Consider the following 124,979-nt stretch of genomic DNA (forward strand, 5'->3'; position numbering starts at 1 on the left):
ACTTCTCGGTGAAGACCGAAACAAAGAAGTCATTAAGCATCTCTGCCATTTCCAAGTTTCCTGTTACTGTTTCTCCCCCTTCACTAAGCAGTGGGCCTACCCTGTCTTTGGTCTTCCTCTTGCTTCTAATGTATTGATAAAAAGTCTTCTTGTTTCCCTTTATTCCCGTAGCTAGTTTGAGCTCATTTTGTGCCTTTGCCTTTCTAATCTTGCCCCTGCATTCCTGTGTTGTTTGCCTATATTCATCCTTTGTAATCTGTCCTAGTTTCCATTTTTTATATGACTCCTTTTTATTTTTTAGATCATGCAAGATCTCGTGGTTAAGCCAAGGTGGTCTTTTGCCACATTTCTTATCTTTCCTAACCAGCGGAATAGCTTGCTTTTGGGCCCTTAATAGTGTCCCTTTGAAAAACTGCCAACTCTCCTCAGTTGTTTTTCCCCTCAGTCTCGATTCCCATGGGACCTTACCTATCAGCTCTCTGAGCTTACCAAAATCTGCCTTCCTGAAATCCATTGTCTCTATTTTGCTGTTCTCCCTTCTACCCTTCCTTAGAATTGCAAACTCTATGATTTCATGATCACTTTCACCCAAGCTGCCTTCTACTTTCAAATTCTCAACGAGTTCCTCCCTATTTGTTAAAATCAAGTCTAGAACAGCTTCCCCCCTAGTAGCTTTTTCAACCTTCTGAAATAAAAAGTTGTCTGCAATGCAGTCCAAGAATTTGTTGGATAGTCTGTGCCCCGCTGTGTTATTTTCCCAACATATATCCGGATAGTTGAAGTCCCCCATCACCACCAAATCTTGGGCTTTGGATGATTTTGTTAGTTGTTTAAAAAAAGCCTCATCCACCTCTTCCACCTGGTTAGGTGGCCTGTAGTAGACTCCTAGCATGACATCACCCTTGTTTTTTACCCCTTTTAGCCTAACCCAGAGACTCTCAACACTTCCATCTCCTATGTCCATCTCTACCTCAGTCCAAGTGTGTACATTTTTAATATATAAGGCAACACCTCCTCCCTTTTTCCCCTGTCTATCCTTCCTGAGCAAGCTGTATCCATCCACACCAACATTCCAATCATGTGTATTATCCCACCAAGTTTCAGTGATGCCAACAATTTCATAGTTGTATTTATTTATTAGCACTTCCAGTTCTTCCTGCTTATTACCCATACTTCTCGCATTTGTATATAGGCATCGAAGATACTGGTTTGATCTTTCCTCCCAGTTTTGTCCTGACCCTCCTTTCTCTCTGCCAATATAGCCCACACTCCCTCTCGTTTCTGACCCATCTCCCAGGTCTCCATGTTCCCCACTTACCTGCGGGCTTTGCTCACCTGTCCCCGTCGAACCTAGTTTAAAGCCCTCCTCACTAGGTTAGCCATTCTGTGTCCACAGCCTGTCTGTGTTCCCATGAAGGCTTATGGGGTACACTGTCACAGGCACTCTGTTTGTTCTTGAGCTCCCAAGCAGCAGGACAGGGAGCCCAAGAAGCCCCAACAGAAAATATGTTAGTTAAACTGCCCATAAGCACAGCACATGCTGTTGTAATGAAGAAGGATCATTAAGAACATAAGAACGACCATACTGGGTCAGACCAAAGGTCCATCTAGCCCAGTATCCTGTCTTCCAACAGTGGCCAATGCCAGGTGCCGCAGAGGGAATAAACAGAACAGGTAAGCATCAAGTGATCCATCCCGTCTCACATTCCCAGCTTCTGGCAAACAGAGACTAGGGACACCATCCCTGCCCATTCCGGCTAATAGCCATTGATGGCTATCAATGAATTTATCTAGTTCTTTTTTGAACCCTGTTATACTCTTGGCCTTCACAACATCCTCTGGCAAGGAGTTCCATAGGTTGACTGTGTGTTGTGTAAAAAAAAACACTTCCTTTTGTTTGTTTTAAACCTGCTGCCTAATTGGTTTGTGAAGCTTTCCGGGGGGACCCCGTGTTGTGAGGTACCTCGCTACCACCTCCCCTTAGCATGAGGAAGTCTTCTCAGCGCCTCCCCAACCACACCAGCCATAGGCAACACAAGCACTCCCCTCTAGCCCTATACAGGCCCCACTGTCTTTCCACAGGTTAGCAACAGGCATACTCCAACCCTCAAGCCCTCTGAGCATCCCCCTAGAGCATCCAGCCTCTGGTCCACTAGACACTCAGTATTCACAGATTTGCGGCTTCCAAAAAAGCATTATACCCCAGCTTACTCGTTCCACCGCACATCACCGCCCTACGTCACACACACAATTAGATATGTTGGTCCTGCCTCAGCATGGGGCTTGACTTGACTTCTCGAGGTCCCTTCCAGCCCTACATTTCTATGATTCATTTCTATGTTTATAGTGAAATCAGGTATAAGTTTACAGGGCCACCAAGAGGATTCAGGGGGCCTGGGGCAAAGCGATTTTGGGGGCCCCTTCCATAAAAAAAAGTTGCAATACCATAGAATACTATATTCTCATGGGGGCCCCTGTGGGGCCCGGGGCCTGGGGCAAATTGCCCCACTTGCCCCCCCCCACCCCACCCCCGGGCGGCCCTGCAAGTTTATGTAACAAAGCATAGAGATTCAAGTAACAGCAAATAGAAATGTTGGAAACAAATGGTTACATATAAAACAAAGTCATAACATGCATTCTACAGCCTAGACTTAATTAAAAACATACTCTCCTGTCTTGCGGAATATTGCTCACCCAGATCCTTGCAGTATTTTACGGCCAGGCTAGCTGTGACCCTCCTTTCACAAGGCAAACATGCTGTTAGCTTGCCTCCTTGGTGAAAAATCCCAGGTGTTCCTTTCCCCCAAGATATATGAATCCCATCCTTCGTTTTCATTCATAAACAGGACATCCCCTGCTGTTTAGTTTCTTCCTGGAGCTTTTCTCTCTTGTAGATTTTGCAAACTTTCGAGTGGCTTGGTAAGGCCTCCACTGTGAGACAAACAATATAATATACACGCATGGCCAGACAGGAAGATAAGTATCTGTTACCTCCTGCCTGAAAGGAACATGTTTGAGGCGTCTCACCTCCTGGTGACCTGCTTTAACTCCAAGACCTTAAGAATATAATTTTCAGTATAGAAACAACTCCTTAAATATTATCCGTACATACATTTTGCAATTATGACAACGATCAGTGGGCTGCTGGCTCTCACTAGGGACTTCACATGCCACCCTTTGGGGAACTATTATGTATATATCTGACCCAGAAGATCTCTGTAAAAACCTGTTCACCCTCTGCCTGTTGGCACCAACAGGTCCCTGGGTCACACAGTTCATACTGTTGTTCTGAGCAGCATACGAGAGCTGATCCGGAGAGACTGGCGACGCAGATATGAGTTGACTATCTGCCAAGAAATGCTCATCGATCCAAAATATAGATCTACACCACCTGTTGCTGCTGTTCCTTACAAGGGTGATCTCTGGCATTCTGAGAGGTTCAACTATTTCAGAAAATGGGGTGTCTTGACTTTAACCAGCTTTTTTTATGTGGCTTTGAGATGAAATTGTGAAGTAAATTTTCTGATAGGTGGCTGCTCACAGTAATGCAGCCAGGGCCCTCCCGTCACATGAGATGGAGTGAAACATAGGCAGATACATTACGCTTGCATTTGACGTAATAATTGGGCCTACAGATTTACCCTAGCTGTGAGGTCACCTGTAAGTGGCATGTAAAAGTACATAAGTTGTCCCAATAACCAATCAAGGGAAGTTTTCAAATCTGTTAAGGGCTGTAATAAAGAGGACAGGGATCAATTGTTCTCCATGTCCACTGAAGGTGGGACAGAAAGTAAAGGTCTTAATCTGCAGCAAGGGAGATTTAGGTTAGATATTGGGGGAGGGGGCGAATGTAACTAAAGGGCAGTTAAGCTCTGGAACAGGCTTCCAGGGGAGGTTATGGAATCCCCATCATCAAACCCCTGTCAGGGATGGTCTAGGTTTACTTGGTCCTGCCATACCACAGGGGGCTGGAATTGATGATCTCTCAAGGTCCCTTCCAGCCCGACATTTCTAGGAAAAAGTCAGTCAAGTTATTTTCAATACGGAATGTTATAAACAGATGCAAGAAAACCAGACAGAGAGACTGAATTAGTCCAAGCAGAAAAGGCCTACTGATATGGTTCAAGGACTGTGTTGAGGCTGGACTTCATAAATAAGAAAACGTGGGAACGAAGTTACCTATGCCAAGTTTGGCCTTATGGAAGAGGATTAAATTGGTGAACAAAATAATGAGGAGATGAACTATGTCACCCACTTCCCTCATCTTTTTGGGGTCCTTAAAAGGAGACTTTGAAAAAAATTCAAGAAATCTCAGCTCAACACATCTCAACTTGATTCATCTCATCCCATCCCAGCACATCCTATCTTGCCCCAATTCTGCTCTCTCATCTTCCCCAAGCCCAAGACAGAAAGACCAGACCAGACCAAAAAGTTTTCTTCCCAAGAGGAAGGCTATCAGGTTTTGCTCTTGTTTAAGTAACTTTGTTTTTCCATTTGAAAGTCCTGAAAGTCTTTATACCATCATGACATCCAGTAGTCCACCCATCAGTGGGGATACCCAATTGTCAGCATCACAGAAGCAAGCGAGAATCTAAGGTCTCTTCCCCTTTTTGTGTGTTACTTTCTGTCCAATTATTTTTCCTCCTATCCTCTCTCTCTCTCTCAACATTTCATCAACCCTGAAACCATCTGTTCTACATTCACCAGCACAGTGAGATGAGACAGCCTATCCAGGCCTGCCCTGTCTGAGGAGACAGGACCCAAATCAGATGACATCCCTTACTGGAATGCAAGCCAGGGTCCAAGCAAGAGGTGGCCCCACCAGCCTAAAGCATCCATTCGTGCCTGACCAGCCACCCAGTGTTCCAAAAACATCAACAAAAGCCATATTACCTCCCACCTGCTCTATCCCGTCTCTCCTCCGCCTTGTATCTGTCTGTCTAAACAGGAGGCATGAATACCCTTCACGCATCAGCACAGAATAAAATTAATCCTCACCTTTTCATCAAAGAAAGGTTATTGTTGAAAATAAGAGTGATAGGTCTTCAAAAGGAGAGAGGCTTTAATAGGTTTTAATTAAGTTTGATTTGCATAATTACTCAATTTCAGTTTCATGTAAATGCTTGAGGGATATGATAGAGGTCTATAAAATCGTGACTGCAGTGGAGAAAATAAAGAATAAAGAAGTGTTATTTACTCCTTCGCATAACACAAGAACCAGGGGTCAACCAATGCAATTAATAGGCAGCAGATTTAATACGTACAAAACGAAGTATTTCTTCACACACTGCACTATCAACCTGTGGAACTTGTTGCCAGGAGATGCTGTGAAGATCAAAACTGTAACTGGGATCAAAAAAGAACTAGATAGGTTCATGGGGGATAGGTCCATCAGTGGCTATTAGCCAAGATGGTCAGGGATGCAACCCCATGCTCTGAGTGCCCCACATCTCTGATTGCCAGAAGCTGGGAGTGAACGACAGGGGATGGATCACTTGATGATTACCTGTTCTGTACATTCCCTCTGAAGTATCTGACATTGGCCACTGTTTGAAGACAGGATACTGAGCTACATGGACCACTGGTCTGACCCAGTATGGCCATTCTTATGTTCTTGTTTTGATTTCTTGTTCTTTCTTGTGTTTGATCAAGAAACTTCCAACTTAAGAATTAATGTGTTTAGGTGTTTGCCAAGAAACTGAGTAACCCAAAGTCTCAGTAGGAAAAAAACTGAACCTTTGTATCACAGTTTTAATGCTGGACAGTGAAAGAGTTTAACATCTTAACTTTTTTGGCCCTTGTGATCAATACAACGCTGACTATCCTCTGGATATGACACTGAAGGGGGCTGTGTGTGGTCTCTGCTGAAAGCTAAGAACTAGCTGATTGTCATGGTTATTGCGAGATGTTTGGCTGCGTATGCAGGATACTGTGTTCCAGATCTGCTGGGAGTGAAGCCTAGCACCTGAGGCAGGGAAGTCTGAGGCTGACCCAATCAACAGGAAAACAATGAGCACCCCTGGAGACAGCCTGTGTTTACTGTCTGGAGTAGACACAGGCTGGAGATTTACAAAGACAAACCAACCCCAGGAGAGGTCTCAGAAGAGGGGTCCATGGGCCAAGAGACAATAGCTTCTGATTGTATAAGAGAAGAAGAAATGGCCTGAGTGGTTCCTCATTCCAGAAGAGGGACTCTACCAGTGGAAGTTGTCTCATCAAGAATGGATCCCAGCTCTCTGAACTGGACAAGTGCTGCAAGAACTAACCAGTGGGTGAGAAATACCTTATCAGTCAGGAAAGAAACTTTGTTAAGTCAAGGACAGGGGTTCTCAAATTTCATTGCACCACGACCACCTTCTGACAACAAAAATTACTACATGACCCCAGAAGGGGAGACTGAAGTCTGAGCCCGCCTGAGCCCCACTGCCCTGGGTGTGGGGGCCAAAGACCAAGACCATGGGCTTCAACCCCAGACAGGGGGCCTGTAACCTAAGCTCCACCGCAATGAGCTGAAGCCCTCGGGCTTTGGCCTGGCAACCCCATTAAAACAGGGTCGCGACCCACTTTGGGGTCCCGACCCACAGTTTGAGAACCGCTGGTCTAGGACACAGATTGTGTTTTATGCTTTTCTTTTAACTGTAACCTTATGTTTCCAAATCCTTTTACTGGCTTTTATTTGGATCTTTATCCCAAACTCTGTTAAATAAACTTAATTTGGTTTTACTATAAACCTGCCTAACTGTCTTATACTAAGGAGTGTGTGTTGAGGTGAAACCAGTTACCTGGGCTGCACTATTTCTACAGAGGCAGCGGATTGGTGTACATTGCTAGTGCCCAGAAGACAAGGGACTGGGCACTCAGGTGTAACGAAATGGGGGGGGGGGGTAAATTGCTAGCCTGCAGAGGGAAAGCGCCGGGCTCACAGCAGAGCAAATGTGTTGCCAGTAGTCAGTGGCTGGGGACAATCTCCCACGGTGGGCACAGGCAAGACTCCCTCACACTGCAAGCAGGTGGTAGTAATTTACCCGACACCTCAGATAATCCCAAAAGCATCACAGAAAGCCAAGCCCAAGGAACCCAGACAGCGGGCTTGGTCATATTGTAAATATCTATTCTGCACAAATCTGCTGTGAGCAGTACCTCGAGCACCACCCCCTTCCTTTTCCCACTCTGACCGCTGACCCCACACAGGTGGCTGAACTTTGTGACTTTGTCCTCACCCACAACTATTTCACATTTGGGGACAATATATACCTTCAAGTCAGTGGCACTGCTATGGGTACCCGCATGGCCCCACAATATGCCAACATTTTTATGGCTGACTCAGAACAACACTTCCTTAGCTCTTGTCCCCTAACGCCCCTCCTCTACTTACGCTACATTGATGACATCTTCATCATCTGGACCCATGGAAAAGAAGCCCTTGAGGAATTCCACCATAATTTCAATAATTTCCATCCCACCATCAACCTCAGCCTAGATCAATCCACACAAGCGGTCCATTTTCTGGACACTACTGTGCTAATAAGCAATGGTCACATAAATACCACCCTGTACCGGAAACCTACTGACCACTATTCTTACCTACATGCCTCCAGCTTCCATCCAGGACACACCACACGATCCATTGTCTACAGCCAAGCTCTAAGATACAATCGCATTTGCTCCAATCCCTCAGACAGAGACAAGCACCTACAAGATCTCTATCAAGCATTCTTAAAACTACAATACCCACCTGCTGAAGTGAAAAAACAGATTGACAGAGCCAGACGAGTACCCAGAAGTCACCTCCTACAAGACAGGCCCAACAAAGAAAATAACAGAACACCACTAGCTGTCACCTTCAGCCCCCAACTAAAACCTCTCCAGCGCATCATCAAAGATCTACAACCTATCCTGAAAGATGATCCCTCACTCTCACAGATCTTGGGAGACAGACCTGTCCTCGCTTACAGACAACCCCCCAACCTGAAGCAAATACTCACCAGCAACCACACACCACTGAACAAAAACACTGACTCAGGAACCTATCCTTGCAACAAAGCCCGATGCCAACTCTGTCCACATATCTATTCAAGTGACATCATCATAGGACCTAATCACATCAGCCATGCCATCAGGGGCTCGTTCACCTGCACATCTACCAATGTGATATATGCCATCATGTGCCAGCAATGCCCCTCTGCCATGTACATTGGCCAAACCGGACAGTCTCTACGCAAAAGAATAAACGAACACAAATCTGACATCAGGAATCATAACATTCAAAAAACAGTAGGAGAACACTTTAACCTGTCTGGTCACTCAATAACAGACCTGAGGGTGGCAATTTTGAAACAGAAAAGCTTCAGAAACAGACTCCAACGAGAAACTGCTGAACTTGAATTGATATGCAAACTAGATACAATCAACTTAGGCTTGAATAGAGACTGGGAATGGCTGAGCCATTACAAACATTGACTATCTCCCCATGTAAGTATTCTCACACTTCTTATCAAACTGTCTGTACTGGACAATCTTGATTATCACTTCAAAAGTTTTTTTTCTCTTACTTAATTGGCCTCTCAGAGTTTTAATAATATATGGAGATATACCTATCTCATAGAACTGGAAGGGACCCTGAAAGGTCATCAAGTCCAGCCCTCTGCCTTCACTAGCAGGACCAAGTACTGATTTTTGCCCCAGATCTCTAGGTGGCTCCCTCAAGGATTGAACTCACAACCCTGGGTTTAGCAGGCCAAGGGTTGGTCCTGGGGCCGGTTTTGTTCAATACCTTCATTAATGATCTGGAGAATGGCTTGGATTGGACCCTCTGAAATTTTGCAGATGACACTAAACTGGGAGGAGTGGTAGATACGGTGGAGGGTAGGGATAGGATACAGAGGGACCTAGACAAATTAGAGGATTTGGCCAAAAGAAATCTGATGAGGTTCAACAAGGACAAGTGCAAAGTCCTGCACTTAGGACGGAAGAATCCCATGCACTGCTACAGACTAGGGACTGAGTGGCTAGGCAGCAGTTCTGCAGAAAAGGACCTAGGGGTTACAGTGGAGGAGCAGCTGGATATGAGTCAACAGTGTGCCCTTGTTGCCAAGAAGGCTAACGGTATTTTGGGCTGTATAAGTAGGAGCATTGCCAGCAGATCAAGGGACGTGATCATGCCCCTCTATTCCGAATTGGTGAGGCCTCATCTGGAGTACTGTGTCCAGTTTTGGGCCCCACACTACAAGAAGGATGTGGAAAAATTGGAGAGTCCAGCGGAGGGCAACAAAAATGATTAGGGGGCTGGAGCACATGATTTATGAGGAGAGGCTGAGAGAACTGGGATTATTTAGTCTGCAGAAGAGAAGAATGAGGGGGGATTTGATAGCTGCTTTCAACTACCTGAAAGGGGGTTCCAAAGAGGATGGATCTGGACTGTTCTCAGTGGTGGTAGATGACAGAACAAGGAGCAATGGTCTCAAGTTGCAGTGGGCGAGGTTTAGGTTGGATATTAGGAAAAACTTTTTCACTAGGAGGGTGGTGAAGCACTGGAATGGGTTACCTAGGGAGGTGGTGGAATCTCCTTCCTTAGAGGTTTTTAAGGTCAGGCTTGACAAAACCCTGGCTGGGATGATTTAGTTTGGGGATTGGTCCTGCTTTTAGCAGGGGGTTGGACTAGATGACCTCCTGAGGTCCCTTCCAACCGTGATATTCTATGATTCTATGCTTTAGTCAAGCACAAGTTATTGTACTTGATTCTGGCGTAACTGGGTGAAACTGAATAGCCTGTGCTATACAGGAGGTCAGAGCAAATTATCCAATGGTCCCTTCTGGCCTTAAGCTCTATGAATCTAATCCTGCAATACCCTGTTTGAGACGGGGTGAGCATCACTGCTCACAGTATCCAGATGAGGCTGCACCACTGACTTATAGGTGGTATTATAATATTTTCCATATTATTCTCCTTCCTATTCATTAAGCATCCTAATATCTTGTTTGCTTTTTGACTGCAGGTCGAATCTTACAGGTTAGAACCTTGTAAGATATATGAGTAGTTCAATTTTTATCCTCCAGTGTGTGTTACTTTCCTCCACAGGTGCATCCAATGTTACAAAGGAAATGCACTTCCTGCAATATTGTATTAGATCATTTACTGAATAATATGCAATCGTGGCATGAAAGACCACACAGATGCACAAGAAGGCAGAGGGCCATTTAAATCTGAATATCCTGTTTTACAAGATTAAAGTTGTAACCTTAATATTACATTTAAATAGTTAACAAATTTTCTTTAAAATAAAGGGGATAAAGAAGAAACACCGTGCCCCATTGGCAATTAGCAAGTTAATAAGAGAGGTGATGAGCAAAGCCTGAATTGTAAGAAATGGTTTGGTGAGAGATGAACTGGCAGCTGCAGACTGGCCCACAAGAGAGATGTGTTTTTCCTTGGAGGGCTTCCGTCCAAGAACTGAGCAGACCCAACCTATAGCTAAGCTTATAAGATCTGACAAGATCACAGCTAATGGGAGTATGGCTGCAGACTGAAGCCCTGGGAAGAGAGTTGACAGGAATAGGAATCGAATCAGTGTAAGAGCCTTCTGCTCTGCAGCCCCTGCTGTCAGGAACAAGGCTCCCTGTCTTACCTGAAATGAGATGGAGAGTCACTCCCTTCTTCCCTTGCTGCGTCCCAACTTCTCCCTACCTCTCTTGCAGTTTATCACTGAAGAGCATTTTGGGGAGATTCACATAAACTGTAAGATTCTACACAGTAGAGATTTGCCTTGAAATACACATGCTTGCCCCAGTAATGCAGAGATCACCAAGGTCATTAATTGCATTAGTTTGTATTAGAAGATGTGGGTTTGGTTTTACTCACAACTTTCAAGTTGGGCATACAGAGTCCACTAGGTAATCCCCTCTCACGGTTACCTTTCCTCTTCCCCAATTCCATATATGTATTACTCTCTGGTTAGACTGTAAGCTCTACGAGGCAACGACCGTCTCTTGCTATGTGTTTGTGCAACAACCACCACAATGGGGTTGTGATCCCAATTACAGCCTCCGGATGCTACTGCAATATAAACAACAACAGTATTTGCCTCCATCCCATTGCACACTCTGCCACCAACACTGCTTGAACGAGGGACAGAAGTGTGGGATGCTTTAGGATAATGGCTACCTTGCAAGTAGGACCAATACCCTCACCACCAAGATCTGGAGAACTGTGTTTTATGCAGCAATACTCCTGTCTCCATCTGACATGTAGCCAACTGGTTGAATGTAAAGACATGTTCACTAGCTTGTAACTACAAGACCCCTCCCTGCATGCTGGGCTGCTGTCTGCAGAGGGTGCTTCTGGGAACAGTTCTAGGACCTGGGAAAGTGTGGCTCAGAACAGATCAAATTGTTCCCTGTGAACTAGAGCAAGGACTTCAGAGCCCTCTCCTAGGGGAGATCTGAGGATTCCCTGCCACACCAAACCTCCTCCTCCGCACAACAGCCCCCCCCCCCCCCATTCCTATAGCAGGAAGGTGCAGAATCTCTGAGTCGCTTCTCCTTCCAAGGCATTTCCTAGCCCAGCAGCTGTTAACACATGGGTGCTCTGCTCACCATTATCTGGAGCGACAGGATATCACATGAGGTCAATGTCAACAAAGTCAGAGTTAACTAACCATTCCCTTTTCTCACCCAGGGAAGAACCAATCACAACAGATAAGGCTCAGTGGGTCCCTCCTGTGCCTCTGGCTACCATCCATCATCTCTCATGGATTCTACCTTACCTGAATTGGGGGGAGAAGGGGTGGGAAGACAGCTGAAGGAGAATTTCTAATTGAATATGTCCGACCAATGACCAAGTCACTCCTCTAATTACCAAGGTGTCTCCCTGCAGTAGCAGGGGATTGGATTCAATGATGTAGGAGGTCCTTCCAGTCCTACATAGAAAGGAGCCAGCATTAACCAGGCCCACTGAATTAAGCGGCGCAGTGAGCCAGCAAGTTTATCACTGCATCATCCCAGCTGAATGCTGCAAAAAAAAGCCTTTTAGCCTGTGATAAGTCCTCTGCTGGAGTCAGCTTGTGAGAGCCATTTGCCTGACACCTGTTCCAAACTCTCAGTCTGCTCAAATAATTTGCGAACCAGAGGGGGCTGGACTCATCAGATAAGTGGGTCATCGTGACTTGCTTGGCCCATTTTTCTATGCTCATGCAGCTCCAGTACAGCCTCCTGTGAGGGCAAATAAGCCAAGACTCTCTTGCTTTACGGGGAAAAGGAGAGATGCCTAGCGCCTAAAACGCTGACACCTCCCAGCCTACCAGCAGCCGCATGAATACAAAGGGCTTGTCAACATGGGGATAGTCCGGAAAGTTAAGACAAATCCACTAAAGGTGTGACATTAACACGCCTAAGGTAAAGTGCATTAAGCCTGTGTGGGTTTAACCCTCACTCTCATTCAGAAATAACACCACCTGGCTCCTGTGCAGCGTTCTTCATCAACAGCTCTCCAGGTGCTTTACACAGGAAGTCAGTGTCATTGTCCTTATTTTACAGATAGGGAAACTGAGGCACTCCGAAGAAGTGGGTTGAAGCCCACGAAAGCTTATGCTCTAATAAATTTGTTAGTCTCTAAGGTGCCACAAGTACTCCTGTTATTTTTTTAGGAGGTTAAAGTGATTTACCCAAGATCATCCAGCAGGCCAGTGGCAGAGCTGGGAACAGAATCCAGGTCCCAGCATCTCAGGCCAAGGTTCTAGCCACTATGAAACACTGCCTTAGTGCACTGTAGTTTAATCCTCCTTCCAGTGAGCTAAGGCCACGTGACTTCTGAATGGAAGCATCCACACAGGGGTTAAATTAGGGTGACCAGATGTCCCGATTTTATAGGGACAGTCCTGATTTTTGGGTCTTTTTCTTATATAGGTTCCTATTACCCCCCACCCCATCCCGATTTTTCACACTTGCTCTTCGGTCACCCTAGGTTAAATGCAATTTAAATTCACACCTTTAATTTATTCGTCTTAACTTTCCTGAGTGTTCCTGTGCAGAAAAGCCCTAAGAGGAACATGTCAGTGACTGCAACAGATGCTGCTCGTCAGTACAGACTGACCCTGGGACTAACCCAGCGGCCATCACCTGACTGCAAAGAACAGAAGAGGGAAGGGCACAGCGTCTCCTTTAACCCCAGCCCTGACATTCCTGCTCCTCAAGGGGGGTCAGAGAGCGAGTCACATCCTCTGGGTCTCACCCACATCCGGCCCACATGCCAGACACGCAGAGAAAGCAGAGTCCATCACCACTCCCTGCAGTGCTGGTCCGCCTGAGCCCCTCCCCCTCACAGTCTGGGCACGGAGCACACTGCAGCAGCCGTGCAGGAAGGCAGCAGAGTGAAGACACCATTTCAGCTCCTCTCTGTAGCCACATTATGCCACTAATGTACAGATCCTAAACCCTGGGTCTGGCTGACCTGTGCTTGGCATATGACTGGGGGGAGGAGGCAAAGGCAGCCGTACACCAGTTCTCTGCTCTCCTGATCCCCCAGAAACCACTGGGGGGTGATTTGGCCCTTGCTCTAAATCAGGGGTCGGCAACCTTTCAGAAGTGGTGTGCCGAGTCTTCATTTATTCACTCTGATTTAAGGTTTCGCGTGCCAGTCATACATTTTAACGTTTTTAGAAGGTCTCTTTCTAGAAGTCTATAATATATAACTAAACTATTGTTGTATGTAAAGTAAATAAGGTTTTTAAAATATTTAAGAAGCTTCATTTAAAATTAAATTAAAATGCAGAGCCCCCCCGGACCGGTGACCAGGACCCGGGCAGTGTGAGTGCCACTGAAAATCAGCTCGCGTGCTGCCTTCGGCACGCATGCCATAGGTTGCCTACCCCTGCTCTAAATTAAGGTAGCCTCCAGGTAGCTCTACTTTACAACCATCTGCAGTAGGCCTCCAAAGGGCCATCACAGGAGCCAGTGATCACCAGAGCGCAGTGCAGTCTGTCCACCTCCCCCTCCATGGCTCCCTATCCCAGGAGGCAGTAAGAGGCATGATGAAGAGCTGGCTACACTATCTCTACACCACCCAGTGGTTTCTCACCATAAGCAATTCCCAGCTGGCCAGCTAGACCTACTCTATGTAAGGCTGCTTTGCGCCACTGGGGCAGAGGAAGCCACCTTATCATGGTGGAGGCCCTAGCCCATAATCTTTGGGATCAGTTTACAAAGGATCCAGCTGGTTCTTCCTATCTGGAATGCTGCATTGCCCTGTGCTTATCACATGGTGTTTACGCTGAGTGCCTTGGAGACCAGCAAGGACACGGGGCTTTAAGTTATCCAATGTGAGAGGTGACCACCCCAGTACCTCCTCAGATCAATAGAGCCCTGTGGACACAAAATTTATACCCGCATCTGATCTGCGATCCGCAAACATGGTCCACGGATATAAAGTGGATATCCGCAGATTTGCAGGGCTCTAGATATAAAATTTGTATCCGCATCCGATCTGCAAACATGGTCCATGGATACCTGCATCCGTGGATATCCACAGCCGATTCCGCAGATATCTGCAACTATAAAGCGGATACCTACAGATTTGCAGGGCTCTATAGATTAATTCCCTGGGATAGATTCCACCCCTCCTGCTGCATAAATGGGGTGGAGTTGCCCCCTGTGAAAATCCCAGTGCAGTGCAGTACCGGACTCCAACCCAGCCCCCCACACAATGCCCAGCACATCAGGGGAGAGGGTGAAGACAGCAGAGTTGCCAGAGCGCAGAGCTCCAGCTGTTCTGGTCTGTGGGGAAGGGTAAAAGCCACATTCACACACACAGAGCGTGTTTCCTGTGAGTGCAGGTCAGATCTGGCCCTTGTCTAAGAGACGAGTTTGCCCTCGTTCTCTAGTCTCGTTCATCTTGTCTCCACTAGGATCTGTCATCACGATTCCCTGCAGCTGCAATGGGGGAAGCTGTAGCATAGCTGAGGCTCAGGCATTTTCACAACCATGTCCCCAAGCCCACGTATGCAGCAAATGGCTCTGTCTACTTGGGGTCACATACATGCTTAGACAGGCCAGGTTAGGCAGATGCTGACTGGCTGGGTCCAGCTGGGAGGCGAAGAGCTGACAGAGACACACATTTAGAGGATGCTGGGATTCCCCGCTTCAACCTCCCAATTCCATTTAGCCTCTTCCCCAGTCAATGTGTCAAGCTCCTCAGTGGCTGGTTCTGCTGTTGAGAGGGTAGGAATTTCCCAGCAGCCGAGGGGGTGGAAAAGAGGCTTTGATCAAGGGGCCCCCACCACAGATAGTGAGTTCCATCTAATTAGATGCAGACACTACAGGCTCCCAGTAGCATTAGGTTAATCAGCTAATGGATGCAGCAGCCCCTGGCCATGTGCTCTGCAGAGAGACCGTGGGGGCAGAGGCCCCCACCAGGAATCTGTGAAAACATCTGTTCTGATAAAGACAGCGAAGTGGGAGGGGGACAGGACTAAGCCCGTTAACTCAGCTGCTCCGTCTAACCACTGTCAACAGAGAACTCCCTCAAGTCTGGCAGGACCCACTTAGTGGTTCCCACTTTACCTAGTGCGAGGGAGGGACACAGCAAGCAGACACAGGGTTTAATGGCCTGGAAACCAATGCAGGGTGGGAAACTTCCAGCATGAATCCCGGAGAACTGAACTGAAGATCAGCTCACTCAGAGGCAGAGACCCCCAGCAGGAGGCTCACAGAGTTCAGCGATATGCTCCCTTCACTGGATGGAGGCTGCCATGCCCAAGCAATGCAGACATCTGGTGCCATCTCCAGTGATCAGGAAGGGGAGGGAGCCACTTGCAAACACCGAACATCCTTCACCAAAGGAAGTCCTTGGTCTAGGCTCAAAATGCAGATTCACTGGCCAAAGGGGGAGAGAAAGAGAGAGAAAAAACTTAGGGAGGGTCTAGGTCTCTAGGGTGCCAGTCACTGCAGTAGCTAGGCACCCTTACACACAGGCCTCAATTTCCTATTGGACTATGGGGAAGCCTTGCTTTGCAGGGGCTGCCAGACTCATTAGGGGTTCGCAATGCATTTGAGAGGCCCAATGACGAGAGCTGTGACAAGGGAGTAAAGGACTGGTGTGCCTGTCTAGTGGGTGTGAGTGTGATAACGCGGGAGTCCGAGCCATCTGCTGGCACGAAGGTGACTGGGCAACAGCACTGCGGAGAGGCAGGGGAATCACAGACAGGCGCCACTGTGCTGCACGCTCCCACACAGTGTCAAAACTCAGCTTCAGGCCTGTGCCACGTGCAGACAACAGAGCTGCAACACGAACATACAGGGCTGAACAGAAGCAGGAGGAAGCCTGGGCTGCCAGAGCTCCCTTAGGAGGAGTAAACAGACATGCTAGCAGTCCCTGGGTACCCACGGCTCTGACACAGCGAATCCCTCTCTCCCAGTGAGCTCCTTCACCCTGAACTAGGAGAGCTCAGCCTCTCTCAGCACTTCCCCCAGCACCTACTGCTGCCTATAGGGCTTCCGCAGGCCTCACTAGACTGTCACCTGAGGGGAAAGACCCAAACAGCCCCTCCCACCCACAAACAAAACCCAAATCCCTTCACTTCCCCTCTCAGCATCTGCGCATTCAAAATTAAAAGTGAGACCCCAGATCCACCCAGCAAAGGCACCTGCACTGTGGGCTATTTCTTCAAACAAGGGGTAGGGCACAGAGACAGGGTGGGGGAAGGGCTAGCAGACTCCATGAGCTGCTCCATGCTGGGTGTGAACCACAACCCCCAGAACCCCCCATTAAGTGTGGGGAACATTACCTGCCATGGTGCTGTTGTTACAAACATACACTTTGCGGCTCTGGACTGCTCTGCCAGGGCACAGGGCAGGGAGGGTCAGATACAGTGGGCCAGACCATCAAGCCCATGTCCTGCATCCAGCAGCAACTAACACCAAATGCTTCAGAGGAAGGCAAGACTCCCACAATGCATCTGGCCAAATGTGCCATGCTTCCCATTGGGTGACTTCTCCCTAGATCCTGAGGGGCTTAGCTGACATTCTAAGGCAGGAGGTCTGACTCCCCATCTCGACTGCAAATACTGCAATTGCCGATGGTGCTGTTATCAACAGGCACGTAGCACTCACCCCACTCTCACCCTCCCGGTACCCCACACCCTCCACAGCTGCTAACATCACCGTGGGCTCTGACCCTTTTCCCCCAGTGAAGGATCTATGCTGGGCAGCTGCTACAGTGCCCCACACTTTGCAGCGTGGATGCACATTGCCCTAGACACACCAGGACTGTTGGAGGATGCCCACACTACACCATTCAGCCCAGCAGTCATGGCAGGCCACTGAGCATACTCACGTGATGCCACAGGGAGTGGCGGTGTTACTGAGACCTGTCAAAATTGTGACCTAGGCCTGGTCTACACTAACCCCCAAATTCGAACTAAGGTACGCAACTTCAGCTACGTGAATAACGTAGCTGAAGTCGACATACCTTAGTTCGAACTTACCGCGGTTCAGACGCGGTCCACACGCGGCAGGCAGGCTCCCCGTCGACTCCGCGGTACTCCTCTCGCCGAGCTGGAGTACCGCAGTCGACGGCGAGCGCTTCCGGGATCGATTTATCGCGTCCAGACCAGACGCGATAAATCGAACCCGGAACTTCGATTCCCAGCCGCCGAACTAGCGGCTGGGTGTAGACAAGGCCCTAGAGCCTCCACTAGTTGGTCTTTTAGACAATGAACACAGAAACGGTCAGACCAATGGTCCGTCCAGCTCAGCAGCCTGTCTCCAACCGCAGCAGGTGCCGGGTACTCCAAAGGGACAGAGCAGAGCAGAGCAGTTTATCAAGTGATCCATCCCCTGTCATCCAGTCCCAGCATCTGGCAGTCAGAGGCTAAGGACACTCAGAGCATGGGGTTGCCCCTCCCTGCCCATCTTGGCTAATAGCCATTGATTGACCTGTCCTCCATGAACTCATCTAGTTCTTTTTTGAACCCTGTTATAGTTTTGGCCTTCACAACATCCCCTGGCAAAGAGTTCCATAGGCTGTCTGTGAGACTGCTGTGAAGAAGAACTTCTTTTTGTTTGTTTTAACCCTGCTGCCTATTAATTTCATTGGGTGACCCCTAGCTCTTATGTTACGTAAAGGGGTAAATAACACTTCCTTATTGACTTTCTCCACACCTGTCATGTTTTTATAGGCCTCTATCATATAGCTCCAGGGCTCAGTGGCCCTTTGGGCAGAAGTCGTGCTTCCCCCGGTGGCTCCGCAGCAGTCTGCTGGCACTGCCCCACTGCAAACCAGAGCCTCTTAGCCTTATTGATGACCACGATCAGCCTCCTGAACTGACACACACAGTAAGATACTTTCTCAGCCCCAAAGAAATTCCAGGCAAAGGATTCCCATCCCCAGAGCATGACTCTGGCCGGCTCTACAGCAAATCTCTTGGCTGGCTCCACATCACGGGGAAACGGAGTGTTTCCTCTGGTTAGTTCTGCATTTACTGGCCCTGAGTTTGCAAGACCTCTTGGTTCTCGTTCTGGGGCAGTGGGAGCAGGAGGCTGTCATTTCTCACTGGAGTCTGGACCGGGATTTACCCTTCCATCCCGCCACCAACACACTCACACACACGCTTTGCAGCAAGTGTTAGGGTGGTTTTTGCAGCCTCCCCTCAGCTGTGGAATCCGCCCAGCCCCTAACCGGCTCCGATGCGCTTCTCCAAGCCTTTCCCAGCGCTGCACAACGCAGCAGAGCCGGGCGGAGGGGAGTTTGCTTCATCCAGATGCTGCATGAGGGCAGGAGAGGCTGGAACCGGTTATTCAGGGCTGCGGCTGCCCACTCGCTGCAGCAAGAGCTCGGGGGTCTGGGCAGGACCTGGCAACTCCGAGGGGAGATTGCCCCGCTGCAGCGAGAGGGGAGCGAGGGAGCTCAACCTCGGCCCCCGGGCGGTGGCTTCTCTTTCCCAGTTGGGGGGAGGCCGGGGTGGGGCCAGGTTTTCCCGCACCCCATAAGCATGGCCCCGCTGCCCCTCAGACCCCCCCGAAACTCGGCCCTTCCTACCTCTCGGAAGAAGTTTTCCATTTGCAGCTCTCCCGGGTTTCTGTCCGGGCGCAGCCCAGGTGGCAGGAAAAGCTGGAAGCCTCAGAGCCGGAGCGGGGCGGCCACGGGCAGCTGCTGTCTGGAGCTCACGGCCCCATCCTCGGCTCGCGGCGGGCGGGCAGCGCGTGTCCGTGGATTGCGCAGCGCGTGTCCGTGTGAGGCGCAGCGCGTGTCCGTGGATTGCGCAGAGGCCCAGTCCCGCGGCCCCGCGTCAGCTTGAACGGGCTCCGCCGCTGCCGGCCCGAGGTGTCACGCGGGAAGCGGCCCCAGCCCACGCGCGCCGGGTCTGAGCCGCCCGCGGGACCCGCACTCAGCAGCCCCCGGCTGGCTCCGCCCCGCGCCGCCTCATTGGGACCGAGCGCGGCGGGCGGCACCTCCCTGCCCAGAGCAGCGCCGGGCACCGAGCCCCCTGGTCCCCGCCCCACCCGCGAGCCGGAGCTCGGCCCGGCCCCCAGTCCCCTAAGCTCTGCCTGCGGGCTCGCCGGGGCGCAGGCACGGGAGCTGGGCTCGAGCGGCACCTGCTAGAACCAGGGGTCCTGGGAGCCGAGCCCCAAAGCTGGGCAAAGCCCCGGCGGTGGTGGCACAAGCCCCAGGCGGCCTGAGCTGCAGGAGCCGGGGCAGCGCCGGGGAACTTGGAAACGCTGGGCCAAGGAGCGCCGCTCCCAGCCGGCAGGACAGGACAGTGAGTCTCGGCTACCCCTCCCCCACCACCACCACCACCACACACACACACACACACACACACACACACACTTCTCCCGCAGGGGGGCAGGGAACATGGCCTGGAGGCAAATGAGTGATCATAGGTGCTGGAACAGGGGGTGCTGCTGCACCCCCTGGCTTGAAGTGGTTTCCATTATATCCAGGGGTCACAGTTTGGTTCAATGGGTCTCAGCGCCCCCCCCCCACACACACACACAAATTGTTCCAGCACCAATGTGAGTGATGGGTGCACCTTGGGGGGAGAATGCTGCACTGGAGCCATCTGGAAACCTAGAGACACACGCACCTCCCACACACACACACACACATAGTGCCCCTTAGACTGCAAGCTCGGCAAGGAAGGTTCTGTCTCTGTCTGGGCAGCACCCAGCATAATGGGGCCCACTCCTGTTCCATGCCTCTGGGCACTGCCCCACCATCAACATCTAATACTAATGCAGCCTGTGCAGACACAAGCATATGGACAAACACACAGAGGCATTGGCACTTGATACGCACTCTTCCTACACTGCACAGAGCTGGGTGCCAACGATTTCTAGTTTGATTCACAGAGATTTTGTTTCACTATATTTACTCATTTAAATTAGGCTTTAAGAATTGACAAATGGCTTTAGTGAAATAACAACCTTCTGGGGCCAATAAAGGAACTAGAGAAGGAGAGAGGAATGGGATGGGGGAGGGGTGTGAGAGGAGGATACTGATAATGGCTATGCAGACAAGGATGCTCATCTACTACTCCTGTCTTGCTCCTTCCATCTCTTCCCTGTCCACACCTGTATCCTGCTGCTCAGCGATAAACACCATCCCCTTCCCTCACCCACACAAACTCCTTGCCCTACATCACACACACCTTTAGAAAGAGACTATAAGCTTTTAAAGGCATGAATATCGGTGGCCATATTATGCTCCAGGGCCACGGGACACCTGGATCTTGCACACCACACCCACCAAGTGCTTTACCAAAGAGATATTTGAGAAATGCTTCTGGATCACTTGGTCAGGTGGGTAGTGGGCTCATCTGAACACATTTTAATATAGCCAAACGCAAGGTCATACGTCTAGGAACAAAGAACATAAGTCACACTTACAAGACGGAACGCAGTGGTACAGGAAAGGACTTATCGTGGTAAATAACCAATTGAACTTCCTCTTACAGTGCAATGCTGCTGCTAAGAAAGCAAATGCAATCCTTGAATCTATAAGCAGGGGAATATCGAGTAAGAGCAGGGAGGTGTTATCTCTGTATATAGCATTAATGAGACTGATACTGGGATACTGAGTTCTGGTGTCCACACTCTAACAAGGATGTTTAAAAATGGGAATGGGTTAAAAAAAAAAGCTATCAGAAGGATTCAAGGTCTTGAAAACTTGCCTTCTAGTGAGAGACTAAAGAAGCTAAAGTTTATCTATGAGAAGATTAAGAGGTGACTCAGTCTGTAAATACCTACATCAGGAGGAGATTTCGGATAGGAGAGGGATCTTTAATCTATTAGACAAAGAAATAAGATCCAGTGGCTAGGAGCTGAAGTGAGACAAAATCAGACTAAATATAAGGCACACATTTTTTAACAGTGAGGGTAGTTAACCATTTGAGCAATTTATCAGCGCATGTGGTGATTGTCCATTACCTGAAGTCATATGGCCTGTGTTCTGTGGGAGGTCAGACTAGGGTGATCATAATGGTCCCTTCTGGCCTTAAAATCTATTAAGCTAAACAGAGATCGTTTAAACATCGAGATTGTTAGGGACAGTAATTCATGTTGGACCAGGGCTAAAGACAAGTGCTGCATCCCACTGGAAAGGAAGGATTAGCAGCCCCTCTACCATTGGATGAAGCACCTGTTTCTAACCTGACAATTTCAGAGATTCTGGATCTCAAAGCAGTCACTTCTCCAGAACTGAAGATTGCCAGTGTTCGGCTGCAGGTCAATGGAGTTGGGGGAGGAGGGTAGAAACAAATTTGTGGCAAGTTTTTAAAAACAAAATGGCAAGTGCCTGTCCTGAGGTCTGGAATGTGAGAAGCAGTCCTGGCCTAGATGGGTTAGTGGGCAGAGCCGGGGTGAAGCAGTCAGAATTGCATGACAAATGCATTGCCACCACCAGCTACTGCAAATGGTTTAAACACAAAGCCAACACTAGAGAGTGAAACACTGTGTGTGTCTGCTCCATGGTACCTAGTGCTCCATTTGACACCCCAACCTCTCTAGAGCAGCATTTCCCAAGCTTTTCCCCGATTCGTCCAGGCACCTCAAAGAGGCAGGACAAAGGGTGGGGTGCACTGACTGTGAAGCGCTGCTTGGGCAGACCTGGGCAGGAGGGTCTCTTCATGACTCTTTGGCAGTACATGTACAGCTTGCGGTGCCAGAAGAGTATTAAACTGAAAGAGCATCTGAGCTGTCCCTGTGGCAGCCAGCCCAGGATGAGAACAAGCCATGAGACAAATTTCAGAGTAGCAGCCGTGTTAGTCTGTATCAGCAAAAAGAACAAGGATCCTTGTGGCACCTTAGAGACTAACAAATGTATTTGAGCATAAGCTTTCGTGGGCTAAAACCCACTTCATCGGATGCATGCAGTGGAAAATACAGTAGGAAGATATATATATATATATACACACGGAGAACATGAAAAAATGGGTGTTGCCATACCCACTATAACGAGAGTGATCAATTAAGGTGGGCTGTTATCAGCAGGAGAAAAAAAAGCCTTTTGTAGTGATAATCAGGATGGCCCATTTCCAACAGTTGACGAGAAGGTGTGAGTAATAGTAGGGGAAAAAATAAGCATGGGGAAATAGTTTTACTTTGTGTAATGACCCATCCACTCCCAGTCTTTATTCAAGCCTAATTTAATGGTGTCCAGAGGGTCCCAATGTCATTCCTCAGGATCAGAGTCAAAGGAAGGAACCTGGCAAAGGGAGGACAAAACTCAGGTGTGAAAGGGATGTGGGTCAGTCACTGAGAAAGGCTGCAAAGAGATTGAACCGTGGGGCCCGCAGGCTGCTGCATGTACCTTTAAGTCAAGTCTGGGAATCTTCCCTGCTCCAGGCTGTGGAGCCCTCCCCACAGCCAGGAGAGGCAGAGGCAGCAGAGTGAGTCAGTTTCCTGCTGTGAGGCTTTAACAAGCAGCAAATGTCAAGGAGTGAGACTGGCAGGGACAAGCAGGGGCAGGAATTCCTCCTGGAAATGAGACAACTCCATTTTCCTCTGCCACGGGGCTGGCACAAGGCAGGGAAGGAGAGTGGCTGGGAGCGAGGCCAGCATGGGCACTCCCACTGCAGGAGGATTAGTGTCTGCACCGCAGGATCTCTCATTGTGACACTTCAGTTCTGCAGCCCACCTGCCCCTGATCCATTGCCCGCACTCAGGAGGGGGATCCCCCATGGATGGAATAGCCAGCGGGGAGGGCTGCAGGTCAGGATTGAGGGGCATTGTGAGGAACTTGCACAACGCTTGCCTGCTTCGTGCTGGCTCTAGGCTGTGCTGGGAATTACTGTATTGTAAAATTTGCCCACTAGCAGCAGCTCCTCTTTGAATTGTGGGAAGCGATCCATTCCTGTGAGCCGGAGCCAGCCCCCCTGCCTGAGAGGAGAAGCCAGGAGGTCCCTGGTCACTGACCTGATCAGCACTTCAAAGGGCAGAGTGGGCTCCTATTTCCTGCCTCTCTGAAGTGAGATTGCCCTCTAATCTGTGGGATGATGTCACTGGGGTAAGCCAGCCGTGGGGGAGGGGAGGATGCATCACACAAGGAGATGCCGCCTGGGGCATTGGGAGGCAGGGGAGGAGGAGATGTGTGTGTCTGCATTACATCTCTCTGGCTGCAACATAAATCCAGCCCGGCCTCCTGCCTTATCATGGGCACAAAATCTCTGCTTTCAGAGAGCAGAGACAGCCCAGGAACGGCCTTCCCTGATGCAGGAGCGAGGAGACTTCCTGAGAAGGGTCTGCCACCAACGCAGCCTGTCTCTGCCCACCCTGGGGGAACATACAGCACTTGCAAAGAGCAACTCTGCAGCCAGACGCTGGCAGGAAGTGACTGCAGCAAGACACAGGCTGACGCACACGCATGGAGGGAATCATGCACACAGGGTGCAGAGGGACACATGCCCAGACACCAGAGACACTGACACAGCAGTCACACTACCAGGCCCTGTGTTCAGTCTGTCCTGACCTCAGGCACTAAGCACTGCAGCAGGGAATGATGCCCTGGGACTGCCTTTCATCTCCAGGGTTCAGTCCATCTAGTGCTTGGGCATGAGGATGTTTCTAGCCACAGCTCTTCTCCTCCCACATTCCCAAGGTCAAAGGTCATCCGCTGCTCAAAATGTGGGGCCAGAAGAGACCCATCCTCTGGGACAGCCCACCCCACAGTCCACAGGACCTCAGCTCTGGGTCTAATGGGCCCTGACTGTACTTCGATTAGCTGGGGTAGTCAATTATTTTTTGTCAAGGTCCAAATTTCTTGGTCAAGGTACGGTCAACGTCCAGACTTCAGAGAAAATAATAATAAAAAGCCAACAATGACAATAAGTAAATAAAAAGATTTTGGGGTGTGTTCAAAAGCGTCTGGCGGTCCGGCTTTGGCCCGTGGTCCAGCTACTGCCTGCCCCTGGCTTAGGGTGACCTCCTGCCTGTCCCGGGGGGTGCCTGATGCATCCAATCAAGAGCTAACGTGCTGAGCATTAAGCCGATGCTGCCACCCATGCAAGGGGGTCTGTGCAGTGTTCACTGGGGGCTCTTAACAAAATCAGTCTGGGCCTGTCTTTCTTTCCTTGAAATGTTGGTAGCTGCCTCCTGCCCCAGCCTGCACCCCAGACCAGCTGGACTCCTGGCCTCTGCCTGCCCCTGCCTATTCCTCACCCTTCACTGCTTCCTCTGTCCTCGCCTGCCCCACCCCCATCCCTAACGAGCCATTCCCTTTCTCTGCAATGTAAGGATGATGGATTGATATCGCACAGGCGCTGCTGTTGTTCTGGGGCGTGTAGGCTGCTCTGGGGCACTGGGGCCTTTTGAAGGAATTAGCACTGATTCCTCAGAGACAGGATCGTGTTCACATCAGATGTGTCCTCGCTCCAGAGGAATGAGATTAGGGTGGCTGAAGAGGCTTTCACAGGCTGACGTCAGGCACGGCAGCACCTGCTCCCATTGATGGAGAGGAAGGAAGGGAACTGCCTGATGGAGTTCTTAATTTCCCAGCAAGGAGGGTCCTGGGCAGCTCCTAGGAAACCATCCCCAAGCTGGTAGAGAGGGGCACTGCCCCCGCCCCCCCGCAACAAGGATTAACTCATGCACCCGCACTGCACCCACCCCCATACAGGGATTCACACAGCACGGCACCGACCCCCACCCCCCAAACAGGGACTCACTCAGGTACCAGCACCGCCCCCCCCCCATCTGCAACAGAGATTCACTCAGGCACCCTGGTCCCACCTCCTCACTGAGGTGTCACTAGAGTGGTGCAATCCCACCCTGCGCCAGGGCAGCAGGACTGTAACAAGGATGATATCTGCACCCCTTGAACTACACTGATTTGATTATGCTGGTGCAAATTTATCTAGACAAGGCGAAATGTGCCAACTAGCTGTAGCCACCAATCTGCAGCTCAGAACGATAAGCTGCCCTCTCCATTTACACTCCCTGTACCAGACTGACCTTGGGAGCAGCCAGGCCCTCGGGGAACGTTGCATGGAACGTACACCAACGTGTTGCTGCGCAGATGTTCTGGGGCAACATCTCTTATGGCTCCGCAGCACCTGCCCGGAACACTCCCTCATTTCCCCGTTCATGCCAGTTACATCTCCCTGGTCCACTCTAAACAATCGCTCTCCTTCCCTGGGGGTGACACACTGGGTCAGATCAACGGTCCACCTAGCTCAGTATCCTGTCTTCTGACAGTGGCCAATGCCAGGTGCTTCCTAGGGAATGAACAGAACAGGTAACATCAAGTGATCCATCCCCTGTCGTCCACTCCCAGCTTCTGGCTGTGACGTTCCCCTGTTCCCCTGGTGTTATCCGAACTGGTTAGCTGCTCGGTCACTCCAATCCTCGACTCTGGGAGCCAGCCTTACCCTGCTCTGCCGTGAGAACCCCACTCCTGGGCTGTTCACGCACAGCCTCTGCCATGTCAGCTGCTCCCAACTTCGTGAGTGAGCACTTTTGGCCAGCTGCTGCTTGGATTGTGCAACCGAATGACACTAGCCATTATCTCCGGTCCCAGACACAACTCTGGGAACCTCCGTCTTACAGTGTCCAGTTATGCCCACTGGACGCTGCAAGCTTATATGAGTTCATCAATTTAACAAAGAAATTGATATGCACCTGGCTTGTTCTCCCAAGGAGAATCTCTGACACGCTTCAAACCAAACGCACTGCTTCAGGTAGAATAAACAAACAGATTTATTAACTACAAAAGATCGATTTTAAGTGATTATAAGTCAAAGCACAAGAAGTCAGATTTGTTCAAATGAAATAAAAGCAAAACACATTCTAAGCTGATCTTAACACTTTCAATGCCCTTACAAACTTAGATGCTTCTCACCACAGGCTGGCTGGTTGCCCTTCAGCCAGGCTCTCCCCTTTGATCAGCGCTTCAGTTGCTTGGTGGTGGTGCCTGTAGATGGAGGTGGAAGAGAGGAAGAGCATGGCAAACGTCTCTCCCTTTTATCATGTTCTTTCTTCCCTCTTGGCTTTGCCCCCCCCCTTCAAGGTCAGGTGAGCATTACCTCATTGCAGTCCCAAACTGACCAAAGGAAGGGGTGTGAGTCACTCAAGAGTCCAACAGATCCTTTGTTGCTGCCTAGGCCAGTGTCCTTTGTTCCTGTGAGGCTGGGCTGGGTTTGCCCCATACCTGCCCTGATGAGGTGTGAACTGCCCCTCTGCTCCTGGAGAGTTTTGCCTGGGCTTGTTTTAAGCCATGAGGACACATTTTCAGCCTCATAACTATATACATGAAATTACAACCTATAACATTAGTATAACAACAATGCTCAGTGCTTCATGAGCCTTCCGCAGACACCCGACATGACAAACTTTGCATCGGATACCACACAATCATATTATAAGGATGAACATGGGGGTGCTGGGTGTTCCCCCAAGGTACAGAGTGTCACACTGGCAGTCAGGCTTAGGGACACCCAGAGCATGGGGTTGCGTCCCTGCCCATCTTGGCTAATAGCCATTGACGGACCTATCCCCCAGGAACTTATCTAGCTATGTGTTGTGTGAAGAAATACTTCCTTTGGTTTGTTTTAAACCTGCTGCCTAGGCGTTTAATTGGGTGACCCCTAGTTCTTGTGTTATGTGAAGGGGTAAATAACTTCCTTATTCACGTTCTCCACACCATTCATGATTTCATGGACCTCTATCATATCCCCTCTTAGTAGGGTGACCAGGTGTCTGGTTTTCGAATGGAATACCTGGTCAAAAAGGGACCCTGGTGGCTCCAGTCAGCACTGCTGACCGGGCCATTAAAAGCCTGATCGGCGGTGCTGCGAGGCTAAGACAGGCTAGTCCCTACCTGTCCTGGGGCACCACATTGTGCCCTGGAAGTGGCCAGCAGGTCCAGCTCCTAGGCGGGGGGGCCACGGGGCTCCACATGCTGCCTGAGCACTGGCTCTGCACTCCCACTGGCTGGTTCCCAACCAATGGGAGCTGGGGGGGGAGGGGCAGCGCCTGCAGGCGAGAGCAGCACGTGCCACGGAGCCTCCTGCCCCCCCCTCCCCGCCTAGGAGCTGGACCTGCTGGCCACTTCTGGGTCACAGCATGGAGCCCCAGGACCGCAGGCAGTCTGCCTTAGCCCCACTGTGCCGCTGACCGGGAGCCACCTGTGGTAAGCCCGCACTCCAACCCCAAACCCCAAACCCCTGCCCCAGCCCTGAGCCCCCCCAAACCTGGAGCCCCCTCCTGTGCCCAAACCCCACCCCTTAACCCCCCCAAACCCAGAGCCCCCTCCTGCACCCTAGAGCCCTCAGCCCCTGCACCCCAACCTCCTGCCCCAGCCCTGAGCCCCCTCAGACACCCTGAACCCCTCATCCCTGGCCCCACCCCAGAGCCCTCACCCCCTCCTGCAACCTAACCCCCTGCCCCAGCCCAGTAAAAGTGAGTGAGGGTGGGGGAGAGCGAGCCACCGAGGGAGGGGGAATGTAGTGAGCGGGGTCAGGGCCTCGGGGGAATGGGCGGGGCTAGGGTGTTTGGTTTTGTGCCATTAGAAAGTCGGCAGCCCTACCTCTTAGTCACCTCTTTTCCAGACTGAACATCATGGCCCCCTCTGACCACATCTTAGTTATTGCTTGGCCAAGCTGTACTGTTTGAATCCTGTTAAAACTTCCCAGGTTACTCCCTCCCTTGGGCAGGGTTCTGGATCATCTCTCCCTAGCTGCATCTCTGCAGTTGAGGGGGCATGCCTTCCACCTCACCGTAGTATCGGAATACCTAGTTCCAATTTTCAAGTTGTGCCCCGGAATGGTTGTTTCCTGCCAGCATTTCCTTCCAATCTGCTTGCGTGGAGATGTGCTTTCATCATGTGGCTATCTGGAGTATAGTCTTGGCTGTGGGACAGAAGTTCCTGGAGTAAGAAAGCTGAGCTGCTTAGGGATGGTCTACCTCCTAATTACAATAGGAACATTAATTCATGAGGATAGCCAGAAGAGTGTCCTTCTCTGCCTTTGTCTCTGTACCTGGCGCAGAGCTGCTGCCTAAAGGACCCAGCCAGGCACACGAAGATGTTACATGGTGTTAAATCATTACCAATGGGGCTGGTTCAGCAGCAGTGAGATTTGCTGACTGGCTGTCTGGGTGCTGAAGACCAGGATGCATTTAATACATTTCCTCTTCCTGGTAACTGCTCTGCTTCTGTAGTTCCAGCCTGTAATAATAGTTCCATGCTTCAAGGGAATTCCCCTTCTCATAGCTAGGCAGTTCCTTCAGGCTTGGCATCCTCTGCCTGTCATTTGTGTATGTTCACTTTACAACTCTCCACTTAGTGACCAGAGCCAACACCTATCCCTGCACTGCCCTCTATAGACTCCTGCCCCACAAGTGTAACGTGCACACTGTTAGACCTACCTCACAGCTGCTCCAGCCCTAGGGCAAACAGCATTTCCCCCAAGTGAATGCAAACTGACTACAGAATTAAAAACTAATGGTCGCTGAGGTACAAGTGATGAGGACTTGGTCACATTTATAATGTGTGAGTGGAGTAAAGTCCAGACCAGTAATATATACATACACACACTTGGTGCTTTAATAGGGCCAACTTCATAAAGCTAAAAACAATGATGAGTCAAAACAGCCAGGAGGAAGAATTTAATCGGAAAAATGGTAATGATAATTGGCAAAAAGAACAGGAGTACTTGTGGCACCTTAGAGACTAACAAATTTATTAGAGCATAAGCTTTCGTGGGCTACAACCCATTTTGTGGGTTGTAGCCCACGAAAGCTTATGCTCTAATAAATTTGTTAGTTTCTAAGGTGCCACAAGTACTCCTGTTCTTTTTGCGGATACAGACTAACACGGCTGCTACTCTGAAACCAATGATAATTGGGAATCATTTAAGAACTCTTACTAGATGTCCAAAAAGCCACCATTCCACAGTTGAGGAAGAAGGTCATACTGGTTAAAACACTGACTTGGCTTAGTGGAGTAATGAAAGCAGCTATAAAAAATAAAATATAACAAATGGGAAAAAGGGGACATTGATAGTAATAAATATAAATCAGGAGTTAGGAATTGTAATCAGCCAACATAAGAACGACCATACTGGGTCAGACCAAAGGTCCATCTAGCCCAGTACCCTGTCTTCCGACAGTGGCCAATGCCAGGTGCCCCAGAGGGAATGAACAGAACAGGTAAGCATCAAGTGATCCATCCCCTGTTGCCCATTCCCAACTTCTGGCAAACAGAGGCTAGGGACACCATCCTTGCCCATCCCGGCTATTAGCCATTGATGGAGCTATCCTCCATGAACTTACCTAGTTCTTTTTTGAACCCTGTTATAGTCTTGGCCTTCACAACATCCTGTGGCAAGGAGTTCCACAGTTTGACTGTGCAGTGTTTGAAGTAATACTTCCTTTTGTTTGTTATAAATCTGCTGCTTGTTAATTTCATTGGGTGACCCCTAGTTCTTTTGTTATGAGAAGGCACAAATAACACTTCCTTATTTACTTTCTCCACACCAGTCATGATTGTATAGACCTCTATCATATTCCCCCCTTAGTCATCTCTTTCCAAGCTGAAAAGTCCCAGTTTTAAGTAATCTCTCCTCAAATGGCAGCCGTTCCACACCCCTAATCATTTTTGTTGCCCTTTTCTGAACCTTTTCCAAGTCCAATATATCTTTTTTGAGATGGGGCGACCATATCTGCACACAGTATTCAAGATGTGGGTGAACCATAGATTTATATAGAGGCAATATGATATTTTCTGTCTTGTTATCTCTCTCCCTTTCTTAATGATTCCCAACATTCTGTTCCCTTTTTTGACTGCCTCTGCACATTGAGTGGTTGTTTTCAGAGAACTATCCACAATGACTCCAAGATCTCTTTCTTGAGTGGCAACAGCAAATTTAGATCCCATCATTTTATATGTATAGTTGGGATTATGTTTTCTAATGTGCATTACCTTGCATTTATCAACATTGAATTTCATCTGCCATTTTGTTGCCCAGTCACCCAGTTTTGTGAGATCCTTTTGTAGTTCTTCACAGTCTGCCTGGGACTTTAACTATCTTGAGTAGTTTTGTATCATCTGCAAATTTTGCCACCTCACTGTTTACCCCTTTTTCCACATCATTTATTAATATGTTGAATAGGACTGGTCCCAGAACAGACCCCTGGGGGACACCGCTAATTACCTTTCTCCATTCTGAAAACTGACCATTTATTCCTACCCTTTGTTTCCTATCTTTTAACCAGTTACCAGTCCATGAGAGAATCTTCCCTCTTATCCCATGACAGCTTACTCTGCATAAGAGCCTTTGGTGAGGGACCTTGTCAAAGGCTTTCTGAAAACCTTAGTACACTATATCCACTGGATCCCCCTTGTCCACATGCTTGTTGACCCCCTCAAAGAATTCTAGTAGATTGGTGAGGCATGATTTCCCTTTACAAATACCATGTTGCCTCTTCCCCAACAAATTATGTTCATCTATATGTCTGACAATTTATTATAGTTTCAACCACTTTGCCTGGTACTGAAGTCAGGCTTACAGGCCTGTAATTGCCAGGATCACCTCTGGAGTCCTTTTTAAAAATTGGCATCACATTAGCTATCCTCCAGTCACTTGGTACAGAAGCTGATTTAAATGATAGGTTGCATACTACAGTTTGTAGTTCTGCAATTTCATATTTGAGTTCCTTCACAACTCTTGGGTGATACCATCTGGTCCTGGTGACTTATTACTGTTTAGTTGATCAGTTTGTTCCAAAACCTCCTCTAATGACACCTCAACCTGGGACAGTTCCTCAGATTTGTCACCTAAAAAGAATGGCTCAGGTTTGGGAATCTCCCTCACATCCTCAACCGTGAAGACCGATGCAAAGAATTCATTTAGTTTCTCTGCAATGGCCTTATTGTCCTTGAGTGCCTCTTTAGCATCTCGATTGTCCAGTGGCCCCACTGGTTATTTAGCAGGCTTCCTTCTTCTGATGTACTTAAAAAAAATTGCTATTCTTTTTTGAGTCTTTGGCTAGTTGTTCTTCAAAATCTTTTTTAGCCTAATTATATTTTTACACTTAATTTGCCAGAGTTTATGCTCCTTTCTATTTTCCTCATTAGAATTTAACTTCCACTTTTTAAAGGATACCTTTTTGTCTCTCACTGCTTCTTTGACTTTTTTGTTTAGCCACGGTGGCACTTTTTTGGTTCTCCTACTATGTTTTTTAATTTGGAGTATACAAGGGACACATGGAGAAATCTATGGCCAGCAGAGTTAAGGACAATGAGTTTTAAAAAAATATATTAGGAACAAAAAAAATCCTGACAATAGTACTGGCCCATTACTAGATGGAAATGGTAGCAGGAGCAGTGGAAGCTTCCTAAAAGTGGGGTGGCCACTGACACCCAAACCATGGCCCCGCCCCCCCATGCCACCCCTTTCCCCCAAGGCCCCATCCCTGTGCCACTCCTTCCCCCAAGGCCCCACCCCCCCGCTCACTCTTCTCTGCCCCATTTCCCCCATCATTCGCCCTTACAGCCAGTAAAAGGGGGGGGGGGGCATGGCCCCCTCTGTTCCGGTGCCCCTGAATGGTAGAATTATCAACAATTCAGAAGAAGCAGAAGCATTCAATAAATATTTTTGTTCTGTATTTGGGGGAAAAACAGATGAGATAGTCTCATCATAGGGTGATACACTATTTCCATTCCACTAGTATATCTGGAGGAAGTTAAATAGAATCTACTAAAATTCCTACTATCTCTGTCTTTCTTGTTCCTTCTGAACTGGAATCTCTCAATTTCGGTTCTGTTCCTGGCACTCCGATGACAACACAACTGTGCCGCAGGGGTCCCTACCCACTGGCTTCCCACTTACTGTCCCTTCTGTTCAGGGGTGGCGCCAGGCACCAGCACAGCAAGCGTGTGCCTGGGGCGGCAAGCGGCGGGGGGCGGCGTGCCGGTCGCCGTGAGGGCGGCAATTCGGCGGGGCGCGGGACCAGCAGATCACCCACAGAAACGCCGCCGAAACCGCGTGACCAGCAGACCGCCTGCAGGCGTGCCGCCGAAGGCCACCTGACTGCCATGCTTGGGGCGGCAAAAAACATAGAGCCGCCCCTGCTTCTGTTCTAATGCCAATTGCTGCTTTCCCTTGCTCGCTACTGGACTCCTTCTCCCACATCACTGGGCATCCTCCCTCAAGACTACACCAGCCGTTTCTGAGTTACCTGTTGGGCCCGCTCATAGCAGTGCTGGGATGGAAGGGGAAGCTGGCACCTGCTCTCCCCAGCTGTTTCCCCCCGCCTTAATAAAAACCTCCCTGAGCTCCCACTGCTTTAGCTGCTCTAGAATCTTTGAAGTTCTCCACACACACCCACACAATGAGCAGTTGTTTTGGTCTCCCACTTAAAAAAAATAACCCCCACATTCTAAACACCACGAGGCTGCTCCCGAGCACCCAGCTTGTGCTGCTCCCAGTGGTCTTTTGGCCCAACAGCTTCCCCTCTATGTTGGGCTTTACACCAGCGTGATGCTGTGGGCAAAAGAGCTAATGTGATCCTGGGATTCATAAACAGGGAAACCTAGAGTAGGAGTAGAGAGTTGTTTGCAGTGTTGTTGTAGCCATGTTGGTCCCAAGATACCAGACAAGGTGGGTGAGGTAATATCTTTTATTGGACTAGCTTCTGTTGGTGAAACTGACAAGCTTTTGAGCTCTACAGAGCTCTTCTGCGGAGTTATTTTACCTCTATATTTGACCACTGCTAGAATAATGTGTCCAGTTCTGGTGCCCACAATTCAAGAAGGATGTGGATAAATTGGAGAGGGTTCAGAGAAGAGCCACGAGAATGATTAAAGGATTAGAAAACACACTTTATCGTGAGAGACTCAAGGAGCTCGATCTATTTAGCTTAACAAAGAGAAGGTTAAGGGGTGACAATTATAGTCTACAAGTATCTACAGGGGGAACAAATATTTAATAATGGTCTCTTCAACCTTGCAGAGAAAGGTCTAATACAATCCACTGGCTGGAAGTTAGAGCTAGACAAATTCAGTCTGGAAATAAAGCCTACATTTTTAACAGTGAGAGTAATTAACTATTGGAACAATTTATGAAGGGTCATGGTGGATTCTGCATCGCTGACCATTTTAAAATCAAGATTAGATGTTTTTCTAACAGATCTGCTCTAGCAATTACATTGGGGAAGGCCTCTGGCCAGTGTGATACAGGAGGTCAGACTAGATGATCACAGTGGTCCCTGGAATCTATGAATCTAAGTGATGGAGAATCCACAACATCCCTTGGAAAGCTGCTCCAAGGCTGAATGACACTTGCTGTTAAAAGTCTGCATCTGAATTCCAGTTTCCCTTTTTCTGTGATTCTGATGAGAAAGGATGAGGTACATCTCTCTTCTGGGGATGAGCATGTGCAGAAGTGTTAAGCCTCAGCTCAGTGCACCACTGACCATGCAGGAGCCAAGGCCAAGCTACTGCAGACAGGCCCCTATGCTCAGTGCACTGTTCCACAGCCCCCCCCGAAGAGACCAGGACTTGGGCAGAGGGACAGCTCACAATCTGTGTCCAATGCTGCAACCTAACTCTGTGCTGCTCCCTAGTGGGCAAGAGCATGAACAACAGGAATTAAAATTAGAGAATAACTTAGATAATTTTTTCACTTCAAGGTCCCAGAAACAAAGGCAAGGTTTTCATCTCGAGGCCAAAAGACCAAAACATCAAGACACTTGATCACGGATACCCTGTTTGTCAAACCTGTTCCATCCAAGGATATTTCCAAGCATTCATTAATTCAGCCTCACAGCCTCGCTGCTGGGAGCTGGGTCCTTGTTATTAGTCTCCTTTGTACAGCTGGAGAAAAGGAGACAAACTGTCTGCACAGGGGCTGCTTTGCTCAAGTTCCGAGCCATTGCCACCACTTGTTCAAACCCAGTGGAGGAAGCACCGGAGCAGACAGGACTCCACACAACTACAAGCATTTTGAGCACCTTGTTGTCTAATGCAGATCAGAGCAGGTCTCTGTGACCTGGCCCCTGAAAATTGCTGGAGCTGCATTAGAGCTCCCACCACAGACTGAGCCAGACTGAGCAAAGGGAGAGGGGGTTCGTGTAGGCAAGGCCATAGGGAGGAAGTAACCGGACCCAGGCTCTGCAGTAAGAGTCTGAACCCCGGAGTTCCTAGCTCCCATCTGTCTCTGAGCACTGTGCAGGCTGGGCCTGACTCAGGAGTCACTGCCCTGACATCAGCAGGGTCACGCTGCTCGGGAGGGTCACCTCTGAGCATGCACAATTCACTGCACGTGCGTAGTGCACAACTATCAACGCTCCCAATGTTAACTCAAACCCATCCAGTGGAGGTGACCAGCCCCACCCAGGGGCACCCCTCAGGCCAGATCTCCGTTTCCAAGGTCTACACTACAGAGCTAGATTGGTGTATGGCAGCTTACGTCGACCTAACTCTGTCAGCATCTGCACTACAACGCTCTTCCCGACAGTGTCAGTCACCCACTACACCGACCTAACAACTCCACCTCCACGAGAGGCGCAGCGCTGAGATCAATGCCATTAGCGCAGTGCTGTGTCTGCGCAGACCCTGTGTTACCTACATCGCCTGCTGGCCATCAGCCCCATGGCAGCCCACTCCCCACAGTACCCCCTGCGGAGAGAGGCTGGGGCTGGCGTAGCCAGAACTCTCCCCCCCACCCACTGCCAGCGCTCCTGCTCTGCTCCCCACAGTGCCCCCTGCTGGGAGAGGCTGGGGCTGGCGTAGCCAGGCATTCCCCCCACTGCCAGCGCTCTTGCCCCGCTCCCTGCTGGGAAGGCCCGGGCTGGAGTAGCCAGGAGCTCCGCCCCCACAACCAGCGCTTCTGCCCCCCTCCCCATAGCGCCCCCTGCTGGGAGAGGCTGGGACTGGAGTAGCCAGGAGCTCCGCCCCCCACAACCAGCGCTCCTGCCCCGCTCCCCACAGTGCCCCCTGCTGGGAGAGGCTGGGGCTGGCGTAGCCAGGCATTCCCCCCACTGCCAGCGCTCTTGCCCCGCTCCCTGCTGGGAACGGCCGGGCTGGAGTAGCCAGGAGCTCCGCCCCCACAACCAGCGCTTCTGCCCCCCTCCCCATAGCGCCCCCTGCTGGGAGAGGCTGGGACTGGAGTAGCCAGGAGCTCCACCCCCCACAACCAGCACTACTGCCCTGCTCCCCACAGCGCCCCCTGCTGGGAGAGGCCAGGGCTGGAGTTGCCGGTAGCTCCCCTCACAGCCAGTGCTCCTGCCCCGCTCCCCACAGTGCCTCCTGCTGGGGGATGCCAGACATTGGTTAAAGTAGTCTGAAAAAAAGTGAGGGTTCTAAGATTTCCCCTCCATCAACTCTGCTTCCATGTCCCTCACCTCTGCTCCTCCATGGGGCTGCAGCAGGGTCCCCTGTGCCCATTCCCAGACCAGGTGTTACAGGGAGGAGGAGGGGACAGGTGTGTCCAGAGCAGCTGGGCTCTCCCTGCTCCCTCCTCCCCTCCTATGAGAACAGTCTCATCTTCAGAGGGGCCAGAGAGCTCTGCCTGCCTCCTACCGCAGCCCGGCTGCTTACACTCCGGGGGAGGCGAGGCTCTGGGGAAAGCAGCCAGCCAGAGGGGTTTTCTCCATCAGACAGGCTGTGTCAGCAGGCACTCGTGCCAAGTGGTTACAGCAGGAGTCGGTAGCCAGGAACAGAAGCCTCGGGTCAGGACCAGAGTCAGAAATCAGCAGAGCCAGGTGACCTGAAGCTGGGCAAGGCAGGGGCAGGAGCCGCTGCAGCCACGGGCCAATGCTTTGAGCAGCCACCCAACTGCGCTGGTGCTGGGCTTGAGAGCGGACCGCTGACTCCTGCTATCTCTCTGGCAGGGTAGCTAATCAGGCAGCCTGCCACAGGCCAGCTGCACTCCTTAGGTGGCCCAGACCCTGGCTGTGCTGCAGGCCCCGATTCCTGACAGGCGAAACGTGGCCCCCCTAGGGACCTGCCTGGAGTTGTAGAAAACTTTATTTGCCAGGCCTAGGACACTTTCAGCCCTGGGGCCAGGACTGGGGTACCCAGGAGTACCATTCTCCTCCCCCAGTAGCCAGCACTCCTGACCCACTCCCTGCAGCACCCCCAGCTAGGAGATACCGGGACTAGAATAGTTGGGAGCTCCCCCTGGGAGCCAGCGCTCCTGCCCCCCTGCCTACAGTGGCCCCTGCTGGGAGGAGCTGAGACTGGAATACCCAGGCACTCCCTCCCCCTGGAGCCAGCACTCCTCCCCCACTGCCTGGGGCTGGGCATGATAGACTACAGGGCTGGTGCTTATGGATCCCAGTGTTTGCAGCATGTCTGAACTTGCTGTTTCCATGGTGAGGTAGGTTTGTGAGCCCTGCCTCTCCTCCATGGCACAGAGCAAAGGGCTCAGTGCAGCAGAACCCAGCTCCAGCACTTCCTCCTCTCTGCCAGCGGCTGCCTTTCCCAGAGCTGGTAAGTTCTCAGCTTCAGAGAACTGGCTTTGTAGGGAAGGAGACAGGGGACATGGAAGGATGAGAGGGGACCAGTGGAGGGGGAATGCAGGAGAAGCACAGATGGTCCAGGTTGAAGAGACCTGTTAGTTTATTGTATTGACAGCATTTCCACAGCACTCATCTCTGGGGCATCTGGGAGTTAGCCACATCCACCTAGAGGCCCGGCCAAGCATGGCCCCTACAGGACATTTTCTAGTGTCCAGTCCAGTGCTTGGGAAACACAGACACAGTCTAATAGACGTTAAGGTCAGAAGGGACCATTATGATCGTCTAGTCTGACCTCCTGCACAACGCAGGCCACAGAATCTCACCCACTCACTCCTGTAACAAACCCCTAACCTATGTCTGAGCTATTGAAGTCCTCAAATTGTGATTTAAAGACTTCAAGGTGCAGAGAATCCTCCAGCAAGCGACCCGTGCCCCACGCTGCAAAGGAAAGCGAAAAACCCCCAGGGCCTCTGCCAATCTGCCCTGGTTCCTTCCCAACCCCAAATATGGCGATCAGCTAAACCCTGAGCATGTGGACAAGACTCACCAGCCAGACACCCAGGAAAGAATTCTCTGTAGTAACTCAGATCCCACCCCATCCAACATCCCATCACAGGCCATTGGGCATATTTACCACTAATAGTTAAAGATCAATTAATTGCCAAAATGAGGCTATCCCATCATACCATCCCCTCCATAACTTATCAAGCTTAGTCTTGAAGCCAGATACGTCTTTTGCCCCCACTGCTCCCCTTGGAAGGCTGTTCCAGAACTTCACTCCTCTGATTGTTAGAAACCTTCGTCTAATTTCAAGTCTAAACTTCCTGATGGCCAGTTTATATCCATTTGTTCTTGTGTCCACATTGGTACAGAGCTTAAATAATTCCTCTCCCTCCCTGGTATTTATCCCTCTGATATATAATGCAGCTCACCCTCAGAATGCAGTTCCCGATATTCATTTCACAACAGCTCCCACCCCAGCCAGCCTCTCCCCACTTGGGCTTCACGCCCTTCCCAGATGTGCAGCCTGTCTTCACACCCGCCCAAGCCCCAGTGGCACATTCCAAGATAGAGTGGGAATCCCCCCACCCCTGCTCTGCGCTTGGCTCTTCTCACCACTCCCAGGCCCAGACGTTCCAGGCACTTTTGATGATCAAGGACCCAGAATTTTACCTCATTCCAGGTGCAGCCCACCAGCACTGTGACCTCTGGGCTCTCTTAGGTGATGGTGCCTTTGTGCATTCAGACCTAAACTGCCCAGACCTTGCAGCTATACCCCCATTGCACATCTACATCTAATTCCATCCTCAACTGCCTGCTTGTTCTCTCAGCCATTCCTGCTCCCCAGTGACCCTGGGGAATGGATTAGGGTTTGGGTGCTTCCCCCCCAGATTTATTAGCTGAATCTTTCTTGATGTCCCTCAGCTCCTCTCTTGGTGCCCATCACTAGTGTCTGAACCCCTTCCTGACCAGAATTCTGGTCTCCAGCCCCCTTTGTTCCCGGCTGGCACTCACAGCGCCTCCCAGTTTAATTTAATCTGAAGTGTCAGGTGAGGGTAGCTTGCTCCTACTCCCACCAGCTCATTAGTGAAATCAGCTCAGACAACACTGATCCGCACCGTTATAGTTCTGGACCCAGCAGAGAAGGAGATTGACCCCCACACAGCTGTGTGCGGTGATTGCTTGACTCTTCTTGCAGCACAAGGAAGCCAACAGGAAAGGGAGGCTTTGAACTGGGGAGGGGAAGTGCTCAACCATTTAAAGGGACAGGGCATCACACACACAACCTTTTCCACAACCCCCCTCTGCACACACTACAGACACCTAGAGCTTTGATAAATGGCTACAGGCTGCATTCCACAGATGTGGAATTGCCACCGAATCCCCCTCTGCTGCAGAACAGTGGTCCAGCATCTATTCTTTCATTTAAAAGAATGGCATTTCTAGTCTGTGTGCGCACAAAAAGACATTGAAACATAAACAGTGTAACTGATGCAGTCTTCAGAGAAAGACCAGTGACCTGCCCTAGGGTGACCAGATGTCCAGATTTTATAGGGACAGTCCCTATATTTGGGGCTTTTTCTTATATAGGCTCCTATTACCCCCCACTCTCTGTCCCAATTTTTGATACTTGCTGTCGGGTCACCCTACCTGCCCCATTCATCTCAATAGCATGTTAGGCTGAACCATAATGATAACAATGCAAGTATCAGTATAGTCAACAGCTTATCCATTTAAGAAGGAACACCTAGTTAATGCGATTACCCCATAATCTCAAACTGTCCCTGTGCCTCAAAGCCCTGCTGCTCCCAACCCAGCTGGAAAAACCCTCTCCTGTCCCTGCCAGCTATTTCTGCATTCTCAAGACAAAATTCTGCAGCCATTTGAAAAACTGAAAATTTATGGAAACTATCAGGTATTGTTGGCAGCAAAAAGGTCTGGGTTCAATTTTCATGGGGTTCTTCCTAGAGGCTTAAATAACACTGGCTTGAGGGGGGGCTTTACTCATTGCTGGGATGACACCTCCACCTGGTGGCTCTGGGGAATAGCTCAAAGACAAGGAAGGCCCCTTCCCTGGGTCACACAGCATCCCTCAGCCCCTCTCTCGGTCCAGGAGCTGTTGCGGCCTCTTCGTGACTCAGCCCTCCGGCCAGGTCACTAAGTGGGCTCCCCTTCCAGGGCAGTCTTTCAAAGTCTCTTCTATCCACGCAGCCAGCATCAGGCTGTCCTCACACGCACTGCCCTGAGCCTGTCACTCCAGCAGTCTTCCTGTTCGCTATCCCCAAACAGGCCCACTCTGCAGTGGCTGGTAGGGGAACCCAGGCCCACACTCTGGTCTGGGTGCCAGGGCCCTGCAGTGAACAGTTCAGATCTGCATCTCCACCATCGTACTAGTCTCCTTCCTCCTCCCTCACTTTGGAGAAGCCCAGCCTGTTCCCTCACAGGTGAGCCTTTGTCTAATTAGCTTCCTCCAGATCATCTCCCCTGTTTCTGTCCTAATTAGCTGCTGAGGCCCAGTGGGCCTCATTCAGCCCTCTCAGGGACAATGTGTGGAGTACACACCCTCAGACTACTACTCACAGGGCAGGTAACCCCTCACATAGCTGAGCCCACAGGCCATCCCTCTCCTGCTTTATATCACCTACCCGGAGGAGTATTTCCCCTTCTCCAGCTCATCTCCCCTGTTTGTGTCCTAATTAGCTGCTGAGGCCTAGTGGACCCCATTCAGCCCGCTCAGGACCAGTGTGGGGAGTACACCTCATCGCAGCCAGTCTCCCCAAAAACCTGGGAAACTATATATACACCCCCCGGGCACCTTTGGGGGCAGTATTTCCTTACTCACAAGCACTGAGTCCAGGGATTTAAAACAAAGAGACATTTTAGGGGGAATAACAGGAGGGGCAACAGAATGAATGTGGGAAAAGCAGCAATTAATAAATTAGCAATATTAGGTAAACTCTCCATCCTACTGCAGGGCATCTGAACAATAATCCCAACCTGAGTCCTCTGGCACCTGTGCGTGGTTGATGTGTTCTGGCCAGTTCCCTCTACCCCAGCTCCCTTGCTCACAGATTGTTGGCCTGGGTTGGTGAAGTTGAAGGAATATAACAGGGCAGTGCTGCACGGGCTGCTTCAGGGGCTCTCCCACCTGTCCCATCGGGAGTGATTTCAGCTTCAATTGCTTACTAGGAAAGCCCACATTCCCGTGCCTTAGATAGGGTACTGCTCTCCCTATGGCTTCAGTCCAGCCCTGCCCTGCCCAGCCCAGCTGGCCACCCCCACCCCAGCTTTGTACCTTTATTTTGCAGCATGCTTAGCTCCTCAGAAAACAAACAACAGCTGATCCCCCACAGATGCCGTAGCACCAGCCAGATACTCTCACCCACTACTAAAAACCTCTTCACTTTCCCTCTTCTCTCTTGGCCCTTTCCAGGCTCCCTCTTACCCCAGTGGTTCTCAGTCAGGAGTCTGGGCCCCCTGGGGTTCCCTAAGCAGCTTTCAGGGGGTCAACCAAGCAGGGCCATCCTTAGGGCACGTCTTCACTACCCGCTGGATCGGCGGGTAGCAATCGATCTATTGGGAATCGACTTATCGCGTCTAGTGAAGACGCGATAAAATCAATCCCCGATGGCTCTGCTGTCGACTCCGGAAATCCACGGCGGCAAGAGGCGGAAGCGGAGTTGATGGCGGCGCGGCAGCGGTCGACTCGCTGCCGTCCTCACAGCCAGGTAAGTCGACCTAAAATACGCAACTTCAGCTACGCTATTCACATAGCTGAAGTTGCGTATCTTAGGTCGACCCCCCCGTAGTGTAGACCTAGCCTTAGAGTTGCTGGGGCCCAGGGCAGAAATTCAAAGCCCCACTGCCTGGGGCTGAAGCCCAGGGCCCTACCACCCAGGGCTGAAACCAAAGCCTGAGCAAGGTAGCTTCATGGGGGCCCCTGGGGCATAAGGCCCCAGGCAGTTACCCTGCTTGTTACCCCCTAACTCCAGCCCAAGCTTTAATATGCAGAAAACCAGCTATTGTAGCACAGGGGAGGCCATGAAAATTTTATAGCATGTTGGGTGGGCCTCAGAAGGAAAATAGTTAAACACACCTGCCTTACCCAACTGTTCCTGACTACGGTCGTGGTCAGGGTGACCCAGGCCGCTTGGTGTCGATCTCTTGTCCCTTCATTTCCCAGCAAGCTCAATAGCACTTTATTGCCCCCAAACTCAAAACTTAATTGTATTTTAAGCAGAATGTCCCAAACTGTGAAATAAATGAAATGCAAATGGGCCCTGGCCCATTCTGTCATTTCCCCTGGCTCACTGACAGCTGCCAGCAGAAAGCTCCCTCCCCCTGGAGCCCACCTGCAGCTCTGGGCTGCGCTTCTCCCTATTCACCAATAGATATCACTACCAACCTGCCTACAAATTTATGAGTGCAACTGTGGGATGTGGTTGCTTGGGGGGGGAGGCTTAACAGCCCTGGGACTCACTTCTGGTTTATGTCTTATGTGCCTAAAAGCTCCTGTTTCCGGGTTACAGCTAGCCACTTGCAGGAGTCAGGAAGGGATTTCCCCCCCCCAGTGTATTCTGGGAGGGCTTTTTAATCTCCTTCCTTTGAAACCTCAGGGATGGCCACGGCTAGACATGAGACACTGGATGGGGAGGGCCAGGGCTCTGAGGTGGCACCGAGCACTCTCTCTCAGGGGCTTGGCTGGCTGGCTCATGCTCAGGTTCTAACTGATCGCCACATGTGGGGTCAGGAAGGAATTTCCACCAGGTCAGATTGGCAGGGACCTTCTGTTTTTTTCACCCTCCTCTGCAGCGTGCGGGTGCAGGTCATTTGCCAGGATTATCTGGGTGTATCTCGCCTAATCATTTCCCTGACATTGCAGGGTCCTTGGTTCTGGTGTCCCTCAGTCCTTCCTGTTCTCTGCTTGGGACATGTAAATCTAGTCTCCTATGGGCTGCAATACTTTGGTCTAATTTCAGTTGTTAGGTTTAGTGTGCAGGTGCTGGGTGTGATCTGTGAGACACAGGAAGTCAGACTAGAATGATCTGCTGGTCCCTTCGGGCCTTTGCTCTATGGCTCTCTAGGGGGTCAGGCCCCAGGACTAAGGGCTTACCAGTCAAATGTGTAATTGGATGTTGAAGTAGAGAAGACAAGGACTGGCTCTGGCCAAAGCCCATTTTCCTGTTTCGTTGCATAAATACCTCACCTCTGTAGTTTAGCTCAGGTTGCCACTGAATTTCGAGTCTGCTGCAAGAGAGCAGAGACGCCTGAGGCCAGCTTGCTGCAGTTGCGTTCCCGCACAGCACAGGTGAGCTATTTCCTGAGGCCGGGCCCCAATTTCCGCACAAGCAGCACATCAGCATCAATCCCCAACGCATTTAACACACACGTCCGACACGCGCCCTGTGAACGCATTAAACACAGCGATGTTTTGCCAGCTCCTGCTTGCTCTGTAACAGGCAGGTGTGGGTTACACACCACTGCTATTCTCACCTCCCATTCAGCGCTCAATGTGGTCTGAAAAAATGGGGGGGGGTGTATGACTAGCCCACCCCTATACCCCCCAGCCAGGAATCAATCCTGTCCCCCAGACCCCACATTAATCCCCCCACACACACCTCACCTCCGCTCCTCCTAGGGATCTCCACCCTGCTCTCCCAGGCTGGGGTAGGGGAGAGGGAGGCTGCAGCGGGGTCCTCTCTGCCCCTTCCCAGCTGGGTGCTGCGGGGAGGGAGGGGCAGGAGCAGAGGGCCATCCTTCATTCTCACAGGAGGGGGGAGAGGGAGAGACTCTACTTGCTCCCTGCAGCAGACCCGGGGCAGTGAGTGGGGAAAGAAGCCATTCAGAAATAATCTTTTTGGTACAAGGTTTAAGTCTCCATCCTTTGCAGCAGTGGCCATCTCTCTTTCATGTCACCATTCAGGACTGCTGTGATTGAAACCCTGGTCCTGCGCTTCCAGACAGCTGTCATCTGCGTAGATAAAACGCCTGGCCATGGTGTTGGGAAGTCATTTGTGAAGAGGTTGAAAGGTGTCAGAGCTAGAACTGAGCCCTGAGGTAGACCCTTGTTTTGGGACCTTCACATGCTGCTGTTTGTCCAAGTGAAGCTTGGAATCCGTGGCCTCTCGGCTGTAGCTCCATAGCCCTGAGAGCCCCCGGCAATCGGCCCAGTGACAGTCTGTACAGCTGTAAGAGTTATGAATTCTGCTTGGCCTGGCCGCCATGCTCGCTGTGGGGGTGAGTGCCAGCCCGTGATCACAGGTACTGCGGTTTGATCTGAAACTTGCCTGAGCTACACGCAGGAGATCATCAGCAGTGGGGCACGTCGATGAAGGCTGAGTACATGCAGCTTAGCTAAGAGAGGGCGCAGCAACTTGTTCAGCGTCGATGGTCTCTCTCTCTCCCCAGTTTTGGCCAGGCTGTTTTGCTCTGCGCCAGATCTTATGTATTTTATTTGCCTGGATAATGCTAGATAGAAAGATGGCTGTTGGCTAGCCTAGTGCTTCTCCCTCCCCAGGCTGCTGCTCAGTGCAAAGTACCCACTGACCAGCAGCTGCATCATGTCTTTTCTCCAATGGTCCTTGCTACTCGCCCACCTTTCAGCTGCTCACTAGCTGCAGTGGGATCTGTGGGGTTGGCTCTGGGGGCCAGAGTGGTGCATGCTCAGCTTACATTTCTCCACCACCTTTCTGCCATCTCAGGTCACCCAGGCCATCCATGGAAACCTTGTATTCTGCCCTCCAGGACGAGATCCGTGCCTTCGAGGCACAAGTGCACAGCTGCCAGAAAGACTTTGACCTGCCCACGCTTTATGATGTGCTTCTGCTGCTGCTCCCCGGGAGCCCGACCTGGGAGGTGAAAAGCCTGGAGCAGCTGGAAAAGCTTGTTGAGGGCAGGGACTGGCCAGGCCAGGACACCGTGAAAATGACAGGCAGCGCTGAGAGTTGTGATGTCCCTGGCTATGTCGCCTGGCTTGGCTCCTACCTGGGGTACTTAAATGCTTTAAAAGAGACGTTTGATGCCAAGGTCGTGTTCCCTTTGTGTGAGCACCTGTATGTCCACGATGAGCTCGATGCAGGGGCTGAGCGCCAGTCTCCCTTGGGTTCCCGCAGCGGATCTGGTGCTGGGCACAGGGGGCAGAAGAGGCCCCACGCTGTGACCTCCATCGCAGATATCGCCAAGCAACTGTTTGCCGTCAGGAGGAAGTGGGCCTTGCTGCTCAACCGGGGAGTGATTGACGACCGAGTCTTCGGCCCCCAGAGCCTGTGCGCCCTGCGGGGCTTTGCCAACATTGGCCCCGTCGTGAAGGTTCTGAGGCTGGTCCCTGACATCTTTCACAAGAGCTTGGCCACAGCGGCGCTTGCCAGGCAGTGGCTCAGTCTCCACGGAAGCAGATACAGCGTCTTCCAGCTGCTGCCAGAGCCAGGCCAGGAGAAGGGCGAGCGTAGAACTGGGCTGGCTCCTGGCACCTCTGAGCCCTGGAGGAATGGAGTGGCCATCAGCCTCCCTGAGTCTGCCAACGGCTGCAACAGTTTCTCAGGCCAGTTACATCCCAGACCCAGGAGAAGCAGCAGCTCCCATGATGGATGTGGCTGGCTGGGCAGCATCAGTGCGACGCGAACCAAGCTGCGGGAGAGTCGAGAGGAGCTGATGGCCCTGCTCTGGCGAGTGGAACGTGCTGGAGTGCTGGAAACTCAGCTGCACGAGCTAACCCAGAGCATCTCCAGCCTGCAGCTGGAGCAGCAAGACACAAGGCGCAAGCTGGACGTTTTCCAGCAGAGACTGGAGCAGGCAGACTGGGACCTGCCTGGCAGCATACCGCTGCTTAGCAGCCAGTGCCAGGCAACGCTCAGACAGCTGGAGGACCTGGGGCGGCACATGGAGCTGGAGGAGTATCGTAAGAGCATCTTGCAGAGCGACTGGCTGCTGGAGCTGGAGCTGAGACCATGTCTCATTCGGCAGCTTGATGCAGTAAGAGGCTTAGCTGCCGTCACGGGTCACGAATCTCATCCCTGAATGGTGTGTGGGTGACGCCACATTCTGGAGTGTCAGGTGCATTCCTCCCCCACACACAGTGAGGGTGTGGGCCTGTGTTTGTGGTGTGGGGGCCTCTGGGTGTCTGTGGGCCTGAGAGTGTGAGAGAGGGGGCCAGGGGTGTGTGTGGACCTGAGCCTCCAAGTGAGTGTATGTATGTGAGAGAGAGGCCCTGGGGTGTGTGTGCACGCACGCAAATCGATGAACATGGGCCTGTGGGTGCAAATGGCCATGTGGGGCCCGAGGGGGAGACTGCTAGCCAGGGTATGGATCTCAGGCCAGCTGAGACTGAGGGCAGCAGGAGGGAGTGGGGGCGGGGCCATCTAGTAGAAAAAAGGGGCTCCCCCAAGGGGCGGGCGAGGATTCTCGGGACAGATGTGGCAGCCCGAGTGGAATCCTGCACGGCCCGACCCTGCTGTCAGGACAGGGGCAGCGCACGGGTGACGCCTTCTCCTCTTCCCCAGTTGCAGCAGCGCTGCCGAGAGCTGGAGCAGTCGCTGCAGGCCAGGGACCAGGCCGCACTACAGCATCTCCTGCCAGCAAGTGGGACGGACTCTGCTTCCCTCGGTGACTCCGGGCATTGCTCCACCGCGTCTCCCCTGCCGACAAATAAAGGCTGAGTCCTGCCCTCAGGGAGGGACAATGGCAGGAGGGACTGGACCCCGTTTTGCTGCCTCTGTTAATTGACAGACTCCGTATGCATGTGTGTGCGTTGCTCAATGCACATGCGTCTGCGCCACACCACCCTCTCCTGGATGGAGTCTGACCTGCCTTCCAGGGGTAGGAGCCCCACAGCTGCTGCTGCCGGTGGCTCTCTGAGATTTGGGGGCACGTGTTTCAGGAACAGAAGTTAAACCTGGAAAGTGAGAGCAGGAGGGACTCAGCTCCCCCAGCTGTGACTGCAAGGACTAGCGGCATCTGCCCAGCAGAGTCAGGCCCCCTAGGCCAGCTCAGTGTCCTGAGGAACAAGGCCAAAAGCCTTGAGCCGCCAACATCCCCCCGCCTCCAGCAGTGTATCGCTCAATTTATCCTTCCCTGCAGTATCCCTGTCGTCCAAACACTCAGCCCCATGCCACCTAGGACCCGCATAGCGCCGGCCCTAGACTCTGCCGCCAGAGGGGGCAGAAAATGCACCCAGGATGCTGTGTAATGCCGATGGTATTTCCAGGTAACCCATGGGGGTGTCTGTGCTGTGTCCCAGCTGAGCCCACAAGCGGTTCCAGTTCCCCAGGGACCAGCCTAGGGCTGGAGCTATCCAAATTACATGCCATCAGCAAAGGCCTGGGCCAGCCCAGCTCTAGGGCCCCCATCCACAAATTTAGCAGCAGCAGCCCCAGAGTCTGGGCCCCCAGAGCGCCCTGCTAGGAATCTTTGCCCCCCTATTGCACTGTATCCATGGGGTCACGCCGCATGGAGGATGCCAGTTAGTAGCCCAAAATGGCATCCTCCATACACTTGGGCTTGCCACAGCCACCGCCGCTGATGGAACGACCCCACTTGGGGCCACGACCCAGACTTTGGGAACTGCTCCGCTTGCCCTTTGTAACCTGGCTGACGCCCCACGTCTCAGGCCCAGCTTGGCCAGGCTGAGACTCGCACGTTTGTGGCATTTACATCCTTGTCCTGGGCACTGAATTCTGCTGCATGAGTCTGGGGTAGACGGAGACTGGGCAGCCACTCCTATTACCCCATGGGCCAGTAATTTCCGCTGTAGGCAACATTCCCCTGTAACTGCAAGCAGTTCAGCGCCATGGCAGAGATGCTGGTGATGGGAGAGCACGAGCAGCTGTCTTTTCATAGGTGCTCCCCCACCCCCACCCCCCCCAGCAAGGGTCGGGCCAGGCTCTACAAACAAAGGTAAAGCCAGAATATAAGAACGGCCGTACCGGGTCAGACCAAAGGTCCATCTAGCCCAGGATCCTGTCTACCGACAGTGGCCAATGCCAGGTGCCCCAGAGGGAGTGAACCTAACAGGCAATGATCAAGTGATCTCTCTCCTGCCATCCATCTCCACCCTCTGCCAAACAGAGGCTAGGGACACAATTCCTTACCCATCCTGGCTAATAGCCATCAATGGACTTAACCACCATGAATTTATCCAGTTCTCTTTTAAACGCTGTTATAGTCCTAGCCTTCACAACCTCCTCAGGTAAGGAGTTCCACAAGTTGACTGTGCGCTGCGTGAAGAAGAACTTCCTTTTATTTGTTTTAAGCCTGCTGCCTATTAATTTCATTTGGTGACCCCTAGTTCTTCTATTAGGCAGCGGAGGAGAAGACTGAGATGGGGAGGGGAAGGGACTCAGCCAAGGCACACAGGGCAGAGCTCGATTAGAATCCAGGTGTCCCGACTGGCCCTGCTCGAACCTCGAGACTGAGTGCACAGAGCCAACTGAAAGGGAGCCTGCTTCATGTAGGGCTGGGGGTTGTGTCTGCCAGCCAGGAGACCCAGCTGGGTAGGTCCTGCGGGCTCCTCTGCCACGGAGCTCGGGGCAGAGAAAGTAGTTAAGGACCTTGAGGTGAATGGCAATTGGGACAAATTACAACATGGGTTTACAAAAGGCAGATCATGCCAAACCAACCTGATCTCCTTCTTTGAGAAAGTAACAGACCTTCTAGATAAAGGAAATGCGGTGGATCTAATATACCTCGATTTCAGTAAAGCGTTTGATACTGTACCGCATGAGGAATTATTGGTTAAATTGGAAAAGATGGGAATTGATATGAAAATCCAGAGGTGGATAAAGAACTGGTTAAAGGGGAGACTGCAGCGGGTAGTACTGAAAGGTGAACTGTCAGGTTGGAGGGAGGTCACCAGTGGAGTTCCTCAAGGTTCGGTTTTGGGTCCGATTTTATTTAATCTATTTATTACTGACCTCGGAACCGAATGTAGGAGTGGGCTGATAAAGTTTGCGGATGACACAAAGTTGGGAGGTATTGCCAATTCGGAGAAGGAGCGGGATATTCTGCAGGGAGACTTGGATGACCTTGTAAATTGGAGTAATAATAATAGGATGAGATTTAATAGTGAGAAGTGTAAGGTGATGCATTTAGGGATGACTAACAAGAATTTTAGTTATAAGCTGGGGACGCATCGGTTGGAAGTGACGGAGGAGGAGAAGGACCTCGGAGTCCTGGTTGATCGCAGGATGACTATGAGTCGGCAATGTGACGCGGCTGTGAAAAAAGCTAATGCGATCTTGGGATGCGTTAGGCGAGGTATTTCTAGTAGGGACAAGGAGGTGCTGCTTCCGTTATACAAGGCGCTGGTGAGACCTCATTTGGAGTACTGTGTGCAGTTCTGGTCTCCTATGTTTAAAAAGGATGAACTCAAACTGGAACAGGTACAGAGAAGGGCCACTAGGATGATCCGAGGAATGGAAAACCTTTCCTATGAAAGGAGACTCGAGGAGCTCGGTTTGTTTAGCCTAACCAAAAGAAGGCTGAGGGGGGATATGATTGCTCTCTTTAAATATATCAAAGGGATAAATACCAGGGAGGGAGAGGAATTATTTCAGCTCAGTACTAATGTGGACACGAGAACAAATGGATATAAATTGGCCGTGGGGAAGTTTAGGCTTGAAATTAGAAGAAGGTTTCTAACCGTCAGAGGGGTGAAATTTTGGAACAGCCTTCCGAGGGAAACGGTGGGGGCGAAAGACCTCTCTGGCTTCAAGATTAGGCTAGATAAGTTTATGGAGGGAATGGTTTGATGGGATAAGTGGTTTTAGTCAATTAGGCAATAACGTGCCATCGCTGGTAAAATGAGGGTCTGGCTGGAGAATCTTGCCTGTATGCTCGGGGTTCTACTGATCGCCATATTTGGGGTCGGGAAGGAATTTTCCTCCAGGGTAGATTGGCAGAGGCCCTGGAGGTTTTTCGCCTTCCTCCGCAGCATAGGGCAGGGGTCGCAAGCTGGAGCATTCTCTGCGACTTGAAGGCTTTAAATCACGATCTGGAGACTTCAACAGCTGAGTTAAAGGAAAGTGGGGGGGGGGTCAGCTTTTGTGGCCTGCATCATGCGGGAGGTCAGACTAGATGACCATAATGGTCCCTTCTGACCTTAAAGTCTATGAGTCTATAAGTCTATGAAAGCCTTGGCTCTGTGGGGCTTCCCGCAGCCCTGCTCTTTTCACCCCTTCCCCATTTTCTGAGTGGCACCAGTGGGTCAGAGCAGGAATTCAGTCCCCTGGCATCCCCCACCCACAGCTCTGTGTGGACATTGGGCTTCAGTGCCACTTCCAGGGTTCCCAGGCCATGGGTGGCGAGGGGTGGATGGGGTGGAAACATGATCAGGCAGCCCCAGTGGTCTCCTGGACCTGCTGCCCTGGAGGAGCAGCTGTTCCCCCGGGGGCTGTAGCATGCACAGAGACTCGGTAGCTCAGTTCCTGTGAAGAGTTTATTGGTGCAGCCATTTCCACTACAGGTAGATGAGTCACAACGCACAGCCAGGCTGGCAGGGATGCAGCAACAGCAGGCCTCCTACACGACACAGGGACAGGACACGCAGCCACAGACACACATCTCTTACCCAGGAGGCTTCACTGGCATCACAGGGGCGGTTGGTGTGCCAGGCTGTGGCCCGGCGGGAGCAGGTGCCCGGCCCTCCACCAGGCTGGTATCCATATGGCCCTGTGGCTGTAGTGAGCACCCCCATGCATGAGGTAGGGAAGGATCAGCCCCATTTCACAGATAGGAAACTGAGGCAGGGAGAGTCAGTGGCTTTGCTGAGGTCCCACAGGAAGTTCTGGTGGAGGCAGGACTCCCAGGCCAGCGCCTGCACCACAAGGTCCCCCTTCCTCTCATGCCTGTGTGGAGGGGCCAGGTGCCTGCCTTCTCTGGCTTTGTCACATCAGGGCCTCCTGCCCCACCGAGCCTTGGTACCGATGACCCTCGGGCTCCATGGCAGCTGCCAGGTTACCCCACCCCAGGCTGAGAGCGCCGCTGGCAAGAGCTGCAGGGAGAGCTGGGCTCTGAAGGGCCCAGGCAGCGACCCACATGAGGCCTCAAACCCTGATGGCTGGAGAGACCTCGGGCCTTCCAGGTGGGAAGACATTCAAGGTTGCCCAGGGACAGGCCTGGGTGCCAGGGGCTCTGGCTATCAGGTGCCTCCAGACACTGTGGGTGGCCCAGGTATGGGGATAGGAGATGTGGGGAGCAACAGCAACCCAGTCACCAGGGCCTGGGTGGCCCAGTCACTGTGGTGGAGGCTGTGTGTCCTGGTGACCCCAAACACCCGTGCTGTGGATGCCTGCTGCTGGGAGACAAGGTGGGGGAGGGAACATCTTTTACTGGACCTGCTCCTGGTGGTGAGAAAGGTGCTTTCAGACTGCAGAAGACCTCGGTGTAAGCGCCAAAGCTGCTCGCTCACCAGCTGAAGTTGGTCCAATAAAAGTTCCCTCCCGCACCTCGTGTCTCTAATATCCTGGGACTGACATGGCTACAACCCGCCGCATGCTCCATGGGAGACACTTCCTCTGGAAGCCCTCTCAGCCCTGCCTGCTCTAGGAGGCCCCTCCTGCTGCTCCTTCCCCTGCAGACATCACAGTCCTTAACACTGACATCACAGCTGGTTACCGTGGGAATGCCCATGACCTCAGACCCCTCCACCCCAGAAATACAACTTGGAGCGATCAGCAGGGAGGGCAGGCACCAGGGAATGGACTCGGACAGGGAGGGGGATGGGATTTGAACTCCTTGAGGCCCTGCCTGTCCACAGGAAAACTGCCTGCTGTTGGGACACAGGTGCATGGGCCAGTAGCACAGAGAGCCTGGGGCAGATTGGACACAGGCTCCTGAGTTCCCATCATCCTGGCCGTGCTGCAGCCCAGGATGGCACAGGAGCGCTGTGAGCAAACCAGGCAGGGCAGTCTGAGATGCGAAGCAGCCCGTGGCAGGGAGTTGTGCAAGGAGCCCACTTGTGTGCCCGCTAAGGGAGCTGGGCAGCCCAACTGGGGGCGGCAGAGCAGGCAACTCTTGGAGTCTTGCCCTGCGCAGGCAGAGTCCGGCCGGGCACTGTGACTGGGGCTCTGTGCGGGGCCCCTGCCTGCCTCAGGCTCAGTGGAACGTGGAGCTTGGGCTGGCATTTGGAGGAGCCGGAGCTCTGTGGTGAGTGGACAGGTGGTGGCTCCCAGCTGCATGGCCCCCCTTTGCTAACCCACATACCAGTGCAACCCCCAGTCTCCAGTAAGGGAGACCCATGACCCGAGGCAGTGCAGGCCCCTACAGAGCCTCTGGATGCGAGAAGCGTCTCCCGCTGGGTACAGGTGGAGACAGACTCACACTTCCACGGAGTGGATGAGGGGTGGGGTCAGGGACGGCCCTGCCCACCTCCCTCCAGGGTTTCGACACAGCTGCTCTTTGGTCCAGACAGGAAAACATCTGACGTGTAGTGAGTTCAAAGCCATTCTGATTGGGCCTTAGCCAGGGAGAACGCGTGGGAACGAGCAGCTTTCCACAGGGTGGGGGGCGGAGCAGCCGCTCACACAGGCATGTGCATCTCGTTGTACTCGTCCCGGCCGTCCTCGTCAAAGTTCGGCTCCGCGTCCTCCGAGTCCAGCTGTGGGCAGAGACAGAAGCTGGGCAGTGGCTGGGCAGTGACCAGAGCAGGGCTCCCGGTGGCCATCCCGCCAATCTCAGACACCAGCCCAGGGGCAGGAGCCAGGGCCCTCACCCACCCCGCTGTGGGGATGTTGGTATCGAGCGCTTTGCCCGTTATGTCGCAGGGTGCTCACATTGTCTCCTTCCCCCTCCCGCGTGACCCATTCCTCCCTCCCCACTCTCTGGCTTGGTGTCCTTCCCCTGGACATTCCCCTTCTCCTGGTAGCTCCGGTGCTGGCTCCTCTGCTAGGTAGCAACAGCCCCTAGGAAAGGCTGTGAAGCTCCTCCACACCTCCAGCTGCTGACGCAGGCTCTTCTCTGTGGTGAGGACCCTGGACCACACCCACAGAAGATGGAAAGAGGCCCCAGCCTCTGGGCTCTCGGTCTGGAGACCTCTGTGTTTGACAATATCAATGTCCGGGGAACTGGGCATGTTGGCTGGGCTGTCCCAGCCGTTGCCAGGGAAGGGACGGCCAGATAGCTCCAGACCAGCCTCACCAGATCCGGCAGCCCTGACCGTGGAGAGAGAGATGGAGCAGGGAGTCCCCGTTCCAGGCTTCTGCTTGGCATCTGTGCCCTTCCCACACCACAGGCTGTGAGCTCATTGGGGCAGGATCCCCTGGCTCTGTTGGAAAGTGCTGGGCCTGGCCTAGGCACTACTGCGGATAAATCACCACCCACAAGAAGCTGCAGAAAGCTCCCGGCCCCTCTGAGCAGGCAGTGCCCCACATGCCAGCTGCCTGAGCGAACTGAAGACGGCCCTGCCCCGGGGAGATGGATGCGGGTCACACACAGCTGCTTACGGCTTTGAGCTCCCGGTCCTGAAAGAAGCGGGGCAGCAGGAAGCGTCGTAAGGGCACCGTCATAATCAGGACAAAGGGGAAAGCTAACGAGGCCACTGTTGACTTCACCACCCAGAGCACCACGATGCAGGCCAGCTGAATGCAGGTGAAGAGGTTCATTCTCCAGGTCTTCACCTGGGGACACAAGTCCAGCCTAGCAACGCACCATCCCTCAGGGAGATAAGCCACCTCCCCCTCCCACCTGAGCGTCACGACGACCTCCCAGCGCCCCGTCTACAGCACGGCCCCACTGAACGCTGGGCCCCTCCAGCCCGCGGGTTGCCCTGTCCACCCAGCCCCAGCTCCTCGTCTACAGCACGGCCCCACTGAATGCTCGGCCCCTCCAGCCCGCGAGTCACCCCTTCCTCCCAGCCCTGGCACCCCGTCTACAGCACGGCCCCACTGAATGCTCAGCCCCTCCAGCCCGTGAGTCACCCCTTCCTCCCAGCCCCGGCGCCCCGTCTACAGCACGGCCCCACTGAACGCTCGGCCCCCCATCCACCCAGCCCTGGCGCCCCGTCTACAGCACGGCCCCACTGAACGCTGGGCCCCTCCAGCCCGTGGGTTGCCCTGTCCACCCAGCCCCAGCTCCTCGTCTACAGCACGGCCCCACTGAATGCTCGGCCCCTCCAGCCTGTGAGTCACCCCTTCCTCCCAGCCCCGGCGCCCCGTCTACAGCACGGCCCCACTGAACGCTCAGCCCCTCCAGACAGTTCACGGATAGTTCCTCTCTTACATCTCCCACCCAGGGCCTCTCATTCTCCCTGGTCCCCACCCGCCAGCCACCCCCATGTCCCAGTCCCAGCCCTGGCTCCCCGACCTGCCCCTGCTCACTCACCTTGACGACGTAGACGTGGTCCGGGTGGTGCTTGGACGGCATGAAGATGAGGAGGAGACGCTCGTAGAGCTGGATGCCAGTGAGAGACGTGACCCCCATGTAAAGGAAGATCCCGAAGAGCACGGCCAGGGGGATCCGGCGCAGCATGTTGCCCATCACAATGGACAAGCCTGCAAGGACAGAGCTCAGGGCATCACTCACCTGCAGCCCCCCCAGCTGCTTGTCCGCTGCACATGGACCATTGTTCTGACACCGCCTGCGTCTCTCTAGCTGCCACACAGGACAGGGTGGGGGGGGTCCACTGTCAGGAGCCCCCAGCTGGGGGAGCTGCGGGATGGGGCGGGGGCTCTATGGAGCTGTCAGGGGCAGGGCTGGGGCACTGGCCCTGCAGAGCTGTTGGGAGCAGGGCTGGGGGCCGAGGGGAGCTGTCGTGGGCAGGGCTGAGGCAGGACTAAGGCGCGGACCTTGGAGAGATGTCGGGGGCAGGGCTGGGACGCCAGCCGTGGGGAGCTGTCGGGGGCAGGGCTGGGACGCTGGCCGTAGGGAGCTGTCGGGGGCAGGGCTAGGGATGTGGGAGCTGTTGGGGGCAGGGCTGGGGCGCTGGCCATGGGGAGCAGGTCGGGCATTAGTTGTGGGGGCGGGGAGGGGCACTGGCTGTGGGAGCGGCTGGGGCGCTGGCCATGGAAAGTTGACGGGGGAGGGCTGGGGCGCTGGCCGTGGGGGGCAGGTTGGGCACTAGTTGTGGGGGAGGGGAGAGGCATTGGCTGTGGGAGTGGCTGGGGCGCTGGCCATCGGGAGCTGTTGGGGGCAGGGCTGGGACGCTGGCCGTGGGGGGCAGGTTGGGCACTAGTTGTGGGGAACGAGTAGGGCACTGGTTGTACATGCTAGGTAAGGTCGATGGCCGCAAAGTAGCAGTGCTGGTTTTGGGGCCAGGGCAGAGGTGCTGGCCACAAGGAGCGGGGTGGGGTGCTGGTTGTTGGGGGAGGGAGGGCTGGCGGCGAGAGAGGGGCACAGGCCATTGGGAGTGGGGCGGGGCACTGGTTTTGTGGGCAGGGTACTGATGCTGGCTGCGAGGTAGGGGCACTGGCCATGAGGTAGGGGTGCTGTGTAACTAGGCCTGGCCTGACATGAGTAATTACCACTTGGAGGGAGGCCTCATTTCTTGGAGGCTAGAATTTGAGAGGTGTATAGACCATTAGGTTGAAAGAGACAGAATGTCTGAGCCAGCTAAGCCAGGAGGGAGAACAGCCAGGAACCTTTACTAACAACAGACAAAGTGAGCTAGGAATACAGAAGTGAGGTACAGAGTAGGTCGAGTGTTTTGGACTCCAGGGAACGGGATGAAGTGTTCTCCCAGAATTGGACAAGCTGTGTGGAAAGGTCTTGGAGGGAGCCCCAACATGCTGGTTGGGGAGCGGAGTAGGGCTGCTGGCCATGGGGATCCTGCTAATCCTATCCCTGGACAACCTCTGCCCCCCAAGTTCAGTAGCTTGGGGCTCACCGACAAGGACAGCGATTGCAACTCCTGTCACGCGCTGCTCCTTCACCTCCTCAATCTTCGGCTTCTCCCCCGGAGCGATGGCCTTGCTCATGACTGTCAGGGCATTGACGTGGGTGACTGAGCGCACGGTGGCGGCAGTCAGCCAAGGGAGCCCGAACAGCGCACAGAGCCCGCCCATGGTACCAATGAGCAGCAGGTCCAGATGGAAACCGGAGCCTTTCATGAGCTTCCTCTCCTTCTTACTGACAATCAGGCTGGGGGGAGAAGAGGGTCCTGCTGTCGGCACCAGGCCTGCTCAGCCCCGGGTCCCCCCTGCGCCTGTGCTGCCGGGGCAGAACATGTGCCCAATGGCCTTTGGAGCTGGGAGCACTGCTCACGTCCTGCACAGAGGTGCGGTTGGCAATACGAGCTGCCAGGCAGGGGAGAGTCCAGCCTGGCAAGTGGGGGAAGAGGTGACGTTCTTCGTCGCTCCTGGCCGTTCTCCTGTCTGCCAAGCCCAGGGACAGGCTCCTTTCCTGGGCGAGGCTGGTGCAGGCTACGTAGACTCCACCTGGCAGGGGAGGGGAACCCACAGCCACAGTCGCTGTGCAGGAAGGGCCATGACAGGAGAGTCCCAGGGAGCAGAACCCTGCCTCCTCACGTCCAGACTGGGCATCCCGCAGCCCGAGCCTGCGGCTGAACATCCGGGGCCCAGCCCAACGCGGAGAACCCCTCACCTCGTCCATCTCCCCGCACAGCTGCCAGGCACTGGCTCGGAGCCCAGTGGGACAAGGGAGCTATGGGTCCAGGCAGCAGTACTCACGTGGTGATCTGGGTCTCCATGAAAATGAGGATGAAGACCAGGAGTGCAGGGATGGCTGAGGCAAACATCATCCACATGGGAAAGGCCTGTCGGCTGCCCAGGGGGTGAATGAACCAGTCGCGCTTCTGGGGAGACGTGACGGAGAGCCCAGAGGGAACATTCAGCTTCTGTGAGAGCAGGAAAAAAAACAACATTTACTTAATGACATTAAGCCCCTCAGCCCCCTATGGCTCCGACCCGGCTCTCGGTACCGCCGGGATCCACAGCCCCCTATGGCTCCGACCCGGCTCTCAGTACCGCCGGGATCCACAGCCCCCTATGGCTCCGACCCGGCTCTGGGTACCGCCGGGATCCTCAGCCCCCTATGGCTCCGACCCGGCTCTGGGTACGGCTGGGATCCTCAGCCCCCTATGGCTCCGACCCGGCTCTGGGTACGGCTGGGATCCTCAGCCCCCTATGGCTCCGACCCGGCTCTCGGTACCGCCGGGATCCACAGCCCCCTATGGCTCCGACCCGGCTCTCGGTACTGCAGGGAGTCTCAGCCCCACACAGCTCTGACCTGGCCCTTGGTATCGTACATGTTAAATCCAGAAGGGGCCATTATCATCCCCCCAGTCTGAGCTCCTGCTTAGCCCACGCCAGAGACTCTCATCCCTCCCTTCCTGCATCCCCCCCATCGGCTGTGGTTGAGCAGGGGTGGAGGTTATAGAAAGAAATGCCTGAGCTTGATATGAAGACTCCCGGTGATGGAGAAGCCACCACGTCCCTGGGTGCCTGTTCCTGTGGATGGTTCCCCTCCCCGTTAAACATCAGTGCCATATTTCTAGTCTGAGTTTGTCTCACTTCAGCTCCCAGCTGCTGGGTGTCGCTCTGCCTCTGTCTGCTGGGTTCAAGAGCCTTGGCTCTCAGGGCTTGTCTGCCTGGTTCGGGAGTCTCAATTCTACTGAGCACTAGTGTGTCAAGCACTGTCCTGGGGGCTGGCTCTGGAGGGGCAGGTACCCAGCCTGCCTGTGACAGGCTCCGCCAAGGAGAATGAGCCGACCCAGCTGGACGGCAGTTCAGTAGGTAAGGAGCACCCGGGCCTTACCCGGGGTCATGAGGGCTCAGACAGGGAGTGGAGCAGAGAGACAGAGAGCTCCTAAGGAGAGCTCTTCTCGGGGGTCAGTGCGGAGCTCAGCAGGCGAGGGGACCAAAGAAGAGGCTTCGAAAGGGAAGAGCTGTGAATGCCAAGCCCTAGCAGAACTTGGTCCCAGTGAGAGAACCTCAGCAGGAGCTGCAGATCACAGAGGAATTATATGCCAAGGGCTGCCTTGGTTTGAACTCTGTGGGGACCTTTCCCCAGAGGCCCTGACTCCAGAAGAGGATCCTGGGTCAAGAGCGCTTCACAGGTAAGGAGCCTGGATGGAGGCAGGAGAGGGACACAAGTGGAGTTGACAGACTAAGGTTAATTTGGCCCCTTCTTCCTTCTCTCCCCCCATCTCGGATGCTGGTGTGGAGGCTCATTTGCACATGTCACCATTTTGAATTGAATAAACTAGACCCCTGTAGAGGCACAGTTCAATATATATCAGCCTCATTGGACTTCTTGAAAGTATGTTAAGGGAAACTGAGGCAGGGATGCAACCAGGGTTTCACGTACTAAGTGGCTCAGGGGGACTCTGCTGGTGTGGACTAAACGTTCCCATTTCAAACAATACTAAATTAATGCGCACAAGGAAACTTTTAGTGCACACCAGCAGGGTCCACACAGGACAGTTAGTCCACAACACGCTAGTGTGCATTAGAATTTACACCCTTGGGGAAGACTAATGCACCATGTAGACAAGCCAGAAATCGCCCCCCCGGAAGGTATTTACTGACAGTGATCAAGTCACCTCTTTGCTCCTCTTGGATACACTAAATACAATAACAGGAGTACTTGTGGCACCTTAGAGACTAACAAATTTATTAGAGCATAAGCTTTCGTGGGCTACAACCCACTTATGCATCCGATGAAGTGGGTTGTAGCCCACGAAAGCTTATGCTCTAATAAATTTGTTAGTCTCTAAGGTGCCACAAGTACTCCTGTTCTTTTTGAGGATACAGACTAACACGGCTGCTACTCTGAAACTAAATACAATGAGCTCCTTAGTCTTACTGCGAAGGAGATTTTCCAGATCTTGAACTGTCTCTGAGCCCAGGGGCTCAGTATCCCTTCTGAAGTGCAGGCACCAAAACTGGACACAGCCTCCAGTAATGGGTTTCGTAATGCTGTATTCGGAGGGAACACCACCTCCCTTCTCCTATTTAGCTTGCACAGACCTGTTGCACACAGTTCTAATCCAGCTCTCGGCAACAGGCAGACCCTCAAACCTGCACAGCTCTGATCTGGCTCTTGGTGTCGCAGGAACCCTCAATCCCTTAGGGCTCTGACCCATATCTTGGTAGGTCTCAGTGCCTCCCGGGGCTGCTCCCACAGCTCTGATTCGCAGAAGTATGTGCACAAAAATCTCTCTTTGGTTTGCATTGTATTGACTGAGAAAGTGGGAAACACAAAAACATCTAGCTACACAAGCACAGTGAATGGAACAATCGGTAGTCCCATACGCCAGCACCTACCTGTGTGTACGTGTCTGTGATGGTGTAATCCACCAAGACCATGACCAGGATCGAGATGGGGATTCCAAAGTCTCCAATGATCCGTCGAGCCTGCAAAGCAAACACGCTTCAGTGGGAACGCGCAGGCCAAGCGCTTAGAGACTACTACAATGCCAGGCACTGTGCAGAGTCCCGAGACAGGCCGACGATCCATCCAGCCAAGGGACGGGCCAGGTGCCCACTACAAATGTGAATGCTGCTAATGAGCAGAGGATACAAGAGCTCTGGTCACTCCCTGACCCCACTGGGCTGCTTTTCTCCCTGGCTGGGCCCCAGCTGCTCTCTAGCCACATTCAGGTACCTGGGCTGCTCCAGACACCATCTGGCCCCTGGGAGACTGGGTGGGAAGCCAGCATTCACCAGGCACCTTCTAGCTGGAAACGCCTTAGAAAAAGCACTCGGGTCCCATGGCACTGAGTGCTGTATTAGCGCCTCAGATGGGCAGACAGGTGGATCACAGAGAGAACTAAAATTAAGTTTATCCCTCCTTCCATGCCAGGTCAATGACACATACTGGAGTCCAGTCCCCTAAGATTAGCCTGACCTATGGAGACTCATATACCCACCAGTCCCTAAGGCTGTAAAGCTCCAGTTTAGCAGACCCTTGACTCTGGATCCAGCCAGAGAAGCCCTGCTGAGGGCCTGAAGTGCTTAGGCCCAAGCAGCGTTTGGGCTGCTGGATCCCTCCATCTGAAGATACCCTGGGGCAGATGTGGGTAGGACAGAGAAGTGTCAGCAGCAGCCAGGTCTTATCTATGGCCTTGGCCTTGTGCCAAGGGAGCCTGCCCACTCCAATGGCATTCAGAGGACTGTTGGTGTTTATTTGACGGGGGCGGTCCCTGATGGCACCAGACTCACCTGGAGAGAGACAACAAACCAGGGTGCCAGCTCTCTCTTCAGGCAGCTTCCTATCAGCACAGACAGCCCTTTGCCCACATAGGCCTGGTAAGACCATGTGAGCCAGGACAGGGCACCAGGTTCAGACATGCTAGACTAGATAATGTGGGTGCCACAGAGGGCAGAAGTGTGCAGCCAGAAGGGATGCATGGTGGATGAAAGGGCCACAGGATGGGGCCGCTGGGTCACAGCTCAGCCGCTTACCTTGCCTCCTAAGAAACGGCTGTTCTTGAACTTGCGCATAAAGAAAGCGATGAAGAAGGTGCCCAGCATGAGGATGAGTGAGAGGAGGGCAGTATTGGGCTGCATCCTGGTTCCCAGAGACATGGCATCAGGAGAGAGTGCGCTGGCATTCAAGCCAGTCTGCAAACTCGGCGGGTAAAACTTCAGCAAAGGATGCTCTGCAAAGACCTGGACAGGGGAGACAAGCAGAGGGTGCAGTCACGACAATCAAGTGTGAGCACAGCCCTGTGTGTTGCCAAGCCCATCACTGCACTTCCCCAAATAACTCCTCTCACAATCTACCCGCACCAGGGAGGTTGAGGAAGAAAAGAAAAGAAAAAACTAGTTATGTGCCAAGGTACTGCTGCAGGGGGAGGGAGAGAAGGTTTGGGGTGTGTCCCGCTATGCTCCACCCAATACCTGCGCACAGCGACGTGGCTACAGCACACAGGGGGCACTCGTGTTTGGGGGCTTGGGAGGTGGCAAAGAACTGTTTCACAGGCCCAGCCAGAAATGCTACGGCACTCTGGCCCTGTATCAGAGACGCTGTTGCTATTGTTCTCTCTATCGATTGTGGGAGGCACGTGGACACTACGGTGGCAGGGTGCTAGATCAGACAGCTGGGCAGACACTAGCACCTCTCCCTGGGGACAGTTCACCTTGTAGAGTTTATAGAAGGTTTCGTAGATGAAGATGAGGGAGATGAGGAAGGCAAAGATCTCCTGTGTGAAGGGCGAGATGTATCGCACCAGGAAGCTGCCTTCAGCTGCCACAATGATGAAGATGAAGACGATGAGCCACAGGCCAATCCACACTCTGCCCGTCAGGTACTCGATGCCTTGGCTCTGGCAGAACTGAAATAGGAAAATGAAGGGTTAATCACGGCCCATGGGACAGCCTCTCCCCTCTGCTCTCCCAGACCCCCTCCTTTCCTCTCTCCCATTCTACATAGTTCTTTATCAATTTCTGGGATGGCGTGTGTACAATTTTCCACGTAGCCTGGCAGGGAAGGGGTTAAGGTAGGGGTGGAGGGAACAGGAAATGCTTCATTTGCTGAGTAAAGTCACAGACTTAGTATCTGTTGTTTCACTGGGCCTGTCCTGCTCAGACTGTAGTGTTAGTTACTAGGGTGCATCCCAGGGCACACTGTGCATTGCACATCCCCTCTGCCCTGCTCCCATGCTACAAATAAACCATGACACCAACACAGCTCCCCAGGAAAACTCCTGCTCAGTCTAGTCACCAGCCCGCCCAGGAGAGACCAGTCCGCATGCCGGGGTTCAGCTGTAAGGCAGACTACACCCCCATCAGACAAACGCCCAACAAGCCCCGCTGTAGGCATGCAAAGGAACTTTCCCAACCAACGGCAGCTGAACAGACCTAGAAAAACTCTCTCTGCTAGTCAATGCACAGGACACTGTGCTTCGGATACCACCTCAGTCAAAGCGCCACACGCTCCAGCCCCAAACCATAAACATGCTCCACTCCTACGCAAGCCTGGCTACTAATGCCAGGAACAACAGTATAGACAACCCCACTCAAGCACAGAGAACACTACACATGGGGAGGAACAAATCACAAACGCTTGAAGCTAGAGATTGTGCTGCTCTCTAGGAAGAAGCAAAGAACTCCGACAGGCCTTCACCCATTACAAAATCCACAACCCCAAACTAGTAATCTAATCATAATAAACACTACGGATCACCACAGAACTGTCAATCAAATGGCAGTCACCACTTTATACGAATTGTATGGATTTCCAAAAAGCCATGGATACAGTGGATAGAACAGGGTTATGGAAGTTGCTATGCTACAATGGAATCCTCAGAAATTTTCATAAGGAGCTTTTATGAAAATACGACATGTCAAGTAATACATAACTGACTCAGCCCTTCGAGGTTATTATGGGCATCAGACAAAGATGTCTTATGGCACCCACGATCTTTCTACTGGTAGTGGACTGGGTAATGAGAAAGACTATAGAACAACTAAGGGGCATACAATGGAGCATAGGCGCCAACTTCTGCTGGCGCCGGTGGGGGCTCGACCCACCCCTGCCCCAGGCCCCACCCCGACTCCACCCCTGCCCCGCCCCCATTCCAACCCCTTCCCCAAATCCCTGCCCTGGCCCCGCCTCTTCCCCCGAGCAAGCTGTGTTCCCACTCCTCCCCCCTCCCTCCCACAGCTTGTTACGCTGCGAAACAGCTGTTTCGTGGCGGCAAGCGCTGGGGGAGAAGTGGGGACGCAGTGCGCTCAGGGGTAGAGGCGGAGGCGGAGGTGAGGTGAGGCAGAGGGGTGGGGAGGGGAGCTTGGCTGCTGGTGGGTGCAGAGCACCCACCAATTTTTCCCCATGGGTGCTCCAGCCCTGGAGCACCCACAGAGTCGGCACCTATGCAATGGATTGTCACACAGAAGTTAGAGGACCTTGACTTTGTAGAGGACATCAACTTGCTATCCCATGCCCTTAGAGACATGCAAGCCAAAATGTATTATCTCCAGGCCTATGCACAGTTAGCAGGGTTGAAGATCAACACAGCGAAAACTAAAACCATGAGAATCAACACATAACAAGACACACTAATAACACTTTCTGGGACTGACATAAAAGAGTTCTGATAAGAGTTTCACATATCTTGGTAGCACTGTAAGTACAACAGGTGGAACAGATGAGGACATTAAAGCCAGAATAGCAAAAGCCAGACATGTTTTGTAACTCTAAAGCCAACCTGGAAAAACTGAAATCTTGCCCTCCAAACTAAACTTCAGATATTTAATACAATTGTAAAGCTGGTCTTACGAAGTGATGTTGAAACTTGGAGACTTATTTCGACCTTTCTATCAAAATTCCAATTTTTCATAAACAGCTGCCTTAGACAAATGCTCAATACCAGATGGCCAGAAAAAAATTACAAATAAGGAACTCTGAAAGAGGATGAAACAGAAACCAATAGGACAGGAAGTTATGGAACAAAAATGGAGCTGGCTAGGACACATGTGGAGAAAAGACCTGAATAACAGGACAAGACATGGAGCCCCAGGGCGAGAGGTAACAAGAGAGACCAAGGATAACATGCAAACACACAACAGAAGCAGAATGGAAAGCTCCCAGAATGACATGGGAAGAAGCTAAGACTGCAGCAGGAGACTGGCAAAGATGGAAGACAGTGGTGATGCCCTTACGTTCTGCATGGAATAGAGAGGCATAAGAGAAAGCACTTGAAAACCAAGAGAGACAGACTCCCTGGAAATGTGGAAAAAAGAGTGACTAGAACCACTGTACTTGACACTGAAAGACATTTTCTTTCCACAGTCCACAACGTAAAGATGTACAAGAATAAGACATCTCCAAACTGACTGGCATAGATCCTCCCTGAACATAACTCGGGGATAAGCAAGAGGCAGCACAAATAACCACAATATGAAATCCCCTGCTGCCACATCAGAAATGAAGAATAATGCTAGGTGAGTTGTTACTGCTCTCCTAGAGAGACTGGACTGGACTGCATGGGATGCAGGCTACACTGGGATACAGATAACTGAATCTACAGTAACTTTTCTCATCCAAAAGAGGAGAAAAAGTGACAGAGAAAAGGAGCGTGGGCTGCATGTATAAGCACTCACCACAGCAATGCAGATCAGGGCCTGGTTCAGGCAGGAGCTTATATCAGGGCTGCTGGCTAGGACAGCACTGCGAAGCATTAATAAAATCACAATCCTAGACAGACTCAGTGGAGTGGACCATGGTGAGAGGAGGCAGAACTGACTGGTGTGAGCTGGAAAGGACAGGCAGGAGGGCAGGGCCAGCACTGGGTGACCTGTGGTATGGTGACAGTCTGCAGGAACGTTTAGGAGTCACCCCTTTCGGCATCAGAGGAGTGCAGCTAGCCCCTCTGATCAGACAAACCATGGCAAGCGAAGCACAGTACAATGGCAGAGGAAGCGTGGGGCAACATGTGACATGATGGCTTACAAATACCTTGAAAAAAGCTTCTTCAAATACCAGAAGGGGCCCCGAGAAACCAATGACAAGGAGCGGCTGAGCTCCAAGCAGGGAGAACAGGATCCCCAGAACTGAGGTGGAGATGATCAGCTCCGAGACCCCCATGAGACCCTCTGTCTTCTCTCCTAAGAGAGAACAACGTGTATGTGATAAGAAGCCCTGCGGAGAGCACAGTCCCCCATACAGTTACTCTGGTGCGGATACACTATGCACGGGCAGGAAGTCCCCTCCTCCCCCCTGCACAGACATAACCACCCTGCACTGGGCAGGGGGGCTCACATTTGAGGGTAGAACCCCTCTAGCTTTGCTGTGACCACCCTTAGAATCCTGCATTCAAACACCCTGCAGGGTGCTCAGAAAAGAGCCACAAACGGATCTGGAGCTGGAGAGGCCGAGTTATGGGGAGAGAGTACAAGCCATGTGCGTAGCACAGCTACAGTCTCCTGAGCGAGCAGCGCTAGAGCCCTGAGGCCAGTGCAGGCACAGAATCTCAGACGGCAGAGCCAGCGCCCCCAGCCCAGCCCGGGCTAGTTTGTGCAAAGAGCAGACAGAAAGCAGGCCCATTACCTAGGAGTCCCCCGAAGGTGATGGCAGGAGAGAGAGCAGCAAAGTAGATGAAGAGAACGGCTGCAAGGCACTGGCTGTGCAAGGCGTCTCTGATGTCACTGAGATATTTGGGGTACCTGCGCTTTATGTCCTGAACCAGACCTCCAAAACAAATGCCGGTTCGCCTCAATGGGTCGTCCTCAGCGTCCCCCTCCTCTTCCTCCTCAGCCTTCACTTCACACAGCTCTGGGGAGACATGGTGTATGGGGGTTACAACGGGAAGGTAGGAACGAGAACCACCTCTCTCTCCTGGGGACAGATGTTGGCACACACCCATCTCCCAGAGAACAGGTGAGCAGGGGGGAAGCTCGGCAGGCTCCCTACACACCTCACATGAAACTTGGGCTTCCCCCCCACAGCTGTGCTCCGCCCCCTGGGCCTGCTGCCCCCCCCCATGGCCGCTCTCCGCCCCCCCGGGCTTCCCACCCCCCATGGCCATGCTCTGCCCTCTTGGGCTTGCCAACCCCATGGCCGCGCTCTGCCCCCCGGGTCCTCCCACACATCCCCATCTCTGTTGCAGGACTCAGCCCCGCTCACCCCACACTAGTTGTCCTCGCTTTATCCTGTGCCAGGGGGAGGCACAGAGGCCTCCCAGCCAGTGCCCATGGCACAGCCCCCACTGCACCCTCCCAGGGCAGACAGGGAGACACTGGATGCAAATTCATTATCTGCCAAAACAGAGTGAAGAGACCTTTAGCTTCCTGGATAACCCCTTCCTTCGTGGACTTCTTCTGCTCCCTCTCCTTCCTCTTCCTCAGCAACTCTTTCTGGAAGGTAGCGATAGACCTGAGCAAGTCTTTCCCCTCCACTTCTGACGGGGGGATGACAATGCTGCAGTCCAGGAATTCGTTGATGGCATTGAGGAGGTCCTGGCGGTCGTCAGCCATGTACGCAGCCTCATGGAAGAGCTGCAAGATAGACAGGAGGCTCAACCAACCCAAAGACACCACCAGACTACTTCTGCAGCTGCAGGAGCACAGCACCTGCCTTACTGCCACAGCCCAACAGACCCACATGCTCCAGCATCCCTGCCCCCCTTTCCATGCCCCCCTGGGCTCTCTTCTCCTTCATGTGTTGGATCAGACCAGTGAGGCAGCTAGCTAGGTATCCCTATCACCTGGTATCAGAACAATGTGCTCATCTAGCCAGTATCATAGCTCCTGTCACACCAGAGTTATGGAGCAGTTTTATGCTGTTCTAAGGGACTTTTCTCCATCGTCTCTAAATACCAGGAGTCAAAGAGATGCTCCTTCTAGTTCAGAATCCAGTTGACTGGTGAGTCAGGCACTCAGGGACCACAGAGATGGATGGAGTATAAAAATTGGATAGATGGGGCATAAATAGATCAAATCACTGGTCCACTTGGATCAGAATCCAAATTCCTGATGTGACACAAAAGAGCACGGTTCTCTCTAGTCTCATCTTGTGCACTCTGCCGCACTGACAGACTAACAGGGAGGAAACCAGTGTTGTGGGGAAAGGCTGGGAATTGTAAAGCACTGTAACTAAGGCACAAGAGAACAGCGCTGCCTGGATTGCCCTCAATGCTCGAATCATCTCCAGTTCTGCCTTAAGAAAATGACTATACTCAAATGTCATGCTTCGAGGCTTCACCCAGACGCCTGCAGGAGTCAGGAAGGAATTTTTCTTCCCCCAGTGCACAATTGGCCAGACGTATTCTGGGTGTTTTTTTCACCTTCCTCTGAAGGATCAGCGATTGGCCACAATTGGAGATGGCACACTGGTGGGGTGGACAGTGTTCTGAGGTGGTACAGAGAGTACTCTTTCTAAACGCCTGATTGGGATGTGTTGCTCACATGCTCAGGGTCATTCTGATCGCTAGATCTGGAGTGGGGAAGGAATTCCCGCTCCACCCCTCGGGTGAGATTGGCAGAAACCTGGGGGGGGGGGGGGGGGAGTTCGCCTCCCGCTGCATGCTTTGGTCTAACCGAGGTCTTTGGGCTTAACAAGGGGTATCTGGGTGAGGGCTTAACAAGGGGTATCTGGGTGAAGTTTAATTGCCTGTGGTATACAAGTGGTGATAGCACATGAGCTCATGGTTCCTTCTAGCCTTAAATTCTATGAAACTATGACAGAACTTGGAATGCCAGGCACAAGGGGCAGTCGGTGCCAGGGGCTTCTCAGAGACCTGAGTTTAGGGAGATGTGACATGGGGGAGGCAGCCAAATGGGAACTGCCAGAGGGAATTCTTGCAAGGAAAGGACAGGAAAAATGGAGAGTAAGGCCACGCCTACACTATGGCTCTTAGGGTGACCAGATAGCAAGCGTGAAAAATCAGGACAGGGGTAGGGGGTAATAGGAGTCCATATAAAAAAAAGCCCCAAATATCAGGACTGTCCCTATAAAATCGGGACATCTGGTCACCCTAATGGCTCTACAGTGGTGCCGTAGTTATGCCGCTGTAGCACTGTAGCGTAAATATTACCTCTGGCCACGGGAGGGATTTTTCCATTGCTGTAGGTTATCCACCTCCCCGAGCTGTGGTAGTTTGGTCGACGGAAGCACTCCTCCACTGACCTAGCCACATCTACACTGGGGTTAGCTTGTCATAGCTACAGTGCTCAGGGATGTGAACCTCTGCAAGCTGTAGTGACGTCGACCTAACTTTCAAGTGTAAACCATGCCTAAGTTTCTGCTGCCCGGAGGGTTAAAGGAAGAGGAGAGGTTTAGAGAAAGTAGGGGAGACAGTAGTGCAAGGAAAAAAACAGGCCCATTAACAACGGAGGGAGGAGTTTAACGAGGACTGTGAAATGGCTAAGGTACTACACCGCTTTCAGAGCATGTCTGCAGAGAAAGGGACAGGGAATTAGGACGGAATTAGAAGCCTCTAAGGAGGTCAGGGACAGCTGAGCTCTCTGCAACTTACAGACTCCATGGAGCTGCAGCTTCAGATCCTGGCAAGGCTAACTTGGCCCTTCAGCCTTCTGATACCCAGTGCTTGACATGGCCAAACCACGGCACCAACACCAACTAGCTAATCCTCACACCTGTGTGCCAGGTCACTACCATCCTCCCCAGGTCACTGGCAGAGAAGTGGAGGGAGAGGGAACTGGACTGCTCAGAGCCACCCAGAAAGTGAGTGCAGAGCCAGGGTTAGAACATTACGGCTGCCGGTTCCCAGTCCAGGGCTCGGCCCATCAGGCCCATGCACCTCACTCTGTGGTGTCTTTCAGCTGAGAGCCCTCAGAAGCCAAGGAGCCACCTGCTCTGCATGAACAGTCTAGTGCCGAGCACAGGGCATTCGGCCAAACTCCCCTCCAATCACTCAAGTTTCCCTGTTAGTCTCTCAGTCCCAGTCAGTCCCTCTTGAGCAATAACCAGCAGATCCCCCAGGCTTCTTTGGATGGACTCCCGACGTCTGGATCATGAAACTGCACTCCATGCAGCCTAGGAGTCTCTGTGCTGACGCCGATCTGGCTGGGTTTGTTACCCAGCAAACAGCTGGGGATATAAAGTTTCCTATGTACAATCTCCTGCAGCCAAGAGGACGCTGAAAGCTAGTCCAGGAATGTTTCATTCTCACTCTCCTCCAACCCTGGATGTCTGTAGCAGGCGCCTATAATTGTCTCTCCTTTGTCATTCCTTGTCAGAGAATGAGTTTCACTGCCATGCTATTCAGTCCTTGGAATCTAAGGTTAGACAATAATCTGCAACAGTCACTATCACTTCTAGCTCTTGATGTCCGTGTTCCCTGTGCCAGGCATTGGGCACTGACACCCAAAAGCATCAACCCTCCTCTCATTCTTCCTCTGCCATTTCAGAGCACTCTCCCTCCTGCCTTGCGCTGGATGTTGGAAGTACACACAAACTGAGCACAATGACCTCTTCTCCTCTGCCAGCCTCTGAGGACCCCTTCACTCCTGCCCTTGGAATGAAGGTTCTGGGGATCTCTCCTTTTGTGTTCACCTCCCAATTTAGCACTTCCTGTCCCAGCCTGATGTCTGTCCTGGTCTTTCTCTTTCACAGAATCATAGAATATCAGGGTTGGAAGGGACCTCAGGAGGTATCTAGTCCAACCCCCTGCTCAAAGCAGAACCAACCCCAACTAAATCACCCCAGCCAGGGCTTTGTCAAGCCGGGTCTTAAACACCTCTAAGGAAGGAGATTCCACCACCTCCGTAGGTAACCCATTCCAGTGCTTCACCACCCTCCTAGTGAAAAAGATTTTCTTTTGTACTGGGCCATCCTCCCTGTCCCAGGCTTGGCTTCTCTGATAAGACCTGTGCCCCCCAGTGCTCCCTGTCCCTAACCCCCGTCCAGAAGGGACTTGGTGCAGCATCTCTGCAGCTTTCCTGTCCTGTGTCTGTCCTGTGTCTGACCTCTGTCCCACCATACCACCATTCCCCATGCTCTGGCAGGAATGCACACCCAGCGCCTCACCTTGTCAGACATGAGGGTAGAAATGGACCGTCCAATTTCGTGGTAATCGACGTTGGCCTGACTGGGTCCCAGCAGGACAAAGATGAACCTGACCGGAATTGGGACCTCCAGGACAGATTCCAGGAAGACAGCCTCATTCAGCCGGACAAAAGCCATAGTGGGCTGTTCAAGGAACTGCACACAGCCTACCAGGAGGCAAAGAACAAAAACCACAAGGTCATGGCAGAAGTCAGGAGTCCCAGGTAACAGAGACTGCAGCCCCAGAGCAGCACTGGCATGGAGAAGGGATCCCCTGGGCACATGCCCCATGGCAACTCTCTCACTCAGGCATATGACCTCCCTGAACCTCTGCCAGGACATGCCCTGGTAACATGTTGACAGAGACATACCTCACACCCCACAGCTTGAGGGAATTGAAACATAGTGCACAGTAGCAGAATCCACACAGCCAGTTAGTGCACAACGAGCTACTGTGCTGTATATTTACACCCCAGCTTTCTGTGCACTAGCTCTCGGTTTAGACAAGCCCTCAGTCTGTCACTGTAAGAGAAGGTTACTCACCCCGTGCAGTAACGTAACAGGTTCTTTGAGATGTGTCTCTCTGTGGGTGCTCCACCTCAGGTGTCGGTGCGTCCCTGCACTGTTAATCAGAGAGTTTCAGTAGCAGTGCCCATCTGGCCTTCAGAATGCTGCAGTGAGCGCATTTTTGGGGAATACGCGACTCACCAAGGCATAAGAACATAAGAACAGCCATACTGGGTCAGACCAAACGTCCATCTAGCTCAGTATCCTGTCTTCCGACAGTGGCCAATGCCAGGTGCCCCAGAGGGAATGAACAGAACAGAGAACAGAGAATCATCAAGTGATCCATCAACTGTCGCCCATTCCCAGCTTCTGGCAAACAGAGGCTAGGGACACCATCCCTCCCCAGCCTGGCTAATAGCCATTGATGGACCTTTCCTCTATGAATTTATCTAGTTCTTTTTTGAACCCTGTTATAGTCTTGGCCTTCACAACATCCCCTGGCAAGGAGTTCCACAGATTGACTGCGCGTTGTGTGGAGAAATACTTCCTTTTGTTTGTTTTAAACCTGCTGCCTATTAATTTCATTTGGTGACCCCTAGTTTATGTGTTAGGAGGAGGAGTAAATAACACTTCCTTATTTACTTTCTCCACACCAGTCATAATTTTATAGTCATCAGTCATATCCCCCCCAAGTCGTCTCTTTTCCAAGCTGAAAAGTCCCAGTCTTATTAATCTCTCCTCATACGGAAGCTGTTCCATACCCCTAATCATTTTTGTTGCCCTCTTCTGAACCTCTTCCAAGTCCAATATATCTTTTTTGAGATGGGGCGACCACATCTGCACACAGTATTCAAGATGTGGGCGTACCATGGATTTATAAAGAGGCAATATGATATTTTCTGTCTTATTATCTATCCCTTTCTTAATGATTCCGAACATTCTGTTCGCTTTTTTGACTGCCGCTGCACATTGAATGGATGTTTTCAGAGAACTATCCACAATGACTCCAAGATCTCTTTCCTGAGTGGTAACAGCTAATTTAGACCCATCATTTTATATGTATAGTTTTCCAATGTGCATTACTTTGCATTTATCAACACTGAATTTCATCTGCCATGAGGACGCAGAGTGAATGTCCATCTGACACAGACAGAGCGTCGGGGCATGATGTGCATCGTTTAAATCCTGGTGAACCAGGCATAGCTGACTGGGGGTGGTTGGCCCTGTGTAGACCCTAACGGTCTGAGAGGGAAATATAAAAAATAATATTTTTTAACACAAGGAAGGATAAGTAACCAACTAGTAACTAACTATAAACTTTTAACTATTTCTGTAAGTGTGTAACAAGCTAGTCAGGACACCACTGGGAGCTCCGTCTCTGGCTGAGGACGTTTGAGAAGGAACTGAGGGGGTCGGGTTGCACGTGCTAGATGAAGCGCCAACGGTGCCACGAGACAGGAACAGTGCATGCACAACCCAGACGGGCACTGCTGCTGAAATTCTCCGATCAACGATGCAGGGACACACTGACACCCGAAGTGGAGCACCCACAGGGACATCACTTGAAGAAGAACACATTTTCTCCAGCCCTGCAATCATTTTTATGTCTCTTTTCTGCAGTCTCTCCAATTTTTCAACATCCTTTTAAAAATGTGGGTACCAGAACTGGACACAGCGTTCATGGGCGGCAGGGTGGAGCCCCGCTTTGGGGAGGCTAGCCCCCAGCTCCGCCCCTTCCGCCTGCGCCCTCCCCACAGCTGGAGCCCCAAGACCCCCCTGCCCTGCCCCCCCTCCCATGGCTGGAGCCACAAGTCCCCATCCCCCTGCCCTCCCCGGCCGCAGGAGCCCAGGGCTGGCTGAAGACCGGAGCCTCCCCTCCCCCTGCCCAGAGGAGCCCCAGGCTGGCTGAAGCCCCGAGCCTCCCCCTGCTCAGAGGAGCCCCGGTCTGGCCAAAGCCAGGCTGTGCCTCCCCTCCCCGGACCCAACCTACCCAGGGGAAAAGCGTCTGTTAGAAGATGCTTTTGATATGCCCCATGCAGGTTCCTGGGCGGCTGAGGAGGCAGTATGTGCCTCCTCAGCCACCCCAGAACCTGCATGGGGCATAATAAAGCAAAAACTTTGCCGCCAAACCCTGCAACTGGGGGTCCGGCAGCTGCGGCAGCACCGGGGGAGGCAGAGTCTCCCTTGGCCAATGATACCCACCACCCATGGCAGCGTTCCAAATTTCATCTCACCAGTGCCATATGCAGAGGTAAAATCACCTGCTACTCGCTACTCCTGTTTATACAACTGTGGCAGAGTGCTGGCCAACAGCAGCTGTACTAGCACTCTGATCACTGGGTCACCCTGGAGTAAACCTCCGGGCAAAGCTGTGCCCAGCTGATAGACTGGGGATGGGCTGGAGAGAGCTACAGCTCATTAGCCCAGAGAGTAGAAAGGCACAGGAAGGAAGTGCTTGGGGAAAAGAGAGACACTGGCAGGCTTCTGAGAGTCAGAGCCAAGAGCGTCTCGAGGGAAGATACCTTCTGTCTCCCCCCTCTTTGTCGGAGTAAGCTAGGCAATGCATGCCATGGTAAGTACAGAGCGTCACCAGTTTGTAAATGCGGTGTGGAAAGTACACTGTAAATAAATTGCACAAGATGTTTGACCAGAAGAAGGTCTCTGAGTGGTTTGTGGCTAGACAAGAGACAGGAGCAGGACGACACAATGTCACAACATCCCAGGATCGTATTAGCACTTTTTGACACAGCATTACACTGGCAGCTCATGTTGAGTTGTTTGGCCACTATGACCCCTAAATCCTTTTCAGAGTCACTGCTTCCCAGGATACAGGCCCCAATTCTGTGGGTGTGGCCTGCATTCCTTGTTCCTGGATGTACAACTCTGTATTTGTATTAAAATGTATTTTGTTTCCATTGATCCAGCATACCAAGTGATCCAGACCATTCAGTACCAATGACCTGACCAGCCATTATTTACCACTCCCCCAGTCTTTGTGTCATCTGCAAATTTTATCTGCAGCAATTTTATATTTACTTCCTCATCATTGATCAGAGTGTTGAATAGCATCAGGCCTACCACTGATCCCTGCAGAACCCCACTAGAAGCAAGCACCCTCACGAGTCCCTACTTTTTCAGAGCTGTCTGTGAGCCAGTTTGCAATTCATTGTGGTCTACTGATATTGTGGCAAACTTCTCTTGGAGACACTGCTGAAGTTTCGCCCGAGTCACTATATCTTCAAGGGACTTGACGTTGAATTTATTTCATACTGATTTTGCCTGCTTGCGATGCCTTGAGGTGATCTGGAAATTCATGATTGATCTAACAAGGCGATGGTCTGTCCAACAGTCATTGGTTCCATGCATGGCCCTCGTGATGCGGACATCCTTCTGATCTCGAGCTCTAACAAGAACATAGTCAAGCAGGTGCCAATGCCTGGAGCGAGGGTGTCTCCAGGTGGCTTGTACTTCTCACTTTGTCTCACTCAGGGCAGCGACGTCAATGTTATATCTTGCAAGTTCCCTGGCGATGATAGCAGTTCTTCTTTCTGGCCGTACATTATCTTTGTTATCCATTAGGGTGCGAATATTATATGCAGCAGAAGTCACTGTCTTTTTATAGCTTCAACCGCAGGCAGAGTGATCCCACTGGATGTGGTAATCCAGCCAGGAGTGTATGAGACAGCCTAGGTTTAGGGCACCTTTTCTAGCCCTCTTCCCCATGCAGGATGAGCAGAGGTGTGATAAATGAAGGCGGGGGGGCGGGGTAGCTACCTTTTATCGACACCCAGCCAGCCAGTTAGCTATAAAATCCCTGTTAGTAGCTGTTCTCTACTTGCTTTACCTGTAAAGGGTTAAAAAGTCTGACTGCATGCATAGGTAAAGGGAAGTGAGTGGGCACCTGGCCGAAAGAGCCAATGGGAAGGCTAGAACTTTTTAAAATTGAAACAAGACTCCCCTTTTGTCTGTCTGTGGTTGTTCTCCCGGAGAGGAGACACAGAGCAGCAATGCTGTAAGAAGCTTTGAGCCAGGTATGAAAAATCATCAAATCATCCCTAGAAACTACTCATTTGAAACCCCAGATATGTAAGTAGATCAGGAAATGTCTAGGAAGACGCAATTAGGTTTATCTCTTTTATTTCTTTATGGCTTGTGGACTCCTCTGTGCTAACCCCAGGTGCTTTTGTTTTGCTTGTAACCTTTAAGCTGGACCTCAAGGAAGTTATTTTGATGCTTAATCCTTATAAGTGGTTCTTTTTAAAATCTAGCAATAGTCTGAGTTTTTAGATGTATTTTCTCTCTTTGTTTTTAATAAAATTTACCTTTTTTAAGAACAAGATTGGATTTTTGTGTCCTAAGAAGTTTGTGCACGTTGTTTAATTAGCTGGTGGCAACAGCTGATTTTGTTTCTGTCATAAACATACAGCTAAGGGTAGCATAAAATCCCTCCTTTACCTGTAAGGGGTCAAGAAGCTCAAATAACCTGGTTGGCACCTGACCAAAAGGACCAATAAGAAACTTTCAAATCGGGGGGGGGGGGGGGGGGGGGGTTTGTTTGTGCTCTCTTTGTTTGTTCTCTCCCTGGGCGAGAGAGGGACCAGGCAGGAAAAAACATCTCCTAAAAACCTACCTGAAATGAGCATCTAAGACTACAAAAATTGTAAGTAAAGGCAAGGAAATGTGTTAGATTATCTTTTGTTTTAGCTTGTGAATTTTCCCTATGCTAAGAGAGAGTTTTATTCCTGTTTTTTGTAACTTTGAAGCTAAGCCTAGAGGTGAATCCTCTGTGTTTTAAATCTTTGTATTTATCCTGTAAAGTTACCTTCCATCCTGATTTTGAAGGTGTGATTCTTTTGCTTTTTTTTTTTTTTTTTTTTTAAATAAAATTCTTCTTTTAAGAACGTGATTGATTTTCAGTGTCCTAAAAACCCAGGGGTTTGGTCTGTGCTCACATTGTACCAATTGGTGAGGATATTATCCTCAAGCCTCCCGAGGAAAGGGGGTGAAGGGGCGTGGGGGAATATTTTGGGGAAACAGGGACTCCAAGTGGCCCTTTTCCTGAATCTTTGTCTAAATCACTTGGTGGTGGCAACACTACCATCCAAGGACAAGGAAAGGATTTGTGCCTTGGGAAAGTTTTAACCTAAGCTGGTAGAAATATGCTTATGGGGTCTTTCATGCAGGTCCCCACATCTGTACCCCAGAGTTCAGCGTGGGGAGGGAACCTTGCCAGTTTCTTTCTCAGCTCTTCCCCGGAGGGGGTGGTGTAGGGCCTTGAGGGTACCCCACAGGAAGGAATTCCCAAGTGCTCCTTCCTGGGTTTTCAAAGGGGGGGGGTTGCACTTGGGTGGTGGCAGCATCTACCCATCCAAGGTCAAAGAAAAGCTGTAACCTTGGGAGTTTAATACTAGCCTGAAGTGGCCAGTATTAATTTTTAGAATCCTTACGGACCCCCACTTCCTGCACTCAAAGTTCCAGAGTGGGGAAGCAGCCTTGACAAGAGGGGATCCTAAAGAGGACTGCTCAGTTGCAATAGTAGCTGCCAAACTGCACCCGTCTCAGTCCAGGTGCCAGACGAACATCTAACTACCGCCGCCTACATGCAGATTCGTGGCTAGGGACTGTCAGATTCACTAATCCTGTCCTCATCACCACTAGTCCCTCGCTGCAGGGCTTGGAAGGTTGGAAAAATATTATTTCCCATGGTAGAAGCCTGTGCATTTCTTTTAACGTGGGGAAGCTGGTGCACCTACAGTGACCACACGATCATGACAAGTTGGAGTTTTGAGGCCCAGGGGCAAGGAAAGTCCAAGACGACTGGAGATCTCCACTTGCTGCAGCCTTCACCTGCTTTTACAGCCGTTGAGATCAGAGGACCCTCTTCCACCTGATCCACCATTAAGGACTTGGGGGATGGACCATGCTTTGTCTGGGACCTCCCCTTAGGCCTGTTCACCTTGAGAAACCCTACCAGGAACATGAAGCTACTGACAACTTAGCTCTGAGGATCATTGGAACACGCAAGCCCCTTCACCACAACAAGGTGATGGTCCCCAAAGAGGGGACCGCTATGCCTACAACTGATGATCATAATGAAAATCTCTGGAAGGGATTAAAGACTGCCATTCTCTCGGCATGTGCTGAGTCCATTCGCTGTGTCACCCGCCATCACCAAGATTGGTTTGATGAGAATGATGCTGAGATTCAGAGCCTGCTTGCCCAGAAAATAAAAGCTCATCGCATGTGGCAAAATGACATATTACACCAGCAGAAGAAAGAGTCATACAAGCAACTCAAGGCTAAAGCCCAAAGGAAAATCCATGACATCAAAAATAAGGGGTGGCGAGAAAAGGCCAAGGAGATAGAGCTCTATGTTGATAAACATACATGAAGAGTTTTTTTTCATGCAATAAGAGCCATTTATGGCCCATGTTCCCATGGCCCCACACCACGCCGAGCCCAAGACAGGTCAATGTATTTTAAGGACAGCAAAGCCATCAAAGCCAGATGAAAGGAGCATTTTGAGCTACTCCTGAACCGTGAGTCAACGGTCTCTGATGCCACTATCAAATCTATTCCTCAACGACATGAAAGATAATCTCTTGCTGACCCGCCCCCCCCCCCCCTCGAAGAAGAAGTAACATGAGCCATATGTAAACTAACAACAACAAGGCAGCAGGGCCAGATGGCATACCAGCTGAAGTCTACAAGTTTGGAGGTGAAGAACTGGTAGGGAAGCTCCACAAACTTTTTTTTTCATATCTGGTATAATGAGAAGATTCCAGAAGACTTGAGAAACGCCAACATGGTTACAATCTTTAAGAAAGGAGATAAGTCAGAGTGTGGAAACTATTGAGGCATTGCCTTGCTATCTATGGCAGGGAAAATTCTTGCCTGTACCCTCTTAAACCAATTACTTCCCCTTGCGGAGGAAATATTGCTGGAATCTCAGTGCAGTTTTAGACCATCCCACGGGACAACCGACATGATCTTCATTGACCATCAAATCCAGGAAAAATCTCAGGAGCAAAATCAGGACCTGTACATGGCTTTCATCGATTTGACAAAGACCTTTGACTCTGTCAATCGCGAAGCCCTGTGGAAGGTGCTGGCCAGATTTGGCTGCCCTCCAAAATTTATTAAGGTCCTAAGGCTTCTCCATGATCAGATGACTGCCACAGTTCTCTGTAATGGCCTTGAGACGGAACCTTTCGTCATCAAAACTGAGGTTAAGCAAGGATGTGTTGTTGCCCTAACCCTGTTTTCCATCTATTTGGCAGTCATTTTGATCCTTGTTAAAGATCACCTCCCCCAATGGAGTTGACATTCAATACATAATGGATGGGCGGCTCTTTAATCTTTGACGTCTCTGCTCAAAGTCTAAAGTCTTCAGGGTGTCCATTACTGATCTGCAGTATACTGACGATTGTGTCATCCTCGCGCACATTGAGAATGACCTTCAGCCCATACTGGATTTTCTTGCACAAGCTTACCAGAGCCTAGGACTCTCACTCAATATTGAGAAGACTAAAGTGTTCTATCAACCTGCTTCAGGCCTTGCACATGACCCACCACAAATCACCATCGAGGGACAGACTTTGGAGACAGTTGAGCACTTTTGCTACCTCGGTAGCCAACTTTCTCAAAATGCAAAAATCGACAGTGAGATCCAGCACAGAATCCAGTGCTCAAGTGCTTTCTTTGGGAAATTGCTCCGATGTGTTTTCATGGACCGTGACCTATGACAAGACACCAGGTCTAAGAGACAATTGTTCGTACACTCCTCTATGGATATGAAACCTGGGTGACCTATCGACAGCACCTAAAGAGTCTGGCGAGGTATCACCAACGATGCCTCCGGAAGATCCTTTGCGTCAAATGGCAAGATCGCTGCACTAATGCCAGCATCCTCGCTGAAGCCAAGGTCACCAGCATTGAAGCAATGATCCTCCTGCACCAACTTTGCTGGGCCGGACATTGTGTGCGGAGCCAGACTCTCACCTCCCAAAACAAGTCCTCTACTCTCAGCTCACCCATGGTGGTCAGATATCCCATGGTGGTCATAGGAAATTCTACGAAGACACACTGAAAGCGCATCTTAAGAAAACTGATGTGGATATTACAAGCTGGGAAGAGTAAGCCACCAACCGCCCCCAATGGCACCCTATCCTCTATCAGACAGTGGCCCGCTTTGAGGAGAAGCGCCTTGCCCTCGAAGCTGAAAAGAGGGAGAGGAGGAAGGAAAAAGAAATAACTTTCTCCCAGCAGGCAGCTGACCCGCCACAAAATGTCTGTACCTACTACAGGCGGATTTGCGGTTCCAGGATCGGACTCCTGAGTCACCTCAGGACTCGTATGTAAATCCGTGGTAGAGATCATCCTTGAATTGAGGGATCGCCAATCAATCAATCAATCGCCACTGATATTGTACAGTGTCCTTTTTTAATCAGAATGTTGTGCAATATTAAGTCAAACATACATCTAGGCAGTTATCTTTATCAGCCAAACTTGTAATCTCATCAAAGAATTAAATCAGGTTTGTTTGGCAAGACCATTCTCCATAAGCAGTGATGACTAGTATTAATTATTTTCCAATCCTTTAATTTGTTATTAATTGAATCTCACACCAGCTTCTCCATTACGTTATCTGGGACCGATGTCAAGCTAACTAGCCTACAATTATCCCTGTCATCCCCTTTGCACTTTTTGAATACTAGCACATTAGCATTCTTCCACCATTCTGAAATTTCTCTGTTATTCCAGGATTTACTAATAATTAACAGCACCAGGCCAGCGATCTCCTCAGCTGATTCTTTTAGAATAATAGAAGATGAGGGTTGGAAGGGACCTCAGGAGGTCATCTAGTCCAACCCCCTGCTCAAAGCAGGACCAACACCAACTAAATCATCCCAGCCAGGGCTTTGTCAAGCCTGACCTTAAAACCTCTAAGGAAGGAGATTCCACCCCCTCCCTAGGTAACCCATTCCAGTGCTTCACCACCCTCCTAGTGAAATAGTGTTCCCCAATATCCAACCTAGACCTCCCCCACTGCAACTTGAGACCATTGCTCCTTGTTCTGTCATCTGCCACCACTGAGAACAGCTGAGCTCCATCCTCTTTGGAACCCCCCCTTCAGGTAGTTGAAAGCAGCTATCAAATCCCCCCTCACTCTTTTCTTCTGCAGACTAAATAAGCCCAGTTTCCTCAACCTCTCCTCGTAAGTCATGTGCCCCAGCCCCCTAATCATTTTCATTGCCCTCCGCTGGACTCTCTCCAATTTGTCCACATCCTTTCTGTAGTGGGGGGGCCCAAAACTGGACGCAATACTCCAGATGTGGCCTCACCAGTGCCAAATAGAGGAGAATAATCATTTCCCTTGATCTGCTGGCAATGCTCCTACTAATGCAGCCCAATATGCAGTTAGCCTTCTTGGCAACAAGGGCACACTGCTGACCCAGCTTCTCATCCATTGTAACCCTCAGGTCCTTTTCTGCTGAACTGCTGCTTAGCCAGTGGGTCCCCAGCCTGTAGCGGTACATGGGATTCTTCTGTCCTAAGTGCAGGACTCTGCACTTGTCCTTGTTGAACCTCATCAGATTTCTTTTGGCCCAATCCTCCAATTTGTCTAGGTCACTCTGGACCCTACCCCTACCCTCCAGCATATCTACCTCTCCCCCCAGCTTAGTGTCATCTGCGAACTTGCTGAGGGTGCAATCCATCCCATCATCCAGATCATTAATGAAGATGTTGAACAAAACTGGCCCCAGGACCGACCCACTTGATACCGGCTGCCAGCTAGACATCGAACCGTTGATCACTACCCGTTGAGCCTGACAATCTAGCCAGCTTTCTATCCACCTTATAGTCCATTCATCCAATCCATACTTTTTTAACTTGCTGGCAAGAATACTGTGGGAGACCATATCAAAAGCTTTGCTAAAGTCTTAGGTCTCCCTGGTTCAAGTTATCCAGGCCGGCTGATTTAAAAATGTTTATCCCCAGTAGATGTTTAACATCCTCCCCTTGGTTACTAATGGACCAGAAAGTACTTCATCGTCTCCATATGCTACGAGTACATTATCCCGCTTCTTTCCAAATACAGAACAGAAATACTTCTGCTTTCTCTGCATCATTATTAGCAATTTTACATCTCCAGCTAGCAATGGGCCTATACCATTGCTAGGATTTCTTTCATTCCTGATATCTTTAAAAATACCTGAATCAATGTTCTGCACTTCATAACTCCTAATTTACATTGCTTGGTATCCACTTCCCCTTCTTTTCATTGGCTATCGATTGCTTTTTTTATTCCTAGTAGTTCCTCACAGTCTCTTCTAGTCTTGATTAACCTAAATAATTGTGTGTCCTCTTTTATTTTTCCACCTCCCTGCTCACCCCTTTTCCTACGTCCCCATGCTCAGGGACACCTCCACTTTCAACAGTTTCCTCTGAAGCTAGTTCCAATGACACCTCCTGACCCATTTCTTCCCCACCAAAATTCTTGAATTAAGGAGTCTGCAGAAAGGGTTAGGATGGGAGCTGGCCCCTCCCTTGCTCTAGAGTCTCCTTGTGAGAAGGAAGAATGTATCTGTACTGTCTCCACTGTGAGGTCCACACAGCCAGCAAAAGGCCATCCTGACCCTTTCTCAGCCAGCCCAAGTGCCAGGGGACGTGTCATTCCACTGGCTATTGGGCAGCTTCCCATACCACAACTCACACAGCACTGCAAGGTTCATACCAAATTCCACCGGTGAGGCTCAGGGCCTTTACCCAGCCTGCTTATCTAGGCTCTGAACCTGGCCTGAGCGTATGGCTTTAAGCAGAGATGGGCAAAACAATTTGGAAAATGCACCACACTGAAGTGTCATCGGAAAGTGAATCCAATGCTTGACAAGGTTCTGAAACGTTCCATGAAGGATCCCCACTCGATATTCCTCCCTCCCAGAAGGGGGTTGAGATGGGCAGGGCCAAACATTTGCCTGACTCTTAGTCCCCACTCCACTCCCCACCATCCAAGCTGGGAGCAGCTCTTCCTGGGGAAGGTCCAGGGACATGCTGTCCCCACTCAGGGCATGGCCTGGCAAGTTGACGGTAGCAGAGAGGCTTTTGGGGCCTGAAGGATACCCCCAAAGGCCACCACGTCCCCCGTAAGATGACAGCAGGAAGAGGCAAGAAGGGGCTATTGGAGGGAGGTTCCCAGGGCTTGGAAAGTGGCTCCTTCCCGCCTTAAAGTTTGGATAACAGGGATTGGCATCCAAATACTCCTGGCAGGTAAGCGCATGTGTCTGGCTGGGCCCCGTCTGGGCTCTGAACTGGGCCTCCCCAGCGGGGTTCTGACCGGCACTTCTTACCCACGAGGACCACGGATGCCTCAGCATCTTCAGGAATCTTCTCCATCAATTTCAGATATTTGCCGCGATGCCCCTCAGAACTGTGGAGATGCAGATTTTTCTATCCCAGTCAGAAAGAAACATGCACAGGTGAGGACTGGACTCCCAGGCCCGACTCCTCCTCTCCCCTTCCCTTCCCTCCCCCACCAGCCCCCTGCATCACTGGGCCCGGCTCCTCCCCACCCCCACCCAGCCCCCTGCATCACCAGACCCGGCTCCTCCCCCTTCTCATCATTGGGGTGGCTGGAAAGGACACCAGCAGCTTTCAAAAGTGCTAGTGGGAGTCAATGGGACAGTCACTGCATCACCGGGCCTAACTCCTCCCCTCCCCCACCCAGCCCCCTGCATCACCGGGCCAACTCCTCCCCTCCCCCACCCAGCCCCCTGCATCACCATTGACACTGGGTCAGACTCCTCCCCTTCCCCACTCAGTGCTGCATGTCGCCATTTACACCTGGATCTAATTCCCCACCCCCTCATGTGTTGCCATTTACTCTTGGGCCTGATCCCCTGCCCCACATTTCACCATTTACATTGGGCCTGACTCCCCCAGCTGCCCCTCACCATTTACATCTGGCTCAACTCTCTCTGCGCCACCATTTCACCTGCGTCTGAGTGCCCCCCCCCCCCCCATGTGCTGCAGGGCGCCATTCACACCTGGGCCAATCCCCGACCCTGCACAGCATGTCAGCACTTACACTTAGACCCGGAGGGGTTAACTCATTAATGTTTATAAAGCACTTTGAAATCTGTGGGCAGAAGGTGCTGGGAAGGGCAGAGGCTGAGTAGTATATTTGTGTACTGCAGCCATGTCTAGGGGTCTCAGCCATGGACCTGGGCCCCGTTGTTATGCATGTGTACAGCGCCTGGCACAAAGGGAAGGTCCCTTCCCCATGGAGCTCACAATCTAAGACAGGAGATGACATGTGGATACATCAAACCAGCAGGAACACTTGGGTCCAGTAAAGTTGTTCTCCTGTCTCTGGACATCTGGGCATATGCTGCTGATTAAAAACTTCTCCAGGTGACAAGCACAGTCTCTGAGCAACCCCCCCCCCCCCCCCCCCTCTGCCCTTCTAATCACACAGAGGACTGTGTGATATAAACTGTTCAGGAAGGACAGGCAGGGCAGAAAAGGTGGGGGAGTTGCGTTGTATGTAAGAGAGGAGTATGACTGCTCAGAGCTCCGGTATGAAACTGCAGAAAAACCTGAGAGTCTCTGGATAAAGTTGAGAAGTGTGAGCAACAAGGGTGATGTCGTGGTCGGAGTCTGCTATAGACCACCAGACCAGGGGGATGAGGTGGATGAGGCTTTCTTCCGGCAACAGAAGTTGCTAGATCGCAGGCCCTGGTTCTCATGGGAGACTTTAATCACCCTGATATCTGCTGGGAGGGCAATACAGTGGTGCACAGACAATCCAGGAAGTTTTTGGAAAGTGTAGGGGACAATTTCCTGTTGCAAGTGCTGGAGGAACCAACTAGGGGCAGAGCTTTGCTTGACCTGCTGCTCACAAACAGGGAAGAATTAGTAGGGGAAGCAAAAGTGGATGGGAACCTGGGAGGCAGTAACCATGAGATGGTCGAGTTCAGGATCCTGACACAAGGAAGAAAGGAGAGCAGCAGAATACGGACCCTGGACTTCAGAAAAGCAGACTTTGACTCCCTCAGGGAACAGATGGGCAGGATCCCCTGGGAGAATAACATGAAGGGCAAAGAGGTCCAGGAGAGCTGGCTTTATTTTAAAGAATCCTTATTGCAGTTGCAGGAACAAACCATCCCGATGTGTAGAAAGAATAGTAAATATGGAAGGCGACCAGCTTGGCTTAACAGTGAAATCCTTGCTGACCTTAAACGCAAAAAAGAAGCTTACAAGAAGTGGAAGATTGGACAAATGACCAGGCAGGAGTATAAAAATATTGCTCAGGCATGCAAGAGTGAAATCAGGAAGGCCAAATCGCACTTGGAGTTGCAGCTAGCAAGAGATGTTAAGAGTAACAAGAAGGGTTTCTTCAGGTATGTTAGCAACAAGAAGAAAGTCAAGGAAAGTGTGGGCCCCTTACTGAATGAACATAAGAACATAAGAACATAAGAAAGGCCGTACTGGGTCAGACCAAAGGTCCATCTAGCCCAGTATCTGTCTACCGACAGTGGCCAATGCCAGGTGCCCCAGAGGGAGTGAACCTAACAGGCAATGATCAAGTGATCTCTCTCCTGCCATCCATCTCCATCCTCTGACGAACAGAGGCTAGGGACACCATTCTTACCCATCCTGGCTAATAGCCATTTATGGACTTAGCCACCATGAATTTATCCAGTCCCCTTTTAAACATTGTTGTAGTCCTAGCCTTCACAACCTCCTCAGGTAAGGAGTTCCACAAGTTGACTGTGCGCTGCGTGAAGAAGAACTTCCTTTTATTTGTTTTAAACCTGCTGCCTATTATTTTCATTTGGTGACCCCTAGTTCTTGTATTATGGGAATAAGTAAATAACTTTTCCTTATCCACTTTCTCAACATCACTCATGATTTTATATACCTCTATCATGTCCCCCCTTAGTCTTCTCTTTTCCAAACTGAAGAGTCCTAGCCTCTTTAATCTTTCCTCATATGGGACCCTCTCTAAACCCTTAATCATTTTAGTTGCTCTTTTCTGAACCTTTTCTAGTGCTAGAATATCTTTTTTGAGGTGAGGAGACCACATCTGTACACAGTATTCGAGATGTGGGCGAACCATGGATTTATATAAGGGCAATAATATATTCTCAGTCTTATTCTCTATCCCCTTTTTAATGATTCCTAACATCCTGTTTGCTTTTTTGACCGCCTCTGCACACTGCGTGGACATCTTTAGAGAACTATCCACGATGACGCCAAGATCTTTTTCCTGACTCGTTGTAGCTAAATTAGCCCCCATCATGTTGTACGTATAGTTGGGGTTATTTTTTCCAATGTGCATTACTTTACATTTATCCACATTAAATTTCATTTGCCATTTTGTTGCCCAATCACTTAGTTTTGTGAGATCTTTTTGAAGTTCTTCACAATCTGCTTTGGTCTTAACTATCTTGAGTAGTTTAGTATCATCTGCAAACTTTGCCACCTCACTGTTTACCCCTTTCTCCAGATCATTTATGAATAAATTGAATAGGATAGGTCCTAGGACTGACCCTTGGGGAACACCACTAGTTACCCCTCTCCATTCTGAGAATTTACCATTAATTCCTACCCTTTAGGAATTAATGGTAATGAGGGAGGCAACCTAGTGACAGAGGATGTGGAAAAAGCTAATGTACTCAATGCTTGTTTTGCCTCTGTCTTCACAAACAAGGTCAGCTCCCAGACTGCTGGACTGGGCAGCACAGTATGGGGAGGAGGTGACCAGCCCTCCGTGGAGAAACAAGTGGTTCGGGACTATTTAGAAAAACTGGATGAGCACAAATCCATGGGGCCGGATGTGCTGCATCCGAGGGTGCTAAAGGAGTTGGTGGATGTGATTGCAGAGCCATTGGCCATTATCTTTGAAAACTCATGGCGATCGGGGGAGGTCCCGGATGACTGGAAAAAGGCTAATGTAGTGCCCATCTTTAAAAAAGGGAAGAAGGAGGATCCGGGGAACTACAGGCCAGTCAGCCTCACCTCAGTCCCTGGAAAAATCATGGAGCAGGTCCTCAAGGAATCAATTATGAAACACTTAGAGGAGAGGAAAGTGATCAGGAACAGTCAGCATGGATTCATCAAGGGGAAGTCGTGCCTGACTAGCCTAATTGCCTTCTATGATGAGATAACTGGCTCTGTGGATGAGGGGAAAGCAGTGGATGTGTTATTCCTTGACTTGAGCAAAGCTTTTGATACGGTCTCCCACAGTATTCTTGCCGCCAAGTTAAAGAAGTATGGGCTGGATGAATGGACTGTAAGGTGGATAGAAAGCTGGCTAGATCGTCGGGCTCAACGGATAGTGATCAATGGCTCCATGTCTAGTTGGCAGCCGGTTTCAAGCGGAGTGCCCCAAGGGTCGGTCCTGGGCCCGGTTTTGTTTAATCTCTTTATTAATGATCTGGAGGATGGTGTGGACTGCACTCTCAGCAAGTTTGCAGATGACACTAAACTGGGAGGCGTGGTAGATACACTGGAGGGTAGGGATCGGATACAGAGGGACCTAGACAAATTAGAGGATTGGGCCAAAAAAAACCTGATGAGGTTCAACAAGGACAAGTGCAGAGTCCTGCACTTAGGACGGAAGAATCCTATGCACTGCTACAGACTAGGGACCGAATGGCTAGGTAGCAGTTCTGCAGAAAAGGACCTAGGGGTCACAGTGGACGAGAAGCTGGATATGAGTGTGCTCTTGTTGCCAAGAAGGCTAACGGCATTTTGGGCTGTATAAGTAGGGGCATTGCCAGCAGATCGAGGAATGTGATCGTTCCCCTTTATTCGACATTGGTGAGGCCTCATCTGGAGTACTGTGTCCAGTTTTGGGCCCCACACTACAAGAAGGTTGTGGAAAAATTGGAAAGAGTCCAGCGGAGGGCAACAAAAATGATTAGGGGTCTGGAGCACATGAGTTATGAGGAGAGGCTGAGGGAACTGGGATTGTTAAGAGAAGAATGAGGGGGGATTTGATAGCTGCTTTCAACTACCTGAAGGGGGGGTTCCAAAGAGGATGGAGCTCGGCTGTTCTCAGTGGTGGCAGATGACAGAACAAGGAGCAATGGTCTCAAGTTGCAGTAGGGGAGGTCTAGGTTGTATATTAGGAAACACTATTTCACTAGGAGGGTAGTGAAGCACTGGAGTCTCCTTCCTTGGAGGTTTTTAAGGCCCGGCTTGACAAAGCCCTGGCTGGGATGATTTAGTTGGGAATTGGTTCTGCTTTGAGCAGGGGGTTGGACTAGATGACCTCCTGAGGTCCCTTCCAACCCTAATATTCTATGATTCTATGACTGACAAGATCCAAAACAAGGCCTGGTGCCACAGGTCAGTTATTTCCTCCTCTGCTGTTGTGGCATATCGTCCCTCACCCCCCAGAAGGAGCTGGCTCCAGACTTTCCCTGCACCAGTTCCATTCCTTTACCCTTGTCTTCACCCGGCTCCCCTTCAGCATCCTCACCAGTCTCTCGCTCATCATTAGCACCAACGAGAGACGGAGAGGCAGGCAGACGCAGAGGTGATGCAGCAGCCAGCCAGCCCTTGAATGAGGGCAGCAGCACTGCACTGTCTAGGGGAATGGTCCCAGACATAGTGCTGCCAGGGGAGCTGTCACTCACACCATAAATTAAGGCCAAGATTTATCAAAAATGGGAGTCTAAAATTAGGTTCCTAAATCCATATTTAGGCACCTCAATAAGTGACCTGGATTCGAAGTGCTGGTTGCCTGCAACTGCTGCCGATTCAGTGGGAGCTGCCAGGCGCTTAGCTCTTGTGGCGATCAGGCCACTTATTCAAATGCCTAGAGATGGGTTTGAAAGCCTCACTCTAGGCTTCTGCTTTTTTCAGTGGTGAGTATCTAGCCCCCAAAGGGTGCTGGGTGGCACCCCCTGGTCCCCGGCCCAAACAGCTCCATGGCAGGGCTGGGGGAGGCAGGGCAAGGGCAAAACAATAACTTGCAAGTCCTCCTTCCCTCACCTCTTTGCACTCCGAGTCCTGGGCTCTGGGGTCCAGCATCTCGATGCGCTCCTCACCCATCAGGGGCACGCACGTGTCGGCCGTGTGGTTGTGGTTGTGATGGTGGTTCCCCACTATCGAATTCATACTGGAGCTGGAGTGGTTTCGGGGGAAGAACCCCTCCTTCTCATCATTGGGGTGGCTGGAAAGGACACCAGCAGCTTTCAAAAGTGCGAGTGGGAGTCAATGGGACAGTCACTGCCCTTCGGCTTCCTTTCAAAAGCAGGATGCTGGGACACTCCAGCAGCAGTTTCATGGGCTGCACTCAGCTGGCGCTTGCAGTTTGGGAAGCCCAATACTGAGCAGGCACGAATAATTCATCCCCACAACCCAGCTGTGGCTGGGCAGGAGACGTGTGAATTCCCCACTCAGAGATTCCTCTCGTCTAGATAGGGCCCAGGCCCACTGGGGGAGCAGGTGGTGCTGGGAGACACCAGCCCGGATCCAAATGAACACAGGGACTGAACTCCTCTGAATGCAGGAGACAGTTTATGGCACTTGGCTGGGGCAGGGCAGGGCAGGGCTGGGCACCTGTGCCCTACGCTCCCTTTGCAAGAACCAAGAATAAAGCAACTGATCTCTGATCTGCTCCAATCACTTTGGGACGCTCCTCTCTGCTCGCTCCACCCCGCACCCCCTCTCATTGCCCCGCTAGAGCCCTTATACCTCATCATCATCTTGGCCCCACAGTCCCCACCTTGCTTTCCCTTAGGGACCGTTTCCTCACCACGGGCCACAGGCCTTGTCTCTGTTCACTCTCCTGCCTCCCTTCCCTCTCTATTCGCCTTCCCCTGGCGACCTCTCAGGAGTCCCGTCCCGAGGGCCCTTCGCTAGCTCTTCCATTGCCTCCCCCGAGGCTCTGCTCCCCTCCCAATTCCCCCACCCCACACCGCGGCCCTGCTCCCTCTGCCCCAGGCTATGACACCCCCAGTCCCTCTCCCCCTCAGCATGGCCCTGCTCCCCCTCTGCCCCCAGGCTCTGATCTCTCCCTGCTCCCCCTCAGCATGGCCCTGCTCTAATGAACACTCCCTGTCTTCCCCTCCATCACTCCTTCAGAGGCTCTGGTTCCTCCACTTCATCACCCGCCATCAGGGCCAGGCCCTATTCTGAATTCAGGTTGTGTACTCCACCCCTTCCCTTTCTGTTCCCTCTACTGCCCCGGCTCCCTGAGCCTCTCGCCTCTGGTCCTGCTTCCATCTCTGCACCTTGAGTCTCTCCATCACTCCTGCGTCCCCTCCTCACCCCCGCTGCCCCCTCACGCAGTCCCCAGCTCCTGACCGCCTACCTGTGCTTGAGCAGAAGGGCACGCAGCACGTTGGCTCTGTCCTCCCCTTTGATCTGGTCGGAGATAATCATGGTCTCCACCACGAGGTGAGCGATGCCAGGAAGGGTGGTTTGCTCCAGGTCCAGCAGCACAGCACCTGGGCAAGGGAGGGGGAGACAGCTGGTCACGGTGCCCACCTCCAGCATCCCCACAGACCCCGCCCAGATACTAGTGTTGCCAGCTGGGAGAGAGCAAGCACCAGCACTGCCTTTAGGCAGGGATCAGCGAGGCCACGGGGCCTGGCACTTCCCCTATGTCCAGTCAAACACACGCCAGCATCAGCCACCTTCTCACACTCCCCCACCCCCCACATGTGCCTCTGCCCCTCACCATCGTTCACCCACATCGCACGCTCAGGGTTTGTCTGCACTGCAGTCAGAGGGCAGACTGCAGCGCTGCAGACATACCCAGGCTAGCTTTGAGCTACCTAGCCTGAAGAACAATTGCAGCAAAGCAATGGCAGCGCAGGCTGTGTGTACCTGGGTACGTATGCGAGCGGCTAGCCAGAGTGCCCACGGCTTTGCTGCTGCTGTTACCGGAGCTAGCTAGATGTGCACCACACAGCCCTCACCCACGAACACACCGTTCTCCCCTCGCACTCACACGTGTGCACTGCTCACCCCCACCACGCACACACTCGACTGACCCCTCACACTCATTGTAACGGGAGGGCTTGCCCCATGGGCTGGACTAAGCCAGCCCTGACTACCGGATGATCCCCCTGAGAGGAGTCAGATAACTCCAGTACAAAGGGAGAAGGAAGTGGCAGGGGACAGGAAAGCCCAAGAAACTGCAGTTATGTCTGTAGACCCTGAAGGACCCTGAGTCAGCGGGGGGAAAGCTCAAGAAGCAGGAGTGTGAGGAAGCTCTCCAGGCAGGGAGGCCTGGGAGAGACTGCAAAGGCTTGTGGAGAAGGCCAAACTCCAGGCAGGAGGTGCTGGGAAGCAGAAAGACGGCCCTCAGAGAGATGGGGCTGGGATGAAGACTGTCAGTTCGTGTTCTGTTTTTCTGAGACTTTGTGTTATTTTGGATTCTCGGGAGACAAAGACCGAACTGGAGTTGGGGACTAGAGGTCAGCATGCACCTGAGGGGACTGGACCCCAGGAGGGGGTTGTTTGAACTACCTGTGAACTGAGTGAATACTGAAAGGGGCCTGCATATTGGGGGGGAAGCAGAGGTAGGGTGCTCCAGAGCCACCTCTGGCCACAAGGGGACACTCAGAAGGCGGCTGCCCATATTACATTCATACGTGCACATGGCTCACCCCCCACCCCCCACCATTCATAACACACTCACTCCGGTCACGCCTCACACTCATGCCCAGGCACCAGACACCCTAACACTCTCATACACCCGTGCCACTCACCCCCTCACCCATCAGTCACTCCTCCCTCACACTCATCCACACGCTTCCATTCAACTGCAACTCGCTGGTGGATGAGCTATACAGGAGCTGCCAGCGTGTCACACAGACCCCTCAGGCCTTTGCCCAGATGGGGCTTCATGCAGCCTTCAGGGCTTGCTCCCATGATCCTCTGTCATTACTAAGGATAAGATTGTGTCACACGGATTCCGTGACTTTGAGAGACCTCTGAGACATTTTCTGCTACAACTTCAGTCCCGTGCCCTGGGTGGGGGAGTGGCCCCGCAGCGCCGAGCCGCCGTGGGCAGCAGGGACTGGAGCTGTTAGTCCCCACTCCCCCAGCCAGCCTCCCCCCCATTATTTTTAGTAAAAGTCACAGACAGGTCACGGGCTTCTGTGAATTTTTGTTTATTGCCCATGACCTTCCTGGGACCTTTACTAAAAATAACTGTGACAAAACCTTAACCTTAGTCATTAGTCTCTGTTCCTGACTCAGAGGTGGTGGCTGTGAAGTGCCATCTCTGCATCTCTCTCCATCGCCCAGGGTTGGACACAGCTTCCTCATCACTTGGGGATATGAAGTCTGGGACCATCCCCAGCAAATTAAGGAAAGCTCTTTCCCTTTTTCTGGGCCCAGGAGTCAATGTCGGTGTCTGTCCCTGTCTCTCCTCTGCCCTGCTGGCTGCCCAGTTGCCCTCTCTGGGCTTGGTCAGGGCTTTGTGTCTCCTGGTTTCCCTCTGCACAGAGAGTCTGTATCGGGGGAGAGTCGGTGTAGTTCTGCCCAGACCCGTCTGTCACTGGTTTGGATTTGTGCGTCCCAGTCACTCCGTGACTGGGGTTTCCTGACAGGGTCTAGCAGCTTGAGCATTGTTCGCTTTGCCCAGGGAGCAAACTGCCCTGCCCCTGGAGTCAGGGCTGCTGCCCTTGGGGACCCAGGCTGGAGGAATGGGCCATGCTTGCATTTGGGGTTAGCTGCTGACCCACTTGTGTTTTGTGGTGGGGGGCTGTGACAAGGTGCTGATTAGAAAGACTGCAGAATCAGCCCCCTGCCACGCCAGCCCCATTTGGGTGAATAAAGTCGAGCTGGATGGAAAGAGCCTGCCCTAACTGGGGAATGAGAGCCAGCTGCCAGCCCAATTAGCCCAGGGATATATAAAAGAGGCTGGGAAGAAGGCAGCGGGGTGGTGGGACGGAGGAGAGTGAGGGAGTGCAGGCAGGCAGGGAGAAAGCCCTTCCCCCCTGGGTTCAGGCACAAGGAACCCAGAGCTGTATAAGCTGCATGGTGAGAAGCTGGTGGGAGCACAAACTTGTAAATAAAAGCACCAGTAGTTTCAGAACCAGAGGGTCTCCGAGTGGCTTTATCTGAGCCTTGCAGAGGCAGGAGCCAGGAGGGCCAGCTGCGCTCTGTTCCAGGGGCGAAGGGGGCGTTTGCTGCACTGGCTGAGGGGGCAGCAGGAGTGTTCTGTTGTGGGTGTCAATGAGTAGGGGGAACTGGCAGGTCCTGCTTGGCTGCTGTTGGGGGTGAAGTTCCCATGTGCAGAGGGTTTGTCTGCAGCACTGCAGCAGGATCACAGCACTGAATAGTTTTAGAAACAGTGTATTGGGAGGCTATGGTGCTAGTCGTTTCTTTCAGGCCTAGAAAACCTGAGAAGCGTTTTATTGCCATACTTTTACAGTCTGTCTGAAGTTCCCCTCGTGTTATTCTGAAGCACGGGCCTGTATCATTTCAGACGTGTTCAGACTCGTGTTTCGGCAGTAACATTTTAGTTTGTTTTGGGGCTTTTTCTGAATACCCTGACGTGTGTCTCCCAGAGCGACCTCCAGGGTCCTGGTACTGTGGAAGGGCTCTAGCAGGTGCATGTTTCTGTGGAGATACTCTTGTACAGAACATTTAAATCCAATACACCTAAAGAACGCCTCTCCTGGGTGGGTAGAGGCCTCTCCAACTTGCTCTCCCACAAAGTCTGGATGCTAGGAACAGCGCAAAGTCTTCCTCTTCCCACAGCATAGAAATAAATTCAGCTCAGACCTTCTCCGTCGGCAAGGGTGGTCCTAGGGCTCCTCCCTCAGGATTGTTCAGCCCATTTCCCCAGTCCTCTCTGTGCAGAGGCAGAGTATCACCTCACCCTGCCTGCCTACCCCCTTTCGGGCAGGATGAGGTGCCATCCTGTTACATCTGGGCTCTGGGTACCTTTCATTACAAGATACAATACAAAGTCATGTCAGTGCTAAAAGAGCAGCATATTTGCCACTCTTGCCCCAACACAAACGCACTGAGCCCCAGGCAGCCAATATGGCCCACACCAGTCTCCCAGCCCCATTGCTCCAATAACCCACCCCCACCCCCTGCCCAAATGCTTGCTCACGCAGGGGCTGCCAGCAGACTCAGACTGTTCCAGACCAGGGGCAGCGAGTTCCAAAGTCAATAGCTTCACCCAGAGAATGCCCTGCCAGCAGCCCCCGCTCTTTCCTACTGAGGGGGCCCTGGTTTGGGCGCCGCTGTGAGCGTGTGGACCAGGGGAAGAGGTGTTGCCCTGGTAGGAGGCTCCCAGGCCATTCCGGGCTTTAGAGAATGTGATTCATTTCAACAAAACACCTCTGAGCAGCAGCTCACAACTGCACAGCTCTTGGCAATGGTGTGTCCTGTTTCATGAGTTCCCATCTAGGTTGCACAGTCTCCTGCCTAGAGAGGACATGAATTTCTTATGGAAAAGACAAACTTTAAAACACAAAACCCTTTTGGTCTCTTTATTGGCCCAATGCGCAGGCCCTGACACAGGGTGCGCGTTCCAGCCAGTGCTTGGAGTCAGCAGTCATGTCTGATAAGACATGAGGCCTGGCACATCAGAGGGGGACCCTGACACTCATGCCAGAGCCTGGTCACACAGGCCATAGGAGCCTCTCTCACTTCCTTAGTTTTCCTTAAAAGAACCTGGGTTGAGACACTGTTGAAGTGTCTATTAAGGAGACAGAACCCACGAATAGCAGCTGCCCTACAAATGTCTCCCCCATGGTGAGGCCCAAATTCACCTGGGCAGTTCTCCTGTCCTCTCTCTGCAGGAGCCCATCGGTCATGCAAAGGCTGCTGAGACTCACCGTGAGCAATGGTCTTCCTGAGCTCCAGCAGGCTGCGGAAGGATAGTGAGGCTACGTGAGGCTTCCCCCACCGTGCTGTGTCCTCCTCCACGTCCTCCTCAAACTTGATCCAGCGCGCTGTCTCCTTCCAGTGCATCTCCTGGTTCTTATCTACGACCAGCTCGTTCAGCTCCACAAACACCTGCCGCCCGGGGTTAAAGCAAAAACATTCAACTCAGCAGCAGCGGGGAACCTCCTCAGCAATACCGGCTAGGACTATAACAATGTTTAAAAGGGGACTGGATAAATTCATGGTGGCTAAGTCCATAAATGGCTATTAGCCAGGATGGGTAAGAATGGTGTCCCTAGCCTCTGTTCGTCAGAGGATGGAGATGGATGGCAGGAGAGAGATCACTTGATCATTGCCTGTTAGGTTCACTCCCTCTGGGGCACCTGGCATTGGCCACTGTCGGTAGACAGATACTGGGCTAGATGGACCTTTGGTCTGACCCAGTACGGCCTTTCTTATGTTCTTATGTTCTCCACAAGCGATATCACCTTGTCTTCACCTCACTCCACCAGCTGAGCAGAGAACACTGGGCCAAAGGACTCTGCTAACTGGCCCAGGCACAGGACACCTAAAGGAATGGGGGAGCAATGGTGTCCTCTCTCGCTCGTTAACGTACGAAAGGTTTGGTGACCAGAAGTGGTTAGAACAAATATCCCAGGGACAGCTGGCAGGAGTCCCCAGCAATGCACAACACCAGAGCATACCGCGCCCATTCTTTCACATATGCCACTCCAGACCACACAGTGACCCTGGAGGGACGTGAACGGTTCTACCCTGCAGCTCTCATTGTCTCTAGTGTGAAGATTTTGCCTCTCTCACCAATCACTGGCCAAGACAGGAGAGATTCCCCCCCGGCCCAAGAGACCTCCCATCCTGTCACTGCTCTCAGCAGTGGTGCCATTACTGTGCTGCCAACTCCCCTGATTTTATTGCAATTATCAGGATATTTGATGTGTTTCTTAAAACCAGACCTTTTGCAGGGATATGATTTTTGTAAGGATCTCTGCTTTCATTTTAAAAAGTAAGTTTCTAGCCATCCTGGCTGTGGAAAAAAGATTGAAAATCTGAACCCTAAGACCAGAAGGCAGAAAGCAAACAATCAGAACCCCACATTTACTACTTTTAAAATCTCGTTATTTCTAAGCCCATCTCCTGCTTTTGGGGGCCTTGTCGTGATTTGTGGCCACCTGGAGAGGGTGTGGCTTGTATACCTCATGGGGCCTCCTGTCCAGCTTCTTTTTCTTCTTCTTCTTCTTGATAGATGGGGTTGACACCATCTTCCTGCTGGTTCTGGTGCTCTGGCTCCTAGATGGTTTCTTCACCAGATGCCGCCTCACACCAGGGTTATCTTCAAAGCGGTGGCCTGGAGACAAAGCAAGCAAGGAAAGATGGATGGTGTGTTTAGTGGAAATGTGCTGGCAGGCAGGCAAACACACAGGTCTCTCAGCAGCTCCTGCTAGCATTCCCATTGCAGCTGGAGCGCTCACGCTCCAGCAAGTCAAGTTCTTGTAGCCCCCAGTATTTGGCTGTTTCTAACATTTGAGAACAATCACCCGCTGGGATGACGCTTTCCAAGCTGCACTCTGCTGAGCATGAATTTGTCAATATAAAGTCAAGTAAAATGGTTATCCCATTTCTGAGTAGGTGAGTGACGAAATTCCACATGCACTTCCCAGGAGTAGCAATGTCCTGGACCCTTCTGGGCCAGCTCCAGCACCACAGCATGGGGGAGTGCAATGCTACAATCTGACAGGGAAACGGCCCCAAGTGAGAAGTGCCTTTGAATGCCCAGGGACTGCCAGGCACTAACAGTGGCTCCAGGAACAGCCTCGCAGGGAGACGATGCCTAGGGCTGGGTAAGAAGCCCTCAGTGGGAGAGTATTTTTGTGCTCCATTTTAATGTTCCTCTGCTCTTTGTGAGCAAGAGACAAACCTCACCCAGGAAAGGGGCTCTCCTGGCTGAGTCTGTGGGGTTTTTGCTGTAACATGGTGAGAATTAGGCCTGATTAGGCTCTGCTGGGAGAGTCTGAAGATCAGATTGTGTGTCCTTGCAGAGCTTGGGGTTCTTTTTTTAAAGCCGTTTCCGTCAATGCTCCACATGCAGGAAGGCCATGCTACATGTGACTGTGGCTAACTCAGCCGTGTAGCATGGGGGGGAGGGATTCCTCAGCCACTGCCAGTGACACGTGGAAGGCTATGGCTGCAGAAAACACTGGATGACATGTTGTGTTACATGATCATGCAGTGAAAGGCTGCAGTGTAATAATGCAAACACACAAGGGGCCAGAGTGAAGGCTGCACAATTAACTCTAGCAATCCCTGACTTCCAAGGGATCAGTCATGCAGCTTTCATGATCTCTTCCAGTTCTGACTTGCAGCGTCCAGCTGGCTGACTCAAAGACACCTGAACAGCAAGGCTGCATTACAGGTTGACCACTGCATGCTGTCAGTGCTAGCGGTTACATCTACACCAGACCTGGCTCCTGCAGTGCTGGTGGCATTAGCAATACCAGAGAAAAGGGACAGCGGACATAAACCCCCATGCAACAGGCCTGAACAGCGACTGTCCTTCCCACTGCATTGGTGCTGTGACAACAGCGTGCTGTGGAGGGGTGAGGCTCCCCTGCGAGGCGGACAAGCTGAAGCTTCCTTGGAGAACGCCGATGAAAGGGGGCAATGAAATTCTGGGCTTTGTTACAGGGTGATGAGCCGCAGCGAAAGGTGGATTAGGTTAGTCAGGGAGCCCCCCAGTCCACCTGTTTCCCAGATGGGGGTCTGTGGAGCCTCCCCAGGCCTGCCTGCAGGGGAAGCCAAGATCTGTTCCCCCTGAGAGGCTCATCAGGGAAGGAGAGTCACCTTGCCTGGGGGGCTCCAAGTCTCTCAGGACAGCCCCGTCCTGCCCGGGATGAAGGGCAGTATCTGCGCGCTGTCCTCTTTCAGCTGGGCCTCAAGAACTTTGACCTTCAGAATGTGAAAAGCACCAGACTTCAATGCAAAGCAATGCCCCCACTGGCGCTGCAGCACCTCAGCCACGGTTTGCGGCGCTATGCCCCTGTACCCATGGGAATGTGGGCCCCTTCCAGCCACGGGAAGGAGGTCTCCAGCGCCAGGACAGCCACACCACAGCCTCGCTCCTCGGGAATCTGGGTCACTACGTTAAAGATAGAATAGATCCATACTGAGCCTGTGGGGATTTTCCCCATTGGCTGCGCGGCTGATGAGAGTCCTGCTGACAGTTGGACTTCTCCATATTCCATTACTGGAATATCAATGGACGCCAATAACTGCCCATCGACGCCAGCGAGCTGCTGCTGGTGTTCTGGGAGCTGCACTGCACGGGGGCCGCGTGTTCTCTCTGCGTTCATGTGCATGCACACGGATTTCACTATTTGTATGGTGTGTGTCCGGGGCAGAACGGTGTGTCTTTGTGCATGACTGTGCTTTATGAATGTGGATGTGATGCGAATGCATGTGAAAAGAAGCGTGTGGCTGGTGTGTGAGTGCAATGAGCGTGTGATCTGCATGAGGTGAGGGCACAAGATGTGAATACACCTTTTAACACTATGTTCACGAGGCACATACCAAACTGACTTGTTGATGTATACATTTCTACGCCTCCATCCTTGGAGAATAGGAGCGTCATTTAATCTCACAACACACCTATGACGTAGGGAACGGTTATTTATCCCCATGCTACAGGCAGGAGCGGGCGGCGGAAGGTCCCGCCCCGAAATGCCACCCCCCCACAGAGGCGGTGGAAGGTCCCGCCGCGGAAATACCGCCGCGGTCGCCGCCCCCCAAATTGCAGCGCCCTAGGCGACCGCCGGCCCTGGCTACAGGTGGCAACAGGGGCCCAACAAGCCTGAGGTCACACAGTGAGTCTCCCAGTGGGAAACCCCAATCCAATAGCAGGGGCAGCATTCTGCACTGGTCACTTGAGGAACAGCCCCAGGCATCATTCCCTCAAGGTGCTAGGAGCCGGGGAAGCCATGGCGAGGCCCTGCCTGTGAAACTGAAGAGGCCAAGCCTCTCACTAGCCCCTCTAGTGGCCTCTTGTAGTCGGTGAATACGAAGGGGCAGACGACGGAGCTTGGCAGGCTCTGCATGAGGGCGCTCAGGGCAGGTGAGCAATTCCCTATAAATACTGCCTGCTAGGATCTCTTTGGAAGAAAGCATTGGAACCTCTCAGACACCTCCACTACCTCTGCTAGGAGCGGTGGATCCCTTGGTCACCATGATGGAAGGCAGCTGACAGAGCTAAAGGACTCAGCATGCAAAGATGGGCCTACATCCTCCAAAAACAGCCACGGGTTTGGGTATCTCAGTAAGGGACCCAGCCTGAGGCACCTCAGGCCCAGTTTTTCAGAAGGGATCCCAGTGGCTTCAGTTGGAGTTCTGGGTGCTCCGCCCATCCACAAATCAAGCTCAAGGTATCTGAAGCTCAGCACCTAAAGTCAGAGGTCACCGTTGTAACTCTGGCCCTTGTTCTGAGTCAGCAGCAGGAGACTATTGGCTAAGGCTTGTCTAAACAGAGGCCTAATGCGTGACAAACCTGCTGTGCTCTAAGTCACTGTGTGGACCCTGCAACCACACACTAAACGTTCTCTCATGCAGGGGCTCTCAACCTTTTTCTTTCTGAGCCCCCCCTCTTCCCCCATATGCTATAAAAACTCCATGGCCATGTGTGCCACAGTAACTGGTTTTCTGCATCTAAAAGCCATGGCTGGCGTTAAGGGGTAGCAAGCAGGGCAGTTGCCCAGGGCCCCGTGCCACAGGGGGCACTGTGAAGCTAAGTTGCTCAGGCTTCTGCTTCAGCCCCAGGTGGTGGGGCTCAGGGCCCCAACGCTTCACCCCCATGCAGTGGGACTTCAGCTTTCTGCCCTGGGCTCCAGCAAGTCTAACACTGGCCCTGCTTGGCAGACCCCCTGAAACCTGCTCGTGGCCCCCCAGGGGACCCCAGACCCCTGGTTGAGAACCACTGCTCTAGTGCACTGACATCCTGCTGCTACAACCTATGGAACTTTAGTGTGCAGTAACAAGGTCCACGTGGCCAGTTAATGTGTGGCTTGCTAGTGCCCTGTAGGCTTTCATCCCGGCTTGCTGAGCACTGCATTTCTGTGTAGATTCGGCACAGTCGTCTGCCCCACCCTGGCCTAAAGCCAACCCGAGTGGAGTAAAAAGAAACATCGAAGGACACCAGAGACTGCGGTACTTGCCTTATCACTACCTTTTTGTGATTGTGCCAGGAGCAAAGTGTGAGACAGGATGATAACTGGTGAGATAGAAGCTGGGAATGGGCGAGAGGGGATGGACCACTTGATGATTCCCTGTTCTATTCATTCCCTCTGAAGTACCTGTCATTGTCCACTGTCGGAAGACAGGATACTGGGCTAGATGGACCATTGGTTTGACCCAGTATGGCCGTTCTCATGTTCAATTTCCAAACAAAGTTTATTGATCAAAGATCTAATGATTGGTACATGTCCCTCCCAAAGGAAGTCATCGAGAGTCTCCTCCACTAAGAGACTCAGCAGGTTCCCCCCGGCCTTCACCAGCCAAGGAGCACCTGTGCCGGACAATCAAGCCATGGCCCAAAGCTCCCTAGCACCTCAAGAACCTTAGTTTGCAGCTGACACAAAGATTGGGGAAGGGTAGATAATGCAGAGGACAGGTCAGTGATACAGAGTGATCTGGTGTACTTGGTGAGTGGGGTGCAAGCAAACAATACTTGTTTTAATATGGCTAAATAGAAGTGTATCTATCTAGGAACAAAGACTGTAGGCCGCACTTACAGGAAGGGGGGAACTTTATCCTGGCAAGCAGGGACTCTGAAAAAGGCGTGTGGATAATCCGCAGAACATGATCCGTCAGTGTGACACTGTGGCCAAAAGCGCTAATGAAATTCCCCGGCTTATGGATCCAAGCATTACAAGTAGGAGCAGGGAGGTTATTTTACCTCTGTATTTGGCACTGGTGTGGCCACTGTGGAAATACTGTACCCAGTTCTGGTGTCCACAGTTCAAGGAGGATGTTGATATATTGGAGAGGTTTCAGAGAAGAACCTCAAGAATGATTAAAGGATTGGAAAACTTGCCTTATAGAGACAGACGCAAGGAGCTCAATATATTTAGCTTAACAAAGAGAGGTTAAGGAGTGACTTGATCGTCGCCAATAAGCACCTACACGGGGACCAAATATTTGATAAGGGCTCTTCAGTTTAGCAGAGAAAGATCTGACATGATCTAACGGCTGGAAGAAGCAGCTAGACAAATTCAGACAGGAAATAAGGTGTACATTTTTAGCTGTGAGAATAATTAACCCTTAGAACAATTTACCCAGCGTCGTGGTGAATTCTCCATCACGGACTATTTTTAAATCAAGATTGGATTTTTAAAAAAATATGTTCTAGTTCAAAAGAAACTATTGTGGGGCAGGCCTCTGGCCTGTGTTATACAGGAGGTCAGACGAGATGATCACAGTGGTCTGACCTTGGAATCTACGAATCTAAGTGCATGTTGCTGGCTGAAACTCAAGCGAAAAAGACTGTTTGTTCTCCTCTTCCCTGAAACAACAGCTCCAGCGAAACCTGAGGGATGGCATCTGCAAAGTAACTAACAACTCCTGACAGAAGCATCCCCATCTGTGACTGGACTGAGACCATGCTGTGCTTGACCATGCTGTGCATTACCCAGAGCAGATCTGCTGAATGGGATTTACCGATGCCTCCGTGAAGGTAAAGAAACCCGTCTTTGCTTCCTCCACACCCCTAAGATAAGCTTTCAAAGAGACTGAGCGCTGAGTCAGTCCAACTCAGAAACTGCTGCTGGTAAAACAAACCACCGAAGAAGGTGGGGGGAGGCCAAACTCACAAACCCAGGGAATGCCGGGGTCAAGTGTAAATCATCACATTTCAAAGAATGGAAGTAACAAAAAGTGGGCCTGACAACTCACCAAGCACCTTGCTTTCCATTCCCAGCACCTTCGTTATTAGCAACAGTTTTACAGCAGCACCTCAAGGAGTCAGCCAAGGGCACGACCCCAGCACATTGGGTGCTGCACAGACCATAGCCAGGCAGTCCCTGCCCCCCAGTAGGTCCACTCCAAAGAGATGAGACGGACAGAGGGCGAGAGGAAGGAAGGGTTATCGCTGTTTTACACATGGGGATGGGGCAACTTTCCCAGGCTCACACCAAGAGTCTGCAGCAGAGCCAGAAACTGAATCTCAAGCTACTGAGTCCTAGCCCGGGGCTTTAACCACAAGCCCATCTTGCCCCTTGTGAGCTCCTTGGGCCTGGGACAGCACCCAGGACAAGAGGGGGCCTTTGGGCAGCTACCACAATAAAACATGAGTAGTAATACTGCTGGCTTCAGGCTGAAGTGTAAAGCCACCTCTTTACTGCTGCTTTCGCCGCCACCTCCTAACAAAACCCACATACCAACACCCATGCAGCCTACCCTGCCCTGGGGAGAGACGGGCAACAGGAGCCAGGGCTGGGCTCTCTGATTTCTATATAATCGCTGGAAGGGCCTCCAAGACCAGGTGGGTGGATGGATAAGGGGATGACGAGAGGAGAAAAAACTGCTCCCAGCATATTCTCTCTCTCACACACACACCTCTCTCTTTCATGCCTCTTCTCATCTTTCTTCTTTCTCCAGTCACTGGACCTTGCCCAGCTGCCCAGCAGCAGGTTTCACACCCAGGGCCACACATACTACTGAATCCTTCCCCACTATCTTTAGTCCACACTGCAGAGCTGAGAACTTGATACCAGCTGATAGTGCAGTCAGATCCCAGACCCCAGCTCAAATTCCTGCAAACAGCATACATAACAGCCTGAGACTCTGCCCTAGGCTTTGCATATCCTGAGACCACCAGGCTACACCAGCTTGGTACCAAAGACAAATGACAAAATGTCGTTTCCACAATAAGTTCCAGTCCAGAGCTGCATCTTCCCTGGCTGTGGGGCAGACCACTCCGGATCTGCATCCAGGATTGCTCAGGTAAGACGACGACAGAGAAATGCCTCAACACCACAGTGACTGGTCCTATACAAATACCTGAGACACAACACAGACAGTGGGCAGCGTCTTCCAAGTGCTCAGACACAGGGGCACATAGAGGGAACAGTGGGAACTGTCTGGATGGGAGCTGTGTACCACAAACTCTAACTCAGGGGCGCCTATTCTGAGACACAGAGCAATGGACAGACAGCACTCTGCATGTGTGAGTGAGAGAGAGAGAGAGAGCTCAGTTCAGGGCCCTGAGCCCTTCACTGCAGTGCAGGTCAGGTACTTACAGACGGGCTCCCCACCAGGGTAACCCAGCTGGTTTCTGATGGCCTCCCATAAATCATAATCTTCGAAACTGAGGGCAAACTCCTCCAAGTCTTCGTAGCCGACCGTGTTGTGGATGCAGCTGCCTATCCCCACCTCTGGGATGTCACCCCCTCCTGCCTCCTCTCCATCATGAATGGCCGTCATTGTGTCCTTGGCAAGGTCAGGGGTCAAAGCTCATGAGCTATGCACCACTCTTGCAAGACCAGAGTTTGGTGTTGTTTATCTGAGTTCCAGAAGACGAGCTGCCCAGCAAGGTCCCTGCTCTGGATGACCTGTCAGGATTTTCGTAGCACCATGGAGACCACCATGCCCTCACTGTTTGGGTCCCCCTCGGCTGGGGGAAGGCATGTGATGCTGGTGGCAGCAGCCCTAGGGACTGATGAGCTCCTGGAAAGAAAGGTTCCACTGGGGGAGGTTTGCTGCGGGAAAGGCTGTAATGCAGGGCTTTCTCCACTCGCTCCCTGGGCCAAGGGGCTCTTCATCAGCAGAGGAGTTTCCTGCTGGAGGGCCAGAGACCCTGTGCATGTGTAGCACTGCCTGCTCCTCTCCCGCTCTCCCCCCTTTGGTGACTCGCTCCCTCCCTCTCCAACCTGGAAAGCAGCCTATTGAATTCTCCATGTCCTCAGGCCCAGAGCATGCATTTCCATGACGTCTCTTCCATCTGCTCTCACATACGCACAGGGGCAGATCCCAGGACACAGGCTGCACCCAAAGGACCCCAGGTACCTCTCTAAACAACAGGAAACACAAGTCACAGGTCCCAGCTGGGCAACAATTATCCAATGATTCTGGGCTTGAGCTCCCTCAGAGTCACTTCAGCAGGGGTTTCTCCCTTTCTCAGATAGGACAGCTCCTCCCACAAGGCTGCTGCAATACCGGCACTCTCCTGGCAAGCAAAGACACTGCTAGCTGGGAAAGTATGTCACGAGGAGAGGGCTGGAACTAAGGGATGCATGGAGCCCTAAAATCAAGAGGGTAACAGGATGGAGGTGAGAAAAGGCACAGAGCCAAGGGGTGGGAGGTGAGGAAAGGCTTGGAGCTACATGAGTGAGTCCGAACTGAGGGCATAAGTAGAGTGGAAGGGGGGAGTCCGAGGCAGAGCAGCAGGGGGCTGCGGGTTGGGATTGAGGGACACTAGCGGAGCTGTGGGAAGGGGAAAGAGAGCCCAGGACTGCAGGGCAGGGTAGAAGAGCATCAGCAGAGCGGAAGGGAGAAGCCCAGGGCTGGAATAGCAGGAAGGGTGCCGCAGGTAAGGATGGAGGGCTAATGGGGAAGAAGTGCTAGCTGAGGTCTCTTATTCCAGGACAGTAAGTGACTGTTGAGACGGTGGTGCCTGCGAATGCAGTGAATGGTCTCCAGACAAAGCTGCAAGAAGTGTTTAGACTCGAGACTGTCTAAACCGTCAGGTCAGAGGCACATCTAGTAACTGGGGCCCTGGGTCTCTCTCCAAGGTCCCCTGTATTCCACACCAGGAGGGGACAGCTCCCTGTGTGACAATGAGGACGGTTCTATAGACCCCAAAACACTTTATAAACTCACCAAACTGATACAAGCTCCCCAGGAATCACCCACCCTCGCTGAAAGGCAGCCTCGACTCATGGTGGGGAGAAGGGGAGGGCAAAGCACAGGGACACCACACACCAGCAGGGGAGCTGGGATCATTTTTATAGCAGGGGTGCTGAAAGTGGCAACCATATATTTGGTTATTACTACAGTCAAGCCAGAGGGTGCTGCCACACCCTCATCATCCCTAGTCCCAGCACCCCTGCACACCAGGTTCAGACAGGAAGTGAAGCAAAATCCTGTCACCAAAGGAAACTCTTGGCAGTATTTAGGGAGGCAGACTGCAATTCCCCCAGGTGGAATTGGGTCAGGCCAAGGATGCTAAAACCGCACCCCTGCTACAAGGACCCTGGGGTCTGTCGTGACTCACCATGAACTGCCAGGACTTCGGTTCAACTTTTCAACCAAAATTCAGCACAGCACTGGGAAAACAGCAGGGGACATGTTTCCTGGCCCCTGCACCCAAGGAATGGGAGGACTAACCACCAGGCTTAGCTCCCAGGGGGATGGCAGAGTCTTAGGGATGACACAAAGTGGGGAGGGAAGGTATGGCTGGGTTACTCAGACCTTACAACCAAGAGGATAGGCCTGGGGGTAAAGGCCCAGGCCTGACGCCGAGGGGGATGGGCCCGGGGGAGGGGGGAGAGAGAGAAATGCCCAGGCCTGACGCCCAGGGGGATGGGCCCGGGGGAGGGGGGGGGGGGGGAGAGAAATGCCCAGGCCTGATGCCCAGGGGGATGGGCCTGTGGGGGGGGAAGAAATGCCCAGGCCTGATGTCCAGGGGGATGGGCCGGGGGGGGGGGGAGGGGGGAAATGCCCAGGCCTGATGTCCAGGGGGATGGGCCCGGGCGGGGGAGGGGGGGGGGGCGGAGAGAAATGCCCAGGCCAGATGCCTACGGGTTGGGCAGAGGGTGGATGACACTTGTACAAGAGGCACATTAAATATCACAAAGCAGGGCCTCACTTTTCATGTCGTCCAGGTCAGCAGACGCCAGCATCTGGGCCTCGGCCTCATCGGTGGGGACGCGCTGGTACACTGCACTCTCCAGAGTGGTCATGCTGCCGATGCACATCCGCTCCTTCAGATCATAACTCACCCTCTGCCCGCTCACTATCTGGCTCCAGGGCTTGCGCCTGTCCCATCCCCGAGACGGACATTCTCTGGGCCCCGGGAGGCTGAGGAAACAAACGGGGAACCTAGCAGTAGCAGCAAAGCAGAGCTGGCAGCACTGGAGTGGGATGGAAAGGGGAGAGGCTGTTCCCAGTCTGAGCTCCTGTTTGTAGGTCTTTTCTCACGAGATCATCCTCTGGGCTGAAGGGTCCCCCTGGCCCTGACCTCAGACCCAATTATCTGAAAAGCTTCTGAGGAGCAGGCATGTCACAGGGACTCCCAAACTACAGCTGGGGGCTCACCCTTAGCCCTTCAAGAAGCGAGGCCCAGTGAATGCTGCTCCTGCTCCCTTCCCCTACAGGGTAAGCCCCCCTTCCTTACAAGGGATGGAACTTCCTCATGGGACCACAGCCTCACAGTTCTTGCTCTGTGTCCACAAGCCCTGGCCTGGCCTGCCCCGCTGCTTCCCAGCCTGTGGGTCAGGAACCAGGCACAAAGGAAAGTCAGGCTGGAAGGGCAAGCTCCTCCCTCCCTGGCATGGTGCCCTCCAGGTGATACCCCTGCTGGTAAGGGAGCCTAGTCAGGGGGCAACCATCTGTACCTGGGAACCAGGAAGGCTGTATCCAGACCCTGCCCCAGTTGGGTCCTGTAGCCCACCTGGCTGAGAGAGTGAGCGATTCGGGGACCAGGGTGGGCACATGCTGGCATCCTTCCCTCCTTCTCAGGCAAACCCACATGGTGAGAGAGAAGGGGAAGTGGAAGGAAGGGGAGCTTGGATGCAAGGATGTCCCCAGGCTCTGCCTCTTGTGTCAGAGTCAAAGGAGAATTCATAGATTCCAAGGCCAGAAGGACCCCTTGGGATCATGTAGTCTGACCTCCGGAATAACCCAGCCAGCGACCTGCTCCACAATAATTCCTAGAGCAGAGCTTTTTAAAAAATTCCAGTCTTGAATTAAAATGGTCAGTGATGGAGAATACACCATGACACTTGGTAAGTTGTTCCAATGATTAAATACTCTTACCATTAAAAATGTACCCCTGATTTCCCGTCTGAATTTGTCTAGCTTCAACATTCAGCCATTGGATCGTGTTAGGCCTTCCTCTGCCAAACTGAAGACCCCATTATCAAATATCTGTTCCCCATATGGGTATTTATAGACTGTGATCAAGTCACACATTAATATTCTCTTTGATAAGTGAAAGAGATTGAGCTCTTGGAGTCTACGACTATCAGGGCTTGTCTTCACGCACAGCGCTGCACCTGTGCAGCCATGTCGCTGTAGTGCTTTAGTGAAGACGTTACTATGCTGACGGGAGAGCTTCTCCTATCGGGGGAGTTAGCTACACCTCTCACGCAGGTGGGTTATGTCAGTGGGAGAAGCTGGGGATTAGGTCATTGTAACTGCGTCGCTCAGGATGTGGATTTTAAAGCATTAGAAAACAAGCCTAGGCCAGGTCTACACTACACCTGCCCTGGGCATGTTTTCTAATGCTTTAATCATTCTTGTGGCTCTTCTCTGAACTCTCTCCAATTTATCAACATCCTTCGTGAACTGTGAACACCAGACCTGGGTGCAGGGTTCCAGCAGCGGTCGCATCAGTGCCGAATACAGAGGTAAAATAACCTCTCGACTCCTAGTCGAAATTCCTGGGTTTGTGCATTTCAGGATCCCATTAGCTGTTTTGGCCACAGCATCACACTGGGAGCTCATGTTGAGCTGATTCTCCACCATGACCCTTGTCATAACTATAAAGGGAAGGGTAACAGCTCTCCTGTGTACAGTACTAAAATCCCTCCTGGTCAGAGACTCCAAAATCCTTTTACCTGTAAAGGGTTAAGAAGCTCGGGTAACCTGGCTGACACCTGACCCAAAGGACCAATAAGGGGACAAGATACTTTCAAATCTTGGGGGGGGAAAGGCTTTTGTGTGTGCTCTTTGTTTTAAGGGGTTGTTCGCTCTTGGGACTGAGAGGGACCAGACATCAATCCAGGTTCTCCCCATCTTTCTAAACAAGTCTCTCTTATTTCAAACTTGTAAGTAAAAAGCCAGGCAAGGCGTCTTAGTTTTACTTTATTTTCTCAACTTGTAATTGTACCTTTTACTAGAGTGTTTATCTTTGTTTGCTGTACTTTGAACCTAAGACAGAGGGGGGTCCTTTGAGCTCTTTAAGTTTGATTACCCTGTAAAGTTATTTTCCATACTGATTTTACAGAGATGATTTTTACCTTTTTTCTTTAATTAAAAGCCTTCTTTTTAAGAACCTGATTGATTTCTCCTTGTTTTAAGATCCAAGGGGGTTTGGATCTGTTTTCACCAGGAGTTGGTGAAAGGAAGGAGGGGGGAAGGGTCAATTTCTCCTTGTTTTAAGATCCAAGGGGGTTTGGATCTGTATTCACCAGGAGTTGGTGAAAGGAAGGAGGGGGGAAGGGTCAATTTCTCCTTGTTTTAAGATCCAAGGAGTTTGGATCTGTATTCACCAGGAAATTTGTGAAAAGTTTCTAAAAGCTTCCCAGGGTAGGGAATGGTGGCAGCGGACCAGAACTAAGCTGGTAGTTAAGCTTAGAAGTCCTCATGCAGGCCCCTACATTTGTACCCTAAAGTTCAAAGTGGGGATACAGCCTTGACAACCCCCAAATCTTTCTCAGAGTCATTGCTTCCCAGGAGAGAGTCTCCCATCCTGCATGTATGGCCTTCATTCTTTGTAAATTCATGCGTCTAGGAACATTTAGCCATATTAAAATGCATATTGTTTGCTTGCGCCCAGCTTACCAAGGCCTCCAGATTGCTCTGCATCAATGATTTGTCCTCTTTATTCTTTACCTCTCCCACAATTTTTGTATTATCTGCAAAAGTTATCAGTGATGATATGTTCTGATCGACCAGCCAGCCCCAGGTCAAGTCCATCCTACCTGCCAAGAGAGGCCGGGCCCGTCTCCTGCAACAGATCAGCATGGTGTGGCATCGGTGACATGACGCCACACTCCTTCTCCACATGGAACCGTGCAGAAGCCAAGGCACCGCAGGATTCATCATCACTCCCAATGGTGAACTGCAGAGAGGAAACAACTTTGAGCACAAGAACCAGACCCTGCCCTGCATGAGCAAGCCAGACCGTCCCCACAGGGAAAGGACGGTCCTAGATCTTCCCCTCACTGCTCCCCTCAGATGTGGGCCATCCTAGACCTAACCCTCTGCCACTCAGGGAATGGACCATCCCATACCCTCCCCACTAAGCACTGCTACCCACAGTAGAGAGCCAGCCAGACCTATGCCACCCAGGGTATGGACCATCCTAGCCCCTCCTCCCCAGAGTGTGAACTATCGCAGCTCCTCTCGCCACCTAGAGCATAGCCCATCCCAGACCCTACCCCTCATTGACCCCCGGCACCCAGTGGTGGAGCCTGCCAGACTCTCCCGGCCCCTCCCACCCCAACCTTGCCTTTGGTTTGCTAGGGGGCTCAGGCTTAGGAACGTCCTTCTTCTCATGAGCCTCTGTCTCTGACTCTGGTGAGACCTCTTTCTCCAGGGCCTCTTCTGCCTCTGACTCTCCTTCCTCCTCCTCGTCCCCCTCTTCCTCCTCTTTGTCCCCCTCCTCCTCCTCCACTTCCTGGATGGTGGGAGTGATGTCCGAGGGGGGCACCGAGGTTTTTTTCTTTTTTCTCTTTCTCCTCTTCCTCCGGTTGGCATGGGAGAGCCTCTTCTGGAACTTGAGGGCAGGAGGCAGGTGGCTGGAAAGGGGATGGTGGATGTGGTGGGAGGTTTGGCGATGGACTGAGAAAGACAGAGAGAGTCAGGGGCAGGAGGCAGCAGGGACAAACACCGCCAGGCACCTCAGAAACCACTTCAGGAAACTTCACGGAGGGGGGAATCAAGGGCAGGGGGACAGCCCACAGGGCCAGAGCAAGCCTCCTTAGCTATGTGGCAAGGATATGAGCCAGGCCTGCTCGGTAACCCTCACTAGCCCATCATTACACTCCATGACGGAGCCGTCTCTGCTCGGTGCGCTGCACAGCAGGGGAGGGCACTCCTGAAGGGCATCCAGTGGGCTACTGAGAGCTTCAAAGCCAACAGGCTGCCCGTGCTCCTTAGCCTGGTAGAAGTAGGGTGGACGTTTTACAAACCGCCCTCCTCTGTCCACAAAAATGCTAGAGGCCACATCTTTTAGGGCCGTCTAATTCCAGGTGCACCACGAGAGCACAACCATATAGGCGGCCCAGTACCTGACTGCAGGTGCAAATCCGGTCCTTAGTCACCTGTGTGACAGGACTTGGGCCTGCAGATACCAATGGAAGGCTACTTTTTAAAAATCTGGATCAAAAACAAGAAGAGACAAGCCTTTAGTTTAAACCAATCCACAGAAAGGAATTTGCTGGGTATGAAGCCACAGGAGTCACAGGGACTGTGCAACAAGAAGAAATTAGCGGCATTACTGTGCATTGCCTCAAATACACTAATTGTCACCACACTGGTGTACTAGGAAGCATAAACTTATCATTCCACGTGAAAGGAAAGAAAGCTGCTTTTGCAGGGTTTTACTGGCGACAGAGAGCCTCCCCAAGACAACCTGCTGGAGACACACTGACTCTGTGGGACTTGGAGCAGAGACATTGAGACAGCCAGAGAGGCAGCTGGAAGTCACCAAAACACTGGTGGCTCCGCACGGTGTGCAGCTTTGGATCTACACAGCAGCTCTTTCTGCCACATTTTGTGTAATCCACTTTTATTTCAGGCTTTCCCCTCTTTCCTATAATAAGCCAATAAAACCTGCTTGGATTGAAAAGTGGCCTACAAAGGACTGTTTAAAATGGGAACTTGCACCCCCTCCTCTGCACACAAGCCGGCCAGGTTCACTGTTGTTCCAGTTTTGCTTTGGTTTGGTTTTTCAAGCATTTTGTGGTGGTGTTTTAGGTGGGGGGATTTTGTTTGTTTTTTGGGCTTGGTTTTTCCCCCTAGAAATATCAGGATTGTTGAGTCTGCCCTGCCCTAGTTCTACTGGAGAAGCTTTTTGGCCAGGCAGAAGGGTGCCTCAGGGACGTGTATTATGAGCTCTCAGACGTCAATTGAAGGAGCAGAGCTCTTACTCTTTAACAAAAGTTTCTTTCACCCAAAACGTTCATTGGCCATTTGAGTTAAATATTCATGCCCAAAACCAAACTGGGACCAAAGCACTTTACACAGGCATGTGTCTGACGAAGTGGGTATTCACCCACGAAAGCTTATGCTCCAATACATCTGTTAGTCTTAAAGGTGCCCCGGGACTCTCTGTTGCTTTTTACACAGGCTGGCAGACCGAAAATCCCCCTTGTGCTGCTGCTCCAGCTTCCACTCCCTTGGCTCTTCTCTGCTCACGATAGAGTCTCCAGAGTGTGCAAGACCTAAATTGCTTAAGACCTATAAGTGGGGAAAAAAAACTTGACAGAACTAAATCCACCACTGCTATCGGGGCTCTTTCACCAGCATAAAGGCACAAACAAAGGTGCAGGCCCAGTCTCTTCCCTTTGCAGCTCCCCTCTGAGACAACTGGAATGGGTCATCATGTGGCAAGTTAAGCTGAGACAAAGAACCTGAACACTGACCTGATGGAAGGCTTGAGCTGCCTGCCAAGGGCAAGAGATTCTGCAATCTCTATCCCAAAACAGTGCTGAGAAAGGGCTGGCATATGCCTGCTTGGCCACCAGAAGTGAGGAACTCTACACTTGACCTCTGTGCACTGGGCCTTCTGAGTCAGCATTGAGCATTCGTAACAAGAAAGCACATCTCAGAGCTAAAACCACCACATCTCTCTTCTAAATACAGGATTTGCACATTCTCCCATGATTCACCTGCACCTTGGTACCTCCTCCCAACTTGTCCCTCTGCCCCCTTGTGTGCACTCAGCATATCCTCTCCTTCCCTGCTCCACAGCATCTCCTGTCCACCTGGAAAGCTCTGCCTCAGTGGTGGCTCAGATACTCAACCACTCCTTTTAAATCTGTCTTCAACAAGATAAATATAGAAAAGGAGTTTGAACAATCCGTCTGGAAGGAAGAGCCTGTACAATGGCTCAGGGAACGTTTGTAAAATCTGAACATATACAATTCCGTGGGCTCAGATGATGTCATTCTAGGATCTTAAGAGAATTAGCTCATGAATTTACTGACCCACTGATAATTGGTTCTGAAGAGTCCTGGATAATGTGGAGAGGCATCAAAAGACTCGAGGAAAACAAATGTGGTCATGACTTCCAAAAAAGGAAAGAGGAATGAGCGTCTCAATCACCGCTCAATAAGGCTCCCTTTTCTCTCCAGAAAAATATTGGACACTAAAAATCTAGAGTCAGTTTTTCAGAGAAACCTCTGTCCTGGCGGCACAAGCAAACACCTCCATGCACACACTTCCAGCACTAACACCTGTGTATGCAGGTGATACTTCTGAGTGGAAGTTCGATCACTAATCTATACAGGTGTTAGAATCTGTCATCTTAAGGCACAATTGTTAGTGCTCAGCAACTCCATGTGCAGGTGATTGTGTGCACTGATGTTTTGAAAATATGGAAGCTAGGGGGAATTGGAAGCATGAGCAATAAGCAGCTGTTGGGCGTGGTTTATAACAAACAGAGACATCAGTGCTTCTTTGACAGAAATTCCAAAGGAGTGGCCAACCAGAAAGCAGCATGTGTGATATATGTGAAATTTAATAACACATTTGACATTGTGTCTCACAAAATCTAAACTGGAAAATAAACTGAAATTGATGTGCAGTGAAACACCAGAGCTTGGAAAATTTGCCAGACACTTGCTAGCCAGAAGACTAAATCTACTGGCTTCCCTCTCTGTCCCTCACCCCTGGCTGCTGAGGGCAGTCCCTGCTGCTCTGGCCCTTCTGTGAACAGCTCCCGTGCCTACCTCTCCTGCTGTTCCCCAAGCAGCTGCAGAATGAAACCAACATGATTCTGAGAGACAAGGTGGATGAGGTAATATCTTTTATTGGACCAACTTCTGGTGTTGTCTCTCACTAATTGCAGTTGGTCCAGTAGAAGACACTACCTCACCCACCTTGTCGCTCTCATACCCTGGGACTGACGTGGCTACAACACCATTGCATAGAACATGATTCTGGTGAGTTTCATGGCTGCTATTGAGAAACCTATAGGCATGCCTGAACCTGTGGCACCAGGAGCTTTGGAGCTGTCTATCTGCAGATTCAGGAAGGCATCTTGTCTTCAGGCCACATTTGGAAGTTTCTTCACAGACATAAGGTCAAGAGATGTTTTTAAACAGAAAATTTAAGTTCTGTGGAAATTGCTGTGATGGTTGCCAGTTGCCAGGGTGAGGAGGCGAGTGGATTCCCAGCCTCTGAGGAATGCTATCCTGTGGACTGAAAGTGGCTAAACCTTTACACAAGAGGTGACAATAAAAAGCAGCTGACAGAGAATGAGGGCTACAGGCATGGGGCTGAGACTGGGTATATGCAACCACTTCCTTAACGGTCTGCAAGAAGCGGGTAAACAGCACATTACTAAGAGCTGCAGACCAGACTGAGCCCCAAGGGTATAGAGGGGTTTGGTCTGATGGACAGTTGTGGGCACATAGGCGGGTAGAGTGTTCAAACCTACATACATTCAAAATCTCTCTCACTGTAGTTGCGTCTCTGCTCTTCCAGATCCCTTGATGCTGACTTGCTTATCAGGTCCCCAAACCTCTTGATTGACAATGTCTTATCCAAATCCTCATCGTCCTCGGCGGGGGGAAAGGCCTCCTCAGCATGATCGCTGTCCTGCACAGAAACAGCTGGATAGCAATCAAACCCTGTATAGCCCTCCAGATCTCAGGGCCCCACAAATGGCACGCCACTTCGCATGAGCTCAGGAGCTACCACGAGCTACTCGCACCACAGTGATGCAGGCTATGAAAGTACCTGGGGGCAGAACCCCAATCTGAACTGAGAGCCAGAAAAAAAACCACAGCAGGGCCCCCAAGCCTGGACCCCCCACATCCCAGTGGCCTCTCCTCATCATCACAGCCACTAGTACCTTGTCGGTGCTGCTCCAGTCTCTCCCCAGGGAAGGTGCTTACAACACCTACTAGTGAGGGGTCCATCCCATTGCCTAGTTGCTCTCACAGATAAGGAACATAACCTGTGTTGAGCTGGACCTTCCCCTTGCTCAGCTCAGGCAGCTGCAGAGTCTGTGCTAGTTTTCACCCTACATTCCTGCTGCTCCCTTTAGGTCTGTAGAGAGGGTGGTCCTGTGTCCTGGAGCTTCCTCTTTCAATAGGGATGAGGGCTGATGTCTCAAACCCACTCTCAAGGGCCCAGTGAGTGAGGAACTCAGAGGTGAGGCTTCCTCCCCACAGTTGCTCCTATGACACTGGCTGCCCCACACTCTCCCCTCTCTGATGAGGCCTGTGCCCCTAGTCTCTGGGGTGTCTGAACCCTGCTGGTTTCCTTAGGGGTCTCTCACCTGCTGCCCCTTTCTCTCAGGATGCCCCCGCCAGTGCTCTGCTCTTCCCTTGTACAGAGGCCACCACACTAGCTTGAACACTAAGCTCCGGCACTTCTGCCCCTTCCACTTCCTAAGCAGAAGCAGCTGGTAAAATTTTCTATCAGCATAGCCCGAAATGCCAGTGCTGAGCTGTTGTGGACTCCTCTGTTTCCATGGTAACAGGAGGCCCAACTGTGACAGATCTGTCTGTGCTGAACTGGAATAGGCAGCAAAATGGCCTCAGCCAACCTCCCCCACACACTCCCAAGCCTGCTCTCAGCCCCAGCAGCCCAGCTGGGAGCGCTGCTGCAAGCTGCCAGGAGCTGCTACCCTGCTGTGGCCTGCCCAGGGATTTGGGAACCCCAGCTGGACTGCGCCCCATAGAAACCAGACCCAGCAGGCCCTCTACTCTGTCCTGGAAGGAGCACTTGGTGTGACTGCGCTCTGGTGGGTGCTGCAGCCAGCTGTGTGCAGTTCTCCTTGCCCACAAGGACCACGAGGCAGAGGGGAGGATGGGGACAAAGGGAGAAGTGGGGAGAAAAGCCGTGGTACTGCTGAGAAGTGCAAGACTCTGCCCGTCCATCTGTCTGTCACTGTCATTCACCTCAGTACCCAGGCGTCAGCCAGCCCTACAGGGCAGGGAGTGTGAATCTTTCAAAAGGCTTCAGCTATACAGCTGCCATCAAAGCCAAGCCCAAGCGGTGCACTGTCTTCTCCACTTTGACTCCCTGCTCTCACCGAGGCCTGAGGCCAGAGCAGATGGAACACTTGGGAGACCAACGAGGACGTCCCCAGATGCTGTGAATGCCCTGGCCAGAGCACAGGCAGATCTCTGCACACAGTCCTGCAAGAACAGGGCTCCTTAGGAAGGGCCAGAGTCATTGCTGTTGGATTTCCACCTCACCTGCTGCAGGTTGATGAAGACACCTCCTATGGGAGGGGACTCTCCAGCTGCCATGTTGGTTCAGGACCTAAGGACCGTCATGCCAAGTCTGGGCAAATCTCAACCTTTCTCTTTCACATGCAGGCATCCAGCAAACCTGGAGAGTGGCATAACCTGGGGGAGAGAGCAGGACAAGACAATCTGTCACCTGCTGCACTAACCTGCTTGTGGCCCTTCATCTCTCCACCAGCTGCCAAATGCAAAGGGCTCAGTACCTCCCGTTCAGCCAGGACATCCTCCCCTCACTGGACAGCCCCTGAACCTAGCAGTGCAAGCCTTTGATTTTGTGCTGAGCAAATGGAGAGCTCCATCAGGATGGCACAGATTGCTCTGCCTGGTGCCAGCCCTGGACCACTAGCCAGTGTGGAAGGGAGGACATAGCCCTGACATCTCTCTGCCCCTTTCCAAATGACTTATACCAGGGAGGGAGCAAGGGCTTAGCTGTCCCTGCTCACTGGGACTATTCCTGTGCTCTGTCCTTACAAGAGGAGAAAAGGCTTCTTGTGCCCCCACTCTCACACGTACTTGTGCAAAGGCAGATAAGTTGATCCCCAATGGGAAGGATAAACCAAGAAAGCCATTATGCGGAGAGGGTGGGATGGGAGTAGGCAGGGTAAGGGTACCATGTTAATTAGGTGAGTTAACTCCAGAGAAGACTGTGAGGAACTTCAGAGGGACCTAAACAAGCTAGGGCAATGGGTGACACGAGGACAAGTGGTTCAATGTTGATAAATGCAAAGCAATGAACATTAGAAGAAAAATCTTAAACTTTTCATACACTTTCCAGGGTTCTAAATGAACTGTATCAACTCAGGAAAGCGATCTGGGCAGCTCTGTAGACAGCTCAATGGAGACCCCTGCTCAATGGACAACTGGAATTATAAACAAGATGTGAAGAGCATAAGGGATGGGAAGGAGAACAACATAGAAAATATTATGTAAATCAATGGTGTGGCCTAATGTACAATCGTGTGTGCAGTACCAGCCAACCCATCTCACACAGGATACTGTAGATGTAGAGGGGGGTCAGAGATGGGCAATGAGTATGATAAAGGGCCTGAAAAAACTCTCCTATGAAGAGAGATTGAAAAGATTTGGATTGTTACTTTAGAAAGGAGATGAAGACGAGAGGACATGAGAAAAGTAGCTAAAATACTGAATGGGATAAAGAAAGGGAGATCGGGAACTCCTGTTCTCCCTGTTTCACAGCATAACTTTGAAAAGTGGGAGGGCCATGTCTCCCTTGGCCTAACCCTCCTCCCCCCACCTCTCAGTTCCGGGAGCCCAAATGTTGTTTGAACCTAGAGTCCCAATAAAAATTAATCCACCTCTGGTTATGGGGTGTTTTGATCAGTGTAGCAGTGGAAAAATATCTGCAGGTTTTGCATCTGTTCTGGCAGGATCTGGTACTGCTTTGAGTAGGTGTGTCCTGGTCTGTGGGGAGATTGCTTCTGATGATGAGCTTGGTATGGTTGGGGGGTTGTCTGAAGGCCAGTAGCAGGGCTTTGGAAAAGATTTCTTTCAGGATGTGGTCCCCATTGAATATCGTTGTCATGGGCGATGGGTAGAATAGGCCAGGGGACGCTAAGCCTCCCCTGGTGTGGCCACCACCGGACTCCTGGGCTGTGGTGGCCCCTGCCCGTGCTCCACCCCTTCCCTGAGGTCCCCACTGGCCACCACTGCCTGGTGAGTCGTTCCCTCTTCTCCTTCACTCCAGTGCCCCCCACAGAGGTTCCCATGGCTCGAGGCATCCCTCCTCACCCGCCCACCGTGTCCTTCCATTCCCCGCTGCTCCATAAGACCCCTCTACCTGCCACGTCCCTCCTTACTTCCCTCTCCCTGGAAGCCAGCAGGGGCTCAGCTCCAGCGGGCGGCCCAGGGCTCAGGCCGGCGGGTGGCCCGGAGTGGCTTGGGGCTTGGGCCGGCAGGCTGCCTGGAATAGCTTGGGGCATGGGCTGCCCAGCAGCCCAGGCCAGCTCGTGGCGACCTGGTGCAGCCCTGGAGGTTGGGGCAGTTTGGCCGGGGCTTCTCCAGCTGTGATGGTGGGGGCCTTCAGGGCTCCGGCGGGTGGGGTGGGGCAGAAGGGGGGGGGTCAGTGGGTCCAGCTTCCCCAAGGGGTTTTTACCTGCCACCCATGAAGGTTTAATGTTTAATGATACCCCATATAGGTATCATTGTGCCAGAGTGGGATGATAGGTGACAACTAGGGGTATGCAGTTGGGCTTGGTTTTTTCTGTATAGAAGCAGGTTCTCCTGGGGTATTTGGGTGACCCATTCCATGATGTGATCTACTTCTCTGGTGGAGTGTCTTTGTTTGGAAAATGTGTGTTAGGGTGTGTATCCCAGACTTTCTCACTACACAAATGGCCAGATTCCCCTGGACACAACGGGCTTCCTCCAGAAACTGCAATATTAACAACCTCTCTCATGGATGTCACCTCCCTATATGCCAACTCCCACTCCCTCACAAAGACAGCATCACTGCATGCCCCAAATATCTACAAAACAATTGACAACGCTCACATATCCACCACCTTGTCTCTCAGGGATGGTCTACACTAGAAAGTTAGGTCAACTCAGGTACATTGCACAAGACTCATTTTCTCAGATTTCTCATCTTCTATTAAATCATTTCCAGAGGTGTGACTGCTGCCTACAGGATACACCCATGGAAGCAAACAAGACCACTGCCTGGTGCCAAAAACATTAGACAGAAAATGTGACACAACTGCAGTGTGATATGTCTACAAAGAAGTACACTGCAATTTTGAGGCTGCACACACAGGCCATACTGACAAGAAGGTGACCAAAACCTTTCCATGTGGCTCTAGTGGGATCTCGTGTGAGATACTGCATTCAATTCTGGGCACAATACCAGAAAGACATTAACAACTGACCATAGCAGACTGGGATGTTCACATTCACTTGTAGATCTCTCTGCCACAAAACTTTCCTCATATGAAGCCTGAATTTCCCTTTCTTAATTTCAGACTGATCCTCTTGAATTACACTTTGTTGGGCCACCTGAAAAAAAAATTCCTTCACCGGTGTTTACACCCATGAGATCTTTCTAGACTGCTGGCATGTTCTCTCCACCCCCTGCCTTAGTCATCACTTACCCAAACTAGACTGGTTTAGTTCTTAATCTCTCTAAATCAATCCCTCCAGCCCTCAGACTTGTTGTTCTTCTCTAAACTCCTTTCAGGTTATAGGATAAGAGAAAATACCCTGCGAGAATGGTAGAAGAGACACAAGAATGATTAAAGGATCAGAAAACATATAGACTCCAGGAACTCAATCTAATTAGTTTAACAAAGAGAAGGTTAAGGGGTGACTTGATCACAGTCTGTAAGTACCTTCCTGGGGAACAAATATTTGATAATGAGCTCTTCAATCTAGCAGAGAAAGGTCTAACATGATCCAGTGGTTGGAAGTTGAAGCTAGACAAATTCAGATTGGAAATAAGGTGTACATTTTTAACAGAGTAATTAACCACTGGAACAATTTACCAAGGGTCGTGGTGGATACTCCACTCACTGACAATTTTAAAATCAAGATTGGATTTTTTCCCCCCAAGATCTACTCTAGGAATTATTTTGGGTGAATTCTATGGTCTGTGTTATTCAGGAGGTCAGACTAGGCCCTTATGGCCTTGGAATCTGTGAATCATACAAGAAAAAACAACAGTCAAAGAAATTTTAAACACTGAGACCGTCATCCTTTTAGTGTCTACAAAGTTGTCTCTAGGTCCATGATTCAGCATTCCCGATGTAATTAATTTATAATAGAAGCATGACAGCAGACCAGATTCAAAGCGGAGGCTAAGAATTAAAGTCTACAAGAGCATGCACTGATGTAGCTCACATTTTTCCTGTCCCCCTCGGCTTATGAATTACACTAGCTTGAACCTGTCCCACTTACCCAAGTGTAACATACAGCCTTCACGCTCACACACTTCTGCTCTAAATTTGGCCCAGAGTCTAGCTGAGTGGAAGGGAACCTGTCTACATTGTAATACACACTGAGGGGCTGGGAAAGAGGAAGACAGCAAGGAAAGCAACTAATAAGAGTGGGTGAGAGGATATAAATTAAAGGAGGCATGTTACTGTAGCTTAGGCAACTCCCACCACACAGTTCTCCATTTACTTCAGTGGGATTCCATGCTGGTGCTGGGATCCCTCCTCTTGGAGCCACCCGCAGGATGGAAGCCTTAAGATTCCTTCCCCATTGGAAGAATAGGTCCTAGGTAGGTTTAAGGTAGTTTCACTGTAAGGAGCCTAACCTGCACCACTTCTGAATTTGGTCCTCTACGTTTTTCTGGATCAGAAGTAACGCTGGGTCTGAAGTGGGTGATGTTCTTTGGAAGGAGGGCCCAGTGAGAAGGCCAAGTCTGACCACCCAAACTCCAGGGGGCAGGGACTTTGTAGCACGTACACTTACCTAGCTATGTAAGAATATTTGCCAGGCTCTGGAGCTGTCTCCTCAGGGAAGTGGTAGGAGCTCCATTGCTTGGTACACTGAAAACAAGACTGGAAAGAACCCTGTGGGGAACAATTCTGTTCCAGGCTCCCTGGAAAAGGAGTTTTGATGTGGGCTAAGAGGCATTTTCCATCTCTTAACATCTATCATCCCATGAAGAGCAGCAGCCCCAACTAAGTGGGTTGAGATAAAACCAGGAGGCAGTCAGAGGGATGGAGATAGAAACAGTATGAGAATCTAGGAAGTAGCTAGAAAAAGGAAAAAGGAGGAGTTTAAAGACAAGTGAGGAAAATGATTAGAGGCCTGGAAAGACTTTCCTGTGCAGAGAGATTGACTGGGACTGTTTAGTTCAGAGAGGAGATGAACAACAGGGGATATAACAGAAGCATAAAAATAAAAAAGAGGTGTTGAGATGCCATGGTGGTAGGCCCGGTATACGAACCTGACCAGAACTGAAAAGATAGATTCTGCACTCCTATTTCCCCTCTCTCATAACACAAGAACAAGGGGACACAGGATGAAACTGAGTGTGTTAACAAATGTAACACTAAGGAATGGGAAAAACTTTTTATGCACCTAATTAACCTATGGAACTCATCGCCACTGATATCAGAGAAACCAAGAGCACAACAGAATTCAGGAAGGGATTTGACATTTACATGGACGATGGTTACTTTAGACAGGGTAGCCTGTGGGGAGAATGTCCACAACTGTCCACTTTGGATGTTTACACCTTCCCCTGAAGCCTCCAATACTTGCTACTGTCAGAGACGGGATACTAGACTAGATGGAGCACTAGTCTGACCTAGACAGAGAAATCACGCAGAGATGATGAGGTATTAATACAAGAGACAATTACAAGGAAGGTCCCTACAATTGGGTTTCTGGGTAGCTATGGCAGGGACACATACAGCTCAGGAAGAAAGGAACAGAGATGGACCCTGACAATATATTGCGTGTGCCTCACATGCACACTGCATATGCCTGAGCCACAAGCTGATTAGACATGTACTGCAGGTACTCAGGACCCTACAGTGACGGGAGACTCAGACAAATATGCAGGCTGTGCATGAAAGCCTGCAGCACTGGGAGATGGGAACCCAGGGTAGGGTGCATGGACACTTCATGAAAACACAGAACACGCAGCATCAGGAAGCAATAGTGCAGATATCAGGTGCGCAGGCACCACATGTACTTAGGAGCCAGCCTGTGGCACCAGAAGGTGAGCCTCAGAGGCCAGCTGTGCTGGCACCATGTGTCCGGGAGCCCATGGCTCTGGGAGAGTGGAACACATTTTGCTGGTGCCATGTCTATGCAGGAGTCTACAGCAATGGGAGAAGAGGACCCTGTGCAGACTGCATAGGTGCCATGCTACATAGGAGCCTGCAGCACTGGGACGCAGGGACCCACCTATATGCCCTGTGCACCTGCTACTAGCCCTGTAATTTTGCTGTCTCACGTTCAGTGGCTCACAAACCTTTCCCTCTCCTTCATCGCCCCTCCATGCTGTCTGCGCCCTAGGGCTCCCTGGCTGGTACCGCAGGGAGATGCCCCTCAAGCACAGACATTTTGGGAAAGGCTGCAAGCTCACGTCAGAAACGCAGGGCAGCAGCCCGCGGTAACACGGACAGGTGGCATTGGCAAAGCCCCAGCAAGGGCTGGCCGCCCCTGAGCGCGGCGGGGGTGGAAGCAGCCCGGGCTGGAGGAGCTGCCGATGGGGACTCCAGACAGGCTCCTGGCCACACGTCTGTGTCAATGCCACGGGCGCGGAGATGCCGAGAAAGGGCGATGGAAGCGGGAGGCTGGCGGGGGGGAGGGGGAGACACATCTAGTACCGTACCTCGCAACCGCGGAGAAGGAAGGAGAGCCGCTCGCCTCCGGCCACGGGTCCCCGGACACACGGCGCTGCGCAGGACTTCCTCCCGCCCCGCTCGGGCCGCCGCCGGGCAGCGCTCAACATGCGGCCATATCCCTGCCGGGGGCCAGGGAGGGCGGCTGGGTCAGGCACCGCCGTCGCCTCCGCTTCTCCAGCAGCCACGCAGCCATGCACCGCATCGGGCTCCGCTCCGCCTGGCTGCGCTGGAAATCCCGCGCCGCGAGCGCCGAGCCCGGCCGCCGTGAGTCACGCAGGGCTGGGGCGGCCTCCGGCACAGGCGACAGCCTGGAGACACACGCCTCCCGCGGCTGCTCTGCTCCAGCGACCGGCTTCCCCCGGCCCGCAAGGTGCCGCGCAGCGCAAACGCGGGACCAGCTCCGCGCGTTACCCTGCGCGCTGCCGTCACAGGTGCGCCTCCCCCCGCAGGCTGGTGTGTGCACACTGGTCACACGTGCCCCCCCCTCCCAGCACATGCAATCCCCCCCCCCGCAGGCTGGTGTGTGCACACTGGTCACACGTGCCCACCCCCACCCCTCATTCCACACACCCCCACACCCCCCGCAGGCTGGTCTGTGCACACTGGTCACACGTGCCCCCCCCCCAGCACATGCAATCCCCCGCAGGCTGCTGTGTGCACACTGGTCACACGTGCCCCCCCCTCCCAGCACATGCAATCCCCCCCCCGCAGGCTGGTGTGTGCACACTGGTCACACGTGCCCCCCCCCCAGCACATGCAATCCCCCGCCCCACCCGCAGGCTGGTCTGTGCACACTGGTCACACGTGCCCCTCCCCCCCCAGCACATGCAATCCCCCGCCCCACCCGCAAGCTGGTCTGTGCACACTGGTCACACGTGCCCCTGCCTCCCAGCACATGCAATCCCCCCCCCCCGCAGGCTGGTGTGTGCACACTGGTCACACGTGCCCCCCCTCCCAGCACATGCACTCCCCCGCCCCCCCCCCCGCAGGCTGGTGTGTGCACACTGGTCACATATGCCCCCCCTCCCAGCACATGCAATCCCCCGCAGGCTGGTGTGTGCACACTGGTCACACGTGCCCCCCCCTCCCAGCACATGCAATCCCCCGCCCCCCGCAGGCTGCTGTGTGCACACTGGTCACATGTGCCCCCCCTCCCAGCACATGCAATCCCCCCCCCCCCCGCAGGCTGGTGTGTGCACACTGGTCACACGTGCCCCCCCCCCCCAGCACATGCAATCCCCCACCCCACCCGCAGGCTGGTCTGTGCACACTGGTCACACGTGCCCCCCCCTCCCAGCACATGCAATCCCCCGCCCCCCCCCGCAGGCTGGTGTGTGCACACTGGTCACACGTGCCCCCCCTCCCAGCACATGCAATCCCCCACCCCACCCGCAGGCTGGTCTGTGCACACTGGTCACACGTGCCCACCCCCACCCCAGGTGCATGCTACCCCCCTCTCATTCCACACCCCCGCCCCACCCGCAGGCTGGTCTGTGCACACTGAGGTGCAAATAGCCTCACACTTCCCGCTTCCCAGAACACACACAAGGCCGCAGCCTGCACTGTACACATGCCCCCTAATACGGCCACATACACCCACCTGCTCCCACACCCCCAATCCCCCCAGTCCCCAACGTGCCTATCCGCCTCTTCTGTTCACCTTCCCTTCTCATCACATAGTCATACACACCGTCTGCACCCACACCCCTCACACACTCCCTCACTGCTTCCCCGGCTCTGTCCCCACGATCAGGTACGGACACTGTATCGTGTGCAGTGCCCGAGGGGTTCCTGGAGCCATGCAGGCAATACAGAGCCCTGGGCCCAATGTCCACTGCAGTCACTGGGCAGCCACCCCACGGTCTCCCAGGCCAGGTCTATCGTCAGGGGACAGAGCACAGCTGGGGAGCTGTTTCCCTGAAGCAAAGGCCGAGGAGCAGCCAAGCAGATCTGGGTTCCCTTCCCAGCCTCGCCACAAACACACCCTGCGCACTTAGTCGTGCATTTCCACGTTGACTCGGTTTCCCTTTTGATAAGTGCGGATAACGGGACCCACCTGGTGGGGGATTTGGGTTCGCTAATGTGTTTATAAAGGCACGACACAAAAGCAGCCCGGGAGATGTGTACTGGCCGCATAACGTGATCTATTGTCCATTCACACTAGGGGGGAACTGCTGGGCAAGAACCAGGTGCCCGTGGGAGCCAACCCCTCCCAGGGCAGCCCCATGCTGGGTATGGCCGGGGCCCGACAGAGCACAGAAGTCCTGCGGCTCATGCCTTGGCCACCTGTGCAGCTGTGACATAAGAACATAAGAACAGCCATACTGGGTTAGACCAAAGGTCCATCCAGCCCAGTATCCTGCCTACCAACAGTGGCCAATGCCAGGTGCCCCAGAGGGAGTGAACCTAACAGGTAATGATCAAGTGATCTCTCTCCTGCCATCCATCTCCATCCTCTGACAAACAGAGGCTAGGGTCACCATTTCTTACCCATCCTGGCTAATAGCCATTAATGGACTTAACCTCCATTAATTTATCCAGTTCTCTTTTAAACCCTGTTATAGTCCTAGCCTTCACAACCTCCTCAGGCAAGGAGTTCCACAGGTTGACTGTGCACTGTGTGAAGAAGTGAGGTTTTTACCCACGAAAGCTTATGCCCAAATAAATCTGTTAGTCTTTAAGGTGCCACCAGACTCCTTGTTGTTTTTGTGTGAAGAAGAACTTCCTTTTATTTTGCTGCCCATTAATTTCATTTGGTGGTCCCTAGTTCTTATATTATGGGAACAAGTAAATAACTTTTCCTTATTCACTTTCTCCACATCACTCATGATTTTATATACCTCTCTCATATCCCTCAGCTGTGAAGACTGAAGCAAAGAATTCATTTAGTTTCTCCGCAATGACTTTATCGTCTTTAAGTGCTCCTTTTTTATCTCGATCATCCAGGGGCCCCACTGGTTGTTTAGCAGGCTTCCTGCTTCTGATGTACTTAAAAAACATTTTGTTATTACTTTTTGAGTTTTTGGCTAGCTGTTCTTCAAACTCCTTTTTGGCTTTTCTTCTTACATTTTTACACTTAATTTCGTAGTGTTTATGCTTGTTTCTATTTACCTCACTAGGATTTGACTTCCACTTTTTAAAAGATGCCTTTTTATCTCCCACTGCTTCTTTTACATGGTTGTTAAGCCACGGTGGCTCTTTTTTAGTTCTTTTACTGTGTTTTTTAATTTGGGGTATACATTTAAGTTGGGCCTCTATTATGGTGTCTTTGAAAAGTGTCCATGCAGCTTGCCGGGATTTCACTCTAGTCACTGTACCTTTTAATTTCTGTTTAACTAACCCCCTCATTTTTGCATAGTTCCCCTTTCTGAAATTAAATGCCTGCCAGTAATCGGTGATTTGGGGTTGTTACCTCAGGGCTGATTTCCGAGGAACCCTCTGCAGCGCCCCCACTGAACAAATCATGTCAAACCAATCTGATAGCTTTCTTTGATAGGATAACGAGCCTTGTGGATAAGGGTGAAGCTGTGGATGTGGTATACCTAGACTTTAGTAAGGCATTTGATATGGTCTCGCATGATACTCTTATCGATAAACTAGGCAAATACAATTTAGATGGGGCTACTATAAGGTGGGTGCATAACTGGCTGGATAACCGTACTCAGAGAGTTGTTATTAATGGTTCCCAATCCTGCTGGAAAGGCATAACGAGTGGGGTACCGCAGGGGTCTGTTTTGGGACTGGCTCTGTTCAATATCTTCATCAACGACTTAGATATTGGCATAGAAAGTACGCTTATTAAGTTTGCGGATGATACCAAACTGGGAGGGATTGCAACTGCTTTGGAGGACAGGGTCATAATTCAAAATGATCTGGACAAATTGGAGAAATGGTCTGAGTTAAACAGGATGAAGTTTAACAAAGACAAATGCAAAATGCTCCACTTAGGAAGAAAAAATCAGTTTCACACATACAGAATGGGAAGAGACTGTCTAGGAAGGAGTCTCTTCCCATTCTGTATGTGTGAAACTGATTTCATAAGGAGGAGGGAGAAAACTTGTTCACCTTAGCCTCTAAGTTCTCCATTAGGAACTTTTTCCTAATGTCCTAATGTCCAACCTAGACCTCCCTCGCTGCAGTTTAAACCCATTGCTATCTTGTTCTATCACACTGTTGACTCATATTTAGCTTGTGGTCCACTATAACCCCCAAACTGGGAGGGATTGCAACTGCTTTGGAGGACAGGGTCATAATTCAAAATGATCTGGACAATTTGGAGAAATGGTCTGAGGTAAACAGGATGAAGTTTAACAAAGACAAATGCAAAGTGCTCCACTTAGGAAAAAAAAATCAGTTTCACACATACAGAATGGGAAGAGACTGTCTAGGAAGGAGTACGGCAGAAAGGGATCTAGGGGTTATAGTGGACCACAAGCTAAATAGGAGTCAACAGTGTGATGCTGTTGCAAAAAAAGCAAACATGATTCTGGGATGTATTAACAGGTGCATTGTGAGCAAGACACGAGAAGTCATTCTTCCGCTCTACTCTGCTCTGGTTAGGCCTCAGCTGGAGTATTGTGTCCAGTTCTGGGCACCGCATTTCAAAAAAGATGTGGAGAAATTGGAAAGGGTCCAGAGAAGAGCAACAAGAATGATTAAAGGTCTTGAGAACATGACCTATGAAGGAAGGCTGAAAGAATTGGGTTTGTTTAGTTTGGAAAAGAGAAGACTGAGAGGGGACATGATAGCAGTTTTCAGGTATTTAAAAGGGTGTCATAAGGAGGAGGGAGAAAACTTGTTCACCTTAGCCTCTAAGGATAGAACAAGAAGCAATGGGTTTAAACTGCAGCGAGGGAGGTCTAGGTTGGACATTAGGAAAAAGTTCCTAACTGTCAGGGTGGTTAAACACTGGAATAAATTGCCTAGGGAGGTTGTGGAATCTCCATCTCTGGAGATATTTAAGAGTAGGTTAGATAAATGTCTATCAGGGATGGTCTAGACAGTATTTGGTCCTGACATGTGGGCAGGGGACTGGACTCGATGACCTCTCCAGGTCCCTTCCAGCCTACCCCTGAGCGAGGCCCCACCCCGCTCACCTGCACGCCCACCCCCGCCCGGGCCGATATAAGGGGCGGAGGGAGCCGCCGCCCCCACCCGCTCTGCCAGGGGCGTTCCTACCACATGCCCCTGGCTCAGCCCCGCCATCCGGCTCCGCCACAGGTAGGCTGCGGCACTGGGCAGCCGACTCTCCCGCGGGCTGCCTCGCCCCTGGCTGGCGGGGACTGCAGCGTGTCCCTCCGGATCCATGGGCCGCAGAGCAACCCGCGGGCGGCGGCCTCAGACAGCCCGGCCCCCGCACAGGGCTCTAGCTCGGCTCGTGAGAGCTGGACGCGGCCGGGCCCCCGCACCGCACGGGCTGGTCAGCGCGGGCCCCCCAGCGCCGGGCGGCTCCGGATCGCTGCGCGGGGGCTGGCAGGCGGAACTGGTGCCAAGCCGCCTAGCGGAGGGGGGGGACACCGGAGTCACACCTGGGCTCCGGGACAGCCGAGCAGCGTGTGAACCCCGCGGCTCATGCCGGGATCCCGGAGCTGCAGCCACTTACCTGCCGGGCGGGGAGGGGCAAGCGCGTTGGTGGCGAGCATGGCCCGAGCCTGGCGGCTCCTCCACTAGCACTAGCCGGGGGGGGGGGGTGTCCCCTCACTCCACCCCCCCCCGCCCCCGCTGGCTGCTGCGCGTCTCCGACCCTGCCCGTGCGGGGGGGGGGGGCTGCGAATCCCCCCCCCCCCCCGCCCCGCTGCCCTCGGACTCGGAGGGAGTCGCCCAGGGGCTGGTACAGAGCGGCCCGGCCCGGGACGGGCCAGAGCCCTGGGGCAGCGGCTCGCCCTGGGGCGCTTTGCACCGGGCTAGACCCTTGGTTGCAGGGCTGGCGAGCTGCGCTCCCGCCGGCTCCTCTGCGGCCGCGGGGGCCCGGCTCGCTGGCACGTCCCCCGCCCGGAGTCCCCGA

At 52.0% G+C, this 124,979-nt stretch overlaps 1 protein-coding gene across 1 annotated transcript; it reads right to left on the minus strand.

Moving 5' to 3' along the window:
- Positions 1–51,958: 51,958 nt before the first annotated feature.
- SLC4A3 (solute carrier family 4 member 3) lies at positions 51,959–112,658 on the minus strand. The gene is made up of 22 exons (XM_065413255.1): positions 112,605–112,658; positions 110,838–110,994; positions 106,679–107,010; positions 106,149–106,288; positions 103,091–103,302; positions 93,438–93,589; positions 92,178–92,358; positions 87,680–87,815; positions 86,356–86,536; positions 80,700–80,799; positions 68,824–69,008; positions 65,114–65,330; positions 64,384–64,608; positions 63,793–63,941; positions 60,476–60,670; positions 59,799–60,005; positions 58,659–58,748; positions 56,061–56,227; positions 55,259–55,512; positions 53,758–53,927; positions 52,881–53,054; positions 51,959–52,036 (listed from the first exon to the last, which is right to left on the minus strand). The coding sequence occupies exons 1-22, from the start codon at positions 112,656–112,658 to the stop codon at positions 51,959–51,961; spliced, it is 3,756 nt and encodes a 1,251-aa protein (XP_065269327.1).
- Positions 112,659–124,979: the final 12,321 nt, after the last annotated feature.

The sequence above is a fragment of the Emys orbicularis genome, chromosome 11 (genome assembly GCF_028017835.1).
Source record: "Emys orbicularis isolate rEmyOrb1 chromosome 11, rEmyOrb1.hap1, whole genome shotgun sequence".
Taxonomy (NCBI): Eukaryota; Metazoa; Chordata; order Testudines; family Emydidae; genus Emys; species Emys orbicularis.

Coding starts and splice junctions, on each gene's coding strand:
- SLC4A3 (XM_065413255.1), bottom strand. CDS start 112,658: ATGGCAGCTGGAGAGTCCCCTCCCATAGGAGGTGTCTTCATCAACCTG. Junction 106,289..106,678: donor AGCCCCCTAGCAAACCAAAG/GCAAGGTTGGGG, acceptor TCCTCTCTGCAG/TTCACCATTGGGAGTGATGA. Junction 56,228..58,658: donor TCACAGACACGTACACACAG/GTAGGTGCTGGC, acceptor CTGCTCTCACAG/AAGCTGAATGTTCCCTCTGG.